This window comes from Maylandia zebra, linkage group LG11 (assembly GCF_041146795.1).
Source record: "Maylandia zebra isolate NMK-2024a linkage group LG11, Mzebra_GT3a, whole genome shotgun sequence".
Taxonomy (NCBI): Eukaryota; Metazoa; Chordata; class Actinopteri; order Cichliformes; family Cichlidae; genus Maylandia; species Maylandia zebra.
This window is the reverse complement of record NC_135177.1, coordinates 22,505,198-22,624,030: the sequence shown is the minus strand read 5'-3', so window position 1 is coordinate 22,624,030 and position 118,833 is coordinate 22,505,198. Positions and strand designations below refer to the sequence as shown.

At 40.7% G+C, this 118,833-nt stretch overlaps 5 protein-coding genes and 2 long non-coding RNA genes across 15 annotated transcripts; 4 read left to right on the top strand and 3 right to left on the bottom strand.

Annotated features, from left to right (window-relative positions):
* Nucleotides 1-331: 331 nt before the first annotated feature.
* On the bottom strand, nt 332-31,545 carry tars2 (threonyl-tRNA synthetase 2, mitochondrial). Of its 5 annotated transcripts, none has more exons than XM_014412094.3 (18): nt 14,802-14,995; nt 8,567-8,748; nt 8,372-8,486; nt 7,917-8,038; nt 7,447-7,555; nt 6,966-7,030; nt 6,803-6,881; nt 6,101-6,247; nt 5,920-6,018; nt 5,053-5,222; nt 4,818-4,980; nt 4,227-4,364; nt 3,683-3,760; nt 1,737-1,837; nt 1,134-1,235; nt 959-1,031; nt 699-813; nt 332-595 (listed from the first exon to the last, which is right to left on the bottom strand). In XM_014412094.3, the coding sequence occupies exons 1-18, from the start codon at nt 14,853-14,855 to the stop codon at nt 453-455; spliced, it is 2,055 nt and encodes a 684-aa protein (XP_014267580.1). In that variant the 5' UTR covers nt 14,856-14,995; the 3' UTR covers nt 332-452. The 5 variants fall into 5 exon arrangements, 4 of the variants coding, with proteins under 4 accessions (XP_014267580.1, XP_076746135.1, XP_014267579.1 ...); XM_076890020.1 differs by having other exon boundaries at nt 3,683-3,757; nt 10,065-14,878; XM_014412093.3 differs by having other exon boundaries at nt 10,065-14,877.
* Nucleotides 31,546-31,704: 159 nt separating this feature from the next.
* Nucleotides 31,705-42,262, bottom strand: prpf3 (PRP3 pre-mRNA processing factor 3 homolog (yeast)). Of its 2 annotated transcripts, none has more exons than XM_024804299.2 (17): nt 42,079-42,262; nt 41,500-41,653; nt 40,771-40,901; nt 40,186-40,353; nt 39,985-40,071; nt 39,593-39,855; nt 39,355-39,473; nt 39,066-39,253; nt 38,802-38,968; nt 38,620-38,702; nt 36,418-36,561; nt 36,227-36,326; nt 36,019-36,132; nt 35,781-35,899; nt 32,690-32,767; nt 32,541-32,596; nt 31,705-32,442 (listed from the first exon to the last, which is right to left on the bottom strand). In XM_024804299.2, the coding sequence occupies exons 2-17, from the start codon at nt 41,642-41,644 to the stop codon at nt 32,293-32,295; spliced, it is 2,112 nt and encodes a 703-aa protein (XP_024660067.1). In that variant the 5' UTR covers nt 41,645-41,653; nt 42,079-42,262; the 3' UTR covers nt 31,705-32,292. The 2 variants fall into 2 exon arrangements, with proteins under 2 accessions (XP_024660067.1, XP_024660066.1); XM_024804298.2 differs by having other exon boundaries at nt 39,593-39,879; nt 42,079-42,261.
* A 7,403-nt stretch (nt 42,263-49,665) lies between these two features.
* Nucleotides 49,666-51,805, top strand: LOC143421080 (uncharacterized). Its single transcript, XR_013100829.1, has 4 exons — nt 49,666-49,752; nt 50,119-50,313; nt 50,460-50,560; nt 51,681-51,805. It is a non-coding gene; the product is annotated as an uncharacterized LOC143421080 (long non-coding RNA).
* A 248-nt stretch (nt 51,806-52,053) lies between these two features.
* LOC101469226 (uncharacterized) lies at nt 52,054-58,503 on the bottom strand. 2 transcript variants are annotated; one of them, XM_004541233.6, is made up of 6 exons: nt 58,281-58,503; nt 56,513-56,865; nt 56,289-56,364; nt 55,857-55,935; nt 55,321-55,504; nt 52,054-55,192 (listed from the first exon to the last, which is right to left on the bottom strand). In XM_004541233.6, the coding sequence occupies exons 2-6, from the start codon at nt 56,861-56,863 to the stop codon at nt 54,620-54,622; spliced, it is 1,263 nt and encodes a 420-aa protein (XP_004541290.3). In that variant the 5' UTR covers nt 56,864-56,865; nt 58,281-58,503; the 3' UTR covers nt 52,054-54,619. The 2 variants fall into 2 exon arrangements, with proteins under 2 accessions (XP_004541290.3, XP_076746133.1); XM_076890018.1 differs by lacking the exon at nt 58,281-58,503 and adding an exon at nt 57,006-57,630.
* A 9,264-nt stretch (nt 58,504-67,767) lies between these two features.
* ca14 (carbonic anhydrase XIV) lies at nt 67,768-80,013 on the top strand. Of its 3 annotated transcripts, XM_004541234.3 has the most exons (13): nt 67,768-67,924; nt 68,159-68,182; nt 71,476-71,655; nt 71,879-72,024; nt 73,438-73,533; nt 73,664-73,730; nt 74,078-74,235; nt 75,191-75,317; nt 76,148-76,171; nt 76,314-76,398; nt 76,575-76,616; nt 77,594-77,647; nt 79,203-80,013. In XM_004541234.3, exons 1-13 carry the CDS (start codon nt 67,855-67,857, stop codon nt 79,312-79,314), a joined length of 1,185 nt encoding a protein of 394 aa, XP_004541291.1. In that variant the 5' UTR covers nt 67,768-67,854; the 3' UTR covers nt 79,315-80,013. The 3 variants fall into 3 exon arrangements, with proteins under 3 accessions (XP_004541291.1, XP_012779271.1, XP_012779280.1); XM_012923817.3 differs by lacking the exon at nt 76,575-76,616 and having other exon boundaries at nt 67,769-67,924; XM_012923826.3 differs by lacking the exons at nt 76,575-76,616; nt 77,594-77,647 and having other exon boundaries at nt 67,769-67,924.
* Nucleotides 80,014-82,144: 2,131 nt separating this feature from the next.
* Nucleotides 82,145-83,398, top strand: LOC105941384 (uncharacterized). The gene is made up of 2 exons (XR_001167985.4): nt 82,145-82,236; nt 82,431-83,398. It is a non-coding gene; the product is annotated as an uncharacterized LOC105941384 (long non-coding RNA).
* An 11,440-nt stretch (nt 83,399-94,838) lies between these two features.
* crabp2a (cellular retinoic acid binding protein 2, a) lies at nt 94,839-101,991 on the top strand. Its single transcript, XM_004541235.5, has 4 exons — nt 94,839-95,156; nt 98,392-98,570; nt 99,144-99,260; nt 101,332-101,991. The coding sequence occupies exons 1-4, from the start codon at nt 95,075-95,077 to the stop codon at nt 101,383-101,385; spliced, it is 432 nt and encodes a 143-aa protein (XP_004541292.1). The 5' UTR covers nt 94,839-95,074; the 3' UTR covers nt 101,386-101,991.
* Nucleotides 101,992-118,833: the final 16,842 nt, after the last annotated feature.

Here is a 118,833-nt window from a genome sequence, read left to right as displayed (position 1 = left end):
GATACAACCTACTATAACTCACACATTTTTGTGTAAACAGTAAGAAGTGTTGGATAGCACCGCCAGAGACTGAGTGTAACTTTTCACATTTCCTTTGTGTTACGTTTCCTCTCAAAAGGCTGAAAAAAGGTTGGAGCAGAAACCACAAAGGGTTCTCCTATGGGAGCAGGTGGCAGGACTCTGTGCTTATAGTTGGCACCATTATTTCTAAGAGTGTGGCGATCCTTAAATAGCCTTAAATCTCTCTCTCTCCAGTCTCTTTTTTGCAGGACAGTTTAATCAGCAAATTCCATTAAAGGACAAAATCAGCAATGAGTGCAGAACATAAACATCAGTGTTTTATACTTTTATTCCAACTTTAACCAGCCGCTTCTTCAGACAAAGCCAAAGTGCAACAGACTGAACATGTAAAACAAACATTTCATCAGTGAGTCATTATTTCCAGGACATCATCAAAACTCATCGAGGTTGCTTCTGGTGTCCCGTAGCTTTGTGAGGGACATCAGCACCTCCTCTGTCGGCCTCCTGCCCAGCTGTTTACCCCCTCTGCTCCTCACGTTCACTGTTCCACTCTCACGCTCCTTATCACCCACCACTGCACAGAAACACACACAAAAGACTGTCAAATATGTCAACAGTACTGAAAAACAGTCGCAGTCTTTAGTATTTTAAGTAGCCTCTTAGTTATTCATCTTTACCAAATATGTAGTTATACTGGGCGAGCTGAGCAGAGCGGATCTTCTTATTTAAGGTGGCTCCCTCATCGTCATTCAGATCTGCCATAAAGCCAGCTTCATGGAACTGCTGGACCACCTTAACAGGAGAGAGAGAGGGATTCATTCTTTTAAGACTGTATCTGTAATCTACCTCTTATATTAAAGAACAAATTAATCATGGCAGGATGAAAGTTCACTTTGTCTGCTTATGCACCCGAAGCAAATTTCCATCAGACACTGACCTGCCTGCCGTACGACTCATTGTTGCCCCCCACAGGAATAACTGCGACCTGAGCCGGAGACAGCCACAGAGGCCTGGGTGAGGCACAGAGGGGGGTGACAGGTTAGCGTACAGCTACAGGACAATAATCCCACTAACGGGGTACATTCAGATTTTGTGCATTATCATCTTCTCACCATTTCCCTCCAAAGTTTTCAGCCAGTATGGCCATCATCCTCTCCAGCGATCCCAGCACTGCTCTGTGGATCATTACTGGTCTGTGCAACTGTCCGTCTCGTCTGAGAGAAAGGTTACAAAAAAAGAGATCAGGAGGTGGTGCAGCGTGGCCAAGCTACAGACACAAATACTCTTCTTGACAGTATTGTGAACTTTACATTATACTGAAGTGAAGTAGCTGAGTGGAAGTAAATATGCAGATCTCTGTTGCTTATTTCTAACCTACTTTTCCTATAAACTGTTCTACAATGGGACACTAATCTATTGTTGAACATATAATCTAATCAGATTATAATCAAAAACACTTCAGTAGATGTGGACCAAATTCGACACACTTGAGCTGATAAATCCAATAAAGTGCTAATGTTTCATCATCAAATTAGCTCCCAAAGTTAGACTTGTGCCATCTTATCCCGAGTGATTACTGGAGATAGATATATATATACACAAGGATGCATTCTCAACAAAAAGAAGTGGCCAACTGTAAAGGAGTAGTGGTTTAAATCAGTGCAGGAATGTTAAAGAGATTGAATGCCAACTACTGAAATTTATGAGTGACTCACCCGACGTACTGAAGGTCAAATCTGATTGGCAGCTGGAAGTCCAGCTGGATCGTGGCACACTGGTGCTGTCTGCCAATAGCATCTTTGATCAGGATGTCAATCTGATGAAACATGAAGGCGTGCGTTATTACCGGGCTTCACTTTTCCCTTCCAGTTTAGCGCTCTGAGACAAAGTACCTTTTTGTGCACTGAATCATTAGAAATGGGTTTCTGAGAGAAGCTGATTAGCTGCTTAGATTGTGGTTTAAAAATCCTGGATACACGTTTCTCTGTTTCAACGAGCGGTTAAGCTCAACCTGACTTCACCCATCGCCTCCTCTCAGTGCTTCCACATGAGCACGCTGACGTTTATCTGAGGCCGACTTCTTCTTGGAAAGATAAATTAAGTCTCAACCCCCCCCCCCCAAAAAAAGCAAAGGTCATTGCCGCACTGTCGTTTCAATTTTATTTAAAAATAAACAAAAACAAACAAACAAAAGCAAACGCACACAAAACCTCTAAATATTCTGTGAACTACAATAATTCGTGTCTGTAGTTTCTCTGTGCAGAGCCGAAGCAGAACAAAGATGTCTTAATCTGCGTTGCAACATAAATAAATCCCCTTTAGAGGAATTAAAATCATTAAATCTAATTTTATTATTGTCAAAACTTGAGAAATGCTCTTGTTTGTTGATCTCCCAAGATTTCAGAGATAATGAAGAGAAAATGTAAGCTTGGCTCTGTATCAAATGGAAAAATGATCTACCTGCCAGCACCTCTAAGCTGATGAACACATTGTTACAGGCTTGTGAGAAACAAAGGTTTCACTGGACTACTGTGGAAAAAACTGAGTGCAGCCCAGTATTCAGTAGCTGGTAGAGCAACAACTGTAGAGTCCTAGCCCACTCTCCTTTACACCGAGTTTCAATCAGGTTGAGGTCTGGACTTTAACTGGGGTATTGTAGATTTGCTGCAGTGCATTAAGTTGTTGTCCTGTTGCATCTGGTCATCTCAACAAGGGGCCCAGGCCCTGGGGCCCCAGAACAAGCCCAAATCATCACCCCTCCACCACCGAGCTTGACAGCTGCTATGAGGTGTTTGTGCCGATATGCTGCGTTCGGTATTTTGCAAATGTGCTGCCGAGCATTATGACCAAACATCTCCACTTTGGATTCTTCTGTCTAAAGGACATTGTTACAGAGGTCTCTGGTTTATTCAGAACTTTGCAAATCTAAGCATTGTTTTTTGTTCTTTTTAGATAGAAGAGGCTTTCTAAACAAGTCATACTTGTTCAGTCTTTTTATAACTGTACTGTCACAACTTTTAACATGCTAACTGAGGACCGTAGAGTCTGAGATGTAGACCTTGGGTTTTTCTGAACATTGCATGGACTGACCCTGGGGTGAATTTCCTGGGACGTTCACTCCTATTGTGGCCAGACCAGCCAACTGTCAGAACTTCTGCTTTAAAAGAAGTGGCAACACTTTCTGATGATCAGTCAGTCAAGTGCATTTGATTAGCAACAACCCAGCTGTTAGACTTAGTTTTTAGTTGGACTGAATTAGAGTCATGTTTTTTTCCAGTTTGAGGATACAAGTCAGGCAGTTAAGACTCGGAAGTTGCTGTACCTGATAAAGAATTTTCCCACATGGAGACCACCCTAAAACCATTTCTTGGCTTGCTTTTGAGGTGCTGGTAGCTGTCCCAAAAGTAGCTGCTTCCACCATTTCTGAGTCAATATGCTAAGCTAATCAGCTCTCCTGGTAAATCTTTAATAGTGCTTCAACATAAAAAAACCCCAAACAAACAAAAAGAACCAAAACAAAACAAAACACACATTCCCTTAAAGTTTTTTACATTAAGGAGGAAGTGACTAAACTGATGTCACGATGCTTTGGTGTAAACAAACAGTGATAAACAACATTTACTCCTGAGTCCATTAAGTGCACGTCTTCCTTCTCACTGACCTTTGGTCCGTAGAACGCTCCGTCTCCTGGGTTTAATTCCCAGCGTTCACCAAACTGCTGCAGACTCCTCTCTAACTGCTTCTCACACACACACACACACACACACACACACACACACACACACACACACACACACACACACACACACACACACACACACAAAAAAAAGTCCACAATAAGCAAGTAGTTGCATGACAGAATATAAGTACATTAAAGCACATTATGATCGCCATGTCTGTGTTTGAACTGTGCAGGCTCAGAACTGTTATGTTAAATTACACTCAATTGAATCAGCTTAGATTGCTGCTGTGCCCATTTAAAAAGTGCTCGGGGGATTTGGAGATATACATCTACCCAACAGCCTGACGCAAAGCAGCTCTCGATTGGAAAGTACCACTTACATAACTGATAGGTTAAGTGGAAATGCCTCCCCCCTGGCTGCCACTCAAGAGTACACATATATACACACACACACGTTGAACAGCTGTGTAGGACTGCTTTTAGCACACAATATGATGGAGAGTGTGTCAACGTGTCTGTTTACCTGCTCAGCAGTGTCCCACTGATCAGGCTCCCCCAGGCACGGCGTGGGTCGCGTAGACAGCAGGCAGTGAAAGGAAAACCCAAACACTTGATAGACGCTCCTCACAAAGTCCAAACAAGTCACAATCTCTTCTTCCAGCTGGGAAAAAAGAAAGAAAAGTCAGGAAGAGGTCAACATGAGGACATAATAATAACAGAAAAGTGTACACAGCTGAGAGACCAACAACAACTGAGAGTGTAAAAATTAAACCAAGATCGAATTTCTCAGGCTGACATAGTGGTGATCATCATGTGACCACCGTCTCTGAATTAACAAGGTGCAAACAGAAAGGCTCATGGGAAGGCTGCAGACTCCATGTAGGGGATCAGATTTACTGCAGAGCCACAAAGGCTTACATACGGAGGTGCAAAGTCTGAAAAGGACAAAGACCTTCATTCATCCAAGCTAAAGCTTCCTGGAATGTCTCAGGAGTCATTTACACAGCCCATCTAATCACTGAAATGCGGTTCCACGTGGGTCTCGTTTACAGCGTCTGTCCCACTTAAACATGCCTTGGTTTAGAAACGAGAGATCATCTGCCTGTTTGCGTACCTGTTCAGGTGTGCAAAATATGTGCGCGTCATCCTGGCAGAACCTGCGAACGCGAGTGAGACCTCCCAGAGCGCCGGAGAGCTCATTACGATGCAGCGCCCCGAAGTCGGCCCATCGCAGAGGGAGCTCTCTCCACGAGCGAACGCGCTGCTCAAACATCAGGCTGAACACAACAAAGGAGAGTCAGTCTCTGCAAAGGCACCGGAGCACAGGTAGGTAAGGTGTGTGTGTTCACCAGTGTGCAGGACAGTTCATGGGTTTGAGAGCGTAGGTCTGAGAGTCCTCTGATTTCACAGTGAACATGTTCTTGCTGTAGTGCTCCCAGTGGCCAGAGCGCTCCCATAACGCAGTGCTGTATAGCGTTGGGGTCACGACCTCAGTGAAGCCTCGCCTTCGGTATTCACACTATGAGAGGTCAGGAAGGAAGGACTTGTGTGACAATGAGTGGAGGACAGGGTCAAATGGTCACAGGGTCAAACAGCATAGAGACTTTAGGCTAAAAAGGCTGACATCCTGACCGCTGACATGAACACGTATGACCTCAGCATTACAATCAGCAGAGCACGTGTTGATGCGTGTTATTACGTTTAAATGGACAACATTCAATAAATACACACACTCAATGAACAACTTCCTGCATAAGCGGCATTTTATCATTATATAAAACCAACTAAGGTCACAGTTGGATTTTGAATAATCAAATTAAAGCTTGTGGGGCATTTTTTGGTTTTAGTTGCATAAGCGGTGTTGAAAAGGGCCGGAGCTCACTTAACAGGTTTTTTCTGCAAGCAGATAGTTCATTTGAACCATTATACAGTTATTTCTTGATTTTTGATTAAACAACTTTTGATGTACCACAAACAGGCAAACTAACTAGAGAAAAAATGTTTCCTGTGTAATGCTGTGTTCATTCTTTAAAGCCACAACTAAGCAGTGAGAGGCCCAGGCCAAATATGAGGTTTGATGACATGTTTATCCACGACCCTTTGTCCCTGCGCTATATTCATACAGTTTCTTATCTGTAATGCTTTCTACAGGTGTAACAAGGCTGTGATGGTGCAGTTCTAGGGGATTCAAATATAAGCTCAAACAAATAATTCACCTTAATGAAGTCTGTGAGTGTGCTGTAGATGTGGGCTCCTTTAGGCAGAAAGAAACAACTTCCTGGACTGACTTCATTGAAGAAGAACAGCTCCTGGTCCTGTGGAAGAACATGAAAAGGTTCTTATTTCACTTTTTAAGATGGCATCATCTTCTGTACCCATGTACGGTTTCCGTCTTACCGTCCCGATGCGTCTGTGGTCCCGCCTCCTCGCTTCCTCCTGCTCCCTCTCCCACTCCTCCTTCTCTTTCTCACCTGGAAAGGCCACACCTAACAGTCGTGTCAAACCGGAGGACTCTGTCTGGTTGGCCAGGGTCACAGAGGACAGCTGGAATGGTACAGAGATGAAAAGTGGGGAGAAAATAATAGGTGAACATGGACGTGGCAAAAGAGAAAGTTATGAGAGGGACGGATGGCCGTGTGTTTCTAAGAGCCCAGAACAGAAATCTGGCCTCTGACAAACACAACATCCTGCTGCTGATATTTCCAGGCCCTTTCTGTTGTGGAATCCCAGTCTGCCCAGTGACAGCTTGGTATGGAAACTTTCCTCTCTCCCTGGATCAATATGGATGAGGAAAATTCCACTCACACAGCATGTGTCCCATCTGAGAGAGAGCCACGAAGGTCCAAATAAAACAGATTTTAACTGATGAGATGGCACTGCCTCTTTCATTGCAGTCATATAGTGTTTGAGTGTGAAAAATCGTGATAGCACTGCCATATGAAATACAGTTTTCATAGGAATAGAACAAATTCTTGATTTGCTTAAGAAAAGCAAAACAATAAAATAGATAAACTGGCAGTGAAACACAAAAACACAAAAAGAGAAAACAGAAAGACGAGCAAAGGACTGAATACACTGACTGGATACACAAACACATACCTGCAGCATCTTGAAGACTGTGAGGAGGCCTGTGTGTGGGAGGAGGGGGCCGTTGCAGACCGCTATAGTGTCTCCACACCTGAGCCACACAGAATGGTTGAAACCAGTTAATTTACTGGTGAGTGTTTTAAATCACTGGCAGGTAAGAAGTTTTCCTACGTGCCTGTATACTGTGACAGTGGCGCCATTCATCTGCTCTTCAGCAAACTGCAGCCTCAGCTTACTGCTCTGTAAGAAGAAAACACAGAAAACCGATTTTAAGTTCAACATGGACACGAGGACAGACAAATATCACAGCTGGACTAAAAACAGGAGTCACACTTAAAAAGCGAGTAACATAACTGCTATTCACATCCTATCAAAGGTTACTCAGATATGCTTCAAGCCAGCATGGCACAATGCTGCTACACCACCAGTGTTTTTTTTAAAGTGGAAATAAATATAAAATAACAAAACTTTCCTGCTTCCTGGCGTAATATAAGCTGGTGCATTAAAAGTGTGAGGAAGGAGCTTGAACAGCTATGCCACAGTGATTTGATAATTAAGACTTACCTCCTCTACATAAAGAATTAAAGAAAGATGTGTCAGCACTGAAAATGTCTGTCATCAATATTATATTATAACAAACAGAGCATGTTGCAGACCTGGAATAGCTCTTGGACCTCTTCTATACTCAGCTCCAGTCTAGAGAGAGGACGTTTGAGTGCTGCCGCCTCCTTACACCTCGCCTCCACATCACTCAGAGACAAAAAACTGTAGATGAAGTCACATTCAGGCAAAACTTCAGCTGCAGTTTAGTCAGAATCAGGAGCATGCCATACAGGTCAAACAGCCGGCACGAGTTACATAAGGTGGAAACGGTGTCATTAAAGCAGCACATAATAATGAACAGCTATACACAGCATGCATATAAATACAATTTAGTAACTAATTAAACTCATGAATAAAAAATATACACTTTATTTGAAAGGTCAGGATTTTTTTCCCTTTAAAACAAAAAGAAGCTGAAAAACTGAAATAACAACCATCATGTAACTACCACCACCTCTTTTGCGTTTGTGAGCACACAAAGATGAAGTTTTGACAGAGCTCATATCTGATAGATAGTAATCACCTGTTGTCCAACAGGTAATCACAGAAAAGCCCGAACTCTGATGTTCCTTCTCTGCACACCTCAGCACCAAACATGCCCTCCAAGACTCCACCGAGGACGCACGCCCCTGTTCTCCAGGCTGCCTGTGAAATCAAGGGTCGTAATGAGTGAGCGCCAAAGACATCTACACTGTACTTTTGGGATGGTAGATTAAAACAGCAAGGAAACACAAAGATGCTCTCATCCCACTACTGCTGGTCCCAGTTAAAGTGTCGTTTCAATTTTTGTTTGCCATGTTACATGGCATGTTAACATCTTTATTTATTTTCTAACTTATGATGATGCTGAATGAGGTGAGAAAATGTTTTTAAAAAAAACCTTCAAAACAAATTTTTCATCAACATCACACTTACAGGTCAAATAGGGGAAACTGCACATACTTAAAGGAAGTTAACAGCGGGGAACTGTGTAATTACCTGCTTTCCCTCAGTTGTATCAAACCCCAGAAGTTGTAGTTCACAGTCTGCCTCTAGGGGTCGTCCAAGCTCCCAGAGTTCCCCATTCACCTTACTCACCAGGGCTCCTTTCAATCTGAAACAACACGTGCAAAAGCACAGTTATATCACGACAGTTAAACATATTAAACCAAACAGTATAAACTGGGTACTTACCTCACACTCCGAGCAACATAGAGCGGTGTGGTGACACCAGCTGTTCCCTTAACTATCCGGCCGTCAACCAGCCGGATACGGAGGGGCATTTCTGTCGATTCAAAACGCTTCCCATTTCCACGTTTTTCCCTGAGAGCCTCAAAGATCTGCAGTCGTTCAGATAAGGCAGGAGATGCATTCACCTGTAAAGCAAAAAATAAAGATTTGGTTTGAAATTATTTACAAGAAGCAAAAGGACAAAAGAACTAAAATCTGAAGATGACAGAAAACCCGTCAAATAAGACCTCCAGAAATTAAGTGCATATGCAGTAAAGCTAAGAGAGACAGACAAGCATTTAGGATTTTAGCAACACAATAATATATTCTGAACTTATCTTACTGCCCCAACAGAATGAGTAACATAATGCAAAGACATACACAAGCATAGCCCCTCAATATGTTTACCTTACTATTTAGCTTACACTGCACAGACACATCACTAATATGCATGGGATGGACTAAATATTTGAAACACCTGTCAGTTTAACGCAGTGAAGGCTTTTCCAAACCAGCTGTAATAACACCTTAAGACAATTCTTCATCTATGAAGGGTATAAAGGACTACTTTATAAGACTATGGAGGTGTTGGCATGACATAATTAATGAACTGGAATGGATTTTAAACTTGTTCAATTAATTAATTAATAAGCCATAATACCTTTAATCACCATGGCCCCAAGGTAAAATTAAACAGAATTAACATTTTAGGAATAGCCTTAAAGAAAATCCAAAAGTTTTTACCCATGTATTATTATATCAGTACTTGTTTTAGTTGGTTATAACAAAAAAACAAAACAAAAAAAACAAAAACGTAGTTAACTGACCGTAAACAAAAAAAACTCTATAGACTTTTAGAAAAAACAAAAACTAACTTTTCTTACAAAATTTCCATAAAGTCCTCAGGAAGTCCACAAAGTTCTTTGTTTTAGTACTGAGCTGATTTGTCAACACAAAAAGCATCAGGACCCTTTTTTTTTTTTAAGTTTATTGTAAATGAGTCTTGTTCGTATTGTAATACTGGTTGTCAAAATCTTGTGTCAGAAAAACATGATTAATAATAATAATAATAATAATAATAATAACAACAATAACAACAACAATAATGTTAACATATTTATATCAGCGAAAACTAAAGAGAAAAATCCAATCTCGACAATAGCTGATAATTCAATATGAAATAAATATTTAAGTTGAATTAAAAACAAAGTTATAACTTTGCATTCATCACCATTTCCCATACATTAACAAACCGGGTATGGCTATCAAAAAAAAGAAGCCAAAACATGAAACAAAATTACGATAAAACCGAATTAAAAGCACATTAATCTTAGCTACCACACGACAAATGTGCCCATTAGCACATTTAACAGACAGGAGCATCAACAGCAGCTCACAACACTCACTGAAAACACTGCTGCTTGCTAACGTTAGCCTCACTCAGTGCACTGCTTTACCGCACCTTGCTGTACTTCCTCTGCGCGCAAAGGGTCGCACGAGCTGTCGAACGACAGGTAACAAGCCGAAGCAGCTGCGTCACCGCCATACCAAACACCCCTGCCTAAAACAACCGCTTCATTCACCATTACCACATATAACTGTCCCCTTCACTGCAAGCGGCCATAACACCGGAAAGCACGGGTTACTGGCAGCAGCGTTGACGTAAAGACTGAAAAGTTATGACGGAGCTCCGTCTCAGCGTGCGCGCTCCTGACATCTACGCCAGGGCGCGCAATTAAACGCAGGGGAAATAGAAAGAGCGCGATGGGGGAAAACATCTCTAGCCTTCAAAAATAAAATTACGCACTGTCCGGTCAGGCGCTTCAGACTGGAGTCACATATGCTGAAATTTACACGAAACAGCGCATGCGTCGACAGTTCTCGTTTGTGGAGAACACTGCAAAACGGTGTTTGAGAGCTTGCGTGCAAAACAAAGTAATTTCAGAGAAGCACCGACCTGCTGCATCACGACGGGCCCACAAGCTGAGCAGCAGAATCGGTGCTCTTAGCTTCCCGAGCCTGCTGCAAGTGTGCATCAGTTTAGTGCCCAAAGTACAAGTTTATTTTAAAACACGGAGGGAGGAAAGATGAATACAGTTTGACTTTCACCGAAAACCACATTCACTGCAGCTCTTATTAAAATAAGGGACATATTTTAAACCCTGCCCTCTACAGACTCGCTGTCAAAAGCTCTAAATAATTTTAATTATAAAACTATTCACTGGCCGTTTAATTTTGTGAACAGACTTAAAAAGCTGAGAATATTAATAAACAAACCAGCTGATTCTGAAAAGGAGCGTCATTATATTTTGGATTTAGAAATTGTGGGTAAAACAACCCAACGGAGAGATGAAGCGGCTTCATCAAGGACGACTTAAAGACTACAGCAGCCGAAGTACTTCTGCTCTGCCGCTTGGGGGAGCTACAGCTCTATGAGAGAAATCTACTGGACTTTACAGTGTAAATACAGTCCATTCAGCTTTAAATTACCCCAGCAATTACTTGGTGACATCACCTTAATTAGCAGATTAAACCATATTATAGGTAAGGTTTTAAAACTGTGTTTGGTTTAACATCATGTCCATGTTAAAATTAGGTAAAAGCCTTTTGCAATTAAAATGCTTCACACGCCACATGTCTGTTGGCCTCTATAAGGGCAAAAAGTCGATCTAGTATTTTCCCTAAAGGTTCAGATGTCTTAATAAGCACTGAAGACCTTACATTTCAGCTGTATGACATTTTAAAAGTTTTAGCAGCAGATTAACAGGAACAGGGGCCCTAATGTGTAGCAGAAAATATCCACAACAAGAATAAATTATCCTGCATCATGTTAAATTAAATGAATGTAAAAAATAATTATTTGCTGAACACTGTGCAGCCACTGTTTGGTCTTACTGTGGGCATATTAATTACACACTAGAGGTGAGTCATCACTCAGTCACAATGTCTCAAGTGAGCTCTGCAAATATGGTCCAGAAATAGGTACAGGGTTTTTAAATGAACTTGATTGTAAAGTGTGGCTTTCCAGCAACAGTGTGTGGTGTAGTGTGCAAGCTTTTTTTTTTTTTTTTTTAAACAGAATGAACCAAAACAACAACAAATACAGAAAATGGCAAATGGAGCAGACTGATTACAGTCTGTAAAGCAAAAGAAAAAGAAAAAAAAAGATTTGCCAATATGTGAAGGCTGGTTTAAGTCAATTCATTAATGCACTGAAAATGTTACCCCTCTAATAGTTTTGATCCTTAAAAATAATATCATAAGATATAGTTCCCCCCTTAAGTATGCATATATTCACTGTGACAAAAATAAAAGCTGCAGAATGTGTGCATGTTCATCACACCAGAAAAGATTGGACACTCAAAGGGCGGTGATATAGCATCATTGATGAGAACAGCAGTGAAAGCAGTTCAACTTATATATATATATATACACACACACACACACACAAACAGGCTGGTAGTTTTGTCAGTCATTTTCAATTGGTCAAACCAAGTTATCTTAAGGTCACGAGGAAGGGACGAGAAGGTGAACTTGAAGATGTTTTACAATTATTCTGTGTGCAATGTGAACACTGCAAACTGATTATTAGCTGCTCCTACATGTGACTGTGAAGATAACAATTTACAGAGGGTGGTAACAGACGTATAAACATTCAGGAAAACACCAGTGTGCCAACGCTGTAGTGACAAATATGCTTTGTGGTTACATTTGGGTATATTTTTTACACAATGTATTCAGAGACTTTATGCAGGAAGGTTTTCAGCATATTGATAAAACTGTAATTTCACCACAGCTTCAACACACACTTGAATCAAACACTAGAGATGTGAGACCACTGCACCTCTGACTTGTAGAGGTAAACTACTACCAATGTATGAGAGAGGTCAGTATTATGGAAACAATTTCTGGACAAGAGGGAGCATTAAGGCCATCGTGCTAATCTTTTTCTTCGTTGTTATTTTACCTCTTAAAAGTGGTGAGAGGTGCACAAGTGTTTTAGGGTGAAGCCCATGTGAGCACAAGGTAAGCACAGACGCTTGAAAGCAAAAGCATGAAATTAGCAATATAGAGAAAAGGGCCAAAACAATTGGAAGTATTCAAATGAACCATTTTACATGCAATCCTAATTAGCTTAAACACCATCTGTGGGTTCCTACAAATGGAAAAGCATCAAGTCTACCTAGCAAGAAAGCACAGCTGAAAAACAAAGGCTTTAAATGTTAATGTAATGGTAGCTGTGCAAATGCATGAGAACAATCTGAAAGGTAAAGTCAAACAGCGCAATTCAAGTGATGGATAGTGACCAAATAAAAATACCTCCCCCTCCCAGTTGAATTGAAACTCTGGATTTTATTCAAGAGTACATATTGAAGCCTAGCAAGGGTGTGGTTCAAAGTCTAATACTCCCTCCCATCCCATCATCCACTACCGAGTATCTTCATGACTCAGTCTAATGTGAAGCGCGCACAGGTAGACATTTATATATAGGAAATAAAAATGCATAATTATCTTCAGCCTCCTCTTCTGTGCGGTGGTTTCGCAAAAGGAGGACATAAACACATGATAGGTACTGGAGAGAAAATCTTCTGGGCTAAAGCTTATCCAAGGCCTCGATCACAGTAAAGACGGGGTGCGTGAACAACGATCACTGTCCTCATGTACAGAGATAATAGCTTTAAAAAAAAATTTAAAAAAAAAAAAGAGGGGGGGGGGGGCTATGTCAACTCAGTCTTTATATTTACAAGCTTAGAAATATACAGTGAGAGTGACAGAAGGGTGGAAAAAGGTTGAGCAGAAGAATATTATTTACAGCGGGTAGTTTGGAAATAAGTCTTAATCTCACCTGAAAAACAAATCACTTCAAATCTCTCTCTCTCTCTCATGGAAGAAGAGATTACTGTCATGAATTCAATCCGACATTTTTGTTTTACTTTGACATTTTTGGGAAATGCAGTAATTCTTATTCATCTGTTAAATATGATGCAGACACAGATGAGCTTAGCAGAGTACAAAGACTGGAAGTACGGGCAAAACAGCTTGGACTTCTTGAAAAAAAATTGTGACTTCTTAGAGTTGTGCTGTTGCTGTGAAATTTATCTCAGAAGTCACTGCATGCTCATTATCCCCTGTAAAAGGTCCGTTTTGTATGGGTGAAAGAAATTAGATGTTTTTTTTCCTGATCTAGCTTTCCAACTGTTTACAGTTTTTATGTTAAGCGTCATCTACAGCATGCTGGAGATGAGTGATATTGAGCTTCATTACAAAACAAAAAAGCCAACAAACGCATTTCCCAAAAAGCCAAACTACAGCCCTGTTTTTCCTCAATATCATGAGACCCATCTTTCTTTTATCCAGCATCTCTCTTCTCAGATTAAAATAATAATAATTAAAAAAAAATATCACACAGGAAAACTCTGAAGCCCCTTTCAGACACGCTCTCATTTTCAATTATCTCTTGTAACTTGTTCGCTTCATGTCTGAATAAGCATTCTAGTCACTTTTCTATAATTTTACTAAGTGGGATCCAGTACAGTGGTAATATTCACAATTGCGCTATATAACATAGACATCGTATTTTAACTGGATTAACTTACGTTTCCAGCCTATGAGGGAGGGGCAGGAATAGCCATCACTTGCTACAGCACAGACATGGACATAAATATAAAGACCTCTATTTTAGGGAACAATGGCTAAGATAAGTAATCTTCACAAGTCTGTGGATAAGACTTCAATGGATGCACATAATAATCCAGTATGGCAATTCCCATGTAGCTCGTGGTTATGTCCCTAAGCCATGAGGAACATTAACCTTAAAAACAAAGCGACCCATGTCTGAATGACAGAATGCCGTCACTGTAACAGACGAACGAAGCCACCAGCATGTCTGAAAGGGCTGAAATGTAGTTTCATTTTTCTTGAACTATTTTGCTTTTTTCTTCTTACAGGTATGCAATTCCTGCAACAGAACGAATGAAACTTGTGCACGGAAAATTGTTGTGGGGGAAAAAGAAAAAAGATTATTGGTTGTTACATAACAATCTGCACTATGAAACTGATAACCTCTTAGCTTTACTGTGCAGTGTTAGATGACTGGCTACCTGGCTGAAGCAAGACAATTTAAATCAGCTATTTACACACAACCTAAGGTAGTTTTAATTCAAGCTAATTAACAGAGTAAAGATATCTGGGCTCATACCAGCAGGGCTAACACACACACTGCACTGCTAGATGTGTGGCTTGCACTTCTCATTCAGCTTGTCGCAGATGACCACTTCAGTAGCGTGGGGGTAGGAAAGGCCTCTTCTGTGCATGCAAGGGACCACCTGTGAATGGAGGCCCGGGGCGCTTTCCCCCACGAAACCCCCCTATGGGTAGATCTTGATTATGCTGCTGAGGGTTTCGGCCTCGCAGCAGGGATCTCTGTGAGATGGGAACGGAGAGGATTGGAGGCCGAGGAGTAGGCAAGGTGAGGAGGGGAACAGGGTTAGGGTTTTGGTTGCGGGGCTGCCCTGGAGGACTAGCAGAAGGTTTCTGGAGAGGAAGGGCAGCGGACTGGGCAAGTGAGCGCGAAGGAGCAGTGTCAACTGCAGGGGAATTAGGTGTGGAGGGTGAGGTTGCAGATGATGTGGGAGAGGGAGACGGGGATGGAAGAGGTAGATTCAGAGGCTCCTTCACTCTACCCAATAAAGGTGGAGGAACACCAGGGGTACCTGGACGGTGGAGGGGGGGTGCATGGCAGAGAACAAAGGGCTCTTTTACTGTGCCGGGGCGGGGAAGCTTAGGGGGCTCGCCTAGCAACGATGACATGAGGGGTGGGGGGGCCACTTTGCCTCCTCTTGGCCCTACTCCACCTCTCTCTGCAGCTTCAGGTCTGACTGAGTGAGGAAGTGGCAGAGGCCGGTCAGCAGGGACCATCACCCCTCCTACCATGACTGCAGTGGGTACAGCAGGGTGAGTAGGTGGAGGGGAATGGCGCTGTGGTATTGGGGGTGGAGGGGGTCTAGGGATTGCTGGAGGTGTGCTGAAGAAGGGAGATGTAGGAGGAGGAACTTGGTGGAGGTGTGATGGAGGAGGAGTCTGGATGTTCTCTGTGTGGTAAGGCAACTGATACTGAGTTTGAGGAAGATGAGGAAGGGGCGGAGGGGGGTGAAGATGTGGGGGGAGTAGGAGATGTGGGGGAGGAGGAGGCATAGAGGGGGTCATGTCCTCTGTGCCCCCTGGGCCAATGTTAAGAGGAGGGGGGACAAGTTGTGGTGAGGGAGGCTGAGCTTCCAGGTATCCTTCCTCTTCATACCACATGGCTCCTCCTGGTCGACTTCCAGGTCCTCCTCCCCGTCGAGAGCCTCGACCAATCACGCGTATGCTCTCTACTGTCTTTATGCGCTCTCCAGTGAGCGGTCTATTAGAGTAGCCTAGAGTTTGAATGGGTGCCCCTTCGGTGCAGGGTGACACGAGTGTCTCAATACGATGGTATTGCCCCTCCTTCCCATCTCCACTTGGAGACATTTGACCTTTTAACTTGTCTTCTTTTTTTCCACACTGACCTCCTTCATCTGAACCAATGCTTGCCTTACGAGAGCCGGCACAGGGCCTCCTCTCTCCCATTGCTCTGTTGTTTCCCATCATCCTTAGCTGACTTTGCTGATCATCCTTCTTACCCTTCATGTCATTACTAGGAGAAGAGGAGACCAGCTTCCTCACATGCATCACTTCATTGTCTTTTAATTTTGTGCCGCTCTTTCTTCCAGCGCCATATCGGGAGGTGGGCAGGAAGTCTCCATCATTGCCGCTTCCCGACGGGGTGATAGCTGCATCCCAGGGTTCATTGCGGTAGGCTGTGGGTGAGAGGTTATGACCTCCAGATGAGCCCACAGATTCTGGCACACTTGCAGGTGTGTCCATAATCTCATCCTGGGTTGGGGTGCCGGCTGCCTCGTCTCTCACTGGGGTCCCATCCACCCCATCAGGACTAACATCACCAAGAGCGAGACTAAAACCTGGATTACCCTGCAGGAAACTGTTGATTTTGGATTCTAAGCTGGGGGGAGAGACAGAAGGAGCTGAGGGGCGAGGGGGGGGAGGTGGTGGAGGAGGAGGGGACAGTTGTCTCTCTCTCCCCCAGTCTCTGATTCTTCCAGGTGTTTCTCGCTTGTGGCTGTTCCCCAGACCAGCTTTCGTTTTTGGGGTAGTTGGGGTGGTCGGGGTGCTGGTGTGCAGAGCTTTAGAAGGTGCTGATTCTGGGGAGGTTCGTGTACCAGCAGCAGCACCAGAGGTGGTGTTAGTCACACTATGCAGGAAAGAGGACAAACCTGACAAAAACAAAGTGTGACAAATATTGAAACAAGGTCACTTCGTTAGTTATTCTTAAAGAAATTCAATAAGCCAAATATATGGATCTTACCTGTTGTGTTGGTTTTAGACAGAGCATTAAGTATCCCTTCAGGTGTGATATCAACACGTGACAGGATACTGGCCAAGGCAGGGCTTGGAGGGGTTCCTTTGGAGGCTGCTGATTGGCCAGATGGGGTTGTGGGTGTCCCAGGAGATGGACGAGGTGATGGGCTTGCTGCAGAGAGAAAGATCAAAGCAGCCCCAGAAATTTAACAAAATTATTTTAAATGTACTGAATCAAACAAAACGTCTTAAACTGGAAAAAATGTTCTGTGTTCCAACAATAAATTGAAAACAACATTAAAGTTAACCAGCAAGTATGAGCTGCATGGTCAACAACTGACTTTGCTCATTAGTCTGTTCCACAGAGATCCCCTGTTGTCCAGACATAATTAAAAAAAACAAATCATTGAGCTACGCTGGGTGATGTGCGTCTTCTTTACACAGAAAAATGTAATGGCGGCTTATTTGGAAATGGCTCCACAGATAATTAACCACAACCACTTTTACAGTTTCCAAGAGAGTTGTTCATGTAATGCAGAGGTCATTACATATTCCTGGAAATACTGTTAACATTGCTTCACTAACCCATTGCAGGCTCTTGAGGGAGGGCTAAAATGAGTGAGAAACATAAGCACATTTGTTGATAATTTCAATTAGCATTTCATATTTTGTGAGCACAGTCAGGGTTGAATAACATCTAGATTCAAGTCTGAAAAGATAAGTGATCAATGTAGTTAATTCTAGGACATTCAATTGAAAATGTTGTAATGAATACAGATTATTATAAAACAAAAAGTACAATCAGAAAGTTCTAGAATTAAGCACATGGGGAAAAAAATAACAAAAATATATAGTGGCAGCTGCCAGTTCTACCCTTCAGCTTCCTAGTAAATGCACCTATGCTATGAACTGGAAAATTAGGTGATTTTCAGATAACCTGACCACTGACCCTTAACCTTGATGTCAAGGTCACTGACATTAAAACTCATCTGAGCTTTTCAGTAGATGCACCTACAGTATGAACTCATTCTCGCGTTATTGTATTCACAAACTTGGGTTTCTAAACCACCTGCCCACTCAGCGGAGTGAGAATGAAGCTTTTATAGCAGAGAGGCTTTAAAAAACAAACAAACAAACAAACAAAAAAAGAACCTAAAAATATTCCTGGATTTAAAATCTCCCTTTCAAAAATCATATTCTCATCCATAGCTGATCATCTTTTAGGTCAGAACTTGAAGTCCAGGTCTGTCCCCTTAAACGGCTCCTTCTGGTATGTATGGCCGACGGTGAACACACCACAGTTCAGTTCACGGCGCTTGCGCTAATGTTTTCCTTGACATGCCCTAAAATGTTAGAGCAGAACTTCACATTGACTCTCTGAAGTTCACAGTGCACAAACCTGTAACTGTCCTGATCTTACAAGTTTCAATATCATAGTCTCATCACCACAGATGATGGCCCACAAATGATGTTTGCTGTTGATGTGGAAAGTAGTCTGGAGGAACATAAGAAGCTGATCTTAGAAGGAAGATGGCCTAAATTAATATCAAGTAACACTTTTAAAGCCCGTCTAGTCCTGGATTTTTTTTTTTTTTTTTTTCACAAAACAGAACAGTTTGTCTTGTTTTTTTAAATTTTGTCTAATAACCACCAAGCATAACACAGAAAGTCTTGTCCCTCTTCCACAAACATACCTGTATTCTTCATGGCGGAGGTTAGCGAGCTGAGAATGGAGGTAATCTTTCCCAGGTCCACCTTGGCCAGATTGACACCCAGAGGGGTGGCTGGGGTACTTGTAGGAGTAGCAGATGTGGGAGTCACTGGGGTGGTTGTGGTGGTAGTAGCAGAAGCATTGTTCTTAGAGGCCTTCGCAGGTGGATTTGGAAGCTTTGAAGGCGCATCTGACTTTGCAGCCTTAGACATGGCAGCGGCTGGCTTTTCCTTCTTATCATCTGAGAATGAAGGAAATTCAAAGAGCTCATAGATTCTCAAAATTGAATCACAAGTTTGCAGCTTTGCAACTTAACTTTCTAATGAATTAATTTGGAGACAAAAAATTATATCATAGCACAACCACAGATCTAGGACACTCACCCCCTGCAGTTGCAGCATCAGTCTCTTCGTCAGACATATCCATGTCCTCCATGTCTCTGTTGTCACTCTGCATTTCTCCTTCATCCATGGCCTTTCCATCCAGATCTGGATCGAGCTGGGCTCTGCTAGCCACCATTGCCATAAAGGGTGAGTCAGAGCCAGTGGGGGAGGGGGCATCTTCAGATGGTGAGGGGATGGGAGAGTCCTCAGGTCCAGGTAGAGTGGACTTGAGGGAATCCAATTTCCTTTTAAGACTGGCCACACGATTGGCAAATGCGTTGTAAGCCTGAGGAGAACGTCGAAGAGAGAAACAAAATTAAGCTCAAACAGTGGAATAGCTGGATCACCAATCAATGAAATAAATTAGTTTTAATGTTTTAAATACAATATTTCCACTTTAAGACCAACTAACTCTAATTGTTTTGATATCTTTACATCTTACAAAAGACAACACCTACATTGGCCACAATCTTAACTTCCTTGTACTGCATCTCGTAGAAAATATCTGCGTTTCCCAGAGCCTCCAGCAGAGGAGGTCCTGCTTTCAACTCTTTCTCCAGGAAGCTGACAAACTCCTGCAGCTTCAGGCTGCCATCCTCAAAGTCCTTGGCAAATTTGTTCCCCCCTGCCTTATCTAACACAAGAGACAGTTGACAAGCAAGCCATTAAACACAAGGTTTACTCAATTTTTAACAAGTTAAATCAGAAAAAAAGCTAACAGAACAGTCAGAAGGTCAGTGCTGATGCCGAATGCATCAGGGGAAAAATAAATAAATAACACACTTTTTTTTCCAGAGAACTGCATCCCGCTTAACAAGAATAATCCATTGACCTATCCATGAACCCTTTTCACCGATGCCATTCTCAGAAATGGTACATGGGCCTTTTCAGAAATAAGATGCAAAGACTTAACAGCCATTGTTTACGGTGTGTACTGGCTGTACAAGAGCTTTCAGCTGAGGCTAGAGAAAAACTTACCAGTACTAAAAAACATTTCAAATACATGTGGAGAATTCAAATCTCCTCCACATGTAATTTGTTTAAATTATTTCATTTATAAGCTCAGATATCAGGGAACTAAGCACAGTTCATTAGTGAGTTTTGCACTGAGATGTTTAAAACAAACAAACAAAAAAAACTCCCTGGTGATAAAGCTGAGCTGATGCATTTCAGAATGTGAGAACACAAATGTCTGTCCCAGTCAGACTGGTCATTACTTGGGTTTTTAACCTGCACTGTGGTTTCAGATTGTGTCAATATGCAAGCAGCACAACTAATAGTCCCGTACGTCCACCACAAGCTAGTGCTAATCACGTGTTCTGCTGCCCGCACACTACATCAGGGAGCACCCTCGCTTAAGAGAAGATAGATTTCTCTTATTATGAGCATGTCTTAAGCAAACAGTTTCCTTCAGTGTGCTGCATGTCATAAAGGACAAATGTTGAAAGATGAGACTAAATTTTTAGATTCTGTAACATAGCTGAAGCAGACTAATTTACAATAAAATACAAAAGTAAAAGCAACACAGCAAATATCAGATGAAAATGAATTGGCTCACTTTAACAAGTGCGACAATTTGAGTTGTTGATATGAGTATAAAGTGTTGTGACAGTGAGGGATGTGTTGCCTTGTAGAGAACTATTTTAAAAGGACTTTAGGTACAATTAAAGTACAGGTGTGTTGTCTAAAACCATCACAAGTCCATGGTTTTATTGTTTGTTTTTAACTTTACCCTCCATGCCCACACCAAAGGCCTGTAAGAAGCCAGGAAGACCCCTGCTAGTGATATGTATACTTGTTTTGACAGGCTATGCCAAGGACATAAAAATCCAGTATATTTGAGACTTAAGAGAAAGTACAGAAGACAACAGGTGTGCACTGATGTACAAATAAGCCCAGTGACATCTGACCTTTAAGTCTCTTGAGGGCCTCCGTGCTGCAGACATCCACCCGGAGAGCTGACAGCTGCTTTTCTTGAAACTCTTCTTCGGCAACAGCTTGCCTATATTTTAACAATTGTTCAATGAGGGAGTGGGGCTAGAAGAGAGAGAGTGCAGATGATTTAACATCACAAGATGTTGTTATATCGTGGTTGATTTTCAGGCTTTTTAGAAAAGAAAAGAAAAGAAAAGAAAAGAAAAGAAAAAAGAAAAATCCAGGAAAACACAAAGAAGGCCTACCGTGAACTCCGCCACAATCTTGGACTTCAGGGCAGCTTTGGAATTAGCAGGAGCTAGAGAGTAAAAATAAATTACTTTAAAAACACTGTAAGGTATCTGGAAATATTCCAAACAGACAGCGTTAACTTAAGGATGATTTAGTAACCTATGCCCACACTAATACGTTTTCAGCAGTGCCCACACTACCTCAGTATTTTAGCACCTCAAACGGACTTTTCGTTAAACTGCTGACTTTCAGTTTTCTTTGAACAGCGTTTTCCCACACACATACTTTATTCAGCAGCGCCACCAAGTTATATTTTAAAATTTATTGAAGCATTTTTAAAATTTATATTGCTCATCAATGTACAAATTTTATAACTAGCAACCTACAATACTCCCAATTACCAGCAGGTTGACCAGAGGAGTGTACTACCAAACAGGAATTGAATTTATTGAGGTAGGTCAAGGTCACTGAGACTTTAGTTTTTAGTTTGAAAAAGTTTCGGAAATCCTAGGTGACTATTTCTCAAGTTATCGCATTCACAAACTTGGGAGTTCATGTTGCCTGCCCACCTGCCCAGTAGGGTGCCGACAATATCCTATCAGCTTCTTATGGATGAGGGGTAAAAAACAAAAACAAAAAAAACTATTTCATCCATCCATCCATCCTCAGAGGCTGGGTTGCAGGGGCAGCAGCTTAAGCCAAACCCAATACCAACTGTAATTAATCATATTCTCCCATGTCTTCACAATGTGTCTTTATACTCTAATAACTTGAAATCAGCAATTTTGCTTCACTTTCCTTCGTCGTTTAAAATAACCATGAAGTGAATAACTGACTTTAAAACCAACTAATTAAACATCCAGTATTTACAGCATAATATTTACAGCATTACATTGAGATTGTTAATTTCCTGTTTCCTGCTACCAAGATGACCTTATAAATATATTTAATATATTTTAATATTTTTGAATAACATTTTCACCTTGTCATCATTTCAAGTAAAGAAAGTTCTGGTCTTTCTTTTTCTGGACATTGCTGTTCTTCCTAAGTAGTCATTTCTGCATCTACCATACGTAACACAGTCATGCAATAAGAGTTTCCTGGCATGTTAGTAAAGAATATATAGTTTGGTTTAAAAAAACAAAAACAAAAAAACACACTGACAAAACTCTGAAGTGACAAACTGACCATTTGCAGGTGTAGCCTCTTTTTCCTTTTCTTTTTCCTTTTCTTTTTCCTTTTCTTTTTCCTTTTCTTTTTCCTTCTGCTTCTCTCGCTCCTTTTCCTTTTTATTCAAGTTGGCTTTGAACTGGGCAATGACCTCCTCGGGATACACACTTCTTTCTTCCCAAATGGAAAAGATCCTTTCCACTGACCTGCGAACCTTCCCATCTCTAACAGAGTAAAATGATAAACAACACACAGACCTTAATACCTTTTCAGTGATAGGCATGACGGGTTAGAAGAGAAACAAAATGCAGTGATGGCTGGACAGTACCGTAGAACAAACACTATGTACTTACTTGATGAGCTGAGCAGCATTAGGAAGGACCTCTGAGAAGGCTGAACGAAAAACGATGGCATTCTTTCTTTTGCAGTTTTGTATCACATCGTTGGCAAGGTAGAAAAGATTCAAGCGGTGATTGTTATCAGCTGAAAAAAAGAAAAGCAGAGAAATAAAGGACTCAATCTGGAGTTTAGATCACTATTAGCCTATTTACACTAGTTTCTACTTGGTTTGACCCGATTCAATTTTGGTTGTTTTCCCATTGCAATTGAGTACAACCTGAGGTGCGTGGGGTTGTGATGTCATTTGTATGCAACACAAACGGCATAACAAAGGAGGACATTGAGGTGATGTACGAGTTTCCTCGTTGCAGGGTTTCAAAAATGGTGTTTTTGATTTTTGTCAAGGACATGCTGTCACGATTCATCAAGTTACACCACTGACTAGCCAGAGTTCAACCACTCTGGTGACTCAGTTACTGCAACTTTGCAACTGTTACCTTAACACAAAATTTCTGCTTTTGTGGAAACATGCACATCCAGTGAAAGCTGCTGCTGGATGTGAATGCAAGCCAACATTAGATACTGTGCTTACAGATGAAAGCAGTATACTTGAACGCCAACAAGGGAAAAACAAGGGGGCAGGGATAGCTCAGTAGGTAGAGTGGTGGCCCTATGATTGGAAGGTTGGGGGTTCAACTCCACTGAACGGCTACCCTGAGGTACCGTCCCTACACACTGCTCCCCGGGCGCTGCATTGGTGGCTGCCCACTGCTTCACTGGGTGAATGGGTTAAATGCAGAGGAACTATTTCCCTATGGGGACTAACACATACACATACACATTCAGTAATTTATTCAATAAACAACAAGGTATAGTCTTAGCCTCAGGAGCTAGCATTGCCGTCTTTTGCCGAAATGACTTCTGTACGTGTTTATTCACCAGTCTTTGAAAATTTTAACAAGCTTAAGTCAAAGTCTTCCAGAAAAAAATTCTTGCATGTATATCCAATTTCAAATCTCAAAACATTTAAAAAGAAATCAAATATGATTCAATTATTTTTCAAGTCACTTTTTAAATCGCTCCTTGGTGAATTTTCTGACTCTGCTAACTATCATCCTCCTGCTGAAAGGCTCACCAATTTAGTCAACTTGAACTTTTGGACAGATGACCCGTGAAAGCCATCTGCAGTCTACACCAAACATCTCTACTGTTTCTCTGGCTAAACCACAACATCTTTGACTTATTTTACCGCATTACTGTAAGAGGCCTGGAAAACTGGAAAACTTTCAGTTACCATCACTGTAGAGATACTATAGCTACAGCAAAAAGCTGAAGATCGTTTCTTCTTGTGATGGTCTGGATTAGTCAACTTATGCATACGTTTCCATTTCAAGAAGGAATACAATAGTGGCAGGACACAATGAGTTTTGCTGCTTTAGGGAGTAAACAATACTACTGGTTAAATTCTGGATTTTGGGAAATAAATGTATCTAAAAATATCTAAATCTCTTAATGTGTTTTTTACATTTGAATTAGACTGGATTATCACCTCAGTCTAAAACAGAAGCAGCCTTTTATAAACACAATAATCTACCAGTAAAAAATAATAACAATAAACAAGAAGAAAAGGAGGTGAAAGTATTTCCTCTGCCTCAGCTCTCACCTTGTTACCTTCCATTATATACAGCAAGCTGTGCCAAGATAACTTTTTGAGTTGCTGACCTTTTAATTAAACCCCCAAAAGTCAGCAAATTTTAGGCTGGTAAAACAAACCTTTAAAAACCTTTTTTAAGTAGTTTCTTAATAGCAATAATTAACATACAAAACACAATATTATGCATTTAAATTTAATTTGAAACTATTAAATCAGTTCCATCATAATATCAATTTTAAATATCAGTGAAACCTGTGGCACAACAGTAAAGACACAGTGTCAGTCTGTGACTAAGCACGAGGAGCTTGAGCGGCCTAATTCTCAACCTGTGGAAACTGAGGTTGTGGCTTCGTTAAATCTCTGCATGTGCATTCCCAGTAGTGCTGTGACAGCAAGGAAGGCGAGTTTAACCACCAATTAATTAATTATCCTTTCACAACCAATGCCGTGCATTTTAGGAACGTGTAAATTGTAGGAACAGAACTTAAGGGACAACATCTTTGTATGAAAATTAGTGAAAACACCCAAACAGCAAACAAATCAAATTTTAATTTGTGTGACAGGAGATCTTTCTTCAAACTCTAGGGCTGCTCGATTATGGCAAAAATGATAATCACGATTATTTTCACTGAAATTGAGATCTCGATTATTTGACGATATTTATTTAACAATAACAATGTATTGAATAATGACTTTAAAGAGTGTCAAAAAATAATATAAAATAGTGTGCAAATACTGATAACAGTGCAAATGTTTGCAATATAAAAAACAAATGAAAAATGTAAACATCTATGTTTAGTGAACTTTGCAGTGTTGCTCTGTGGTGCAGCTACGACACTGTAGCAAAGTTTACACACTATGTCTACTTGATCCACGTCTGACTCCGCGAACCCATAATGTTTCCACACCACTGAAGTTTTTTTTACCTTTCTTTTCAACCAACGGCAGTCACTCTCCTCTCCAAATAACTTCTGCTTAGCTTTCCGAGCTTCCCTCGGGTCCTCTTAATCAGTGGTCCCCAACCCCCAGACCTCGGACCGATACCGGTCCGTGAGTCGTTTGGTACTGGGCCGTGAGAGTTGAGGCTCAGGTGTGAAATGTATAGTTTTCAGGGTTTTTATTGGTTTTCAGCATTATTTTGTTATCGTTTTTATCGTTTACTCTGTTTTCCTGAGTCTTTTCACGTGTGTTATGAATAAATTTTCTTTTTTTCGGTACCGGTACTAGTTTTATTTTGTTGTATTTATCCGCGACACCTTAAAGGCCGGTCCATGAAAATATTGTCGGGCATAAACCGGTCTGTGGCGCAAAAAAGGTTGGGGACCGCTGCTCTTGTGACACGTGTTCGAAATGCAGAGAGGTGCGCTCGATTTGCCACACAGAGCAGCGAGAGAGTAAAGCACGAGGGAGGGGCTAATAATCGGCTCAGTCTTTTTTAATGATCGTTGAAAGCCCAGATCGTAATCGAGATTAAAATTCGATTAATTGAGCAGCCCTATCAAACTCCGCTCTAAATCATACATTAAAACTTTATTTATGAGAGACTTGCGTGTGAAATAATGAAAATGTCACTAAGTAGGACGAAGTATACATACTGCTATTCAACATCATGATGTTAGTTGTTATCCTTTAATAACAAGTATTGTTGGGCAGAAAACTGAGAAAGATTTATTTTAGAATCTATATTATGCATGATTAGACAAGATAAAGGAACAATGAATGTTTAATTAATGTAATACTGTTTCACTGTGTTCAATTTTTTCATCTTCTTTGTTTCTACTTTAGAAGTGATTTTCCCCCACTTGTTTTTAACTTTAACTGAATTGAGAATTTACTCAGTCATGTTCCTTTTGAATTACACATTACCTTTTTTGTTATGTCAAATTTATTTAAATAGCACATTTAACACAGAGTTGACCACAGTGCTGTACCTTAAAGTATAGAGCCCGCTCCCAGAACTACATTAAAATACTTTGTGTATTATAGATCAAGATGTGTGTCTATTCTAATAAACTGAAAAACTGACTATACTATAATGCATTAAATTACAATTAGGTAAAAGATACAGTATTAAGCCCAAAAGTTGGAAAATTACAACAACAACAAAAATACTCAAAGTCTACAAAACTTCAATATGACAACAAAGCTTAAGAGTTTAAAATAAGCAGAACTGAACAGAAAAGTGAGACAAAACTGAGTTTAAAAACCCCCCAACTAAAATATAAAATAAAACAGGTACCACAGTTTGACAGATTTCCTTTCTTAAAACTTGGCATAAAAACTGAATCAGCCTGAAAAAAACCCCCAACAAAAAACAAAACTCCACTGCCTGTTGTCTATGTGGTGCAGTAGTTGGTCTGAATTATCCATGACAGACACTTTTGCATCTAAAAAAAGGTCCCTCAAGCATTTTTATCATCGTCCACTCAGACCACTGAAAAATGTTACTCATTACATGTATTGTGCTGCCTCACTCAAATGAGTAGTGAGAGAGAACAGTTAAGACGGGTTGACCTCTCCATGACAGAGAGCATCTTTAGCATGGTTATCAGCAGCCGGGAACATTATCTCAAAGATAAGAGCAAGCCTCACTCCAGAGCATGTCCTCTACAAACGTGTATTTATGAACCGAATCATCTGTAAAATTTGGAAACTTGTCATTTTGGACCGGAAAAATAATATTTTTAATTTAATTTGAAGCTTGATTTGTACTTATGGACAAAAGTCATTTGGGTTTCCTTTTTGCACATTATTATTTTTTTGTTTGAATACTACTAGCACTTTAATTTGTATTATCTAATATTTTTATTTATTATTTTCAAATTCATATGTTTCCTGGGTAATTATTTTAATTTTCTGTGGGATGAGACAACAGGATGACAGTCACAGGTGGGCAGACTTGAGCAGGTGAGGCACTGGAGCCTAGAAGAGAAGGTCTGCCCAACAGGACGAGGAGATGAGAATTACTGAAATAATCATTGACTAATCAAAGAAAAACTGGAAGATTATTCAACTACCAAAATAATCTTTAGTTGCAGCCCTACAACAAAGTCCCTTATGATCAGTTTGCTCTGGTCTCCATCAGCACACAAAAGCTCAAATGGTACACAGCAGTTCATTTGTATTGTCAGCATAAGCTAATCTCATCATTGTTCTGTGGGCAGCCATGCAGGGTGGGAATTATAAAAAAAAGAAAAGGAAAAGAAAAATGCCCACATAGTAACTGGACTTAGCCACTGAAACAGAACGTCCCATTGGACAGATTAGCTTTCTAAAACACAGGGCCTGAGCCTGCAAAAGAAGAGCCTGCAGCAATAGTGTGTCTGCTGATTTTGTGTGTTTTCAGCACTTTTTTTTCTTTATTTATTTTCATACCAATAGATCACATGCTCAAGATTAGAAAACATGCTTAAATACTGATGGTTCATTTCAGCTTTCTAAATTTTAGTTCATGCTAACTTTCTTGCTGGAGTTTATGACTACTAGGGTTGTGCTATCATATATCATTCATGATAACACTGGTACAAATTCTGAAATGATATATTACTACAGAAACATCATTTGTTTTCTATTACAGAGTGTGCCCAACAACAGCATTAAGCCCAGGCATGTCTGAGAGTGAAAGCAATTGTTAGGATTATTAAGATTTAGTATGTGAAAAATTAGCTTCAACAACCTCCAACAATCTACAGTACTTTGCAATATATGCAAGAAAACTGTTTCCACTAAACGTGGAACACACACACACACACACACACACACACACACACACACACACACACACACACACACACACACACACACACACACACACACACACACACACACACACACACACACACACTTTTCTACTTGAAAAAAACAAAAAAACATAAAGTACAACAACAGAATGAAAGAGGACCTGCTAGCAGCTGTGATGCTTCAACCAAATATAAACAAATGTCTCCACCGAGCAGTGCTGGAACACTCGCTAGTTGCACTCCATATGACAGGATGAATATTACTTAGGCCGTTAAGCAGTTGGCTAAAAACCTAAACAGAGATAACATCCTAGGTAGAAAATATTCTTCAGTTTTATTATGCAGCAACTGAAGAGTTACAAAGATAAGTTTACTTAAAAAAATAAAAATAACTACACTAAACGTTAAGTAGTTATGTTACTTACAGTTTCCAGGAAAAACACTACCCAGGGTACATACGGGTTTACATGTTACTTATGCTGTGTCACTGGCTATAATGCTGCTACTACAATGACAGTAGCTCATTAAAACATTCCTGAAAGGTGCAGTGAACATTCCTGAAAGGATCAGGAAAGTCATCAACCAGGAACCAAATTTGGTTTGTGAATCTGAACAATCTACAACAGAAACAACAACACAGAAGCACTATTTCAATATGACTTTACCAGCACTTCAAGCATCTATTTCATTTAATCATGCATGCACCAACATAAATAAAGAAGCACAGAATATGTAGGGCAGTTGGCCTGCCTTGTTCTTCCCACACAACTCTACAAAGCTGATGAAATTTATTTACTGCAGGCTTAAAAATAACAATCAGCCCATAACCCATCAAAACCTATACAAATAAAGATAAAGGCAGCAAATGTATTTCTAATAGCAACGGATAAGGAGGGAGAGACTTATCAAATGTACTGTAGACACTTAAGGGGCACAAATTAAAGAAACGGGAGTGAAAAAACTAAAGTATATTGCAGAGACTTTGACTAGCTCTAAATAATACAAACAGGTGCAAATTTATATGGACTTGAGGGAAACTTTTAAAAACAGCATTACTACATTTTCAAAACATGATTCGGTTTGTTTGTTTGGGTTTTTTTTTTTTAAGCAAAGAATCAAAGTTTTCAAACACATCTCATCATCCATGAGAATCTGTCACAAAAAGCTCACCTAGCAACTGACCAAAATGCATAATCCTCCTCGGCTTTTGGGTGAGCTGTCTTTTTGTTAGCAAGATTACGCAAACAAACTACCAGGCCAAGGTGGAGAATAGGAAAAGGAAGAAGCCATTACATTTAGTGTTGATCTGAATTCGTTTCTTTAAAAACGCACGGTTTGGCATTGGCAGACAAGTGTGCTGATTAACTGCCCTTCCACTGAATTGCTCCACACTGCGATCCCGGCTGGTCTTATTAGATTTATTATGCAGGAGGATTCATAAAAACTCATAAGATACAAGTACATGGAGGGAGTAGAGATAAGAGTGCCGCCTTGAAATGTCAACATAGTGTTAGAGTGCAAAAGCAGAGATGACTGTAGTGACTAAGGAAATGCTTTCAAGGCTACAAATCTTCATAACTCCCTCTTGATAACTTGTTCTATTATGGAGGGCTCTTTTAGCATTTAACCAACACAACTAACTAGCAGCTATTTATTTTTTATTATTTGGCCATGACATGTTTTGGGATCTAGAACTACATCCAATTTAGGGTTTTGGGGAGTGCTGAAGCCTACACCAGATGTCACTAGACCTTAATAATGTGAGTCCTTGACAGGTTGCCAGTCCATAACAGGACAAACACACAGAGACAAAACCATCCACACACACATCCAGTTTAAAACCACAAGTTAACCCAGCATGTATGTCTTTGGACTGTGGGAGGAAGTTTTAGTACCGACAGAGAACCAACGCATCCACAAGGGGAACATACAAAGTTAATAAAAAGCATAAGACATAAAAAGCAAGATCTATGAGCAATTGTGTTTCCAATATATCTGACATATTAACAAAATATTTCTGATGTAGCAAAATATTAGTATATGTTGATTTAAGAAAGCTACAATGATAAGACTCATGCCTCTTATGAGACCTCTTTACACTCAACATCTTAAATCGGAATTACTGGTACAGATATAAAATTTTATTATTTAAAAGTGCATTTCAGATATCTAGCATTGAGGTTGAAAGGCACAAAATTACATCCTTACTAGATAAAAGTTTAACCTAACTAGACAGGATTTAATATCAAACAACGTAACTTCTACTTCTAATGTAAGAACTGTTGCGCACGTGTACTCTGCTACTTAAGATATATTTAATTAGAAACCAGTCTAAACACGTTATGGGAATGTCAACGGGGATTATAACACGTCAGAACAAAATAATAACTATCTAACACATTTTAAACAGAAGCCAATAGTAAAGGGTGAGGTGCTGTAATTAAAGTGTATTACACGATATCTACACTGCACATACCCACTATATGGCATTATCGTTAATACTAATCTGACGGGAGATAAATGAAGTGTAGATAGTTTAAACGACGTTATCACCGTTTGTTTGGAAAGTTTGGAACTACAGCTAGTCTAGTTAATTTTGCATTTTTAGTATAAATGTTAAATGAGCTTGTCGGTAAAAATTAATAATATAATAACAATGAAAGGGACATACGAGTTTAATTTAAGTGGATCGCTCCTTTATCGCTTCACGCGTCCCCTAAATAAACTATGCTCGATACGACCAGCCGTCAGGAACAACTCAAACCACCATGCACCAACTAAAGCTAACATGCAGCTGATTAAATCAGTCTAAAAATAATATTTTTATCATGTTTGCTCTTCGGCTTAAAAGCGCAGTGCCGTGAACCCCGGGAGGCCCGACTGTAAACATCGCTAGCAGTAGCTTTGCTAACATTAGCAGCTAATTTCAAGCAACGGCAGCGTTAGCTTATAAATATGCTGCATATCAAAAAACTTGAACTTCGTTCAGGGGGTAAATTATTGCTCTTTTGTGCACTAAACAACTTTGTCCCTAACGCAATAAACTGCAGCCGAGTTTTGCAAACTGGTAGCTGGTCCAGACAGAAATGCATTTGAAAAATGGCTAAAATGCGCTAGCTAGCGGATTAGCTTCAGTGACAAGCTACTCACATTTCTTGAGCCACTTCATCCAGTAGCGGACGATAAGGCTGTGATGTCTCTTGTTTTCAATGCACCAAGCTGAAAGTCCTTGTATTGACTCCATAGTGTTTGAAACTCCCTGAAAACGCCGGTCCAAAGACGCTTCCAGAGCAGCGGTGGAGCTGCGTGAGCCGTGACCACTAGCAGCCCCTGAACCGGCCGCCATCTTTCCAACTCTGTGGTGCTGCTGGGGATGGAGGAGCTAAACTAATGAGGACTGCTGGGGGTAAAACACGCCCCCCTGTTTTACTTTATTAGGAGAGCAAAACTAGAGCTACAAGCACAAGCGCAAAAGAAAACAGTGCACTACCAAAACCTAATATATAGTTTATATATTAATAAAATAATTCAGTTACAGAAAATATGGTGGAGGCGGCGCTTAAAGTTGGTTTATTTGAGATGGTCACTGTACAGAGAACTATAGCAACAACTGAGTCAAACTCCTCCTTTTACCTAAACAAAAAAACTAAACACATTGAGGCATTTTAAACTGTGAAAGATAGTTTTCTCTAAATGTGTGGGGCATCTCTTTATTGAAGTGCTTTAGTCAAAGCAGTTTTATTTTCACCAAACTTCAATCTTTACATAACCTGACAGTTTCTCGTCATCTCATCACGTCTCATGTAATGATTTCCATAACATAATGCAATCTGCCAGACTGTATTTAATAATACAGGAAATATCTAACAGAAGAGTCTACTAGCCAAAAAGATGAACACTGATGCAGACCTACATACATACTATTCCTACACACATCCTGATCGGTCACACATTCTCACAAAAATATCCACACAGGGTCACTGTTCCTTGTTTTCAATGTTCAAGTCTCTTGATATCGCCTCTTTCCCCTGCAGCAATCAGCAGTGAAGGCTGGCTAGCTGTGAGGCTGTTGATCTGGAGGTTTGTAGGAAGAGAGCCCTGACTGAAACTAGATACTCCGCTGACAAGTTTCAGTCGTCTGTGGTCTCCAACACACTCTGGCTCAGCGCTAGGTCCCAGTAGTGTTCAGTGCCGTGCTTCTTGAAGTGTTCTCTGGCCATGCTCTCTGTGGGGCACTGCTTGAACTTAATCTCTCCATAGCTACGCTCTTTAGCTGTTCCCTAAAGAACCAAAAGGAATCATTACACTTGAGCAACATCACAAAAAACAAATTGTAATTAAAAGTGAGTACGCAACAGAAGGCAAAATATTCACTCACCTCCCAAATCAACCAACACTTGTTGTTCCTCTTCGTATCATCATCACCATCTGGATCTAATTAGGAATAAAAGGCAGAGATTTTCATCTCACTAAAATACTGTATATGCTTGCATTTGCATAAAGAATCAAAACTCAAAACAATCTCACCATCTCTCTTGCTGTTGTGTTCCTCCCATTTGATTCTGTGCATCATCAGCCTCTTGAACTTTTTCTGCGATTTGGGCCCTAAAAGGAAGGAGAAATGTAGACTTAGGCCCAATTCCAATCCAGTCCTCTTCTTATTCTATTCATTGTTTTGAAATGAAGGGTCTAATACATTAAAGCACTATTTTAAGCCAACTACTTGTAAATCCCAAAGAGATTTGTCTCTCCTCCTGGGATTAAGCTGCAGATCTTTCATTTGTGGGGCAAACGCATAAACCCCAACACTATGGAGCCACTAATTCCATGACAGTGTCAAAGTAAATAGCTCTTCTGGTAAATTTGTACATCACTTTATATATATTTTATGAAAGCGCTTCCTAATTTATTCATTGTTTTTATTTTTGTTGTGATGATGCACTGGCAAACTGTCCTTTGTACACCACCTCCCACCCTGTGTTAGCAGAGATAGGCCCTTACATTACTTTGACTTGGATACATCATTAAAATGCTAATAGTGAATAATAATAATTTTAAAAGAGATACGAATGTCAAAAATTAAGAGGATTTCAGAAACGCTGTTTTAAGCGCTAGGCACATTTTTTAGTAAACTATGGATATGAATGCAAACTTAAGAGGTTGTGGACACGGACTAGCAAAATGCATGTAGAAGAGGGTAAGAAGCAATACATAAAGAAAAACTTTATTGCTTGACTGACGTGTTTTTGACTTGTAGCTTACATCATAAAACAATTCAGACAACTTTTTATGACCTTAACAATCTAACTGTAGTATGTTGAAGATGACACGGCCAAACAGAAGGAAAAGAAGGACCCACAGAGACAATTTATGGATGTAATGAAGGAGGACATGCAAGGGTTGGTATGACAGAGGAGGACCCCTAGGACAGGGATAGAGGCAGATGATCTGGTGTGGAGACCCCAAAAGGGAGCAACCAAAAAGATGAGGAGGAGGAGAAGCACAAAGCGTGCAGCTGTCTATCCCAAACCTTCATTATGAAATCCTTTAGCAGCCCCAAATGTAATACACCGAGTAGTGGATAGAACAGACCTTAAACTCTGACTGTGTTTATCCCATTGCTTTAATTTCTGAAGCAGTACCAGGAAAGAAATTTTGTAGAACCCAATTAATTGCCTTCTACATGATTTCAGTAGTTTAGAACCAAAGGGAACAACTCCAAGAATTAAATGATTACATTCATACACTGGGCTCTCACTAACATTTCACACCCTAGCAGTTAGGCAAATTAGCAGTGGGGAAAAGCTTGTGATTAAGGGCTCACGAGCAGCTTTATAACAAATCATCTACAGATTACTTTTAAAAAGAGCTTTGCAGAAACTTCAGGTGCAGAATAGACAATTTTTATTTGCATTTCTGGTTCTCATTCTATATTCTAACATCTATATTTGCACATGCAAAAGTAGATAGTAAATGTCTGGAAATTTGCATAGCTTAACAAATAGAATTCTAGTCAAAAACCTTTTCATAAAAAGAAATACATATAGCTGTACAATTTTTATGGAGATGGGCAGTATAAACGGTATATGGTAGAGACGATATAAATTTGGCCAACGGTAGAGATTTTGACTTCACCCCTCTACCGCTATAGCGCATGTTAAGGGTGTCATCGAGCTGCACCTGTTTTGGTCGAAAGCATTGCAGTGGCTACAAACAACATCATTTGCAAATTACTGCGCTTCCTCCACTTCCATACCGTTGATTCATTAATGCTGAATTCTCTCGCCGCTGCTCTATTCCCATGTTGTTGCAGTATATTAATGACTAACCTCGTATTGTGGATGGATTATCTCAGTTGTTCTCCTGACTGAAGTTTGGTCCGTTTATAGCATCCTGCCATGCAATTGCATTTGTCCCTAACCACCAGAATCCCTCACGTTAACTTTTATCAAGTGGGGAAAAGTTAGCGTTCATCCTTCAGCTTCACTGTGCTAATGTTATGCTAATGTAGCTGTTTTGCTAGCGATCACGTAGGACATCATTATATACCAGCTAGTCCGATTTCAGTAACCCTACAAAAGTCACTGCTGTTTACTTTTCTGTCTTCATTTATGTTGGAAGTGATAGAAGAGCTGTACGTTTTAATTTTTTTTATTAATCTCTCAGTCAGAACATGGCATATCATGTTTAGGTGGAAACTAGCAAGCTAACTTCCTGCTAACTTCTAACTCCGTTCAGTTTAATAAATTCTGTTTTCATGGATGCCTGGATGTTGAACTTAATTGTTACACCTGATAAAGCAGCAACACTGATCATTTTATTAAAGATGAAATAATTTAGACAGTTTTTAATTCTCAGTGATGCCGCAGTGTTCTTTTGACTTTGGGACCTGAAGAGAGGGAGTTTTGGACCCAGATTACTCTGCAAGGCTCCTGACTACGGTAGCCGTAATACTCCGGCAATCCATCAAGCAGTGCGCCTTCATAGCTTACCAAAGTCGTACTAAAACATTTTTGACAGATTTCTGCGCACCGTGTAACACATAAAATCGGTTCGAGGTCAGTAAGCACAACCAGAATTCATACATAAGGCACACTGTCAATTTTTGAGATAATTAAAGGATTTTAAGTGTGCCTTATAGTGTGTAAAATATGTTATACAGAAGAAAAGAATATATATCGCGATATATATCGCTACCGCACATGCTTCAAATTATACCGCAATATGGATTTTAAGCCATATCACCTAGCCCTAGAGATCGTTCATGAGAGCTAACCAATGCAGAATCAGACATGTATCTATAGATACAAGAATCTGTTCATTAAGGGCTAAGTGACACAGGCTTAGAACAATTGGAGACTCACCAGCAGTTGCTGGGAGTCACAAGGGGGCTCTGGTTACAAAAAGGTATACTGTGCAGCAGCAAAAACATTCTTGTGACTGCTTTGGTTACTAACAGGCTGCTGCAGTTGCCTGTAGTTTGCATGGAAGAAGCCAACTTGTCTGCAAACGCTTGCTAAACACTCTGTGAGGAATAGGGAAACTTGAAAATTGTTTATTACATTAAGGGTAATAAGCAATAAAACATGTCTTGGCATCTGTCGGTGTCATCACTTACCTCCTTCCACCACAACAATGTTGACATCTTTGTGCAGAACAACTGTGCCTGTCAGGTATAGCTGGTTGGCATTGGCTTCCACTTTAAACTTCTTAGAAGGATTTTGCAGGTTTCGAATCCTGAGTAGGGAAGATGCTTAAATCAGTCACACTTCCTAACAAACATACTTAGCATTATACATTTTACTATTAACTACTGTATTTTACTTATGAGCTCGCTGCTCCCTTTAAACACACACCTGTACACTGCGATGTGAACACCATTAGTGAGGTCTTCTTTTAACTTCTTGACCTTCTTCTCTTTTCTTTGCTCTGCTGTGAGCTTGCGAGCTGCATTGGCCTCCTCGTGGGCCCTGAAATGCAGAGGGCAATGTTAGACAAAACCTAGGGAAAGCCTCTACAAACATAAACAAAAGGATAAATATGGAAATTATCTGTGTTACTGACTTTTGCCTCTTGGCCATCTGCGCTCTAACATGTGCTTCTACTTTTGTGGGGTCCTGAACCGCCTCCGTCCCCAAGACTCTCATCAGGTTGGAGATCCGCACTGAAAATAATCAAAGCAAGCATCAGTTGAATTCTGTTTAATCTTTCATTATAATAACTTTTATTTATTGTGGTGATTTGCACATGCGTACCTTTGGGCTCTGGTGGAGGCATCAGTCCTAGACGAACCTTCTCTTGCAATTCTTTCTGTCCTTCCCTCCGTGTCTGCCGTCTAAGTTTCTTTTGTTCTTTCTTCGTCAAGTATACACCTAGAGTTACTGGCTTATCTGTGTCAACTAAAGGGGAAAAAAGAAAGGAATATATAACAGCTAGTGATACATAAACACCACTAAGATATTTGAAAGGGTGTGTGATTATGTTAAGAATTGTTATTTTTTTAATTATTATTTAATTTATTATGTATTCTTTTTTTTTTTCAAGTATGTTCTTAAAAAAATACAATGAAATAAAAATAACCTAAAAACCTACAGCAGATGAACAAACTGTCAAGAAGCGATTCATAAGGAATGAAAACAGGGATAGGCTGAAGTATGCCAAATTACACACGAACTGGACTGAAAATCAGCAACAGATCTTATGGCGTGATGAATCCAAATTTGAAATGACTAGGTCATATCAACATCTATATGCACAGAGAAGATCAGGGGAGAGGTGGTGTCCAATGTTCCCTCTAATTTTTCATATGTCTGAGCGAACACAAACTCCTTGAACGGTCCCTTGGACCACTGTGAGCAACAGTAGACGTGTGCCTTGTGGTCACACCAGCATCAAATCCATCCAAGTTACATGGAGTCATGTCCATCCAGTCATATCCACTATGAGATAAAGGAGAACAACAGCCTGATACCTGCAGGCCTGACAACAGGAGATTTATCACTCCTGTAACATTCAGCAGTCGCCTCACTGTTCTGACACACACAACAAAACTATTGACTACACTACACACTAACTACACAAGATTTGCGCTAAATGTTGCAAATCTCTCACATCTCAAAACACCGGCGTCATTCCTAAAACTTCCCCCTTCCTAAACAACTAAATGCCATGTTGCCATATCATTTTTTGATTGGTCGACGTGGTACATTTTTCGACCAATAGGAAAGGGTGGGGTTTTTTTGGTTTTGTCTTTGCTCACAGGCGGAGAGTGCTTTCGAGCATTTTCCTCATAAAACGCAGTTTGTAGAGTTTCTTCCCGCAGTAAATATAAACAACGATAGTATTCAGGAAGAAAACCAAACCGTCAATTGTTCCGTCTGCCCTGCTCACATCTCCAATGGTTGTACACGTTGTCTTTAACGTGGCTTCACTCCACATCAGCCGCTTTGCTAGCTAAAACACTGGTGTCGGCACATAAGGACGCTGTCATAGCCTGTCAACGACGTTGATTAGCTGCGTATATACGAATGTGAATCGCATCGTTGGCTGGACTATGGGAGAAGGTGGCATCGTTCTAATCCCATACGGGAGCAGCCAGTCACTTACTGACTAACACTGCAAAACAGAATTGTTAAAGTATTAATTTTAATTTCAATTCAGGTTAGATTATTTTTTTGTGCGCAATGCAGATTTTCTGTGCGCAGAGACCGTGCCAGCAGTGCGCAAATGCGCACGCGTGCAGCTTAGAGGGAACATTGGTGGTGTCTACATCCATCTGTAAAACACGGTGGAGGCTCTGTTATGGTTTCAAGCTGTATTTCAGTCTGTGGTGCTGGAAAGCTTTTCAAAACTGATGGAATTATGAACACAGAAAATTGCTGAGATTTTGATAGACTATGAATGTGCCATCTGGAAAGCATGTTACTGACAACAGCTTTATTTTTCAGCATGACAATGCTGACAAACACGCTGCCGATGCAGCAAAAGCTGGACAGAAAAAGACACAGTGGAACACCATCAGTCATGGACTGGACTCCCCAAAGCCCCATCCTCAACATTATCGGAGCAGTGTGGGATCATCTTGACAAGAGAGCAGAACAAAAACAGCCAACATCCAAAGAAGAGCTTTGAATATCCTTCAAGAACCCTGGAGAACTTTTCCTGAAGACTAGTTGCATGTTGCTCATACCACATATTGACCTTCAAGCCTATTAGAATTGTAAAGCCTCTGTTTAGCCCTAATATACTGTATTTGTATGTATGGTTGCACAAGTTTCAATAACTCACTGTACCCATTTACCATTTTAATAGCTAAATATATTAATATTAATTAATTAAACTGAGTGGTGGCTCAAGACTTCTGCACATTACGGCATAAGGACATTTTTAACAGTTAATAATGATTTTGTAGGACAAAATCTCTTTTAACTTACACATTTTACCTCCTATAGACTTACCTGGTGGGCTCATTTGGGCAGGATGTTCCACCAGGCTGGTCACACCAAACAGCTCTAACGCTTCAAATTTTGTGTCTGAATTTCTTAAAATTAAAAATAAAAAAAAACCATTATTATTGCCATGTATTCCACACATTCCTGATAGCAAACTCAATGTTTAAGATCAAATTTTGATTTCTTACATGTCTATGTTGGAAGGCAGGATGAAAGAGTCCCACCACTCAATATTGGGAACCTGTCCCTCTCCAATCTCCTTTTTAGGAGCAATCAGTGCTAGCTTGGTTGAAGCCTGGATTCCTGTCTTCTTTGCTGCCTGGGCAATCTCATTCTGCAACCTTTCCAACTGGGCCTGATCCATACAAGAGAGACAAGAGACATATGATGACTTTCTTTTTCTTAAATTCTAAATATTCTCTTTCAAACAACTGGGACAGGGTTGTACCAACCTTAGTTCTAATTCTCTGAGCAATCTTCTCAAAGCGTCCCTGGTCATGGAATTTGAAAGTCCTGCGTGCACGCTGAGCTGGAGGAACAGGCACACGCTGGTCGAAGTAGGATGTGGACTCCAAGTCATCTCCGGGCTTCTCCTTCAGCTGCTGGCGGAACTGCTCTCTCTTTACTGCTCGAATGTTAGCTACACAGGGAAAGAAACATGTTTTGTGGAATATCAAAACAAAGAAAACACATTGTGTATGTTTGTGTACAAATACTGGATCAGTGTATCCATGTATGTACCTTTGAGCGTAGGCATGCGGTGTGTGAGTTCAACCTCTTTGCCACTGGCATCTACAGTTCTTCCCTTCTCATCCAGGATAAGAGGTGTCGGTTTGTTCACCTCCTTGGGTTCTACTTTGCTGTAGTTACACATAAAGAGAAAGCAGTTCAATGTCAATTGAGCACAAAGACATCACCTACTTTTTTCATGTCTTGTGCACATTTTAAAATTGTATATTTATAGTCTGACATCACTTACGGTGGAGCAATCCCCATGGCATGTAGATTAGCTAGTGCCACAAAGTTTTGTGGCCCAGTGTTCCCCAAAACCCCGAGGATGCCAGGTTTCATAGCTAACTGGGACTGAATGCGAGCCTGTAGCTCAGCAGCTTTACGGGCCTTCTCAATTGCATCATTCATGAAGCTGGCAGCCTGGTAGGGAGCGATGGATGACCCACCACCAGCTGCTGCAGCACCAGCAGTGCCAAGAAGTCGAGAGAGTGGAGGGCCATCCAGCTGTGACTGTGAAGTGGGAACAGGCAACCGCTAGAGTCAGAAAGAAGTTAGAAAGGTTTTAAATAGAATTTAAAACCTGAAAAGACTACAGTTCTTTATTCAGTATGTATTTTTATGGGAAAGAAATCTCATTACTGTTGTAGCAGGAGCTGGAGCAGTAAAGCTTAGTTGTTTCTTCCTTTCTTCGATCTGTTTTGTGGCTGCTTCCATCATCTGTTTGATCTGTTAGGACAGCAAAAGGATTCAGAGGTGACTGACGAAGAAAATAAACCGACTATACTTACATATACACACACATATATATATATATTGTCTATTGCACCAAGTATTATGTACCTGTATTTTGGTGAGCATGCCGGGGCTCTCTGATGGAGGTCCTGGTATCACCTCAGGTTGCTCCACCTCCTCAAAACGGGGGACTCGTTTCCTCTTTGCCGTTGTGCCATCTGTTGGCTCGGGAGTTTCTCGCGCTGCGCCTGTGTCAGCCTCTTCACCAAACACATCCTGAGTACAGCCGGCAAACACACAAACACCAATAAAAATAAAAAAAATAAATATCTTATGCAGCAATTAAAGTTTACGTAAGAATAATCAGTATTGTGTCAGTGCAGTCCATGTAGAACTAAAGTTAAGTGCCATCTGAGTGAAACCTCAATTAAGCTTAATGTAGGAGTAAATCAAGTGTAAGGGGATGTTTACATTGAGGTTTAAGTTAATCAAACTGAGGCTTAACACAATCAGTCTAATCACTGCATGCATTGAATGTAATGTATTTATTTTTCTTTAACACAGGTCACTTTTGCATGTGAGCGTGTTAATATAGTCAGTTTTCTTGTCAGAAAACTCCACACCTTCAGATCTAGTTATTCAGTTATATAATGATAATATAAAGCATAAACATTTGCTATGATGTTAGGCTACCTTAAGTTCTCTCTTGCGGTTTTTTTCTCCAGATCCTTTGTTCCCACGTGTGCTGCGGCTCTCCTCGAGGGCTTCAAAAAGTCGCTCTACAAAACCTCCAGCAGAGTCATCGAGAAAAGGACGCAGCTGGTCTGAGAATGATAAATATGAAATAATTAACACTCTGAAAAGAAAATAATGTTACCACAGAATGGCTTAAATACCCACATAAAAATACACACTATGAAAACCCAATACTGACATTTAAACTACAGCACCTGCAGAAGTCAGTCTAACAGACCGAGCAATTATTTCCCAGACAGATGAAATAAATAAATAAATAAACAACCAAACAAACAAATAAAAGCAATAGGCAGCTTTCTTTGTACTCACAATCTTTCATTTGAATGAACAAATGACATGAGTATTTTAACTGGACAGCAAATCTATTACCTTTGCAAACAAGCCCTGCTGATAGCTACATCGCAGATCTTCACACCATAATTTTTTGGGCTGGCTGTCTGCACTATGTTAAGAACCCACAGCTTGGTAGTCATGCCAAATACTCCTAAGAAGGCCAGATAGGTTTTCAGACAGCTGTTGGACTCGTTTCTCTTCAGTGATGGGTGCATTTTGTAACCCGGTAAAACAAATCACCCTGGGATATGCCTCTGATGTCAGAGGCACTTTTGGCTGAACTGAATCGTCACCAGATCTCTAAGTACATAAGAGATATTTCACCGTACTTACCTATGGTCTTCCTTTTGTCTAGTCCCTTTCCCACACAGTGCAATGCTGCAGTCACCACAGTGGGCTCCGAGAAACCCAGCACCTTCTTCACAGTGCGTTCTACCCATGGCCTCAACTCCTCCACCTCCCGCTTTGGAAGAGACATCCTCCAATCCTGCAGAACATCAAATACTTATGTCATGGATTATCGCTACTGAGCATGGTTATCACTTAAATATCTTCGTGATTTCTGGCCTTAATTAGTCATATATCACACAAATGTGATAGTCCCAAACATGAGCTCCAAAACCCGCCGTCCTTTATCCACATAGCTACAGCTGCTCTGACACAGACGTTCACCAGCTTCCAACTAATAAAAACTCCCACATCAACAGTCAGTCACTCCGACCTTGCTGCACTTTGTTAGTTGATGAGTGTTAAGTCAGACTGATTAAATTAAAGCGCCAGCCCGTAGCAACATACATTGCTAAATCAATCACATCCGCCAAACCTCCCTGGTTAGATGCTAACTAACGTTAGCACACCGCTGTACGCGAGCTACCATCACCGGGGAATAACTACTTCATGAGGCTTACAAACCTTAATTACTCTTCTGTCGTAGTCAGCCCGTTTAAGCCGTGGAGGTAAAAAGAAAACCGATGAAGACTTAGACGCGTAAAACACTCAACGTGCCAAGTTTTCTGCAAAACTTTCTGTTTAGACGCGCGTCCGCACGACGTTTGTTTCAAGCCCCGGAACAGGAAATGGATACAGCTTCTTCTTCGTGGACTTTTTCGCAGAGTCGTTTCGTTTCAAGTGTGCGGTGTTTCCACCTAGCTGCACATGTATGGAAATAGCCATGTTCTCCACAAGGTAAAACGTATTTCTCCCAAATAGTTTTGAAAATCTGAGGATTAAGGAAATTTATTTATCCGTTAAAGTTCGTCCTTGACTACGTTAACATTGTGTCGTTATAGCATTATGCCCATAGCTCAGGGTTTTTCTAGAATTAAAACTGTCCTGTGGGTGTGACTATGCACACTGCATTTTATCACAGTCCTGACGTGTTCACTTTCAAGCCCATTTTACTTCAACTAACCTTACACAAGCCCCAATCAGTTTTCATTTTCACCAGCGAAAACACATTAATGAATCTGCCTATTTAGCTTGGGTCATATTATAAGAGGCACGGCAGTCTTTGGATCCTGGATTTAAATTTAAGGGAAAATTCTCCAACAGCACAAAATGATGGTAGAAGAAGTAAAACATATATAGAAAAAGTTCTTACAATTTATTTATTTATTTATTTATTTATTTTAGCAGATTTGTCTGGTGATACACGCAGTCTTTTGTCCATTTAAATCAAACTAAGCTAAATGACTTTCAAGTTTTTGGCATCATGTAATTGCAGAGCAATATATTTATAGAAATTCTAGCTGAACATTAGGTGTAATAGGAATAATTAGGTACTGGAATAATGGGGTTATGGTTAGGTTCAGTTCTACGCTTCTAGTTTACACATTCAAATTGAAGTCTTATAGCAAAGCAGTTGTAAAGTCTAAATGTGTGTGAGATGCCAGCTTTAGAAGGTTATGTCTTCTAGTTTCTGAGACTATGCTTCTTTATCTTGCTGGTAAAATTCAGCATAAGCCTACCACTAAGTGGATCAGCAGTGACTTGGTGGTTGTTAAGAGGTTAAATCTTTCCCCTGGCAACTTCAAATACCAAAACTAGTTAAGGCTGGATTAAAACTAATGTTTTACATTCTGGGAACTAAGAGAGTGATCTGAATTGCAAATAAAAATCCAAATTGAATAGCTGAAGAAGAGCTTTGGCAGAGAGTATTCACATTCTTCTCCTTTACAAGGTTCATGATAGGGCTTTGTCTTCATATTAAAAGCGCAGTGTTTCAATGATTTTCACAGAACTCAAACTAGTCATAAATATTGCCTAATTATTAACCGCAGCTCAGTCGTGAACCCAGTCCCCTGGTAAAAACATGAGATTATCAGATGATCTCCATTTCCTTCCCCTGAACGCCTGCCTCCTGACTTTTTTCCCTCCCTTTGCATGATGTGGGTCAACTGCGTGCACTTATAGTAGCGTGAGCATGAATCAGTTGCAGAGAGCCCGAGGCTATACCAGGCTGCCAAATGACTCGCTCTCTCTACAGCAAGCCACATCCACGCTTTCGCTCACAGTGCTAATGCTACGTGCAACCATCAGGAAGAGGTGCATATGCAGCATGCTTTAGTTACAACGCATGCTCTTTCTCTATCACCAAAATGTCAGCTAGTCATTACGGGTGTATTCATTTACTCCTACCAAACAGCACACCTCCATCGTCATCATCTGCCGATTCATCACCCATGTACTTAATATTTAGGTCCATGTTTACAAGCACACTACAACCCAAGTTGTGTGAATATGGAAGTAGTGTAAAGGAAGCCTCTAATTAGGACCACAGAATAATACATGGAAATCTGAGGCATTTTGATTACATGCTTTTTCCACCACAACAAACGCCTTTTGTTGTTTTCACTTTGATACCATTTTTCTCCGTGACCTTGAGGAAAATCAGAATGTCATATATTTAGTTTTCCCAAAAACAAGGTCTTACTGATCACTTGTTTTGGTTATTGAGTGTCGTAAATTATTCTTTGTTTAAATTGCTGAACGCAAGTTGCAATGCAATGTTTTGATCTGAAACAGTCTAATGATTTATATATTAGCTGAATTGCAGAAAAATATTCAGCAACTACTTCAATTGAAAATTAAATGTATTTTACCATCATTTAAGCAAGATAGTTTAACACATGAGCCAAGGTGTGAAAACAGGTGTGGGACACATTGGAGAGACCAAACAGCCACTTCACAAGCGCATGGCACAACATAGAAGAGCCACCTCCACGGGACAAGACTCAGCAGTTCATCTGCATCTAAAGGACAAAGGTCATTCTTTCGAGGATGCCAATGTTCACATTTTGGACAGAGAAGACAGGTGGTTTGAAAGAGGAGTGAAAGAAGCCATTTATGTCCACTGTGAGCGACCATCTTTGAACAGAGGCGATGGCTTACGACACCAGCTGTCTGCCATCTATAATATCAGTTTTGAGTTCCCTTCCCAGACGCCTTAACGCCCACTCACACCCTGGGCCATTTGACCTCAGGAAATCACATGATAGGGTGGGGCCAGGTTTCACAATGAGCTCACCCGAAACTCTGGCTGATTGTGACCCACACCCATTTTCACACCTTGGCTCATGTGATTAGGTAGAGGATCATCAGGGGGTCCTTTTGTCCCTCTTTGGGGGGAAACTCCCACTGGGTTTAAATCTGGGACTCTCCGCCATTTGACCTTAGAACTGAAGAAGCTTCTCGGATGACAGGTGAAATGTCTTCAAGCAACTTAAAGAAGTTCTTTCCAAGCTCCTTAGACTAAGGTATTCACTGATATATTGCCCAAGAATAACTGCTGCTGACCTTGTTGGCTGTCAGTTATTTAGTGACATTTGCAAGTAGCAGTGACTATCGTTCCACTGTATGTGTTGTACAAATGTAGCTGCCTCTGGAGTTGAAAACTGATGCCAGCATGGAAGTGCCAAAAACTGCAGTAGTTCCTCCAGTGGCCACTTTAGGCCCACTCCAAAAAGAAGTTAATCCCGAGGGATGTTTTGGCCCTTTTCTAACAATATCTATCAGGCAACTATCGTATAGAGTCACCTGGATGCTGGAGTTAGGTTCATGGACTCTTTGACTGACACAGGCAGCTGGACCTGACAGACAGAGGCAATGCTTTCCACCAGGCATGCCAGGCCAAACAAACTTCAAACTACAGCAGTTGCAATGAGCAAAGTTTGCAGTGACACTAGGAGAGGCCTGACCTCGCTAAGGGGGAACCAGACAAGTGTTTCACATTCTTTTTAAACAAACCTAAAGACAAAAAAGAAAGTCATTCAATAAAAATGAAGTTGTCCCTCACGGAGTGACAAAATACAAAGTAAGTGATGTTTATGTATAAAGTGCTAGCAATATAAAAGTATGGTAGAAGACACAAAAATAAAAAAAGACAATAAAAATATAATTAATAATAGAATTTCAATAGAAAGCGTGGTTAAACAGAGAAGAATTCAGTTGTCAAAGAGTCAACTAAATGTACCGTAGGGAAAATTTGATTCTCCTGCTGAATTTGTACATTTTGCTTTGAGTTACAAAAAAATGCATGGTTGCTAATTTTTATGGTCATTTTCATCTTAATAGAGGGAGACAGAATATCAACCACAAATCCAGAAAAACACATCACATAAAAGTTATGCATTGATTTGCATGCCATTGACTGAAATAAGTGCCACTCAGAATTCTGCCTCCCACAAATTGCCTGCGTGTCCATGTGGCACACAAATTACATTCAGTCAATTACAGATACTCCTGAACTTAACTCGCTATGTTTAGAAAGCACACCTGCACACAGAATCGGTTTTTTTCTATCCAACTTTGGCTACCAGTACCAAAAAAGCTGTCAAATGACATCAAGGACAAGATTGTAGATCTACACAAGACCATCAGCAAGAAGCTTGTTGAGAAGGTGACAAATGTTGGTGTGATTATGGTGTAATTTTGTAGCCTAACCAGCCTCCAGACCTCAGTCCTAGAGAAAATATGAGGAGGGAGCTGAAGGTCCAAGTTGCCAAGTGGCAGCCAAGAAACCTAAATGATTTGGAGTTTCTGTAAAGAGGAATGGGCCAAAATCCCTCCTGAGATGTGTGCAAACCTGGTGACCTATTACAAAAAATATCTTCCCACTGTGCTTGCCAACAGTAACACATTTTTTGCTTGGGGATCAAATACTCACTTCACTCAGTGACGTGCAAATCAATTTATAACTTTTATGTAATGTGTTTTTTTTTTTTTACTGGATTTTTGATTGATATTCTGTCTCTGTCCATTTAAATAAAACTACGATAAAAATTAGAGACTGTTAATTTCTTTGTAAGTGAGCAAACCTTCAAATTCAGCAGATGATCAAATAATTGTTTTCCCCACTGCCACTTCCCCACACTCCCCACTTCCACACAAAGTAAAAACTTTATTTATGTAGCACCTTTAAAGATATTGATTACAAAGTGCTGAACAAAAGAAAACAAAAACATCAGACATTAGTATATCAAAATAGTTAATTATAAGCAGTTGTAAAAGATTTTTAGTTGCTTTTAAAAAAGCTGAACAGAGTTTGCAGACCTAAAACTAAAAGGGAGAAAGTTCCAGAGTCCTGGTGCTACAACTGAGAGAAGGCTCTGTCACCTTTAGTTTTTAAGTTTTAGTTTTTACCCTTGCATGTGGCACAGCAGGCTTCAGTCAGATGACCTTAGGGATCTGCTAAGGACATACAGATGTAAAAGTTCTTAGATGTATGCTTGTGCTTGACCATTCAGAGCCCTATGAGTGAGAACCAAAATCTTGACATGTATTCTCGAGTCAATGGGATGCCAATGGAGCTGGGAAAGTAGCAGTGTGACATGAGAAAACTTTGGTGATTTGTTCAGAAGTCTGGCAGCATCTACAAACGGTCCAATGATGCTTTGTGTAGGCTGGTCAATAACGAGTTACACTAATATATACACTATGTACACACAGATATACACTAAATAAGTGGTGATGATTTACACTAATCCAGTCTCAAAGAAACAAAAGCATGAATAATAGTTTCCAGATCTGTTTGTGAGATAGTACTATTTGGCAATATTTCGTTAGTGATAAAAACATAAACGAACCAATGACTGAACATGACCAAAGTAAAGTAAAACCAGAATCTAAATTTGCCCAGAGGTTCCTGATGGAAGGCTTGGAATAGTCTAATCAACTAAGAGTCTAATGCACTAAGAGTTTCCTAGAGTTATATGCTTTTCTGGAGCACAAACAAGAATTTCATTTTTTTCCTCATTAAGTTAAGAAAACATTTTATCCATCCAGCTTTTTACACAGTGTAAGACGTGCAGTTTCGAACGTCATGAGGCTTAAAAAAGATATAAAACTGAATATTACCTGTGTAGCAGTGATATGATAGGTCTTTAAAAGTGCTCAAAATGTGCTGACGAGGGAGCATGTAAACCAGAATTAATACGGGCCCCAAAACAGAACCCTGAGGTACACCAAAATGAAGATGACTTAAGGAAGACTTGTAATTTGAAGCAGGCACGCAAAAAGAACGATCAGAAAGATATGAAGGCAGCGTAAGGCAGATCCCAACACACTGGTCCAATACCTCAACCTGTCAAGCAAGATCTGGTGAGCAATTGTATCAAAGGCTAAAGTCAGTTCCAACATAAGGAGGACAGAACAATTCCTGTGGCACTTTGCGCCAAAACATCATTAGATAGTCTGAGAAGAGCTGTCTCAGTTAATTGTCCTTCACAGAACCCAGGTGGAAATTTATCAAGAATGCTGTTTATCGTAACTTAGTCTAGGGTGAATAACAGCATTCTTAAAGTAACACAGAACTTGACCAGAGGCCAGAGAGGAATTTACTATAGCCTGTATGCAATTAACTAAGAAACAAATAATAAGTTCTGAACCCGTGACTTAAATATGTGAGGAACAGTGTGTTTAAGACAAAGCTGAGATAAATAGTCTGGAGATATCCATGCAGTGATAGAGGAGAAAAAAAGCAGGACAGTGGGGAGTGAAGCACATAATTACAGTTAAATATAATGCTAAATAACTGAATGTTGTACATTTAGCCTCAACTGTGGGTTAGAGGCATTTGAATAATACAACAAAAACTTCTTTTTGTTTACAAAGTAAACTTGCACTAGCAGTTTTGTCTTCACCATTGTTACTGAAATAAACGTGGTCTCTGCGGTTGGTGTCTTTAATAAAATTACATAATATGGTTTGCTGGGTGATAGAGATCAACATCCAAGACATCTGCGCTTCAGTTCTGGTAAGTGAAATTGTAGTATGTTGTTAGTCTGTTGATTAATACTAATAAGTCTATATTTGTGTCTGTGCCATGCACGTGTACAGTTTATGAATCAGCTTGCTATTGACGCTTCATCATCTCATTCGCATATGGTCATGTCTTGCTCAAAAACCAATAGCAACATGTCAGCAGCCAAAAAGCTAGTTGAAGCTTCAAAATGCATACTCCAAAACCAGTGGGTGACATCTGAATGTTCAAGGATAGTCTGATGAAGATAGATGAGCTAAAAGACTCCAAAACTATTGAGTTTTTTTGTAATTATGGTACCGTCTCTGATAGGAAAGTGAGACAAATAAGCAAACATTACTTACTTATTAACATGACTCCAAATAATATGTTTTAAAAAAAATTTAAATTGTTGGGCTTCACTTTCTCACTGATCAGCCTAAAAGTAGTACATGAGTTGCTAAATGCCAGGTTTACATATAAAGCTCTTCTCTCGGTTTTAACTCTGATTTTGGCTAAAAACAAAACAAAAAACCCAACATGGGTAATTATTTTCATTAAATTTACAATAATGCTACCTTAATCTGTGGATAATCAAATGATGAGCCTGACAGTAAACACCTCACACACCACTGTCTCTCACATTTACCCACTCTGCTACGACCACCCGTGGCCAACCTGAATCCCTCCTATGAGCCGTCTGCCCTGCACACCCCACAGCCCCCGCCCCCCGTTCCCTCTCTCCAGCCAGCTCTATTATGTAATGACACCTCAGCACATAATATGACAATACCACAGATATTTCTATACAAGTGCACACAGGAAAAACAAAAACGCACACAGCATCACATGCGCACACGCATGCCCTGACCCCACACTGGCAAACACAGTGATTTCAATTTGCCTGTGCAGCTAAAACAAGAGTAATGCATCATGGGGGCATGCGATGGGAGCTGTATGAATTAATCTGTTATATTACTGGAATGTCAGGTATTTAGTTTGTAATCCTAGTCCGGTATCTGCAAAGCTTTTATTGCTGAATCTTAAGTGTTTCCTTTCAGTCTTAACAGCCTTTGAGCTTGATATCAGCTATTAATGTATATTATTGCTTTTCTCCAAAAATTAACTACAGAGCAAAGTTTAAGACTTTAGTTAAGTTATCCCCCCTGTTCTCACACAAAGCTTTTTGATTCATCAACTGTATGGTTATGGTATATTTTATCATGCTGACCCAGTTTTATTTCATTGTGTCTGACAGGGGTTGTAAATCATCTTGGAAGATACACTCTCAGGGGGCTCAGCTGTCTTGACTTCGAGCATACGCTGCTAGGATCTCAGTTTATGTGCAGGTGGTTCATTCTAACTCAGAGGGAGTAAGCTTTAATCTCTCACTTTTGTCTCATTTATAGCCCTCTTTGCTTGCCATCTGTGTCTTTCTTTCCCCCCTCATGAGTATACTGAACCTGGTGATTCCCTTTCACTCAGTGTACTTGAATAATTAAGCAGCCGTGTGGGATGGTGTCATCGCGAGCAGACTCCCGAGAACACATTCAGGCCAGAGAAACTGATGAGGATGTTATTTGCCTGTAGCTGAGCCGTGCCCCAAATATCACACACACACACACACACACACACACACACACAATGTCATGATGAGACACACGTGCGCCCTTGAAAATTTAGTCCTTGTGTCTCTGTCTTTACGTTGTTCACAGAGATGGAGACCACAGATGGCGCGCAGAGCAACCCCTTCAACCTGGCACACCAAGGGCCCGTCACCGCTGTGATCTCCGGCGAAGCAGGGACTTCGAAATGTCTCTGATTTCCATTTCAGGATTGGGCAGGTTTATTGAGCATTCAGGCTGTTTTTTTGGTCAAGTCTGCACTAAAAAAAACCCTGTGGACTTATGGTGAGTAAGAGGCTGTGTATGTAGTTGTAAAGTCAGAGAGTGACTTCACCTCACGCGAGTCGTACTGGAGTGAAATTATGGGGGAGGGGTGTTTAGAATAAGTGAATAAGCACCTCATTGTGTCGTTCCCTTCATTATGTGCACAGAGCAGAACTGGAAGGACACCATTAAATCATCAACTTGTTAAAACCAGTAACAGGATGTGGGCCCACAATTAAAACCTACACAGCAAGGGATAAGAGCCGCAGTAAGTTCATTATGTGCAATCCTATTGATGGACACACACATGCTAAATTAAGCCAACACATGCTCGGAGAAGTGAAAACAACTTGAATGTGAACAGTGCTGTAATGTTAATTATGTGAAAATATACTGCGCAAACAGAATATTATAATCCAACTGAATGATTAAACAAAAAACAAATGTAGCTTTTTTGGGGAGAAAAAGAACAATTATACATATTTTGTTTGTTAAAAAAAATGTTCTCAAAACTGTAGCGAGGTCAAGTTTCGTCCCTGTGCACTCCACACATCCTCTTCTCGTCCTTTTCCTCTTGCCCCTCGTTTCCATCCTCCGGAGTAGAAAGAGGGGGGGAGAATAGCAGCGGTGGGGAGATGGAGGGCAAGGGCTTTTTCTGCTAAAAACTGCATGGATACAAGGGGGGGCCGAGGGGGAGGGAGGGTGGAGGCAGGGAGGGCTGTCTGTGTTGTTGTAACGTAGCATAGTCACTGTGTCAGAGACAAGCCCATCACCAAATCAGCCAGTCAGTGTGTCAGAGCGTGCGACGGGGGGGGGGGGGGGGGGGGGGGGGGGGGAGCAGTGCATGCATGCATGCATACGTGCCGCATGGCATGAGAGAGAAGTCAAAACCACACCCTCCCAAAATTTGCCACTCTCATCCTGGTGTGCATGCAGTATCTAAGGATATGATGCTGGGCGAAGGAGAACGAGAGTGCAATGATGGTTAATATATGAAATTAACAGTTGTGCTCCTTGTGCAGTGTAACATCTATTGTTGCGTCTGATTTTCTGGTCATAGATTTTTCTTTGAGAATTGGTGAAATTAACAGAATCAGAACTTCCAGATTTAAATATTAAAGGATAAAAGAAGCAATGTTTTTTGAAAACAACAAAAAAGACAGATTGAAGTTAAATTAGTACACAGCTTCATAACTTTAAAGTTTTTACTTTCTCTTTATTTTGAAGTAAAACTCACATTTTGTTACATAACATTACTCCTAGCAACCTCCCAGTGTGTGTTTGGGTTATCAGAATTTTTTTCATTTTCTTTCATCACGTTCGGTGTGGGTGATGCAGCGCCGCGCCACTCAATTTTTCATTCTCACCTTTTGATTTTTTTTTTCTAGAGGGAATTAAAATTCTCGGTGGTCGCCTGCAGAGATCAGACTTTAGCCTGTGGGTAATTGTTTTCGTGTGAAATGCAGGACCGCGCTACAGAGACCACCAACTTTTCTCTGCTAACCTCCAGAAGGTATTTACTCATTATAACACTCTCACATGAGCACACATATAAGCTAAAGTAGTGTTTGGACTCTGATGTAGCAGCTGGTTGGAGGATCAGCCAGCCCCCCTACCTCTCTCAGTCAGATTACAGAGGCTGTAGTCTCACCACCCCACTGCCCCTCCTCTTCTTCCTGCCTTCATCGTCTCCGCCTCACCCCCACTCACTCGTGCACTCACGCAGCCTTCAGAATATACAGTCTGTAAATCTGCACCCCATCGAGTCACACATCTGTTTATTAAAAGCTGCTTTCCAAATCGGGAGCTGCATAATCAAAAGAAAACAAAATAAATGCATGAAGATTTGCGTAAACAAGCACACAGGCAGTTTCATCTTTCAAAAATTGGTTTCATTTATTAAAAGTTTTTTTTTATTTTATTTTTTTTAATCTTTGATTGTATCAATATTTTAAAAAAAAAGGAGTGTAATATCACATAGAATTGGGTTGAGTGAAAGACAGAGTTTAGTTTAGAAAGAAAATATACTACGGGATTGAGGGAGATAAAGGAGAGGAGAGGGCAGGGGCAGACGAGTGCAGCAGAGTGGGGGAAGGGAGGCGAGGTGGAACTACAGTCAGCTTTTAAAATGTAATAAGTAGTTGTAGTAGTAAAAGAAGAAGGCAGCTGAAATAAACAAGACATTATTTCTGACCAATAAGCAGTGGTCGCTGCAGTAGAAAACACATGAAAAAGGACATAATGAAAAATAAGTGCAATTGGCTTCTCTGTCATACCACAAAAAACAACCCAAAAACCAAAACAGGAGTGTGGTGGAAGACACCCCCAGCCTCTGATCAAGAGTCAACATCTGGCGTATTGTAGCAGGATAAGAGTGACTGAGGGTTTGTACACTCCGTACTGAGAAAAACAACAAAAACAAACAGGCAGTAACATGTTGGCTGCCGGTGGCTCTGTGTTCACGTGTGGTGCTTTTTGGAGGAGTCTAGTAATGCAAATCCCCCCACCCCATTTGTAGTTATGTAAATAACATATGAACCTCTCACACCAATTCAAAAATATCAGTCCAAATATTTACAATATAGATTAATCCAGTCGGGTTACTAAGAACCCCTTCAACATTGAAATGAATGCTGTGAGTGGACTTCCAATTAAAGAGCAAGCCTTCAATGATACATGTAAATCAGCACGATGATAGCAGCGGTAGAGAGTGGTGCAAAGAAAGATTTCTTCCCTTACATTTATATTTTCACCATGTTTTCAAGTTTTCAAGAGCACCATCTTTAAGTGCCGTTCAGTCTGTTTCTCTCCTGATCAGAACCTAAAGAAAAGCCCCAAAGGAAGGCTAGACACTTAAATACTACATGACAAATAGTAGCCACTGCTGTTGGTGTGTGTATTAGTCAGAGATGCAGGCCATTCAGGTGAGCTGTAGATGTTGGGATATAAGAGCTGGATGCCATTTTTTTTTGTTTTTGTTTTAAAGAATCACAGTTGATGATGTTGGTTTTTAAGCTGTGTGCGATTTTAGAAGAAGGGTGACTACACGTTGGCTTTCGCGTTTGACTGTGCACTGGTTTTGTGAAACACATGCAAACAATCAAAACACAGTATGAATGCACTGAGAGCACAGAATGCTTTTTTTTTTGAAAAACACATCCTATTTGGTAAAAAAGGCACAGTAGTCCAAGAGACCAATCATAAGATTTCACGTCCTTTTTGTTTTGCCCTCCTCACGATAGCAATAAAAACCACAAAAAAATGTCAACAGCATCTTCCCAGTCACCTCAAAAGAACTGTAGGCCAAACTATGCAAGCGCACAGCAGGTGATAAGCTGCCCAATAAATACAAACAATAAATAGATGCAGTATCAGATCAACACATGAATAAATTAACTGTGTAATTGAATCAATAGACATGTCTTTTAGTGGTCCTTGTTAACTCCATACGCTGGTCTATTAAAAGTCTCGGATTGTAATGAGACTGATTGCCAGTCGGTTTGCCGTCGGAAACATCTGATCCACGGCACAACAGGAAAAGTTATGTGACCACCGGTCGCTGCGATGTCACTCCTGCTCGATGCTGATGATCTGCCAGCCGAGTGTCTAAACAATTCTTGGATTACATTCGTGAGTTGTGATGTCATTTTTCCACCGTCTCCAATGGCTCCGACACGGCGCACACTACACCTCATTTCTCACATCACTAGCAACAAGATTTTTTTAGTTACCCCCAGTGTCGCTTTTTCCTCTTCAAACCATTCAAAAGAATGTAGAGAAAAACGTGTCTTCTGCTGCAAGACTAGAATCAGCTCACTCATCAACCACATCAAAATAAACACTGGAAGGTTTTATTTTGATTACTGACATCGGCTGTTCCATTTTCGAACAGTTTCTTTCAAGTTAGATGTCTGTTGAAACAGTCACCTACATAAATATTTCTTCTTTTTGTATTGATTGCCTTCATGCTGAAGAGGAGCGATCATTTACTCCTCTAAATACTCTAGAATGTCTCTCGTTACCTGTACATTGCTTTTGAACCTTGACAACCACCTTTCTGCACGAGTTTCGATTATAAGTGTGATAACGGTTCTTGTTTATGTCCTGTTGTTTGAAATGTCTGTTTTAACTGTGGTCTGGATGATAGGTTATGTTTTTATCCGTCATTGTTTTCAACATCTATCACCAACAATTCTTTCCTCACTTCCTCTCATTAATGCAAGTATAATCACAGCCCTTCAGCCTCTTCCCTTCTTCCTGTCGCAGCAGCTTTTAGCCCAGTGGTGTAACAAAGCAAGGCTGCCAGTTCTTTTGCTGATTCAGTACATCAGGTCTTCAAGCTGGTGGGACACGCCCCAGGCAAAGGCTTAAGTGTAACAGGAGGAGACTGGCTCTCACCCGGAGTTGCCTCGGTGGTCCCCCTCTCACTCTGCTGTCCAGCAACAGGCTGGCTTTGGCACCGGATTGGCTTCTTCACATTTTTGGGGTGCTTGTAAGGTGTGGTGGAGGAGATGGAGCTGTCTTGTGTAGCCGGGCTCAACCTCCTGCTGGCTGTGAGGGCATCGTGTGAGAGGCAGGTATTTCGTGGGGACAGGATGGGCGCAACATGAACCCACGTGAGGCTCGGCTTAGAGCTCTGACCCGCTTGGTACTTCGACACCTTCACTGGTTCCTTGCCGTCTCCGTCTTTTCCGTCATTTTTGTCATCAGTTAGCTGACTGCTGCTGGCTGCATGTGCCAAACTCTGATTTGCATCAGCTGCTAGTGATGGGGAGGAAGAAGGTCCACCTTCTCTGCAATCAGACTTCACCCTGTTTTCTCCTGTGCTGATATGGGGGGACTTGAGAGGTACAGGGGAAGGCGTGGGAGAGTCTGTACCCGTCCAGCTGAGTCTGCGCTTCTGGAAAATAAACAGGAGAGTAATTTTCAGAATATGAACGGGAGGTTTTTGTAAAATTTGTGGTGCTGGTGGGGTGGAGAAATGTTTATGTGTATTAGCAGCAAGAAGTCAGGAATGTATGTCCTCACCTTAACGGGAATATGTAACTGATCCCTGTGTTTGTGCGGCGGGATGGAGCCGAAAGCTTCCTGGAGGGATCGGGCAGGGGATGTGGTGACACTGGAGGCTGTAGACACAGGCTGAGTGAGAATTTGGGGAAACCAAAGTTTTAGCATCATCTCCACCTGGAGCAGAGTGTTCAGATACTTCTCCCTATGATGTAGAAAGAGGAACAAAATTTAGGTGAGGAGCAGATAGGAATACGACTTTGCTGCTGAGTAGAAACAGGCGTGGATATTTATGATCCTGCACAGAGATCTAGGTAAAATTTCATCTGAAGTTTGGTGTTTCTCTGCACTGACAGTGAAAGCTGTAACTCTACCTGCCTGAGGACTGTTCAATAAAACATCCTGCCTCACCGTGCACTGCATATCTAAGATCAACTCACAGTTTAATAAAGATAATAATTCTTAAATGCAGCTAAAACATCTCATGATGGCAGGACTTGATAAGAGTGAGAAAAAGAGGGCTGATGGATGGTGGGACAATTTGGTTGACATCCTACCCGCAGTCAGGTCTCTGTAAAACCCCCACAATCCTCTGGATACGATCCATCGCCACGCTCTGCTGGAAACTACTCAAGCCTGTCAATCAAAAGAACATAATCCTTCAGTCAGCATTCACACTGAATGAATGCATATGTGGGCATGCACGGTCTCACACATGCACACACGCTCTAACTCATGATATCGGTAAACTCTTGCAAGCTACTGAGTCAGCGAGAAGACTCGCTTCACACATACACACACACACAGCACTGTGGACTGGATCGATAGGCTACATCAATACAGACTACTGCTTGAAGGAAAACTTACTATTTCAATGGACTGAGGCCACTTAGATCATGTAAACCTGTGTTCAGCCTCAACAACTGCAGAAGCCAGCGAGCGCACACACACACTTGCCTCCCAGAAGACAGTGAAGAAAGGATGCTTACCCCGGTCGAATCGGCCCCTCTTCAGTCCATTCAGCAGCTCTAGCAGGGGCCTGATGAAACCCTGCAGCTCAGCACACTGACAGAGGAGGAGGGAAGACAGATTACGAGTTGGTTTTGGTTAGGCTTGGCTGTCTGAGGCTATCTGCTGGGCTTTCCTTTGCACGCACACTGCTATGTCAGCCCTCTTCTCATCACTCTCCTTTTCTGCCCATCACCTTTCTTACCTTCTGAGCAAACAGCAGATCTCCTTGTGATTTTGCAGTCTGCCTCGCCGGATCAGTCTTCCCCAGGCTGACGTGAGCCGCTTTGCCGCCACTCTGTGACCTGTACGAGTCCTCCTCTTCCTCTTTGTCGGTGAAGCCGTCACACGTCCACTGTGACCCGGGACTGTCTGACCCCCCATTTCCACTTGCTGACGTGCTGCCCGACCCCCCGATGATGACAGATGGAGAGCTGTCTGTCAGGAAGACGTCTGTGTCGTCCTCTGCCTGCTCTGAATCGCTGAACAAGAGGCTGTCACTGGAGCTCAGGGAATCAAAGGAGGGCTGAGAGGAGGTGCTGCCCTGCGACTGCATCCCTATCGGGACAGAAAGAAAGCTCAAAGATTAGGATGACGGAAAGAAACACAAGTGTGGCTTAAGGGAACATTGAAAACCAACACATCTGAAGTGAGAGGAAGTTCAGTTCTTAGCATTTGGCAATACTCCATTTTCCTACCTCGCTACCAAAAATTATAACCCCTATTACTCAAAATGGTGGGTATAGCACTGCCCTAGTTTGGGACTGGGGGTAGGCAGTAGGCACACAATAGTAGTGCATGTCTGGCTTCCATTGAGGAGATTGGAGGCTGTAGGAGAGTAAAATGTGTGAGGGGGATGGGAGCTTGTAGAGTAGTGAAATCGGAATAGGCCTGCTCTCTCTCTTTGCCACAGCCTCCAGTGCTCTCTCTAGCCCCTCCTCTCCGTCTCAGGCTTGCGCTCCATCCCCCCTTGGATTCACACACACACACACACACACACACACACACACACACACATGCAAACCACTCTCTTTCCTCTCGGCTGTATTTCTGTATGCTTCTCATCCCTCTCCGCTCTGCCTTCAGCTCATCCTGTTCGTTATGCACACAAGCCCGGTGCCCCCTCTTCCTTTCCTCTCCAAACCAAGCCCTCTTCCTCCTCCTTTTTCTCACATTTTCACATTCTGCATTTCTGGCCATGTGCCTTTCTCTCATCTGTTTGTTTTTCTCCCCCTTTCTTTCTCAGCTTGTTCAATCTCTGATCCCACCAATACTGAGGGGGAGATTTCAGGGGAAACTGAGAAATGCTCAGCAATGAAATACACCAACAGAACTCTTTATCAGCGTCAGAAAAATAAAGTCAAAAGTCACTCACAAATGAAGGAGACTGACACAAACGCAAAAGGAGAAAGAAACGCTCAGACAGCGTGCTTTGCCATTTACATTTTATGTCTGGTGGCTGTCAAACCAAATGGCACGTTGTTAACGTGAAAGAGTCAACAGCTTCAAATACTGTGAGGCAATCTGATGCTATTTCTGTTTATGTGCAACCCCTTACTTAGTTTATAGCCCCAGCTGGATGGAGATGCGGTAGGATTGGATTGGTGGATGTGTTGCCACAGCCTGCACAGGTAGACCATGAGGCTGCGACTCAGGTGTTTTCTGCCGGCCTGTGTCTGTGCCCACCACCACCACGCCAGCAAGAGAAACTAATAGAACTGTACATTCAGGCCATCTAAAGCCGTTCAGTCTATCAGACACTAACATAAATCCATAGCAGTTACTTGTCTTAAACATGAAGGAAAATCTGAGCAATCATTATAACGTTTAAAAGCAATTTATCGTTAGGCAACACAGCTTTAGGATATATTAAAATTATACCGGGATGGTACGCACAGGACAGGAAATTCCTTCAGGCTAAGCTGCCAACTTCGGCAAACAAAAAAGATAAAAATGCTTTTGAAAATTCTTACCTTCAGTAAAGCGCTTTTAAAAATAACAGCTGATTCTAATAATAGTGGAGGATGGCTCTGTCTTCTACTTTTGGTCCGTCAGTCCACACTCCGAGGCTGGAGCAGCATCGGGACGCCGAGCATCACCTCTCTGTCACACACACATATACACACACACACACACCACCCGGCCTGCCGTTCATCGGTCTGTGCCTGTGCTGCCTCTTTCTCTCGGCAGTTTACAAGCGTCAACATGTGCGCAAATCCACGTGCCCACGCTCTGCGCGCACTCCATTGGCTGCCGTGTCGACGGCGGCGCGCGCCATTGGCTGAACCTTTCAGCCAGTGATCGCAGTGATCTCCGCTGACTGGACGGCGGCCCCGGCACTCACGGTCCTGCCCACTCATGTGTCGCCCGTGAGTGTGGCGTCTGGGCTGGGCTGCTCTACTATAGCGAGCGGGTGTAAACACACGCAGGCACGCACGTCGGCCCGAGATGTGCACAGTATGTTCTATGCACGAGATGTGCGCAAAAATTACTCATACCGAGAGCGTAAGAACGCACGTTGATAAATAAATATAACAAGGGACTTGAGAGGTTTAGCAGAAGGCACGCATGGAGCACGAAAACCGCTTACAAATAAGGCCTCTCAAAGGTAAAATAATAACTAAATAAACAGTGGGCGACGTTTTTCATTATATTGCCCAGAACAGACTAGAAAATCACATTTCTTATAATGATGGTCACTCTGCCTGGACAAGGCTGTGCAATTCTTTCACCCTGAGTTATCTTGGGTTACATAACTTGCAATATTAGACGGATATTGTTTATTTGCTAAATTTCTTGCAGTTTTACATAATCTCATGTGAACATTTTTGTATTTTCCTCAGTTTAAAGCTTACCAACTCGTTTGTCTAGTGTCACAAACTGGAATTCAGAGGATGAAAGTAGGAAGGAGAGCTGAGGTGATAAATTTTCCAAACAATGAAATATCGTATTTAAAGTGTGATTGCCTGCTTTGTGTCAGTGTCATTTCATGTTTAAGTTAAAAACACACACTGCTGCATGCAATCATACAGATAACAAATCACCTCCCAGTACCATGATATATAGCCTTACAGCAGCGAACTCACTGACCCTCCCTCTGAAACTTGCAATGCATTATACCAACGTACATGGATCATACACATGATCTTGTCACATGCTACATACTTATCTTATTGCTGGTCTCTCTCCTCATTGGGCTTTATTGTAAGGCCACGATTTTACTGGCTTTGACTAGTATTTTTAGATCCGAAATCCCCAGCATGTTTCAGCCTATGATAAACGGCCTACCCTTCCCCCACTCCCATGCTTAACATACACATGAACCCACTGACCCTCCTCAACCTACACAACAGGCTGTGTCCTTGTTAGATTGACAATTACCATCTTCGAGGCCTGCAACTATGTCAAGTCCCTCAGTATTTAGTAACCTTAACATCAGGTGCGCAAACAGGACCCTCTTATTGTCAGGATACAATAACAGGTGAACTTTGGCAAAAAATAAACCAGGGGAAAGGTCGTATGTGTGCTACGTGAGCATTCCTCTACAGCACATGAACTCACTGAACCTACTTTGAGTTCATGCTTGCTGAAGACCATCCCCTTCAAATCCCATCCACTTGGCTTCCATGTTTTTTTTTCTCTTTTCTCATTATCAGTCCTTGTATTGACAAGCTGAAGTATCATTTATGGAAGATGTGTTTGTCAATTAAGTGGGTCAAAGTTCAGTGTGTCAAACCGGTCCCTGAGGTGGAAATCAGAGCATTGCTCCATTGGGTTGATTGTAGTAAAAACTGACTATTGCATGAATGTAATAAAAAGGATTCAGCAGATGATTTAGAGGGAAACAAAGAGGGATGTGAGAGCGCTTAATTATAGAAGCTAAATTAAACATTTACACGATTACTTTACGTAGAAGACATTTCTACATACATTCTTACTCAGTGTGAAAGCATTTAAATGTTTAGGTAGTGAAAGTTGAAGTTCCTGTTTGGTGAGGTGAGAATCAGACACTAGGACTGAAAAGTCATTGGTCTAATGGAAGACAAAGACACAAAGAGCTGCAATATAAAGTGGAGACAGTTTGCAGTATACACTCTTTGTGCTCTTTGTATCTTTGTCCTCCATCAGAAAGACAAAGATTCAGACCATGTCAGGATAGCTGGGAAACTACTACACACTGCTGCTTTACCCTGCCCTACCTTCTCCTTCAGCTTCCTCTGATTTAGAGGAAATGTCGATCATGTTGCCATATCACAATGAAATAATATCCATAAAGGAACTTGATGAAACACACTGTACATCCCTCTTGTAATTATTATGTGTTTGGGTGCACGTACCTGAGTGTCTAAACAGTATATTTCTTTTCATTGCAGAACAGGCAGAAACTGCTTAGTACTACTAAACTTTGTTTCAAATTTTAAATAAGTTACTATTTGGTTTGAAGCCTGGTACTTTAGCGCCTGCCTCACAATTATTAACTACTATATCTGCTCCTCAGTGATAGTGCACTCACCTTTGGGCAAATCAGACATGCTTTTTGGAATCAGTTCCAAAGTATCACGCAAACTCTTTCACAATGTATTTTGCAACTACAGTGCGATTACAGCTTCCAATGTCAGTTTCAAAAACACTGGCACACTGAGTAAAATGTAAATAAAAACAGGATGCAGTGATTCACAAATCTCATGAACCCTTGTTCTATTCACAGTGGAACACAGAAAACATATCAAATATTTCAACCCAAGAATAATATCAGCTCATTTTGAATTTGATAGCAGCAACATGTCTCAAAAAAGTTGGGATGGGGTGCCATGTTTACAACAGTGTGTAAACCTCTGGGAACTAAGGAGACCAGTTTTTGGACTTCTGGGAGAGGAATAACGTCCCTTTCTCGTCTGATATAGGATTCTAGCTGCTCAAAAAGTCCTGGATCTTCTTTGTTGTACTTTTAATTTCATGATGTATTGACTATTTGTAGAAGGCAGGACTGCAGGCAGGCAAGTTTAAAAACTAGAGTCTTCTACTACAAAGTCACGTTGCTTCTCCTTCTCTGGAGTAGATGTGGTCTGGATGGAAGTATATGGTGCTCTAAAACCTTTATATGTCTTTCAGCATTGATGGTGCCTTTCCAGATTTGCAAGCTCTCAATTCCATAGGCACCAATGCACCCACCATCAGAGATGCAGGATTTTTTGACTGACTGCTGATAACGAACTGGATGTTCTCTCTCCTCTTTAGTTGTGGGATGCTGTGTTCATTTTTCCAAACAGAACTTCAAATTTTGATTTGTCCAACATCCTTGCCTGAGTACATTTTAAATGAGGGTTAGCACAGAGAAGATAGCAGTGTTTCTGGATTATGTTCACATATAAGCCATATGTGGGGTTTTTTTTTAAAGGAAAAAAAGAAAATTTGTGGATGTGAACAGACAATAATTTGTGGAAGTGTTCCTGAGCTGATGCAGTAATTTCTGTGAAAGGATCACACCTGTTTTTAATGAATTGCTCCCCGAGGGCTCAAAGATCACCGACATCCAACAGTTATTTTAAGCCTCCTGCCTTTAACACGGACATTTCTCTAGACTCCTTTTCATATGTTACTATCACACAAGTGCTAAAGGACACCATTATGGTAGTAATATTTGTTGCTGTTACCACAAACATTACAGTTTCATTCTGAACTAGTCAGAATCCATCTTCTGTTCAGGCTGCAGGCGTACATCTGCGGAGCAGACATGTGTGCCACAGAATAAGCAGAGGGATCTTCACATGTCGGAGAGACGCTCCGCTGCTAGATTTGTGAATGAAACCGGCAGACACGCCCTCGGCACAGACTTGGCAAATGGCAGGTGGAAGCACTTTAGCCACACCTCCAAGTGGAAGACTCAACAGCCAATGGGAGAGCGGCAAGTGTTACCAGTGTTGCATAATTTGGCTGAAGTGCTTCACGTTTGAGCGCTCCTGTGCACTGTGTGAAAGGATGGAGCTGAGAGACAGACAGAGGAGGTGGAGAAAACTAAAATCTCGAGATCAGTGCCAGAGATGTTAGAAACAATAGTCACGAGTCACACAAACCGCTGTCAACAACCCGAGGAAGAGAACAGATCAGAGTTTCACGAAAAAACAACAACAAACATAAATAGCAAATAATTCAAACACTTATGAGCAGACCTGGTGGGATTTCCCCCCCCACACTTTTGTTTATCTTAAGGGATAAATAGTTGCAATCAGTGATTTTATTAATTAAATTCTATATCCTGTTGTTTCTATGCTTGATGCAGTAAGTGATGTAACCTTTTCAGTTTTATCTTTGAAGTTTATCCTTGAATCCACAATGTGATGTAATCTAGATCAAAAGACTCTTGCTTGGATTGACTCTGAGGTTTTAAAGGGAACTGTTCCCTAAAGGGCGATTTATATCCAGTTTAAAAGTAGTTGCGCAGCTAATCAGTGCGTGGAGACTTTAATTGGTGGCGCTTGCGGTTCACAGTGAAGCAGTGGATTCACGTGGGCTCAGTCTTTCTGTTTTCACTAGTTTATTTATTTATTTTTGTGATTCGCTATTTTTCACCTAAATAAATGTCGATGTTTCCTTATTCGGCATCTTTGGAGCAGTTCCAAGATTGTAACGATCTTTCCAGTGTTGCAGGAAGAAGTGACGATAACATTTACTTTTGGGGTGTATTTTCTGCTCGTTAAGCCCAAAATATGTCACATGGATAGGGCTCCCCCTGGTGTTCACACCGAAGATCTTTATTTAATGACAGTTTTTATTGATCATTTTGACGCCATTCTCACATCAATCTCACACCAGTGAGAACCCACATCAGGCTTTCTCATAGTATTTGTACACACTGCTATTGGTTTTACACATACTTCACTGCTAAAGGTGATAGTCATTGTGTGATGTGTTTCTCATTTGAATGGCACAACTGATCAAATTGTTATTTTCCAGAAAGAAATACAGATCTCTCGCTTATGAAACAACGCTGTGAAGCATTGCATTAGTGTTTTCAATCAAATCACTTCTCAAGTTTTTAAAATATGCATGAAACAGCAAGGCCGTTAAATGCTGTCAGTGGTAGCAGTGAATATGCTCTTCAGTTGAAAGCAAATATAAACGCGGTCTCAGAAGAGGTTCAGTCGAAGCAGCTACAAACACATATTCTCAGTCTTGTGTCACACGTGCAGGTTATGACACTGTTATTACATGCAAGCATGAACTACACACATATGTAGTGTGACTTTGTCATACTATTCAGTAATTGTTTCTGTGTATATAGTATATTTTTGTCTTTGTTTATTTTCTGATGCACATAGTATCAGGACTGATTTACAACAAAAAAGGGATGATTTTTTAAAAATTGCAGTGACTAATATGATGTTACTCTTAGAAAAAACTAGAGGTGTCTAGGTTGATATGATGGGTTGCATTAAATTTTGTATTTTTCTATAAATTTGACAGCTTTTCCTGCTGATAAAGATACTACACCAAAATAGTTACCTAAAAGATAAACAGGAAAAGGTCCAGTTTTTTACTGTCTAATATAAAAATGTCAGTATAAAAAAGAGAAAATGTTCATCAATCTACGAAAACTTGTTCTTTTAAAGCTACAGGATAGTAGTTTACATTTCATACATTTACACATTTGTCATGAAGATAAACCAAGACCTGCTGTAGATACTGCACTTATTTATCTTATACTAAAAGATCTCAGGGATTAAATGTATAATTAAAGATGTTTACACTGACAGAAAGAGTAGTTTCACTCATCTGCCCCACTGAAGATCCAAGTGGGCTGTATGTGGCCCTCATTGTAAAAGGAGTTTGACATCCTTTGTTTAGACTGTTTTACTGACTTGCACAGATGAGACTGTGATATGAGATTTGGTGACAGTGACACTCCTGATGTGAGACTTACACCAACGTGATGAAGAAACACAGTAAAGTCAGAAAGACCCCAGATGAGAAATGGGAATTTTGTGTTCTGGTTTTTAAAAGATGTTTTTCTATTTAAAATTAGAATCCATGAGAGAACCACAAATAAATTACTTAACCTTGAAGTTAATGCTTGGAAATGGATCCAGGAGACCTCCGGGGGTTAAGTTTATTGACCATAACAAAGCAGTCATGTGGGCCTTGAGTGGTCTCTTCAAGTTTATTAGGGGCTTGTAACCAGATCGGCAGATATGGAAACACAGACAAGCCTTGAAACTTTTTTTTTTTAGTTCCAAAATGTGTATAACTTTAATATCTTTAAAAGTAAAGATCGCACTGGGATGCTTTTAGCTTGGTTATCTTTTCATGTGGGACATAGAGATAACTCTTTTATACATATATTTTCTTTGCAGTAACATTGAATCTGTTTCTGGTTTAAGAAATTTTACTGGTCATTTTTTTTCAAAGTAGCCAATCTACTCAAAGTGTGTCCACTGACATACTGGGTTGCTGTGGCATTTATGACGAAACAATAAACAAAAGTTTTCTTTACTTTTATCTGCACCTTACTGACTTTGGATGGAGTGCAGCAAAAATGTAGCCCTAATGTAGAGTAAAAACATTTTAGGCACAAAAAATGAAATGTGAACAATGTACTTGAAATTTTACAAAATTGCTTAAATGGAGAAAAGCAAAATGATACTCGTGAAACTATATGCATCAGAAAATAGACAAAGAAAATATGTAGAATCCATGAACATAGCAGCAGCCACTGTATGGTCCATTGCAGTCACACCACATACAGTCAGCAGCCACTTTATACTCATTAATGCAAATACCTAATCAACCAATCACAGGTCAGAAATTCAAATTCAGGCATGTAGACATGGTCAGTAGAGTGATCAAGTTCAAACCAAGCATCAAGAAGAAAGGGGAATAAAAGTGACACAGCTACTGGTCTAATTGTTTCGAATACTGCTGGCCTGCTGGCATTGGGAATGGTCTGAAATGAGAAAATATCAAGCGAGCAGCAGCTGGGTGAAAATATCTTGTTGATGTCAGAGGTCAGAGAAGAACGGCCAGAAGATTTTAAGCAGAACAGCAACAGTAAGTCAGTCAACCACTCGTTACAAACATGAGTGGTTGTGCAGGAGCGCATCTCTCAAATCATAACACATCTGACTTTGAAGCAGATCTGCTACAGCAACAGAAGAGCACAGTGGAGGCCACTCCTGTCTGCCAAGAACAGGAAACAGCTGTCGGTTATATATTGGACGAACATTTGAAAATCAATGGCCCCCAATGTCACCTGCACTGTGAATGACCTCCAAGATGTGACTGATAAAAGTACAAAGCAGAGTTGCATCAATTGCACCTCAATAACAAATATTGTTTGTAGTGAAGCACGAGTAAGTTATTTTAAAAAAGGGCATTATTATTATTATTTCATAACAAAAGTCAGAGTATCAGTTCCAAAGAACTGATAGTGTTGAGAGTAGATTGCATTCAAAGAGAGGCCTTGCAAACCAAAAAAAATCTGTAATTTTCCCATAATTTTGCTGCAGCAGGTGAAAGAACCAGTTTTTTCGTTGTTTGTAATTTAGTTTTGTAATGGATTTGTTGTTGATTCAGTTTGTGATAGGCATTCTTCTATGAAGAAATCATCGAACTTCATGTTTTTTCATGCTCAGAGAAACACTGTGCTACTGTTGCTATTCAAGTCAATCAAGAAGAAATTAATAGAAAACAATAAAACGCATAAATCTGACACCATATTGTTAATAAACTGCAGAGCCTTTAGAGGGTGACCTCCAGTCAAGTATTTGACTGTGGTTAAACCTCATATATGACATGCACATACATACCACACAGTCATGCATGCAGTCACATGTGAACAAAGTCACAAAGACAAGAAAACTGATCACACCTGCAGGCTTCTGACACACACAGTCACAGCTGAGGAAAAAGCAAAAGTGGACGACAACGCTTGACCGGAGTCAAAGAGGAAAGGAGGGAAGAGGATAAAAGAACGAGTGCGGAGTGCGAGGGTGGAGAGGCAGAGTCGTAGGATGGGAGAAGATGGAGGGGTGATGCAATAAAATCAGAACTGCACTTTTATTGACATTTTTGGGGGTTTTTGATAAACGAAACATAGAAGAAGGTTGACTAGCAATACTAGTATGAGAACCAGCGCTTGTTTGTCTTCTCAGCTTTCTGTTTTTCACTCATCCACATCTTCTGACTGTACTAAACACCTTTATTCTTTGCCTGTATGACCTCCTTTTTCTCCTTTCTTCTTCTTTTTAATTTTTTCTTGTCATCTATATTCTTGCCCAAGCAGCTCAACATCATTCATTTCATACAATGTGGTTTTACAGCTGATGTGGGATCATAAAGTTTGTGAACAATGGCATAGCTCTTGTCATTTTGCCTCCTATAGATCATCACAACATCACTAACCCTGTAATGCCATGAAATTTAGCATGGGGAAAAAAAGTTTTGTTAAACACGTTTTTGACAGATTTCTAAAATATTTGTGGTTTCTTGTTTTTATCCTAGTACATCTGGGGGTGGTGGTAGTTTACAATTAGGTCTTACTTTGATATTTTGGGCTTTGAATCTTATTCTTTTTGGTCATTTTTGGACTTTATCTCGTACAATTTGTATATTTTTCATCTGTATTTTCACAGTGTGTATTTGTGTCTGTGGAAACACTGTTGATTGTCCTGCATTAGGCAGGGTATTTTTGCAAAAGAGAGTCACGCTATAACAGATAAATAAAAGTTTCATCATAGAAAGGAAATATTGGTATTATTGACACTATTGATTAAAGTTCAGTAACTAAATGCATCAGAATCTTTACAAGTTTCAGTAGCAAGATCAGTTTAATGTTTGATTAGATGTGCTAAGTAGAAACGTGATTATCAGGCCTCTGGTGAATTTTACATGTTCAAATCAGCTGTTCAAAGAGTTTTCATCTTGCCTAATGACACCAGAGGAAGTTCTTCTGCATCAACAAGGAACTCCACAGACCTGCGTGTTCAGCTAACTGTTGATTCTAAATTGCCTCTGTATGTGACGTAGAATAAAATACTAGTTCATACACAAGCGTGCATGCAGAAGGTGTGGTTAAATGACTCAAATTCAACTCACAGAAGTTCTTCCTACCAAAAAAACTTATGTTTAAAACAGCAGACATCTTTTTTTCCTTCACATATTTCCATTTCTCCTCTTCCCTAATCAGTTAGGTCTTTCATTCTTTTATTTTTAACCCAATTTCCTCCATCCTGTCTTTTTGTCTTTTTCCGCCTCCAACTCTGAATGAATTCTCACTAACTGATCCCTAAACCGGGCCTTGTCTCGCCCCTGATTTTCTCGTTTTGTCTTCTTTCATACTTTCTGTTCATCTCTCTCTTGCTGAGACCAGTGCACTGTGTGCCTGAGTGGATTCAGCATGTGACATCAACACTCTGGCTGTTAAACAGAGCTGTGGCAGGTGGGATTGCTGGAGCCCGTCACTTTCTCTCCTCTCTTTCTCACTCTCTCTCTTGCTCGTTCCTCATCTCTCAGTCTGCTCTTATTCACTGTGTATGGGCAAAGCGGGATAACATGGACACTTTGGGTCTTTTTATGCTGCTAATACTTCTGTTTTTCCAGTGGATGCCTGCCCTTGCTGCTGGTAAGGTGAAAATTAACATAATAACGGGCATCATGTGAGATTTTTGGCTTTGATTCTGGTATTTGATGGTTTGGGTTTTCCAGTTTGAGCCTTAGTAGAAGAAAAGTAGTAATTTCCTGATCTATCTTTTATCCTCTGCCTTTTCTTTTTTCAAAGTGAATTTTTAAATTTGGTTTAACCAAAACAGAAATTTCAGGAATTTTTTCTCTTTTGTTTGTTTTTGTTTTTTTTCAGAGGAAATCACCTGGACTTACTCTGGTAAGTTCAAGTTCCCAATGTAGCTCATTAAAAAACAGATTATTTTATTGAGTGATAGTTAGCACAACATTGTCTAGATTTATGGTTAGAGTATGTTAGATATCTGGGGCAATTGTTTTTTGTTTGTTTTTTGTTGTTTTTTTAGCACTTTAAAAATAAGGAGCAAAGTCCTGAAGTCAATTTTGTAATGACCTGAAAACAAATAGAGACATTTCGTACAGTTTAATGTGTAATCCATTACGCAATCTAATCTGATGACATCAAAGACTTGCACAAGTTTCGCATGAAACAACTAAGCAGGGTTTTCACCTGCTTGGCTGCACATGTTAAATCTGGATCTCTAAAATGTTAAAATTCTGGTAAAAGCTTCTGTAACTGGGGTAGGATTTAGGTCTTCCCCTCCCATATCTTCCACCCTTTCTCCCTCTGTTTTTCCCCTTCTCTGTATTAGTTACAGTTCAGCAAACTGGCATGAGGGCAGCAGCCACACAGAGATGATGAAGGGGTGGGTGGAGGCCGGTTGAAAGGAAGAAAGCTAGAAAAAGCCTGAGAGAGAGGCTGACTGGGAGAGAGGCAGGTGCACGAAGATGAGTGTGTTGGACAGAGCAAGGGAGATGGGACGGAATGAAGCTAAAGCAAAGCAAATCGCACAGTGTATTGTTGCAGCGCACAATATCCTATGTGTTTATTGTGTTGTTGAGGCACACTGGCTGCCTATGCTGCAGACAAAGACATTGTGGGAATGAATGGGGTGCACAGATTAGCACCCTTTGCATGTATTCAGGAGAGCAGCACTGATATACAGTACATGCAGAATACACAGCAAACTTTAGAGTCTGTACCAGGAGGCAGATAGTGTATATACATGTGTGTCTAGGTCTTATTATACTGGATATAGAGGCAGACGACTGTAAGATTGTGTTGCAGTACATACGGTGTGTTTACTAATGCAGAAAATCAGTTTTTATTAAGCACAAGGTTGTGAAGTGGAGAATCACTTGATGTCAGAGATTTGTCTTCACAGGAGTTTAGAGACAATTAAGGGAAAGTCGGTGATCTCCTCATCACCCTCTCAATGTGTCTTTGTTTTTAGCTGCATTCAGGCCGGTTGTAGCATGCTTTGAGAGGTAGGGTGGGTGCATGGGGGTCATAATTTTCGCCTCCAGTCACCATGGAGACCTCCATGACAACCAGTTAGGGGGCTGCAAGACTTTGAAGTTCTTTGCTGTGAAGAGTAGCTAGTGAGGGGCAGTGGGCATTTGGCAGATTAGAGAGGGCAAGGTGGGGGTTACATGGAGACATGGAGAAAGCAGTGGGAGTGGACATGTGGTATGCGTTTACATAATTAATGTCAAGTCCCCTCCTCAATTCCTCAATTTCTGTGTGTTTGAGTGTAAACAAAGCCTTCTGAATTTACTGTGTCTATGCAGAGGAAGTGTTGGTTTTGCAGAGGTATAATGTGCTTTTAAACACAGAATCAGTGAACCTACAGCTGCAAATAACATGACAGACCTTGCATTTTTGTGTGTAAAAGGTGTCAGTGGTGTGCCTGTTTTCTAAAGCATTCCTCGCTTTGCAATTGAAATTCAGGTTCTTTGACTCACATGTCGCTCTTTCTCTTTCCTCTTTTCTAAGTTTCTTTTATCGTGCAATAGAATAGACCAGTCTCTTTTTAATTCAGTGAACCCAGGCCTCAACTACCCTCCTCTCCCTCAGTTTCTTTCTCAGCGTATCTCTGTCCATCTTTCCATTAAATTCTTTAAAAATAATTAATCTTAATACTCTTTAATCTTTTATACATTAACAGATATTACATATTAGATATTATGTGAGCAGGGGACCAACATTTCATAGTAATTTCCTATGGAAGCCAGCAAAAATATCTGAATCTTGTACAGGTTATTATATACTTTGTTTTTCATGCTCATCAGGTTATAATTATATAAAATACTGACACTGTCATTCAATAATCAAGTCAGTAATTATCAGTGCCACAACAATGGTTTTTCCAGAATTTACCATCATCTGCGTTAACCATCCAAAATTAAGCATCACATTTTATAAAAAAAAAAGAAGCAATTTTAATGGGTTTTTTTACATAGCTGTAGGAATTTACTCATAGTACAAATATAGTATTTATGTTTTTTAAAAAGCACTGTATTTTATGAAAAAATGGACTCTCATCAACAATCATAATGCACTTTGTTAAATTAGAAGTAATTTTATAATCTTATCTATCATTGCACATCTATTGTACATGGTTTATTTGTTTATTTATGCTTTGTGTCTCTTTGACCACAGATATCTGCATTAACTAGCTGTTTAGTAGCAAATATCATCAACACATATCATTAGTAATCAGAAAACACATATTACTGCTTTTGTGTTTTTTAATGTTGATATTTTAAATCTACTAAGTAATAAACAGAGTAGCCCCTCAGTAACCTTTGTATTAATATGTTTTGATCAATTTGAGCCTTACGAGGCACCAGCATCACTAGAATAACATTATTTATGCTACAAGAACCAACACTAACACTAAGAAACACACACAAAGCAAAGGTCTAAGAGTCCAAAAAACTAAAAACAAGTCTTTCCAACTCCTCACTCATTCCTCATTCAATATGCGATCATGCCCACACTGATTTATGAGGAGTCTGACAAGTAAGAGCCCAACATGGTTAATGTGGTCATGCAAAATATGAAAAAAGACACTGCGCTACTATTATTTGTGTTAATTAAACAACTACGTAATGTTAAACGAGTGACAAATAAATATATTAGGACAAATAAATATTACCAGACATTCAAAGTTGGGTTAGAATATATCCCCTCAGGTGACAACCAACGTTGATTAAGCAGTTGATCCACTGCTCTGGTTAATAAAAATTAATGCGGTGCTGATTTCTTTGATTCATTGCTTAGATCCATTTCCCTGCATGTTTGTATTTTTTCCAGCCTTTTTTTTAAAAAAAAAAATGTGTTTGACAGTAGAGTTAATTCAATACAGTAGAAATAGAAATGTTTCTCTGAACAAACAGTTTTCAGTTATTTAGACTGTTTTAACAAAACTGGTTCAGGATTGTCCTGCACTGTCAGCAGTGGTGGCTTTTATCAAAGGCACATAAATATTTGGATGTGTGCATGTTTTTGCCACGAGCCTGTGAACCTAAAGAGCACATAGAGGAATAATTGTTCTGCATAATTAGAGATACATCAATAGAAGCTTTTCACTGAGCCAGTGAGCTGTGTGATTGAATGACATCAGTGTAACGGTCTTTCCTCTGTCAAAGGCTTAGTCGGCCAGAGTGAGTGGTCAGAGTATTTCCCGGATTGTGGTGGTACCTCACAGTCTCCAGTTGATGTGATGACCACGCAGGCTAAATACAACCCCAGTTTGATCCCTGTGACTCCGCTGGGCTACAGCCAGCACGGCAACCAACCCTTCACTATGTACAATAACGGACACACAGGTAACTTTGGCAGCCAGCTCATTTCCCGTTCCAGTTTTACGGTCTGCCTGTTTATACTGGAGTCAGATGTGGTCAGCAAACTTTTATAGCTCATTAATTACTTTAGGAGATTAATAAGAGATGACTTGCAACTTTCCATTTTTATATCCACTTTTAAAATTATAGATTCTCATTATACACTTTCCTAGAAACAAGTCACCAGTGTTGTTTATTTCTCCATCAGTGGTGATTGAACTGCCAGAATGGATGGGACTCGGGGGGCTGCCGTGGTTCTTTACAGCCATACAAATGCACCTCCACTGGGGCAATGACGGCCCAAGTCCCGGAGGCAGTGAACACACCATTAACGGACTGAGTGCAGATGCAGAGGTACATTTAAACACATCTGACTGTTAACTACCAGTAACCACACACATACAGTTAAAGTAAATATGAAACTCACCCACAATACATGATGCGTCACTTAACATAGCATGGACTAAACAGATTTGTAATATAAAAATTAATAATAATAAATAAATGAATAAATAAACAACAAGGACCAGTATAAAGATGTTTATTCATTCATTTATAAATATAAAGACAAATATTTTTATAAATATAAAAGTTTTTTTCAGCTGATTTAACATGTATGTAAGACACACTTGTGTAAAAAGGTTTTCTTGGAATCTGCCATTACATGTGTGACATACACAATTAAGCAATGTGCATGTCACACCAAATTCTGTGGCAGCATGACGGCAGGCAGATTTCTTGGTTACAAATATGTGACTACACACAATATGTATCAACAATTACAGCAGTAAATGTGTGAATTTGCAGATGGAAATAGTCACAAAGAAATTCATCGCTTCCTCTCGCGTGCATAAAACTATGTAAAACGGCTGTGCTACAACTATTATTTTTTAATTAAGTAATGGTCAAAAAGACAGACAAAGATTGATAGAAAAACACTTTGAGAATTAGCAGTCAATTCAGTTATTTTTCTATCAAAAGTGAAAAAAACCCAACTCTCTTTTTAAAAATGTATCTATTTATCTTTGGCACATGCAGTAAATGCAGTAAGCATTTAACTAAAAATTGACACAATTAAATGAGAGACTTTTTATATTCTCTGATAAACTATTTTTGATTGTGTTTTTCATTTTTTAGTGATGATTGAGATTATATAAATATTTGTTTAAATATAACATATTAATAACAAATATATAATATACCCTTCTATAAAGATAAATGTTATTTTAACAAATACAATTATTTATTTTTGGAATTGCATCGGTATATTTAAAGATCTTCTTATATTTTATATTTAAATCTTTGTGTCACTTTTTTGTTGATTTAATTTTGGTTTACTGTGATAATGAAACAGCCCACTGACGAGAAGCTAAGGGGGGAAATGACATCCAAGAAACATTTGTGTTGATTTAATGTTAATTAAAAAAATAAAATACAGAATTTAAAAGAGGGAACGACACGAGTAGGTGACCGAATAAAATTTGGAAAGAGTGAACAAGGTAGAAGAAAGAAGGTAAAAGAGTGGAGTAAGGATGAAGGTGAGCTGAATATAGATACACCTTTAAGAAAAGGACAATTATCATTTTTTTAAAATGAACTTGGCATTTGGGCTTTTACAGCATAATGAGACATTTCAGTGCTTTTCAGGACTGAGTTTGCATCCAGCTTTTTCTGTCTGTCAGTTTTAAACCCAAGCCTCTCTTTGCCCCCTTCTTCCTTGTCAGAGTGAATTTTTAAAAATACTGCATGTCCTCCTACTCCCTCCAGCTCCATGTGGTGCACTACAACTCTGAGCTCTACCCAAACATGTCTGCAGCGATGACCCAGAAAGACGGTTTGGCTGTTTTAGGAATTCTCATTGTGGTAATGAAACAATTTTGTCACACAGCAGCTATCCATATAATCATAAAAAAGTAAAAGGTGTAAATCTTACACTCATTAGCTGGAATATTTTTGAGCATTTTAGTGATCATTTAAGCCCGACTTTTCCCAGACAGGTGAGGAGACAAACCCAGCGTTTAACAACATCCTCAACTATCTGAGTCGCATCAGGCACGCAGGTAAGTCTTCTTCCACTTCCACTTTATTCCTAAAGCACTTTAAAACAAGAAAACAGCTAACCAAAGGGCTTTACAAAAAATACGAGAACAAAAATAAAACAATAAATCAGCTATAAGTGAATACATAGGAGCTGAAGAACATTAGAAATAGTACAGGTGCATACAAAGGGTAAAAGTTTAAGAGAGAAACTCACACTGGGTCAAAGCCAAGGAGAAAAGGTGTGTTTTTAAAAACAGCGAGAGATGGAGCCTGCCTGGCCTCCAGCTATAGCTCATTCCACATTTTAGGAGCAAAAGCTGCAAAAGGGTATTTACACATTTCTTCTTCTCCTTTCATCCATAATCAGACCAGAAAGCGTTCATCCCAGCCTTTGACGTGCAGTCTTTGCTTCCTGAGGATCTTGGGCGATACTATCGATACAACGGCTCCCTGACAACACCGCCGTGCCACCAGAGTGTTATCTGGACCCTTTTCCATAAAAGGGTTCAAATCTCAGTAGCCCAGGTCTGCACATCTAAAATCTCTAATCTCTAAACAGTGCAAAAAGAGAACAAACATGCCTCATTTTTTGCTCAGCTAGTTATGTTTTTCCTCACTAATATGAAACAGGTCGATTGAGCATATTGAGTACAACATTAATCCTATTTTTATTTTAAAATCAAAGTGAAATGTATTATTTTTTCATGGGGCGACCGTGGCTCAGGGGGTTGGGAAGCGTATCTGTAACCGGAAGGTCACCGGTTCGATCCCTGGGCTCTCTGTCCTGGTCGTTGTGTCCTTGGGCAAGACACTTTACCCTACTGGTGTTGGCCAGAGGGGCCGATGGCGCGATATGGCAGCCTCGCTTCTGTCAGTCTGCCCCAGAGCAGCTGTGGCTACAACTGTAGCTTGCCTCCACCAGTGTGTGAATGAATAGTGGCATTGTAAAGCGCTTTGGGTGCCTTGAAAAGCGCTATATAAAATCCAATCCATTATTTATTTATTTTTTTTTATCATGATAAATATATGTAAAAACATATCTCACAGAACTTATTATCCCTTTAAGATAACAAAACATTATCTTACCAACAACATATTTACCTGTTTAGACATGTTATGGCTTCCTGTGGATGTGATGAGTGCATCCTGCAGCTGTGCAATGCTCATTGGTTGTATCTGCCTCTGATGAGAACATCAACCCAGCATGTCCCAGGCAGACATATCAGCACTAAATACTGGCCGAGGAGCTGCCTGCATATGGTCCAGAAAATCCTGTCCTACTCCAGCAGTGTTATATTTTCTTTATTTGTAACAGAAAGTGTAAACTTGGAATGTTTTTGTGACTTTGACTTAACTTTCAGCACTACACTATAACTGACAGCTTTTATTCTACCAGAAGGATATAAACTTGCTTTCCGCGTGCCTCAGTGTAGAACTCAGTGTAACTGCTCTTCTTCTCCTTTTTATCTCTCCACTCCAGCTGCTGAAGTTGGAGAAAATCCTTTACTCCAGTAAAGCTGAAGAACCAGACAGGATGCTGCTGCAGGACAACTACCGTGCAACACAGCCACTCAACCACAGAGTCATCTTCACCTCCTTTTCTGCAGGTCAGACAGAGTAACTACAACCAGATAATTAAAAGAGACATGAAATTCTCTCTTTCATGTTGCTGTGGTGCACAGGAAGTCACATATTTGCATATGAGCACTTAGAAAAATGGTACTTGGTTAGAATATTAGCAGAATATTCTTTTTAGCCTTTCAGACTGAAGAAATGCAGATTTGGGACAGGTCGCAGCCAGTCTGCTTTGAAGTGTTACCCCACTTTAGCCCTTCAACACTGAGTGATTGTAATGCCAATCTGCTGCTCGTGATACAAAGAACAATGAGTACAATAAAGTCAGTGGGTGACCATGTAGAGCAAAGCAAGCAATTAGTACAATGTATTTAAAGCGTGAAAAGTGAGGAGAAATGTGGGAATACTAATGATTGCCGGTGATTTTGTTTGAGAGACAATAACCTTAGGATGGCATGATTAAAGAGAAAAAGAGAGAGAATAAGGGGAAGTGATGGAAAAGGAAAAAGTGTTTCTTTGCAAGCTTATTGGAGAAAAGGATTTTTTAGAAACTGAACACTGTCTCCATTGTAATCGCAAGAGAAGAGGGAAGAGGAAAAAGAGACAGAGAGAGAAGTGAAAGAGAGAGACAGAGTGGCAGACAAAAACAAAGGAGAAAGAATTTGTGTAAAATGCTCATTGTAATGAGTGGCTGAACTGGAAAGCCTGTGATATCAGCACTCTTGAAAAGGCAGCAAGACTGAGTGGACATAACATTTCACAACACTACGAGTTGAACAGCAGATACTGTCAAGATAAACCGATTGGTTGCTCCGTGTGAGACGAAAAATAACAAAATGATTATTTATTCTGTATTTTGTAGAATCGGGGAAGGAGCTCTCGTCTGGTAAGACTAGCAGTTATTTCCATGCATATCTTTGCTGTCACTTTTTGTAGAATTGCTTTTTTAATTCGCTGAATTGCTTTATTTCTGTATTTCTGTTCACTTTTTATTGCTTTCCTGTTTGTCTCTGTGGTCATCCCTGCAGGAGAAGTAACAGCCATAGTGATAGGAGTGATGTGTGGCTGTGTAGGCCTGGCGGTTATCGTTCGCTTCATCGTGAAGACAATACGGTAAAAGGTTTTTACTGCATTGCTTCGTGATTTCCATAGTCTCGTTGCTGTTTTTTCTTTCCACTCTTTCAAAAGCACATTGTGGTCTTTCTGTTTTTCTTTTTGGTTTCACTTTACTGTTTACCTGTAGAAACTTTGGGGGGGATCGCCTCACTCCAACTCCTTTCTCTTGGCAGATTTTTTAAACTCCTCCAATTTGAAGCAGTCGTGGTAAACAGGTGCTTTACCTGACCTGAATACTGACAGAGCTTTTGGATAGCACTGACTGTGTCGGGCGTCCTCAGCGCAGATCTTGGATCGGCTTATAGACATATTCATTCTGTTTTCGATCCCTGTGAATGAAAACAATGGTGATCTCATAGTAATCTACATATAAATCATTAATTACAGTATGCTGACAAGCAGACATAAATTAGAGTCCAACGAATACACTGGCATGGACAAAACTGTGGATATATTTTGATTTAGTTACAATATCAGATGGTTTTAACTTAAATATGATCATTTTTACCATTACCAGTGTTGGTTGGGCTGTAATAGAAATGTAAAGAAAGAAATGAAAAGATAAAATTAGCACTAAGATCAGTGCTGGGAATAATCCGATCCTTTGACCTCTGCTGCAATAACATGCCTATTTCATAATTCGCTGCCTTCTCTCATGATTACCACTGATTAATGAAAGTATGAGCTCTTCCCATGCCCGAGCGATTTAACTCTTTTCCCCTTGGATGCCTACTATGTGTAAACACTGTCTCTCTTTTTTGTGCTGAACAGTTTCTGTCATATTTGAGGGCTTTCTTCCAGGATGACTGGGTGTTTGTGTCGGCGGTGGTGGTGGTGGTGGTGGGGGGGGGGTGTATATAAATAATATGCACTCAGGTGTCAAACCTCATCAACGATGGTACAGCGGAAGTCGTCAAATGTTGTCTTCATGGGGGAAAGAGCTAACATCTTCACTGCTTTCTTCAGCGCTTCTCAAAATGGATTATTAGATCCCTCGAGGAGTTTGGGAAACCATCAGCTTTCATTTTGTTAATCTGCTTTAAACTTTACATTAAAATCTCATCTCCGGTCCCTCAGACTAACGAGAGCACAGTGGGAAGAAAACACTTGCATACAGCCTCTTTGAAATGTTAACTCTCTGTTTTGTTCTTCTGTTCCTGTCATGTGATTCCATCTTTTGATCTTGTGACAGCTCTACCTCTAGCTGGGATGTCCTGCACAATAACCGGCCTGCTCCCATGCCAAGGTCACTGTTCAAAATTATGACCCCTGACCTCAAAACTTTCATTTCAACCTCTCAGACGTAGTTTATTCTTTTTTTAACCACCTATTCACAATAACTTATCCTCATGAGTTAGACATTCTTAGAGTACCTACTAAAGACTGTGAGACATTTTAACTTCCAAGAAAGCCTCCAGAGTACAGTTAGAATTTCTTAAACATCTGTCATTAGTAAGAAGAGTAGTCCTTAATCCTAAAGTTTTAGGTGTTAGAGTTCTGTCCTCTGTCTTCTAATGTACTCAGTGCTCACTGGATACATACGTGACTGTGTTGGACTGTCTCTTAAACTGTAAATTTACATGGGAAGGAATAATAATATCTGTCTCTACTGGCTAAAGTTTAGTTGATTTAAAGTGGCAACAGGAAACTTTTCATCATTCGCTGCTCTTGCGAATAGCTGATAGCTTTCCATTTTTAAATACTCTTGTGTTTTAAACCAGTGTAACAACGTGAGAACACAAGGATCCACTAGAGTCTGAATGGCACATCAAGGCTTTCTGGGGACACAACCTCTGATTTCTTCTAAATGCACTGACATTTCTGCACAGAAGCTATAAGGGGGCCGACTGTGCATGTTTTTCTAGGCTGGACCAGATTTTTCTCTGCATTATGGTAGGCTCCTTACCTTACGATATAAATCGCCATGAGGCAACTACTGTTGTGATCTGATACTTTATAAATAAACCTGAACTGAACTGAAATGCATTTTACTGAAAGGTGTTAATAGTATTTTGTCAGCCCCAGCAACCTGCTTCAGTAACCTGACACAGCTTCTGTGTTGGATTGCATTAGATCACATGTTTAATGTTTCCCAAACAGAGTAAAGCTGGAAGGAAATGAAAAAAAAAAGACAATACATTTTTATACCATAACTTTTCAACTCTATGAATGCGTTTTATAGTATTACATGGCAGTTGATATGACATGACCAACCTGAAAGACAGGATATATATCCACAGATTCTTAAAGCTTCTGTTACGACATCTGAATGAACTGCCAGGACATTTATATGAATGGGGGCTTGTTTACTCCACCTCTTTCCCTATGACAGCTGCAATAGGCTCCAGCTCCTTCCTGTGACCCTGAACTCAAGTGGAAAAAATGGATAAGGATAGAAGGATATTTATATACATTTAAAGCAAAATGTCATTAGTATATCCAAAATATGTGATGAAAAAAATGTACTCTTGCTGTACTGAAACATGACAGTGACACAGTAAATCCAGTGGGCATCCTTTGTTACATGTCCCCCTCTGCTAGTTTATTTTCTCTTGACTCTACTAATTTATCCCCTGCCCTCATAGGTTCCTAAAACACCCGTGTTTGATCATTTTTAGTTTTCTTTTTTTGTTTTTTAATCATATAATGGAGCCTTACCGGGGCTGAGCTGTATTTTTGGACAAGGAGCGACCTCTTCTGGATAAACTACACTGACATTTAAAAAAAAAAAAAACTGTCTGAGAAGTTTTGAAGTATGTGCGATTAATCGGTGGGGATAACTCTTCGCTTTGACGTTTCAGGACAAAGGATTCAGAGAAGGAAAAAGAGGAAAAAGAAGACATGGCTATGAACTCGACTTCAGAAGCAGAAAAGAAAGAAGAGTCCTTGCTGTCACCTCAGAGTGTGCCCTAGCTCACAGCAACATCAAACACTGTCCCTCTCATCAGTGAGTTTATTGCTGATCCACATCTCCTCAGGGGAGAGGAAGCAACATGTTTTTACTTTATCATTTACAAAACGCTAAAAGAAGAAGGAGCAGCTTATGAAAAAAGCGAAGGGACTTGGACACAGGAGAAGCCACCTGCTGCCCGGACCATTTCTGTCTGGCGTATGACATTTCCTCAGTTTGCACAGGGAGCAGTTGGTGTAAATATGCAGTTTTGCTGGGGTTTTTTTCAGGTATGGCTCATGCATGGCTGGAATATATGACCGACTCATGTAAATACTTTGGGGGATAAACATTCTGTTGTTTTTATCACAGTGGGGCGGTATTTTATCTGTTCACTTTGTTCTTTGAACTGTAAGCACACGTCACTTGGCACATTAATAATCCTAATTAAAATTATTTTATTTTTCACTAAAACCTAAGAATTGAAGAAAATTTGATAACAATGCACACGAGAGTTGAAGCAGGTTTTATTTGTATAAAATACACGATATCGGAACATTTCTGGCTCTGAACTGAAATCAGCAGATTTTGTTGTAAATCAGTTTTATTTATGTGCATTTAGTTATTCCATCGAGGGTTTGGGTGCTATACGTCCTCTTTATGTGTTTGTTTTCAGCTAACTTGTCAACATGGACACCACATTAAAACACCTGAATGTCAAACTTGCCGATTCTTGATTACATATGACCGCGTGTTAATATCTGGCTCACAAAGTGGTTTTGCATGATTGCATGTGATCAAGTAAGAAGTGTTGAGAGCTGTGGAAGTTTGAGGATGCTGCTTGACATAAAGTTTTCCCTATTCATTCACCTTAACCCTAACCATAAAAAGTGAATTCCTAACCCAAAATATCATGGCCATTGTGTGTTTTATCTGAAATCATGAGATGGAGCAGTGGGCCAAAACTGTTCATGATGCAGCAGAGCCACGTGTCATATTCATGTCATACAACCTGACAGCTGCGAGGCAAGGCTGTCTAATTTTGTTTCCTCTGCCTTTCCTACTTGAGGTGGAGGGTGCTTTCACATCTGCAGAGAAAAAATAAAAAGACTGAAGAGGCACTTTTGATATTTGATACCGAAATGTAACAAACTTATTTAGGCATTTTTCTTAAATGAAGTAACATATCAGCAAAAAGAGTAACGTGTGTGTTCATGATGCAAAATACTACACCAGTAAAACACTTAAAGCTGGAGGTGTCTCTGGATTGTAGTGGTTAACATGGTTGCTTAGTAAGCAGAAGGACACTGGGTTGATTCCTGCTGGAGACACAAACCTGCTTCCTGGGCCTTGTGTGTTAAACTCAAACGTGCTGACGAGATCATGATGAGGGTGCAATCCAACGGAGCTTTATTATGAAAGCATACCGTACACGTGACCAGCTGCACATGACATAGATCATTCCTGAAGACTGCAGTGACAACATATGACACCTATGATTTGTTTAAGAGTCATGACTGATACCAGTACTGATACTGGTAGTACCAGTAAATTAGAGGAGATTATGGTCCCCATGTTTTCACTATGGCCTGCTCTCTTTGTGGAACCACAGCAAAATCAGCTGAAAAGACCTTCTTAGCTTTATGTGTATTAATCAGATTTGAATGAACATAAACGTGTGTTTAATGTCACGGTTGTTTTGTGCTCTGGAGGCCTGAAGATTAGATCACAACTCAGATGAAAGCGAGAAAAGACAATGAGGAAGTTTGGTTACACTTCACTTACGAAAGCGAAGCCATTCAAACATCTTCTGATCTCATTAACCCCTTTTCTTTATTTGATGTTAAATTTCATGGATTTAATATAAAAATATAAATGATTTATTTCAATCACATATACAGTGGCTTGCAAAAGTATTCGGCCCCCTTGAACTTTTCCAAATTTTGTCACATTACAGCCACAAACATGAATCAATTTTAATGGAATTCCACGTGAAAGACCAACACGAAGTGTTGTACATGTGAGAAGTGGAACGAAAAACATACATGATTCCAAAACATTTTTTACAAATAAATAACTGAAAAGTGGGGTGTGCGTAATTATTCAGCTGGAGCTGTTTTGCAAAGAAGAATGGGCAAGGATTTCAGTCTCTAGATGTGTAAAGCTGGTAGAGACATACCCCAAAAGACTGGCAGCTGTGGTTGAAGCAAAGGTGGTTCTACAAAGTATTGACTGAGGGGGCTGAATAATTACGCACACCCCACTTTCCAGTTATTTATTTGTAAAAAATGTTTGGAATCATGTATGATTTTCGTTCCACTTCTCACGTGTACACCACTTTGTATTGATCTTTCACGTGGAATTACAATCAAATTTATTCATGTTTGTGGCTGTAATGTGACAAAATGAGGAAACGTTCAAGGGGGCAGAATACTTTTTGCAAGCCACTGTATATGAGATATGATTTCTTCATTTGTAACATATTCTGACTTTTGATGACATCTCAAGCAATTTTAAGTATTCCTGTGTTTCAATCTTAACTATAATTTACGCTGACTATGATGTCAGCTGATTTATAATTGAAAGGTCACGTCTGCAGGAACATAGGCTAGGCTATCAAAACAGAGACAGTGATGTATCGGTTGAAACATGATAATAATCTGCATAATTAAATTAACGTGTTACAAAAAGCAGCCCTTCAATGCAGCAGACTCAGACAGTGAGTAGCCAAAATAGCTCACTGGACCTTTAGTATTTATAGCAGTCACTGGATCGCCTTCCTCTCCACAATCACTGCTCTGAAGCATAGCCATGTGGTCGGCCTTATGTAATGCACAAGTTCTGGCCACTCCTACGGCACAGAGAACTGAAAGACAGCGCAGTCGTCTCACATCTGGAGCTCTTTCACTTCTATATCTCACAGAAGAACCAGCAGCTGGCAAAAGGTAGGAAGTTGTCTCAAATAAGCAGCGGTTTTCTACTTCTGCTCCCGTTTTCATGTTTTAAAAACTGCACAGACAGTCAGCTGTGGCTCTGTCGCTAATTCAGCTGCTTTTTATGTACTGTTCAGCGAAAAGCTGTAACGTGTTTGTTCACGACTTCTTTATAGCTGCTTGATAACTCTTCTCGCTCTCTGCAGGACCGCTGGGTAATGGCTGCTCCCAGGACTTACCTCTCGCTTGCCGTCTGTCTTTTTCTGGGACATCAAACTGTTGCCATAAGCGATGCTCCCTGCCAGCTCTCCACTTGGAAAAAAGGCTTCAAAACCTTCATGGATCGCCACGTTCGCAATGGAACTCCTACGACCCTTGATCAAAATGAGTGGTTTAGTTACATTAAGAATATCGGGGACTGTAGCAGACCCACACAGTCCTTCCTTGATCCAAAGGAACTGAAGAGGGTGAAGGCCGTCTGCTCAAAGAATGGAGGAAAGACGTACAAGGATAACCTGTGCATCAGCCAGCAGCCTTTCACCTTTGTCACAGTGAGAAGTGTTAAGGACACCTGTGGTATCAAAAGTGTCCAAAAGGACACCAAACACCTGATCCTGGCCTGTGAAGTGTTGGACAACGAGTGTGTGCCGGTCCATTTTGAGGGAAACCCCACGAACCTGAAGCCTGATAACAATGCCAAAGCCTGCCAGGACCCCAGGATAAGCCATGCTCCCAGCTTAAAAACGACATGGCTCTGGTTGTTGTTTACTTTGTTATTCCTTATAAGCTTTTTTTAAATTGATTAATTAAATGTTATGGATTTGTTTTTGTTTTTTTATCTGAAGGCTTTTCAATTCAGTTGACATTTCAGTCATGAAATTTGATTTGGAGTTTCTGACTTCAAAGCAATATTAAAACAAACCAAAAAAGTCAAGTATTCAGTTATTTAAAGATGGATTTTTGTAACAAATGTTGCTACTTTTTTATGCATGTACTGCTCAGGTGAGTCTGTCTATGAGTTTGATTTGAATAATTTGATTGTGGACATGGCAGACATGGTGTGCAGGGTTTGAATAACAACAGTGGTCTCTTGAGACTGACTCAAAAATAAAATTATTGGTGCTAAATTATGAGCCCATGAAGAGTAAATTTAATAAAAATTCTCAAAAAGCAACTGCAGGAATTTTTCTTTCATCTTTCTCTGACACAAACTCAACGAATCGCCCCAATCCATCCATGTCTTTTATTTTAATCCACCAGTAGTTAGTGATTCATGTTTACAAATGAGGTAGATGACAACCATGTGAAGATTGTGTCTCTAGATTTGTCTTGTTTTAACTGATTTGCCTGCTAATTAGTCCACAAAAGCTACAGTGAAAGTGCAGCAATTAGACAGCAAACCCATTCAAGCTGCACAGAAGACTGATAATAACTATTGTTTGGGTGAGCTTTGTTTGGAGCAGCTGATATATTTATTATACATTCATAACAAGAAGTCTCGTCACACCAGTAGTTCAGTTTCAAAATTCAAGAAATTAATATTTGCTTTGTTCTTCCTTCCAGCAAATTAACCAAATGGGTTTGTCGTCTGTCAGTGATGAAAGTATCGGTACCTCACTGTGTGTACACTTATTGCATGCGATGCAAAAACCACAGGAAATATCAGACCATGAAGACGCGTGCACTTGAAACTCAAATTGCTCATCACTATGCTGAATAGCTTAACATGCACATGATGGCAGTTTAACTAAATGAAATAAGAGTTTTCAGGTGTGGTTAAATACAGATGTAGTCTGAGATTAAGAAAAAAAATCAGCATATGAGCTGCTTTCAATCACAATCTTAACACATCTTTGCCACAGTGCCTCTCTGGTCTCTGCTGATTCAGATTAGCACCCTCTGCTGGCTTCTTCTTACGTTCGACCTTCTGAGATGAGAAGTGGATCCATAGGTTTGCCAAGCTGACTTCTTTCTACCTCTTCAGGGGTTTTTTATACTTTTGAGGATGTAGTCAGTGAAGTGACGTATCTTAGACGCAGCTTGTTAATGAAAAGGGAGAAAGGTGTCACAGAAATCTAAATTGATTTTACACACAAATGGGTTGAGGGGTTCTCAAAAAGAGAACAAGAAGAACCACAAGCACAGAATCATTTATAGGCACGTTATTTACAAGTTCACAGGTTGCAATAGAGATTGTTACAGTTCACAGGCACTGCTATTTTTTGCGAGTGTGTTTGTGCATTTGGTTATGATCTCTGCAATTTGAGTTCTTGGTGTTGCCCTCTGATAATAAAGGAGGGTTGTGGCTATTTATGTGGCCTTCTCTTTAGCGCTGCCCTTCCTTGGCGTCTCTCATCTCATTACGTGTGATGGCTGCACTTACAGCCACACAGTGGTAATATCACCATGTTAGTGTAGAGGCTTATAAGTAATATTGCATTCACATTTCTTTCTTTAAATATAGGAATTTATTTACAGAACAATAAATAACTGGTTTTGGTTTAGAATTCATTCACATATCCACATAACACTGCATTCTAAAATAAGTGCGCACATTTTAGTTTACACTGTTATGTATGATTAATCTTTTGTTTTCTGAGTTACCTTAGTTGCAGCTGTTCCAGTCCCTTGATTAAGGAGCCAAGAGGTGGAAAAGGGGCGGAGCGAGGTTTAAAGGAAGGCTACAAATTGGTTCACGCCATAACTCGGGACCATGGGGGGGAATTGGAGTTCATTATGTTTGGTTTAGTTAGGTTTTGTGTGTTTTACCCCTTTTCCTGTTTTTGTGGGCTGATCAGCCACTATTTAAGTTTCCCCTTTGTCTCGTTAAGTTAGGTCAGCTTGTTTGAGTTATCAGTTGTGTTGTCAACTTTGAGTAGAGTTTTGTTAGTTTGACCTCTTTTATGGGCCCAAGATTTTGATTCTTTTTGCATGAGTTAACCAATTATGTTTTTTGGGTTAAATAAAAAATCTTTTTTTGGACTTTAACCTGTGCCTAAGTTTCCTTCACTGCTCGGTCCATCACATTACGTCTGTGCACTAGACCTCTGTTTTTTCCGGTTGCGTGTTTTCTTTTTTTTGTTACTAAGTGATGTTCATCAGGCAGGCAGTAGCTGTCATTTATGTGTTAGGGCCTTACAAGCCAGCTGTAATAAGTCGATTACATGTTGCATTAAAAGATTACAGGGAATCAAAATGAGACACTATGGAGCCTCCCATTCAGCCAGGTCAGCTTGGCACAGAGATGAGAAGAATGTTAAAAGTTTCCATTACAAAGAGGCACTGCTGCATTTTTACTGCACTTATACTGACATGGGTGTTTGCAAGGGAAAGGTTTAAAGATGGGAAAAGAATAAAGACACTACAGTCCTTGAGTCAGTGATACAAAAGTAGACCGTTTCCTTTTCTTCATTTTTATTTGACTTGTTATCCACCCTCATATGAGACCTTGTGTATTTAATTTAAGATGCACCTTTTCAGCTCTGTCATTAAACATATTTACAACAGGGTGGGTGTTCCAAAATGATACAATATACAGCAACACCAATATTAAATATTGCAAGCATGTATCTCCACTCTGAACTAAACTATGCAGAATAAATATGAAATAGAAACTTACTGAAATAAGATACTTTGTGATATACGAGTCATTGTTGCTGTTGAGGGGTCACCATTTTCCTGAGTTTGCATTAGAATTTCCCCAAATTGCCCATTCAGCAACAAATGCTGTGCCCACGTGTGCACCATATTTACAGTTTTCTACTAAGCCAGTTCACTGACAGTGTTAACTCAGGCTGATGAAGGTTGAGTGGGCTGAAAGCCTGTCTCAAGTCAACCACAGGCCCCGCTGCATGAGCCAACTGTCAGGTATATTGTGGCACATGGCCCACATAAAACCTGTCACAACCAAAGCCTGGCTCAGCTCAATATTTTTGTGCCAGCATTGGCAAACAACACTTTTCCCATAATAGAGCCAGAAATGCCAAGTAGCTCGGATTCAGCTCAAATCTGTCTACCGGCTTTGTGGTGATTGGAGCTGACCTTTTATTATTCTCATTTTGCACTTTGTGGTGTTAAATGAACATTAACAGCATAAGAGCTAACTCGCAGCTTTGACATAGCCTTCTTAAGAAGCTCTTCAACAAATTAAGGCCTGGGTGAACTGCTGCCACTCTGTATCACATTAAAACTGGTTCTCAGAGAGACAAAAACACAAACAAAATTATCAGGATGACTTGTGGGGGTTGGGACTCCACCTGTCCCTGCAGGCGCATGAGCAGGCCTGCAGTCACGCAAAGCCGAGGGCATTAAACTCCTGTAAACACTAATAACAATAGTTTGATTAGTTACAGTAGGCTCACATGCCCAGACATCTTCTACGTGTGGAGCCAAAAGGTTATAAAGAGTTTGAAGACTTAGACACAGCACCGTCAGTTTGCCACCACCAGATGGCAGGAGAGTTGCTCATTAGGCTACTCACCAAAATCCCAGGATCCAAGCAAAGCCTGAGCATAACAGTACAAACAGCCTTCAGGCTTAAATTCATTTAAAAATATATATGGTTCCTTCATCTTTTATTCTAAAAGAGAAAGACTTTTAGTTGTTTAGAGTCTTTTTAGGCACCTACAGCTACATCCTGTGAGATTTCATCGGTCATGTATTTTATTGCAAGTCACATCGTATGAGCCTAATAAACTTGGTTAGAATATAAAGTTTGATGGTAAACTGCAGAATGACAATACTTAAAAAGTCATCTGCAACTCTGCTTGGTTTTTCCCATGCTATGTCTACTTTGTCATGGTCATTATAACGGCCGGCACATGATACATCATACAAACAAATCTTCCAACACACATGCATTTTACTCTTTGCTAGAATTTCGTTTTGGCTCATTTTCGCTTGCTGTTGGTGAGACTAGATTGTTGCAGCGGTCTCTGTGAGATGATCGTCCTAAACTTCCAACATTTGTTTGCAAATTAGTCTTGAAGAGTTTTTAAAGTGCAACAACCTTTTTGGATCAAAGAATCCCACAAATATAAGTAAGATAACAGGTAATATGATACGTTGGGACAGTACAGATCAGATTGTGAATAAACAACTTTGGGATTTTTTTTGTCTTCATTTATTTTTTTATTGTTCAGTTGAATGTCCCCTCTTGTTTTGGGCTCTGTGCAAAAAATAAAAAAATAAATAAAAATAAAAAATTGAACTCTGACCTGGAGACCACCTGACCCCTTTTAAAAGAATGACATAGAATAAAACTTTACTTATATAGCACCTTTCAGGATAAAAATTACAATGTGAATCACAACAAGATACTAAAAACATACAGACAGAACGTTTCTGAAAAACAAGGTGACAAAGACGAGCGTTTAGCTGCTTTTTAAACCACTGAGTCCACAGATCTCAGGCTCAGTAGGGAAGAGCTCCAGAATCTGGGGACCACTGCAAACACTCCTAGTTATGCTGCACAGCAAGCAGGGCCTGAACAAATGACCCCAGGGCCCTGCTGCTATTTTTAAAAACGGTTCCTGATAGAAGATTTAGGAAAAGTCGCGAGGAAACCTGGTGTTTCCATATGTTGGAGGACACAAACAAGGACTTCTGTTTGTAACCTCTCATTATTAAGTTTGAGAACACTGTCAGCCACCCATCTTTTAATAGAGTCTATTATAAACTATGCAGAATTTGTCATTTTAAAACATCTTTGGGCTTAAAAGAGGTATATAACTGAACATAATCTGTGTAGCAGTGATAATAAAAGCCCTTTAAAAAGCTTAAAATGAGCTAAAGAGGGAGTGGATATACAAGAAACTGTAAAGTGCCAGAAACAGAACCTTGTGCCACACAGCAGGCAAGAGATGCAGACGAGGAGGTTAATTTATAAGCCACAGAACCACTCCAACACAGAACCCAGTACACTCACCCAGTATGTCAAGCTATCAAGCTAAAATGACAGTCACGTATAGTATCAAATGTGGAGGTCAGGTACTACGCCAGCAAAAACTTTGTGCTGCTGAGCCATTTACAGTAAAACATGATGAAAAACACTGAACTTTTAGCACCTCTAAAGTGTAAGCATTAGACTCAAATAGCGAAATAAGCAGGATGGAGGTGTTATTATCAAGAGAAAATATTTCTTGCATACTTTAAAAAGTTATGGAGTTCTTATTGAGCTTATTTTGTATACATCTGCTTGTACAAAGCCACACTACACTGATATGAATGAATAGAAGTGCGAATGAAACAATAGGCTCATTGATTTGCAGAAAAGTTAATCAAAAATAAAAGAAGTGATGACTTGCTTGGAATTTGACAAGAAATGACAATTCTTCACTTGGTTTTCTTGTACAGCAACACCGAAAGTATCACAGATGACTCCATCTCTATGCACTGCACCTCGTAAAATTTCATCACACCTTTCCATTTCATGTATAGCTATCTCTCGTAGCTTTCTTCCCCATCATGTTTTTGCAAAGGCAGGTGAATAAAAGCTTTTTAAACCTTATATTGAGCATTTATTTTCTCACACGTCTTTGGCAAAGTCAGAGGATCAGTGAAGAAATCACAGAGCTTAATGCCATTTTCCAGTTTTCTGCCTCAAACTCACTGATATGCAGATCTACTGCTATTCAAAGCAATCGAGAGAACAATAAAGCATAAATCTGACACTGTGTCAGTTAATTGTAGAGTCTTTGGGGACACACTGTGGTCACGTACAGCAACAGTGACCAGAGGGTGACCTGCGCCAAGTATTTAACTATAGCAATTCTTCATCTATGACATCATCGCATGCACACATACTGTCCAGTCGTGCATGCATCCATATGTGCACAAATGCACAGACAAACTTAAACAGATGAGAACATTGCCTTCTGGAGACACTACTGACACACAATCGTGGCTGAGGAAAAAGCAAAAGTGGACAACAATCGTTGACTCGGGTCAAAGAGGAAAGGCAGCGGGAGAATAAAAGAATGAGTGCGGAGTGAGAGGCAGAGCGAGGGTGGAGGGGCAGAGTCGTAGGATGCAAGAAGAAGGAGGGCTGATACGATAAAAGCAGGGCTGGACTTTTATTGAACTTTTTTGGGGTTTTCAGGAAAACAAAACACATAAAATAAGGTGAAAAGCAATAAAAGTATGGGAACCAGCTCTTGTTTGTCTTCTCAGCTTCCCATTTTTCTCCAGTCCACATATGTTAGCTGTATTTCACAAAACCTTCTTCATGAACACCTCAGCCTCCCTCAGTTCCTTTCTTTGCCTCTCTGACCTCACTGTTCTCCTCTTTTCTTCTTCATCCTTCTCATCTGCTGTCTTCTGTTGGCTGCACGACAATTCAGCATCACTCAGTGCAGTTGTCACCTCAGATTAAGTGCAGGTGACAGTGTACACAGGGAAACACAGGGAAAACTTCAAGCATTGAACACACAAGGAGGACCAAATAAAGACAAGCTCGACGTAATCTATTTCTCCAGCTCCTTTTCATTCAGTGCTCACAGTCACAGCCATCTCCTCCCCTTCCTAATCAACCTCTCCCTGCTCTTGCTCTCCTGCTGTCCAGACCGGCTCATAACAAATGTGATAATTAGAAGCACAAAGACGAGGGGGGAGAGAAGAAGAGAAGAGGGGGTTTTGGGAGCGGGGCGAAAGCAGGGAGGAGCTCTGAAGGACAATACGAATAGAGTGTGAGTAATACAGGCGTCTGGCTGCAACTGCAAAGGCATCTAGAGGTTCAGTCTCATGTATGCAACACATAGGCGCACACACACAGTGTCCATTAGTGATGCTTTAAATGCAAAACTCCTTGCACGATGATGTGGTGTGTGTGTGTGTGTGTGTGTGTGTGTGTGTGTGTGTGTGTGTGTGTGTGTGTGTGTGTGTGTGTGTGTGTGTGTGTGTGTGTCTGCCTCTCTTCCATGTACACAGTTAAATACTGCCATCTCTAATCAGCCCCATATGGATTGCTGGGTCAGCATGCCAGCAGCCAACAGTGCTGCACACACTTTTGGCTGCGAACATGTGTGTCTGCAACTGTTGTGAAAGTCACACAGAGCAGGGGTTCGCAAATGTTTTAATGCTGTGACCCCCTTTAAACGTATTTATGTCTCGGCATGTAATTTTTAGAGGCTGGAAGAGGTTCAGCTGTCATGCATTTTGTGCAAAAAGTGAAAAGATTACAGAAAAAGACACAGTCTTGTGTCACGTAAATGTTTTGTGTTCTTTCCTGTTCTATTAGTCATCTAAAAGGCGCCTGATTCATCTCATGACTCTTTGGGGAGGTCTCAAGCCCACACGGACCCAGGGTTAAATCATAAAAGAGAGATACGGTAATTTGGGGAATGTTAGTCTGCAGGCATGTGCACTTCTTGCCCAGTGGTTTCCTGTGAGGGTAAAGGCCAGTAATAATGACTTCCAGGAGCTGGCAGTTTGGAAGGCCTGGGTCAAGTTCACATCTGGGATTACTAAGGTTAGTGGGTGAGAATTTTTACTGGAGGTCATCGGCATTATAAAGTGGAGAATGCCACTGAAGTGTGGCTTTAACCCGACTGATCGCATTCACACGCACAGGCTCCAACTTGTGCATACATGTCGCTATATTTTTTTATTCTTATTGCAACACAAATACGATAAGACATCTGAAATAGGACACCCACATTTTAGACATACTTTAGATACAATTTGCATTAAATCTAATATGGTGTGAGCTTTTTTCCTGTTTTCTTTCATGACCACATGAGGAAACTTTGGAACAGTAAATAGTCTGTAGATTGTAACTTTCACAGATATGGCTCAAATCTGTGTCATTTGAATGAGGAGAGGAAATAGGAAACAATACGCAGCATAAGAGGAAGTGAGTGTGGAGATATGGTACAGGTCACCCTAGGGAGGGTGTTGATACAAGGCTCAGTCTGTTTTAAATGTAACACAGAGAAGGAAATACAGCTGGAAATTCTCTGCTGCCAGCGACACAACTGTGAGGATTGCAGGGTATAGAGTGTTTAACCAAATGATTTCGTTTAACTGTTTCATGGTATCACCAAGGATGTCAGTGTCACAGTCGGCCCAGTTTTGTTCTAATTAAACAACTGTGTAAAGGATTCAGATTAATTGTGCTTCTCATCACAGAAATGAACAAACCTTCCTTAATAATAGCATTTGGCAAAGTGCAGCAGGCTCCACATAACCAATTATTTAGCATCCTCATTCCTTTCTGTGTGATCCAATTTCAAGCCATTGAAGTATTAAACTGAACCCATCACTACCTCTGAAACCGCACATCTCCAAATGTTTCCCTTTCTATTAGTTCAAAGAAGTACAAGTACATTCTGAAAAGGTTCTCATTTAAAGAAAGATTAATTTGGAAAACAGGTTTATTATATTATCATGATTATTCACAACCTTTGATGTCCTACAAACTATGCAGAATTTTTCAAATACGTCAGTTTTCCTGCATTCTTGCTGTCTGTTGTCAAGGCAAAGAAACACTAGTGTCATAAATCAAAGAAATTCTTCAGAACAACCCTTTAGCTAAACTGGTTTACTGGTGCAGCATGGTTAATGTCCTGATCGATAAGAAGGTTGCAGATGGGCAATGTCTCAAAGGTGTCTGCAGGACAAGAGACAGCTAAAACTCCAGTGATGCGTCTGTTCTATGTCTCTGCAGTTTTTACTTTGCAGAGACACAAGACACACAGCCAAGGGGACCTACTGGACCCTTAGTGGCCTGGAAGCTGCATGTGTGTCACCCCTGCTGCTGCTGCTGCATTTGATTTGATGAAAACACTGGCTTAGTTATTATCAGCTTTTGCTGATGTCATTTAGTCACATTAGTTAGAAAGTTTGAAAAATCTGATTGTGCATAAGCTGGAAATAGTAAATATTTTCATTGTCAAAACTAATTGTATGATTATTTCTCAAACAGAACCCCGAATTTTTTTCTGCGTTGTACTCTTCTTCTATGGTATTATTGCTGCTTTATGTTATTGTTTCTATAAATGCTGAATGTTTGTAGCCATGCTGATAAGAGCCAAAAATGACTGTAAACAGGACACAAGAGATTCTGTTTAGATTGCACATGGTGCAGCCTGCCTGTCAGTCTCTGTGATGGCAGTTGGTGATATCGGTTACCAATAATAATCTTGGTATGAGAAAGAACACAGAAAGATGAAGATGACAGAACAAAAGAAGTAAACAGTATATGTGAGGATAATAGCTGGAACATAAGGAAATAGCTTAGATAAAGTTGGCGCAGGAGCAGGAAAATAATACTTCTTACACCTCCGAAGACAGATCTTAATCTGTCGCCTTCATTCATCCACTGCTCTTAACCTCTCCATCGCTGTTGGCTTTTGATCTCCTTGCTCTCTCTTGCTGACTCACTCTCCCTATCCTTCTCCCCACAACAAAGAGACAAAAATTGACATGCACTTCAGTCTCTAACTTTCTCACTAACTAGCCCCCCCTCCTTTTTTCTTCTCCTTTCCATCCTCTCCCCTTCTGTTTTTGCCTCTTCCCTCTCCTCAACATGCTTGAGGAATGTGTCAAAGCAGAACAAAAGAACAAAAGCTTGACAGGAGGAGGAGGAGGAGGAGAAGGTCGAAAAAGAGAAGAAAGGGGGGGAGAAAGTAGCATGAGGTAAAGGAGAGACAGAAAGGAAAAGAGGAATGGAGGGAAGGAATGGGGGGCAAGAGAGAGGCTGAGAGGAGCGGGGCACGGTTGAGTGGATCTGAATGTTGAGCTTTGCTTTGTCATCACGTGCTGACATGCAGCATCACACACATTTCAGAGCTCTTTATCAACCCCCCCATCTGAACAGCACACACACAACATGGGTGAGGCTATCGTCCTATACTGCATGACTGTCTGTTTCATTCAGTGGCTTTTGATGCATTTCTTGTTATGTCATGCTAAAGCGGTAATGGCCTGTGATGACGCTGCAGACGAATTACTCCATGGTAGCCAGCTGTCCTTTGTAACCTTGGTGGTTTGAATCAGCCACCTTTAAACTGGGGGCGTGATCATGTCCTCTTTTCTTAACCATAGACCACCACAGATGCTGTGCTTTAATATAAAGATTCCCATGTGGATTTCGATTGATCTCAGTAATAAACTTCACTTTTTTACTTCACTATCAGGTGTTTTGATTTAATAATATAAGAGAAAACTGTTAAAGAGTTTAAAAAAGAAGAAGAGGTAAGCCAGCTTACAAAAAACATGAGTGACATAGAAGAAGAAAAAGAGAAGACTGGAGTGCAAATTACACCTCTAATATGGCTGTCTTGTGAGGACATGCTGTGATTGTGGCATGGTGTGTGGCCAGTGACTTAGATGTTAGGTGTGTGTGTGTGTGTGTGTGTGTGTGTGTGTGTGTGTGTGTGTGTGTGTGTGTGTGTGTGTGTGTGTGTGTGTGTGTGTGTGTGTGTGTGTGTGGATGAAGGAAACAATGAGAGCAAGCTTTGTTCACATCAGACAGACCCGCCGGGCCCGATGCAAACCAAAGCAACTGAACGCAGAGCTGTGCGCAAAAGCGCATATCAGGTTACCAAATATCAATCTGACACTGTTATTGACCTCTGTTAGTCACTGTGTCTTTGTTATAACACTGACACTGAGCCGGTGTGTGCGTGAAGCTTATATCCTAAGCCGTGGGGGTATGGGGGCTAATGCCCGCGCCTTAAAGTCGCCCGGGTTACCTCGCGCTAATTCGCCGTGCAGAATTAGCGGATGGGATCATCCATCAAGAGTCAATAGTTAACGTCTGCTTTGTCCAGTTGCCATCCATCATCAGCGCGTGCGTGAGCGCGCATACATACGGTGTGTGTGCGTGTGCATTTCCGTGTGTTCTTTATAGGACTACCTTCCGACCCCGCAGGGCCCCTGACCCCGCCTGACGCGTCTCCTCCCCTCCTCTTTCTTCCGCCAGCGGGGGGCGAAAAACTTTAATAAGGAGAGCCACCGCTGACCTGCGCCAATACTACCTCTTATTTTTAATCCCAGCCCCACGTAATATATTTCCCTCATGGGTTCGGGTTGTTTTTTCCTCTGACGCAGGCTAGCCCACCAGTTGCAGCCGTTAGATGTATCCCATTACCTCTGCTTATATTTTTATGACACAGAACCAGGGCGTACTGGAGGCTGGGAGATGAACTTGGCCCCTCTCTCACTCTCTCTTTCTCTCTCTCTCGCTCTCATCACACACCCACACAAACCGCTCCGCCATCTCTTCAGGTTGGCAGTTGACTTGTTCTTCCTTTGCGCCGCCCTGCCAAGACGACATGTTCTGTCAATACTGACCTGGTTACATCCTTTCTGTTTTGCAATGACAACATTGATGGTAATATGTAGTTAATGTAATTGCCTAAAGTAAGTGGCTAAACACCTAATAAACAGAGCACGCGGGAGTTTCGGGGAGTGGTTAGTTTGGGTGGTGACAGGTGCGCGTATGGATGAGAGGGGTCTCCAAACGGCGTCTCCCTGGGCCGAAGTGCACAGAGTGCTTGCTGGGGTGTTCTCAGGTTAAAGCACTGTGGGCCTGTGCCTGTAATCTGTCGGCCTCCGGGGCGTGTCCGTTCAGAAAGGGGCGTGTGCATCCCTACACAAGTATCTTTGCGCTCCGTGTCATTCATTTGAAGTGCAAATGCTTATAACGTGCACTGCTAGATAGATGAGATAAGAGCTGCTGTCAGTAGGTCTCTCATCCCGGGAAGAAGGCAAAACCAAGTCACGGACAGATCCAAGCCATCTGGCGCACACACAACTTGTTCATTTTTGACGCACAGACGCGCACTGACTGCAGCCCAGGACCTGACAGCTTATCTAGTCCACACCACTAAGCAAACTATCGCCGAACATGGAGCGCAAAATCCCAGATTTCTCCGGCACTTGGGAGATGAAGAGCTCTGAAAATTTTGAGGAACTCTTGAAAGTGTTAGGTAAGTAATGTGAAGCAAGGTTTGTTTGTTTTTTTCTTAAATCATCATCACTGTAAGTGGCAGTTTGAACGTTTTTATGCGTCAGTGGTTCCTGGTGAAGCTTTTAGTTCTGTTCATAGAGACAGATCAGATGTGTCAGCTCAAACTGTAGCTTTCTCAGCACATTGTGAGTCTACCTCTGCGTCCGTGCACCAGCGTACTGCATGGGTGGGGGGTCTTTGTCATTCTGCTGCAGAACCCCAAACTCCGTTCTTGGCCCCCAGCCAGCCCCCCCTCTTTTTTATCCTCTCTCATCTCCCCTTTTGGCCTCCCCTGCTAACACAATAGCGACAAACGGCGACACATCTGTCTGTGTCTCAACCTCAGATTGTTTGCGTGTGTTTTTAAAGAGGACCGTTATGACACAATACAGTGCAGGACAGTGGCATCGTTATCCGAAGTGACAGTCCGAGAGAAGAACAAATACCTGCCGCTGAGATCCACGCTGTTTTTTTGTCTGGCTCATTTGTAAACCGGCCAGTGTGTGCGTGAGCGCGCCTGTAGGGCGCACTACAGGCGCGCATCTGTCGTTAGTAGCCAATTTTCATTAGATGACTTGGCAGTGCACACCTGGAATCCGTTTTATCGCAAAGCGCCAACAACACCGCCTTTATCTTAGTCTCTTAGCTACCTACACATATAGAGGTAACTGAACTACATGAATCCCGTACCACCACTACACAAATGAAAGACCACCGGTTAGTTTTAACGTCTGTTTGATCCAGATTATTCTGACCAAAGGCAAATATGGCACCGTGCGCAATAATGCGAGGACAGGATATTTTATGCGTATACTGTCTGTCTAAAAGGACGTTTCTATGACTTTTCGATGAAAAGAGAGGTCTGAGCGCCTGTAGCAACCTTTAAATCTCCTCTTAAGATATACTTTCATCACCTGATTTTTTAAATACTCTTCTTTTTCTTTTATTTCTCCTTAAATGGTTTTAGCATGTGTTCTAAAATGCATTGTTCTTGCGATGCGCCTGCTTTGTGCACTTTGTATTTGAATTATTTTATCTCTTGTTATTATTATAAGACAACATTCCAACAGCAGGAATGCTGTGTAACTACCACACACAAACACACACACATCCACACCCATGACTGCATGTGTTCCTTTAATTTACCTCTACATTGGGATGACTGACAGAGGGGAATGGGCTCTGATCCCTGGTTTCATTGGAGGCAAAGCACAGCTGGATGCATACTGTCATCACCTACTACCCTATTCCCTCCATCTATCCTCTCTTCCTTTCCTCATTCCAGCTCTCCTCCCTCTACCCTCGTCTCTCCATGTCCCAAATGCTTCCTCTGCCCTATGATCTTTGACCTCTGACCCTGACCGTCTGTCTGAAATTGTGTTTGTCCCCCAGTGGTGAAACTTGTGTGAATTAAAGAATTTCGGTCACAAAAATTAACAGCGGGGAATACCTTGAGAACCTTCGTATCCCTCTGTGGCTTCCAAAGGTTTTGGCAGGCCAGCAGCGTCTAAGACAAAAAACTGATGGGGGCCACATTTTCACTTCTAGGCTTTTATCCTTGGTCGTGCACAAGGAGTCATTACATATGGTATCTGTGGGGGAAAAAACTGAAAATAGGCTACATTGTGAGTAAAGCTATAAAGCACATGTATAAATGCACAGTAGCAGCTATGATGTGCAGTGATTTACAATAATAAAAAGTAAATAAATAATCACATTTTCAAACTTTTGCCACCCCGTCACAGCATGGAGGAAAAAAGTATTTATATAACCAAATTAAATAAAGCAAGTCGTTCCACAATGTAAACACACACATACTGCAAATGCCCCCTGAAATGTTGAGAATTATTAGCATAACATAATATTTAAGTACTTGGAAGTATTAATAATTACCTGGAGCAAAAAAGGTATAAGTAATTCCTGCAAAATAATGTCTTTCCAATGAGTGGACATTCATCTGCACACCACAAGCTCACAATGCATTTATATATATGAAGCTGCTTGTACAGTGCATACAAATTATACACAGGGCATAGGCTGGACAACCCAATGCATGGCAAATGACTGTGCATTTCTCTCTGTATATATTTACACTTGGTGACAGGTGGGAATGTGTGAGAGGTGAGAAGTGTGAAACCCAACTCGCAGCAGATACACACTGGGCGGCATACACACACTTCCCCTCACACTTGGACAGAGATCTTCGCACACCACACGCAGACCGCTGCCCCTCGTCTGCCCAGGCCCCCAACCTCCCTCCCCCATACCGGTCTTCTCCTTGTTCCCTCTCTTTTCCCACGGGGTAACATCATTTTTTTCCTCCTTCCCCTTTTCAGATAATCACTATTGGACAAACCTTTTCCTCCTTCACATTTTTTAAAACTTTTAAGCACATTTCAGTGGGAAAAAAGGCTGGGGAAATTAATTTTATTAAAAGTAATACTGCAGATTAGTTTATAAATGTGGCTAAAGTTACCAAACACTAACATTAGTTAGATTTTACGTGACTTGTCTTTTTTTTGGGAGTGCTGTTCTGGTCACTCTTTTGTGAAATCATTGTGAAATACAGATGACCAACATACCACAAACTGCCCCCGTATGGAGAAGCCTTTTACAGTCACACAAAATATTGAATGAGTTATGCTTTTTCCCTAGAAACAGAAAAAAGGGGAATAACTGAGATTACACTTCAGGAAGTGCAAATCGCAATCACGGTGTGAGTGTTAAAGTCAGTAAGCGTGTGTTTGCATGGCCGCAACGATGATTAAGTCTGTGGAGGGGGATTGAGGCATGCTTTGTCATATGACCTCATTGTTTCCTGTGCAATCATTATTGGAAAGCACTGTGCATTTCAAGTCTGCTCCAAATTTTGCCCCGTGTGTGCAGAAAGACATTGCAGATAAGCAGCAACACAACAACACTCAAACACAACCACACAGCCGATACAGGGCTTGCTTGTCTTTGTTTGCTTGTGTTTTTGTTTACACTCTAATACACAAGCACAGGAAAAAAAAAGATCCATCTCCATGAACTGAGTTTACCAATGTCCCAGGGAATATTTTTAGTTTTAGTGGAAGCAGTAGTGTTAATTCAAGGCACCGCATTTAGCTGTGGAAGAGCATTGGCACTATGTTTTTTTGTCATTGTGTGTTGTCTTTTCTGGAAATCTCTTCTCACACATGCTCTTTCGCATTTTCTGTTGCTTGTTTGTGTAGGTGTGAACGTGATGCTACGCAAGATTGCAGTGAAGGCAGCCTCCAAGCCCCTGGTGGAGATTACTCAGGATGGAGAAACGCTCTCTATTAAAACATCGACCACAGTCCGAACCACCCACATCACCTTCACTGTTGGGCAGGAGTTCAATGAGACCACTGTGGATGGGCGTCCCTGCACGGTACACAAAATATGGACATGAATATATTACTAAATGCACTTCATCTCTTCTTGGACTACACATGGACACACACATACATAACCAAATACACAGTAGATATGGGTGGGAGCTGTGTAGATTACATCAATCTGTTTAATTTGGCTTTTCATCATATTTGGACTGATAGCACAGCTTTACCCCTCCCTTGGTCTCTGAAGGCCTATCATGCTACACTGCACTCCTTCACACACTTTACAATCCCTTTCAACTTCCCATCTTCCCTCCGTTCCCCCTACTTGCCCTTTGCTACCCTCTGTCCCTCCCTAATTCTCCCCGCTACTCTCTCCAATTTCCCATAGATGGCCTCTGTTCAGCCGTTTCCAAAGCAAACACATGCAACCCAGCCAGCGCTTCGCTCTACTAACGATGAGCGCATCACGAGTTATCACCTCTCAGTGATCACCCTGCTAAAGCCTTTTTGTGCTCTCTCTCTATTAGACACTCCCTCATTAAGTTCCCTTCCCTACAAATGGCATCGTATTTATTCGTGTCCATTTATTTGTGCATTCATTCGTGGGTCTAATGGCTTTTCAGAGTTTTCCACGTTGGGAAACAGACAGCAAGATCAGCTGTGAGCAGACTCTGCAGAAAGGAGAGGGGCCTAAGACATCTTGGACCCGAGAGATCACCAGTGACAGCAAGCTGATCTTGGTAAAACACACAAACTATCACCTGAGCAAGAGTTTAGATTTGGAGACTAACAAGTGCAAAGCTTTACCATAGATTATAGTTCACAAATTATTGTACACTATCCACTACTGATCTACTACTAAACTGAATTTTCAGACTTGAAATTAACTAATTTTTTTTTAAAAAGTGTGTTTTAAAGATCATTATTAAAAAAGTGGCTAAGGAGTAAATCTTAAAATGAACTATGAACTGTATATAAAAAATGGACATTGCCACTGTGCTGCCTCCAATGTACACTTTGAAGCCTTGACCTTAGCGTTGTGAACATCCCCATTTATCATTTTATAGCCATAAATAATTGCAATTGGACCATAGGATGAGGTGCGAAGTTGTCAGCTAATTTCAGGAAATTTGACATCCCTAATTTATACAGGATCACACACACACAGACATTTGCTAACTGCTGTGCAGCATATAGCACAAGAAACACAGTGACATGGTCCAATTCAGTAACCCAGCAGTCACCAACCAGCAACATCTGCATGAGCTACCAGTCACCTGTCAGTCGAAGAAGCTACACCCTTAACATAGTGGCCATGAAGGGGGAAATTAGCTTGAGAGACCAGTTTGTAAACGTGTTTATTTTGTCCATGTGGATCAACTACAGGCTGTATAAAATAGATGCTCATCAGTTCTAGGACTCGTAAACCAAGTGCAGAAATGCTTTAACCCTGCATTTTTTTTCTAATACCTAATAGCTCATGACTCCTCTGGCTACAAAAAGAAGTCCAGCTGTGTAGAAGTCTATGGGTGCAACAGCTCTTGAGCTCACATGATCTATGACATCATTAAATGCTTCCCCAATGAGTTTATGCTCTCAGTTCGCACTTTTAACTTTAATACACAATAATTATGTTATATCTAAATCATGGTCCTCATTCGAGTCAAAAATGAAGATAAGAAGGTTATCTTCACGTTGGCTATGCCCATCTTTTAATTACAGTCTGTGGGGATTGGCTTACTTTTGGTGCCAGCCTCAAGTGCCCAATCAAAGTACTGCAGTTTGGGGGGGGGGGGGGGGGGGGGGGGGGGTTGGGCGCTTGTCCTTTAGTCCAGGTTGTTTCCCCTTATTTAAACTCTGCCATCAGCAAAATTTTATTCAGCTGTCGTGAAGACAGTTCAGTTGTCATCACATGAACAAAGTGTGTACTCCGTGTCACAGCAAGACAACTGGCTGACAAACAGACCACGACAAAAGCTGCTACGTGGATCTTGTTTTACTTGTGAAACCTAGAAATATTCTTTTGTTTATAGCAACGAGGGCTGCATGGGCTGTAGCATTGCACTTCTGACATTAGCTGCATGTGTTTGCAAGACACTCACCACACAGAGTTGAGTTATTGTGCTCAAATAACCTTTTTGGAGTCCACTTATATCTGCTGCCTTCTTACAATAAAATACTAATCTAATGAAAAAATAAACACAGAAGCATAATTGCACTTAATGGGGAACCCCACCCAGCTAGCACTTCATGTTGATTAAAACAAACTTTCTGATGTAATTAAATTAAATTACATTAATTAAAATTCTTATTTGACCCAGTAAACCAGTTCAGCTAGAGATAAGATACCATGCAGGCTTCAGTCTGGAGTGAACTGTTTTTAAAGTGCAGAAATTGCAAACACAGTAAGTATTTATGGGGAGATGCTAGCTTGAGGGCTGGCAGTAAATAGTTCACATTTAAGACTCCTGAAGTCTTGTTAAGCACCAAACCCACAACTGGTTTTTAGAAGCCAGCGTAGTTGTGGTGTTTGTGTGTGTGTAAGAGAGAGAGGGAAAGCAAGCAAAGTGTGTTTACTCTTTGCATACACAGTGATTGGTCAAAACAGTTTGGCACAGTGACATTATGTTAGTTATAACTGCTGGAGGCAATAAAAACTGGACTTTTAGGGTGGATTAACATGAATGGCTGTTCTGTGAAAGCTTTAACTTTTTAAAAATGAATTTATGGCTAACTCCATGCCAGTACTTTTGCCTCAGTGTGTGCGAGTATCCTCATTAACTGCCCTCATTGCCCTCTCTTTCTTTTCAGACCATGAGAGCAGATGATGTGATATGCACCAGAGTCTACGAACGACAACAATGAACAAGAGCACTTCTCACTTTTCGCCCTTTCAGCGCGCCCCATGTCTACAGCATCACCGCTTTGTGTCATTGCTCCTCTTTGTCAGAGCTGGGAAATAGCAGCCTATAGTTTTATTCCAGCATCCATGTTAGCTTCACTATATAATAGGTGTGGTAATTATATCTAGCATGTCGCATGTGCACTATAGTCTTAGCTACTGTGCTATCCGTCTGTCTTTCCAGACCCATCAAACGTGACCAGCTGAAGATTTGAACATGAACATGTCTTCTGCATTGTATTAGACTTGCTAAGGAACATCTTGTGTATTTGGCATTGTGTGTGTTTGAGTGTGAGTGTGTGTGTGGAAGGAGATGGGCTGTGAGACTATATTTGTAGACGTGTAAACCAATCTATGAGCTCTTCCAGTCTCCGGGTCAGTTTTGATGTGTCCCTCTGTCCTCTCTGTTGCCCTGCCCTCACAACTTTAACCTTTTTCTATCTCATGATGACATTTTATATTTATTACTACGCTAGAGTCGGTTTTTACATTGTGTCTCTTTTATACGAAATGTGATCGTAGGAAACAACACTTTCTATGGGAAAACAATAAACTACGACATTAACTCAGCTCGACTCTTTGCTCTCCTGTGTTGAAAACCATTAGGAGCAGAAGCGCATTTAACAGTGCCAGCAGTGTTTTATGGTTTGTGAGTGTAGCTGCAGAAGGTGTGCCCATTAGACGGCTCCATCTTATTTTGGTTTTGCTGTCAGCTGTCTGCAACTAGAATAACTTGTCTGTCCCCTCCCGTTTAGTCTTGCTTCCTCCCAACCTCCCTTCCCTCTCTCTGTCAGTCATCTCGGTGCCACATGTCCTCCTTATTCTTCTCTCACAGTTTCATCTTGCAATGTTTCCCCGGCAGCTGGCTCTCATTTCTTTTATTTCCATATTATTTGCCAGTTGGTTAAATGATTCATACTTTTAAAGCCCTAAAAGGCTGCTTGACTTCAGGGATATGTTGTGTTTTTAATCCACTTACTCACTTTCCAGTCAAGAGTTAGATGAGAAGATTGATTCCACCTTTACATATTTAAGGCCTAGACATGTGGCCACTATATGGGCAAAAGTACTGGGTCACACCACACCTGGTATGCACCAATCCAAGAGTATAATAATGAGCTGTAAGTGATATTATGGCAAAGGGGAAGCATTTAGGAACAAATTCAATTAAATTCAAGTTGATTTAAATAGCACCAAATCATGACAACAGTTGCCTCAAGTCATTTTTCACTGTAAGGTAAAGACACTACAGTACTGGAGAAAACCCCAACCACAACGAGCAAGCACTTTGCAATAGTGGGAAGGAAAAACTCCCTTTTACCAGGAAGAAAGTTCCAGCAGCATCCAATTCGAGGGGGGGGGGGGGGGGGGCAGCCATCCACCATGACTGGACAGGAGAAAGAGGAGAGAAAAAACATAGAATAAAGAAGAGAAATTACAAAAATATAGCGACATGCTGCAGTCGTATATAAACACACAGGCAGTGAAAAAAGTGCTCAGTGCACCATGGGAAAGGCTCGCAGCATGCTTGGGCCTCCAGTAGTGTAACTAAAGGATAACTAACAAAACTAACTACATGCTTTATCAAAAAGGCAGGTTTTAAGCCTCATTTGGAATGTAAAGAGAGTGTCTTTCTCCAAAATCCAAAATTGGAGTTGACCCCACAAGAAAGTTGCCGGATAGCCGGAGACTCAGCCTCCCATTCTACTTTTAAATATCCCAGGAAACACAAGAAAGCCAGCAGTCTGAGAGTGAAGTGCTCTATTACAATAAAAATCTACAGTGAGTCCTGAGTTGATCATTCAAGACCTTGTATGAAAGGAGAAGGATTTTAGATTTGATTCAGGATTTAACAGGGAGGCAATAAAGAGAGGCCAGTATGGGAGAAATATGCTCTGTCTTTCTGATCCCTGTCCATACTCACTGCAGCATTTTGGATCAGGTGAAAGCTTTTCAGAGAGCTTTAAGAGCAACCTGACGGTAGTGAATTATAATTTTCCAGCATAAAAGTAACAAATGCACAAACTAGCTTTTCAGAATTAATCTGAGACACAGAATAAAGAAAGCAGTCCTACGTATTTGTTTGATATGCATCTTCAAGGACGTATCCTGCTCAAAATAGACACATTGTTTCTAAGGTTTTTCAGACAGAGGGTAAGCTCAGTTATGTTTGAATTTAGGAGAAGAAAATTACAGGAAATCCCGGCCTTCACGTATGTCTTTATTATATGTGTTTGGCTTGACACATTGATTTAAGTAATCTGGCTTCCAGGACTCTGCTGATTCAATAACGTATATAATATAAGTTCAAACCCAGTCTGGCAGTAACAGCAATGCAAAAGCTGCACCAGGAGTGGATGGATTTCCATAACCAAGCAGCTCCTGTAGGTGTAAGATTTAGATGGCCAACTACTTTTGTCCACGTAATGTGTCTGCATATAAAAATGCAGAATCTGTAGACAACAGGTTTCTACTGTAGTTCGAGTTCTATTGCCCAATTAGATTTGCATAGGCTTTGGTTGCATGTGCAGGTAAACAGTCGACGTGGAGTTTCACCTGGTTTCACCTGATGATTATTTAGCTTTTTATTATTAAAAAAAACATATTTATTTGTAAACAATGACCAGAGGACGAAACAGATATCTCCTCACCAATTGTTAAAGCCTTTAAAATTGTTTATAGTCAGAGGCAGCAAAATTGCCCAAACCAGCACAACTAGTTAATGTGATATACTAAAAAAAAAAAAAAAAGTCTATAAATACCAAATGTTAGGACCTTACCTACTTATTTACATGTGTTTTTTTTTTTTAATCTTACACTTCATGTTTAGAGGTGTTGGTAGCTGGGTGTTTCTGCCTATACAAAGAGCAGGGTTGTTGAAGCTAACTAACTATCCATTTGAGGTAGATGAGACCCAGACACAAGAGTGGTATTGATCTTCTTGGAAAAAAGGTTAAAAGGAATCTCTGACAGGTCAGCCTAATCCATTAAATGTCCTCATTTATGGATTTTATATTATTGCAACTGTGGAGCGTTACTGGACAAATAGAGGTCAGCCCGAGATCTTTTTGGGCCAGACGTTGAACCTCTTGACCAATCGTCAAATGGTCAGAGTTCGGGCAGTGGGCGTGCCTCTAATGGCAGGAAATGCCACTTGGATTACAGGGTACAGCTGATTGACAGCAGATGTGCTTAACAACAAGCAGGCCATTAAGGGTCCTGGAAATGGAAGAGGCAGGGGGGGGGAATTGACAAAACAATATCCCACACACATTTACGGTCATGTAATAAGTGAAAAAAAGTACAGATGGATTCCTGAGGGAGGAATTTAGCGTTGACAAAACTTTTTTCTTTAAAGAACTATCTCATCTTTATTTCTCTTCTTGCCCTGCAGCTGTGTATAGTTACGGTGTGACCCCAATAAAGTCCCTTCCTCTGCCTCCTGCCCTAATAAAAAAGGTAAATAACTGCCCCTCCCTCTCTGTTTATTGCCCCCTGGGGCAGTAAAAGGCAGCTGTCTGGCCCCCTTCAAAACGCCTTCAAAACATGCATTTCACAGAGAAAACTGAAAACACACATTCTGTCAACTTTTCACACACACCATCCAACACCCACACTCTACATGCAGTTTATAAAACACTGTGCACAAAAACAGGTGAAAAAAGCAGTATGGATAACTAAGAAGACACCGAGCGCACTCGTGTCTGCTGATGACATCCTGACAGCATCGTTATTTCTGCAGGTTGTTGGCTTTAGAGAAAACATAGCAAGGAAAAGAAGATATGGGAATACCTTGGCAAACTCTGGACAAACATACTGCACGCCAACACTGTAAGAGAAACAGTAACGGATATACTGTAGGAAAAAAATACAGACATGCATATACACAATGATTAACAACTGCTGCTCTTCATCCATCAGATTTAAGTGGAAACTTGACACCACCTGAACATGTCTAACAAGTAACCATGGGCAATCGCAGATAACTGAATAGAAACTAGATGTTGGTGTTGTCGAAGTTTGTGGGGGAGCAGGTTCGTTTAGCTGCCCCGGGGCCATGGCTGACTCAGGGTGGCGTTTGATAAATGACTTACACGCATGCAGGAGTTGAGTGTGTTCTTGCCTGCATACTTGAGTGCGTGTCACAAAAGTCAAGACAGGTGATTTGTGATCTGGTTGAAGGAATTACTGAGGAAAAGGGTCAAGTGCATTCTGGGTTAGATTGTAAAGGAGTGGGAGGCGTCAGAGAAAGAAAAATGTCCTGTGGGTGCTCAGAGAGCACACCTGGCAAAAAGCAGCACATTCCCACTACATCTTCCTGATACACATATTCATAGGGAAAGTATGCATGTGGCAGTGTGATGACAGGTTAAACACCCTCACACACTACACTGTCACTGTCCGGGATATTGATTTACACTCACACACACACATCTGAAGGTAAAGTGCACCAATCTCCTGTGGCAAACACTATTAGACCACCCAGGAACCTTTGAGGTCTCTTGTAAAAGACTGGTCAAGAATAGTGCACATGACATCATGCCACACACACACCGGACTGGCTACAGCACATGGAAATCTACAGTTTTAAACACATCCATAAGCTCACAAACAAAAATCAAATTATCCTCCTCCATTAAATTAGAAGTTTGTTATTCAGCCAAAAAAAGGCATGAGAGGGAGAGGAAGGCATGCAGTAAAGGTCAGAGGAAGAAGTCTGGAAATCAAAAGTATTCGGCTGGCGCCCTGACCCACTGACTCAAACCGACAGACTTCAAAATATCCTCACTTTAACATCTGGCCAGAGAGTCCTTCCATTAAGGAAAATAAAATCAAAGAGGAGCACAACCGAGAGACTTGGAGACACTGAGTCAGAGACTGAAGAGGCAGTCTCAGTCCTATTTGTATAAAAGATGACAAATTCACTTATACACAATGAGGCCAAGGATTCAATTTGCTGAGGCTCCTCATGTCTATTCACTGAGGGGAATCTCCAAACTGCAAAATCACAGTGTAGCATGAGCACACTCATCCTTCTCTAAGTATAGGACAATAGTCTTACAGTATGCTGGAGGTGAACTGAATGAAGTCTTTGTAGAGGTGAAGAATGTAATAAATCTGATCACAGACTTAATGGTGAACTCTAGATACACTGCAGGACACAGAGGAGATGGGAGATAGCATCTGAAGACAGATAGAGAGAGGGAGGGTGAACTTTATAGAGACAGGAAGGACAGTCGGGCACATTTTGCTGCAAAGAACTGACACTGCAGGCTAATTATGTGCTTGTGCATCCATTTTCCCCATCAATAAAGGAAAGCTAAATAGGCACAGAGACAGTAAAGCAGTCATTAAGCTCACCCACCATATGTAAACATCAAGATTTTGCCTTGTGTCCTTTTTATGCCTTAATCCCACCTTAGTTTCATCAGTACACAAAACAGAATGAACAAGCTCCAGTCATTTGCTTATTAATAAAGAGTCATTTAAGCCTTGAGTTGGCAGTCTTGCTTTATTTTTTTTTATCCTTATTTGGTGTTTAAGAATTCCTTCAGGACATTCGCCTCTTTCTCTTGTGATCTCTTTTTGTGGGGGCACAGTGCATGCAAAGCAAACTGAAAATGTAAGTCAGAGTAGCTCAAATACTCCTGACTCCAGTTATCTTTGTTAATGTGATTAGCCCAAGGATTCGTGCACTTTCCCCAGCTTAGACTGTTAATGTTTAAATGATTAAAAAAGACAGTGCAGTTAAAAAAGTGTGACATTTAAAAACAGATCATGTTTCAGCCTTTAAGCAACCCGTATGTGAATGGAACCCATATGGCCTATCCTCTGGTCTTCTGTCCCCTGTTCCACCGCAACATGTAGATCCATCTATCCACACATCCATGCATTCATACATTCATCCATACATCTGAGGTTTTTTTGTGTCCAGTGCAAAAGAGATGGAGGTGGGGGTGTGAAGGCAGGCGTCCAGAGGGACCGTCAGGCATCACAGCTGCTGCAGCTGTTAAATCGACATGACTCACTCCTTGTTTTTAGGATCTGCACTCAGTAAAGTCTCACACATGCATTAATATGCAAAACAACATGCACACAAAAGTGCACATGTAAACTGAAAAAACATATTTCAACCATAATGCTTTTTATGATTGAACTTGTACTTATTATTCATTTTAATTATTAAAGCGGGAAAACCTCATTTCAGTCTATTAACATCCATGTTTATCCACTTCTTCCCCCCCACCCCTATCTCTCCCTTTCTCACTCTCTCCATCTCTTTCCTCGCTCAAGCACACTTGGGAACAGCGAGTCATAGCTGGACGCAGCGTAATGCTGGGTGAGGTGCGCTGTGGTGTCATTTGATTGGTTGCAGAGCACTGTGATTTGAGAAGCAGGGTTGGAGGAAACACACCTTGTGAAAACTTATTGGCTGCCGCATGTGCACGCACACACACATAAAGCATGTGTGTACATGAAAAACTCCCAGAGCTGCTACTCGGAAATTGGTGCATGACTGAAAGAGCAAAAATAGTGCAACTGCTTTCCTCGTGGGAACAAATTAAAGGTGGAGTAATCCATTTTGGAAAAAGACTGTCGATACTTGAACACGGTGACTAAACAAATATGCCACTCCTGTCAGGGCACTTCAGATGACAAACAAGGCAATGACACAAAGTAACAGTTACAGGCACACTAACTTTGTTTCAAAGTGTTTAGAAAGTTTGCAACACTTGCATTTAGTGCACAACATGCTACTTTTAGCTCTAAAACAGAGGCTTTTGGAGACTCTGCTGACCCAGTTTTACTCTGAAATGCCCAGACGTGTGGTTTAGTCAAGACTGTCAGAAATTGAGACGTTTGGAAGCACTGACACAGACGTCTGCACTTGTTTCCTCATTTAGTCTTAGCAGTCACAAAAATTAAGCCAAATTATTATACCTAGGCTCCCAGATTTCATCATTCTTGTCTGGTTACCCCATTTCCACTGCTTCTTCTGATTATGTACCAATCTGAACATGCCAACAATTCCCAGTCTGTGTTCTGCCTCTATGACTGCCTTCATGTACTACTTTAATTAAGAGTTCCACTTGATCACAAAGAAATTCACGATCTTCTTCCAATTCTTTCTCCCTCATAGTTTGGTCTTCAAGAAACCAAGCCAACACTTTTACAACAGCATGAATACATAATAAATAGTAAACGCAGTGTGTGTAGTGGTGCGTTAGTCATTATAGAACACATTTTGACATTCAAAAGTCTTGAGATGCCCCTCATTTCTTTGACTTTTGCTAGAATAAAAATATTTGGCATGATCACCTTTATTCCTTCCACATTCTGAACTCTGTTAGGTAAGATTTCTTGTCATTTCATTCTTCAGGAATACTTATCCAGACTGCTTCGATATTGTTGATGTCTGGGCTCTGGGAGGCCAATCCATGACTGGTAGTGTATCATTGTATGTTATTCTATCCAGGTATGCTTTTACTGTATGGGCAGTGTTTTGACGATCACTGTCATGCTGAAAAATGAAGCTGTTCTCAATCAGATGTTTTCCAGATAGTATTGCATGTTGGATGAAAATCTGATGGGACTTTTATGCATTCAAAATTCTCTCAGTTTTTTAAATATCCCCAACACCACTGGCTGAAATGCAACCCAAACCATGACAGAGCCTCCACCGTGTTTTATAAATAGTTGTAGACACTCACTGTTGCACCTCTCTCCTGACCTCCTCAGTACATACTGATGATAATTTAAACTACAAATTTGGCACAACTCAGCCTTTTCTCCCTGTTGTCCTTCTATAAGAATGGCTTATGACAGAAGCCCCTCTACTGAGACCATTTCTGGTGAGGCTTCAGTGAATGGGAGATGGATCAACTGAAGGGTCAACTGCATCTCTCGGGTCCTAAATTTTTTTTCCTTAAGGGCCAGACAGATCCAAAAATACTATTTTATTTCTGTCAAATTTTGTTATTGTTGGAATTTTTCAAAGATTCAATTGAAGAACTTGAATTGAATCTTGAATCCTGAAGACACAATTTAAAATTGGTTCATTGATGAGTCATCGGGCTGTCAGCGTGACACAGAAATGCTCACAACTCTTCTTGCTGCTATAGCTAACACCACAAGAGCATGCTCTTATTCTCTCGTATACACAACACATATGTGCCTCCCAGCTTTATTTGTTTATGATTGGGGTTAGAAGACATAACCACCAACAGAATGAAATATAATCAGGATAGAACTTGACCAACTCATTCAGTGAACAAGGTTTCAAAACATCGAGAGCGTCACGGCACTGAACATCAGCAATGTAAGTCTCATCATCTTTCTGCTCTGTGGCGTGTCTACCTGAAACAGATGGATGCAGCTGTACTTTAACAAAGGTAAGCATGTTTCAACATATTTCCTTTTAAACTAATCCTCTGTCTTTTGTCTGGAATGTGGTTGTGTGGTTGCCATTTATAAAGTTCAGGAGATATTTTCTGATTTTCAAAAATGGAAACATTCCTCAGAGTCTTTGGTCCATATTGACCTGATAGCATTACACAGTTGCTGCAGATTTTGTGGCTGCACATCCATGTAGTGAATCTCCTCTTCCACCACATTCCAACGGCACTGTATTAGATCTGGTGACTGTGGAGGCCATTTGATGACAGTGAACTCATTGTCATGTTGGAAAAAATTAGTTGGAGTTTTAATCTGAGCTATGTGACACGGTGCATTATCCTGCTGGAAGCTGCCATCAGAAGATGGGTGCACTGTGGTCATAAAAGGTTGGACATTATCAGCAGTAATACTCAGAGAGGCGGTGCTGTTTAAATGATGCTCAGTTTGTACTAATGGGAAAAAGCATGCCAAGAAAATATCCCCACACCATTACATCACCACCACCAGTCTGAACTATTGATACCAATCCATGATTTCATAATGCCAAATTCTGACTCTATCATCTAAATGTTGCAGAGGAAATTGAAACTCATCAGACCAGGCAACATTTTTCTAATTTTTTAATGTGTGGTGTTGGTGAACCTCTGTCTCCCATTCTTAGCTGAGGAGCAGTACCTGGTGTGGTCTTCTGCTGTTGTAGCCCATCTGCTTCAAGCTTCAAGTGTGCTCTTGTGCCTTCAGAGATACTCGTCTGATACCTTTGCAGTAACAAGTGTTATCTGAACTGCTTGTTTTCCTATGAGCTCAAAGCAGCCTGGCCATTTTCCTCTGAGCTCTGACAGGTATAACAAGCTATTTTGACTAAGAAAAGTGGCACCCATTGGATATTTTCTCTTTTTCAGACCATTTTCTGTAAACCCTAAATGGCTTTGTGGGAAAATCCCAGTAGATCAGCAGCTTCTGAAATATACAAACCAGTCCATCAATAACTATGCCATATCCATGCAATGAGTTACTGCCATGACATCAGTGCACAGAAGGTAGGAGAAACTGGAAACCCAAAGACCAACAACACCAATTAAAATAACAGGTATCACTAAAATGAAAAGCTTACCTTTCTTTAATAAGCCACGTAGTCACAACCACCAGTATCAAACACTGGCAGAATTCCAACCAAACCCATCAGGGGGGACGCCTCCCTTCCTGATGACAGAAAGGGGAAAAGGCTTGTCTACTAACACCCCACTGTCACTACTGTCTAACTATCCACAAATCACAATTGCTGTACTGTACTGATAAAATTTAACACACTGGTGTTATAGTCTCCTACAGCCCTGCATCTATCTATCTACATAGCCAGACTGTAGGTCTGACGTTGATTTACTTATCATTCAACAGGCAAAATATCCCACAGAGCCGCCAACTAAAGTAGTACACCCAGCGGACATTCCATGTTCAGCTCATGCTGAAATGCAGATTTGCCTGGAAAGGGCGAAGCAGACACACTGAGCAGCAGACATCAGTCCAACATAAAGCCTCTGCTGCTGTTTTGTACACTATGAAACTCGCATGCAGTTTGAAACGGTTTCTGCTGGCATATTTCTTATTCTTTGACCAGAAATTACAAGACAACATGGTCATCTAATATACTATCAAGTCTAATAAAATTATGCAAATATGCATGGTATAACTAACCCATAAATATTAAAGTCTAACCAGTTTTCATCTTTAAAGTTGTGGGAAAGATCTAGAAAAAGTAAAACAGTGCCTACTTGTGCATAGAATAAAATAAATACATTATATTTAATGTGCATCAATGGTTGCTAAATGCTGTAAAAGTTATCTGCTCTGCTTTGATTTAACCTGTTTTGTCACAGCAGCGTGACTCTGAAAAGTTTGATTTTATGATTGATGTTAATGGGCTCCTGCATAATGCCAACCGGTGTGAAACAGTTTGTCTGTGGTGTGTGTGTGTGTGTGTGTGTGTGTGTGTGTGTGTGTGTGTGTGTGTGTGTGTGTGTGTGTGTGTGTGTGAGACAGACAGAGAGAGTTGGCTCTTGCACAGGTTTCACCTCAGTGCAAGACTCAGCGATTGTCTACAGCGGCGTTTGATTGCGTGTGACATTAAATGCTGCTGCCAGTTAGCACAACTATGTTGCTAGTCGAGTTACAGAACCCAAGATGTGCCAAACACATTAGGATACATAATTGCAAAAATAATATTGGCTTGATGTTTCTTTGAGTCATTGTGCATAGAGCTCATGGGAATATCTGATGCCTCTTGCTGGATTGATTGATTGATTGATTGAATCTTTATTTTGAACATGTTGAAAAAGTATAAAAAAAAAATAGAATTAAAAGAGACAAATGAACAAAGCAAACAAAAGGAAAACGAGCAACCACAACTCCAAATAACGTCCATGTTCAAAAAGGAGCAGGAAGAAGCATAAGCTTATTTAATCCCACCCCTTTTCCACTATCTAGTATCAATAGACTACAGAAATACCTCCTTGCAATTACATTATATGTTATGTGTAATTTTTTTTTTTTTTTTTTTTTTTTTAAATATATACACATATATGTTTCTATCTATCCATACCTACGTATATACACACATACGCACATATACACATTTTCAATAACCCCATTAACACCTGAAGGATACACAACCTACAATTTTATATATATTTAATATATATATATATATATATATATATATATATATATATATATATATATATATATATATATCCTGGACTGTGGTGCTGACACTCACCAGTCCCCGGCCCCCTTCCTTCCGCTTAGCGTACAGCCTCAGGGTGCTGGACTTGGGGTGAAACCCTCCATGCATGGTCAGGAGCTTTCTTGTCTTTATGTCAGTGGCTTCTATCTCCTCCTTTGGCCAGCCTATTACCCCAGCAGGGTACCTGATCACGGGCAGGGCGTATGTGTTGATGGCCCGAATCTTGTTCTTACCATTCAGCTGACTCCTCAGGACTTGCCTGACCCTCTGCAGGTACTTGGTGGTTGCAGCCTTTCTAGCGGCCTCTTCATGGTTCCCATTTGCCTGCGGGATCCCCAGGTACTTGTAACTGTCCTCTATGTCTGCAATGTTGCCTTCTGGTAGTTCAATCCCCTCAGTTCTGACTACCTTCCCTCTCTTTGTCACCATCCGACTACACTTCTCCAGTCCGAACGACATTCCAATGTCATTGCTGTATAGCCTGGTAGTGTGGATCAGTGAATCGATGTCTCGTTCACTCTTGCCATACAGCTTGATGTCATCCATGTACAGGAGGTGGCTGACAACTGCTCCGTTCCGTAGTCGGTATCCGTAGCCAGTCTTGTTAATGATCTCACTGAGGGGGTTCAGGCCTATGCAGAACAGCAGTGGGGACAGAGCATCTCCTTGGTAGATCCCGCACTTGATGGTAACTTGTGCTATGGGCTTGGAGTTGGCCTCTAGTGTTGTACGCCACATCCCCATTGAGTTCCTGATGAAGGCTCTTAGGGTCCCATTGATCTTGTACAATTCTAGGCATTCCAGTATCCAGCTGTGGGGCATTGAGTCATAGGCCTTCTTGTAATCAATCCAGGCAGTGCACAGGTTGGTCAGTCTGGTCTTGCAGTCTCGGCTGATTGTTCTGTCTACCAGTAGCTGGTGTTTTGCACCTCTGGTATTCTTGCCAATTCCTTTCTGTGTCCCGCTCATGTATTGACCCATGTGCCTGTTCATCTTAGCCGATGAGACAACGAACATCCAAGAATACATTGGGAAGATGGCCCCAACTGACCGAGTGCTCAGTGAATACCTCAGGCAGCAGAAACCCAAGAAAGAGGAGGGAGACGAGGAACCATCATGGAAGGACAGGCCCCTGCACGGTATGTACCACCGGCAGATAGAGGAGGTGGCTGATATCCAGAAATCCTACCAGTGGCTGGACAAAGCTGGACTGAAAGACAGCACAGAGGCACTAATCATGGCAGCACAAGAACAAGCTCTGAGCACAAGATCCATAGAGGCTGGGGTCTATCACACCAGGCAAGACCCCAGGTGCAGGCTGTGTAAAGATGCCCCAGAGACAATCCAGCACATAACAGCAGGGTGCAAGATGCTAGCAGGCAAGGCATACATGGAACGCCATAACCAAGTGGCCGGCATAGTGTACAGGAACATCTGTGCCGAGTATAACCTGGAAGTCCCGAGGTCAAAATGGGAGATGCCCCCAAGGGTGGTGGAGAATGACCGAGCTAAGATCCTGTGGGACTTCCAGATACAGACGGACAAAATGGTGGTGGCTAACCAACCGGACATAGTGGTGGTAGACAAACAGAAGAAGACGGCCGTAGTGATCGATGTAGCGGTTCCGAATGACAGCAATATCAGGAAGAAGGAACACGAGAAGCTGGAGAAATACCAAGGGCTCAGAGAAGAGCTCGAGAGGATGTGGAGGGTGAAGGTAACGGTGGTCCCCGTGGTAATCGGAGCACTAGGTGCGGTGACTCCCAAGCTAGGCGAGTGGCTCCAGCAGATCCCGGGAAAAACATCGGAGATCTCTGTCCAGAAGAGCGCAGTCCTGGGAACAGCTAAGATACTGCGCAGGACCCTCAAGCTCCCAGGCCTCTGGTAGAGGACCCGAGCTTGAAGGATAAACCGCCCGCAGGGGCGTGCTGGGTGTTTTTATATATATATATATATATATATATATATATATATATATATATATATATATATATATATATATATATATATATATATATAGATATATCTATATATATATATATATACATATATACATATATATATACACATACATACACACATACATACACACACATACATATATATATACATATACATATATATATATATATATATATATATATATATACATACATACATATACACATACATATACACATATATACATATACATACATACATACATACATACATATACACATACATATATACCCATACCAACAAACCCGTGCATGCGCACACACATGAAAATATTAGACAAGAACACCCTATCAAATCTCTACTTCCTCCCTGCACCCTGTAAAAACCATATCCTTAAACCGCTTTTTAAACTGCGCCATGCTTGGACATTGCTTCATATCTTTACTTAGTCTGTTCCACAGCTTCACTCCACACACAGAGATGCAAAAACTTTTTAATGTTGTACGGATACGAGGATGTTTTAAATTTAATTCCCCCCTCAAATTGTATCCCCGTTCCCTTTTAGAAAACATTTTTAGAATATTGAAGCAGGTTATTTATTGCTTTATATATAATTTGTGCTGTGAGAAAATGAACCAGATCTGTGAATTTTAGAATTTTTGATTTTAAGAATATTGGATTTGTATGATCTCTGTAACCAGTTTTATGGATTATCCTTATGGCCCTTTTTTGTAATATAAAGATTGATGATAGCGAACATTTGTAAGTATTGCCCCAAACCTCTGCACAGTAATTCAAATACGGTGCAATCAGGGAACAATAGAGAATGTGGAGTGATTTGTGGTCCAGAATGTGTTTTACTTTACTCAAGATTGAGACACTTCTTGAAATTTTGTTATGTATATGATTTATATGAGACTTCCAGTTTAATTTATCATCTATAATCACACCAAGAAACTTATGTTCAAGTACTCTTTCAATTTCCACACCATCTACATGAATCTGCACTTGTGCATTTCTAAGGGAATTCCCAAATAAGAGAATTTTAGTTTTACTTAGATTTAGCGATAGTTTGTTCCTGTTAAACCATTTTTTAATTTTGCACATTTCTGAAGTAATTGTATCCAGCAGCTCCTTTAGATTCCCCCCAGAACAAAAAATATTTGTGTCATCTGCAAATAATACAAATTTTAATATATCAGATGCCTTACAAATATCATTTATATAAATAATAAATAATTTTGGACCCAGTACAGAGCCTTGTGGAACACCACAAGCAATGTCCAAGCATGATGAGGAATGGACACCCAGCTTCACAAATTGTTTCCGGTCACTTAAATAATTTTTCACCCATTGCAGTACAACCCCCCTAATCCCATACCGTTCCAGTTTATTAATTAATATGTCATGATTGATTGTGTCGAATGCTTTCTTGAGATCCAGAAATACTCCAGCTGCATACTGTTTCTGATCTATAGCATTCGTAATCTCCTCAATTGATTCGATTAATGCCAGAGATGTTGATCTTTTTGATCTGGATCCATATTGGATTCTGCGTAGGGAGACACTAGATGAAGAAAGAAAGTGGAGGCAATAATGTCAAGGACACTGATGAAAACCAAAGTCATTTCTGCAGTAAATGAAAGGGGAATGCCGGAGAGGGTGAGGTCAGTTTTCCAATAATCATTAACTTTCCCTCACTGGACTCATGAATCAAAGCAAATGGAGTCCTTCAAGATGTGTTGGCCACTTATGAGTTTACTCTGTAAACCCGGTGCACTGCGTGCTGCCGCTGGCAGAAATCCATCGCCACATGATGACCCTGGAAAAGCCAGAGATAGAAAAAAAAGATGTTCTGCAGCATTCCTTTAAGTGGGAAAGGAGGAATTCAGCATAATATGAATCTGACATCAGCTGACCATCATGAGACATTGTACTGACAACCAGAAGACAAGCTGGCCCCGGATGAGCTATGCAATTAGCTTTAAAAGGAAACCATACAAATTTTGAAGAGAGGTTAGAGAGTGCACACACACCACGAGGCTGCTCTTCCAGGAAATACAGATACAAATACTGAAACACTGCGACACCAAGTGGTAATAAGAGGCATTTGTTATAGCAGCAGCATAGTATTTGCATCCTTTTATCACTACAGCTATATTTTTACACTCTTAAGCAGAAGATATTATATGGAGCTTGACTATTTACAGTCACAAGTCACAGCAGATTGTTAATTTATTTTTGTAAAGTCCAGCGATTGCCATTTTGAGACCTGTTTATGCAAAAGGTCAAAAACTGGGTTCAACTAATCTTTATACATCCTGTGGCAGACAGCATGTCTTCTTTCCACCCAGCCGATGAAGAAAGTCCATTTTTCACAGATTTATTTATGAAAAAATAAAATAAGCAAAGTTTTACTGTTATACTTTGTTCAAGTACCTCAGTCATCGAACAGCTGATGGTGACATTTCATTTTATCCCTTGTGAAAAACACTGTAAATAAGAAAGTCAGTCTTTTTGGACTCTTGTAGGGTGATTTAAAGCAACAAACATGAGTCTCTCTTACAGGACGGAGTCCCTCAAAGGTGAAACCACACTGATAAAGTAAAACTGTAAACATAATATCTCACTGTCATGTGAGCCCACATGGACTTTTTAAATTATTTGGTATAGGAGAACAATTACAAGGCAGGGGAGCCCAGTGCTCACAAGAATATTTGATTAGACATCAATATAGTAAAAAAGTGGTGTGAAAAACACATCCCTGTGCCCTGATATATATGTTTGATGTATTACATAAAAATGTGACTGCACAAGAAATTAAACCTGATTTGACAATTAATAACTTTTTGTGCAAAATTTAGAAATAAGTATTTTTGATTTATTACTTAAAAGTCACAATTCTACTTAATCAGCCAACTAGTACGACATATACCGTATTTTTCGGACCATAACGCGCACTGGATTATACGGCGCATTAAGTCAAACTTTACTCAGCTCATTCTTCATTAATGTTGAATTCTCTCACAGCTGCTCTATTCCTATGTTGTTGCAGTATATTAATGACTAACCTCTTACTGTGGATGGATTATCTCAGTTGTTCTCCTGACTGAAGTTTGGTCCGTTTACAGCATCCTGCCATGCGATTGCATTTGTCCCTAACCACCAGGAACCCTCACGTTAACTTTTATCGAGTGGAAAAAGGTTAGCGTTCATCCTTCAGCTACATTGTCGCTGTGTCCCAAAACATAGGCCGCATCCTTCGAAGACCGAGAAGGCCGGAAGTGCGAGGCTGTGAAATAGGACAGTCTAGCCTTCAGACTTGCATCACGGCTGTGTCGGTGGAGTTTAATAAACTTAGCCATCTGCTCCTTGCTATCTAAAATTTAACAGTTCACTGGCGTAAATTCTCGACCGTCTCACACTTCTGTTTAATCAGTTTTCTGTTTGACGTTCATTGTGTGAAAATCCCGGAGGAACCCACCCGATGGATTAATAAAGTTTTATTTAATCAAATCTAATCTAATAACTTTGATCTCAGCCAAACCGATTTACTCCAGAACAAATAAAACACCAAAAAAGTTATCCGAGAGACTTATATATCATGTTTTACCCAAGTAGCGAAAGACAGCGGGGGTCTGGAAACGATGAAGTCGGGAGTCCGCTGCTCTCGCCGGCTCGAGTGACCATTGAACCCCCCGGCTAGCTATCGAGCTAGTGGGTAACAGATGTCTCCAAAAACACTGGAGCACTTTTGCAAATATCCGATGTCTTGATGAACCAAGCAGAACTTTGAAGTTTACACAGTTATTTTCTCACCTGAAAATATGTTAAAAGTTTATTTTGTGACCCAGAAAGATTGATAAGAGTAATATTAAAACTTAGTTGCAGCTGCCATTGTTCGAAACTGGAATTGGCTGGGCCGTGCTATGAATTCTGGGATATGGTGGGCCACAAAGGACACACCCGACCCATCCTTCAATTTCGGGGAAAAGAAGGACGCATTTGTGGATGCAGTCTACGTTTTGAGACACAGCCTGTGTTTATGTTATGCTATGTTATGATATATGTTATGTTATGATCACGTAGCAAATCATTATATACTAGCTTGTTATAGTATAGGGTTACTATACTTCAGTAACCCTACAAAAGTCACTACTGTCTAGTTTTCTGTCTTCAGTTATGTTGGAAGTGATAGCAGAGTTGTACGTTTTAATTTTTTCAGAAATCTTTCAGTCATAATACACCAGAACATGCTGTATTATGACTTCTAACTCCATTAAATTTAATAAATTCTGTTTTCATGGATGCCTGGATGTTAAACTTAATT

Bases quoted from the DNA above. Each gene is read 5' to 3' on its own strand.
- LOC101469226 (XM_004541233.6), bottom strand. From the start codon at position 56,863: ATGCAGTCGCAGGGCAGCACCTCCTCTCAGCCCTCCTTTGATTCCCTG. The intron at 56,365-56,512 runs GTAAGAAAGGTG...CTCCTCTGTCAG, and splicing joins ATCTGCTGTTTGCTCAGAAG to TGTGCTGAGCTGCAGGGTTT. The intron at 55,193-55,320 runs GTGAGGACATAC...TTTATTTTCCAG, and splicing joins AGTTACATATTCCCGTTAAG to AAGCGCAGACTCAGCTGGAC.
- ca14 (XM_004541234.3), top strand. From the start codon at position 67,855: ATGGACACTTTGGGTCTTTTTATGCTGCTAATACTTCTGTTTTTCCAG. The intron at 75,318-76,147 runs GTCAGACAGAGT...TGTATTTTGTAG, and splicing joins CTTCACCTCCTTTTCTGCAG to AATCGGGGAAGGAGCTCTCG. The intron at 77,648-79,202 runs GTCACTGTTCAA...TTGACGTTTCAG, and splicing joins CGGCCTGCTCCCATGCCAAG to GACAAAGGATTCAGAGAAGG.
- crabp2a (XM_004541235.5), top strand. From the start codon at position 95,075: ATGGAGCGCAAAATCCCAGATTTCTCCGGCACTTGGGAGATGAAGAGC. The intron at 95,157-98,391 runs GTAAGTAATGTG...TTGTTTGTGTAG, and splicing joins GGAACTCTTGAAAGTGTTAG to GTGTGAACGTGATGCTACGC. The intron at 98,571-99,143 runs GTACACAAAATA...ATGGCTTTTCAG, and splicing joins TGGATGGGCGTCCCTGCACG to AGTTTTCCACGTTGGGAAAC.
- prpf3 (XM_024804298.2), bottom strand. From the start codon at position 41,644: ATGTCTCTTCCAAAGCGGGAGGTGGAGGAGTTGAGGCCATGGGTAGAA. The intron at 40,902-41,499 runs GTAAGTACGGTG...TATCATTCTCAG, and splicing joins AGACAAAAGGAAGACCATAG to ACCAGCTGCGTCCTTTTCTC. The intron at 39,474-39,592 runs GTAAGTGATGTC...GTGTAACTACAG, and splicing joins GCCATGGGGATTGCTCCACC to CAAAGTAGAACCCAAGGAGG.
- tars2 (XM_014412093.3), bottom strand. From the start codon at position 10,148: ATGGCGGTGACGCAGCTGCTTCGGCTTGTTACCTGTCGTTCGACAGCT. The intron at 4,981-5,052 runs GTGAACACACAC...TGTTGTGTTCAG, and splicing joins ATGAACTGTCCTGCACACTG to CCTGATGTTTGAGCAGCGCG. The intron at 814-958 runs GTCAGTGTCTGA...TCTCCTGTTAAG, and splicing joins ATGAGTCGTACGGCAGGCAG to GTGGTCCAGCAGTTCCATGA.